This window comes from Nyctereutes procyonoides, unplaced genomic scaffold (assembly GCF_905146905.1).
Source record: "Nyctereutes procyonoides isolate TBG_1078 unplaced genomic scaffold, NYPRO_anot_genome, whole genome shotgun sequence".
Taxonomy (NCBI): domain Eukaryota; kingdom Metazoa; phylum Chordata; class Mammalia; order Carnivora; family Canidae; genus Nyctereutes; species Nyctereutes procyonoides.
Genome location: NW_026575133.1, coordinates 5,856,951 through 5,999,658, shown reverse-complemented (window position 1 = coordinate 5,999,658; position 142,708 = coordinate 5,856,951). Strand labels below are relative to the sequence as shown.

The following is a 142,708-nucleotide window of genomic DNA, read 5'->3' as shown; positions in this document are numbered from 1 at the left end:
ATGACAGAATTGAGATATGAAATGATCTTGACAGGCTGGAACGATGATCTTACATGAACAAGTGACATTTGGAGGAGGGTGGATATAGAATCCTACAAGTGGGGACACCTGGGTGGCTCAGCAGTTGAGCGTCTGCCTTTGCTTCAGGGCATGATCCTGGGTCCAGGGATCGAGTCCCACATCAGGCTCCCCACAGGGAACCTTCTTCTCCTGCTGCCTGTGTCTCTCTGCCTCTCTCTGTCTCTCATGAATAAAAAAATAAAATAAAAATTTTAAAAAGGAATCCTACAAGTAGATTTGGAAGAGCATATGACTCTTGATCTTGGTGTGAATTTTCAAGCCACACTGATATAGAAATTATTTTAAATATTTTTAAAAACTTTTTAGCTTCTTTCTTTCTCTTTCTTTCTTTCTTTTTTTTCTTTCTTCTTCTTTCTTCTTCTTCTTCTTCTTCTTCTTCTTCCTTCCTTCCTTCCTTCCTTCCTTCCTTCCTTCCTTCCTTCTTTCAAATTAAAACTGTGATAAGATTTTGTTATCAAGCAGCATTTGATAAAGAGATCCAATATTTTTAAAAAATCTTAAAATAATGAGTCACTCAAAAACTTTTGACAGTTAATTCATCGTGAATTAATGTGTGGCACTGCCAGGAGTATGATAACTCCGAAGCTCCCAAGCTGCCTTAGTAAATGTAGAAAGCTTAGAATAAGAAAGGCCAATGGTTCTACTAGTTTCCATATTTTGTTAGGTTGAGGGCTGAGGAGCCTTCTAAAGAGTGCTGATCAGGGGAGGCAACCCTCATTGTAAAGAATCTAAACACCAAGTACTATGACCATATAATTTATTACCTAAACTAGGACACATTTGAGAGTAAAAGAAAGTGTTACTAATAACTGTAATACATGATAATTCTACCTTTGAGACATCATTGGAAGAACTAGGACTTTTTATACTAGGGAAGGAAAGAATTCAAATAACCAAATGGTTGTCCTAGAAGAAGGAGAATAGATTTCTGTGGCTCATTATTTTTAAAACTTATAATTTAAAAAGGAACACTTGCTCATTGAAAAAACTTCAAATAATAGCCAACTACCATGTCAAATGAGGATGATCCACCTTGAACTCTTTTAAGGATTAAATGAATGTAAAGTGTTTAACGCATGGCATAAGAATTTGTAAAATAAAAATAAAAACTGTTCAACAGAAAAAAAAAGTTCTCCCTTTTCCCACTAACTCCCATCCCTGACATATCAGTCATGTGCCTCAGAGGTAGCCACGTTATTTATTTGTTGTGTTTTCCCTGGAGCTAAAAACTGCCTCAGTTATTTTATTTTATTTTTTGTTGTTGTTATTTGTTGTTTTCTAGTTATTTGTTATAACTCACATCCAAATTCCCAACAGAGATACGAAACTTTTTATTTTTGTCAAGCATATTTTGCAATCCATTGTTACCATATTTTTACTGGTGGCATCCTTTTTGGACCTACTGTTTTTCCAGGCAAGGCCACCACTAGCACAAATGGCCTTTTTGAGTCAATTTCTTTAAAAAAGCATCCCTTCTGGACAAATGGATTGTAAAAAGGACTTTCCTGGGATGACAAGTTACAGAATGCTTCTCTCTTTGGGAAGATCAATTAGTAAGAGTATCTTCCTCTAGGTTTGATGAAATCCTTTATCAGGAATGTGGCTTGGAAAGCAGAGTGCAAGATGAATTTTGGCTCCTGTTTATGGCCACCAAGCTAGATATCTTTGGTCACAAACAACCTATATAATTGTATGTGGGGTACTTGTTCCTGTTCCAGTCTGTACTGATTATTTCATGAATAAGTCCCACAACTGTCATTATGAAATTTTCCTTTCAGGAATTTCCTTTTAGGAATTCCCTTCACCTCTTTCCTGTGTTAGGTCTTTTGCTTACTGGGGTTCAAATATTCCTCTTTCTTATTAATCCTTTGATGGAGAACACCCTCCAGTAATTTGTTAAGAAAGGATACAAAGGAATGTGGGGGGACTTTGGAACTGTGAGAAAGACTTTATTTTGGTTTCATACTTCACTAATTCTGAAGCTGGGAATTCTAGCTTCAATATTCAAAACATTTTTCCTAAGAATTTTGATGATATTGTTCCATCATCTAGTAGTTTCCATTGTTGCTCTTGAGAAGTTTGCTGCCATTCTTCTTTCCTAACTGTTGTATTAAATTCTTTCCCCCCTTATTTCTCTCAATCTGGAAGCACCTCTTTATCTCTTGGTGTTTTAAGATTTTATGCTTATGTTCTTCTGTGTGGGAATTTGTAAATCCATTGTTCTGGGTATTTGGCAAATCCTTTCAATCTAGACATTTATGTTCTTCATTAATGGAAAATTTATGGAATTACTTTAAATAATTTTCTCATCTCCATTTTCTTTGTCCTCTTTTTTGGACTCCTTTTATTTATTTTTATTTATTTATTAATGAGAGACATACAGAGAGACGGAGAGGCAGAGACACAGGCAGAGGAAGAAGCAGGCTCTATGCATGGAGCCCGACATGGAGCTCGATCCTGGGTCTCCAGGATCAGGCCCTGGGCTGAAGGTGGCGCTAAACCGCTGAGCCACCCGGGGCCGCCCTTTTGGACTCCTTTTAATCAGATGTTTATTCTTTCTGTATCTATTCTCTTGTTTTCTTATTTTTTTCCTTAGTTTCATCTCTGTGGCTATTCATTCTACTTTCTGGATATTTTCTGAACTTTACCTTGAGAATCTTCTATTAAATATTTTTACTTCTGATATTATGATATACATATATGCAACATACATATATGCTAATGTCCAAAGGGTTAAAAATTATTATTATTCTCCAAATGTATCTTAAAAATATACAGTTTTGTTTCATGGATGCATTTCTTTTACCTCTCTGAGGCTATTAATTATAGATAGATTTTTGTTTCTGTGGTTTGTTTTTAGTTTTCTTCTTTTCCCTGAATTGTTTTTGATTCTTTCAAGTTCATTTTCTTGTGGCAATCAATTCTGATCTTTATCTCTTATGTTAGAAGCTCATTTAAAATAATTAGTATCCTTTCTTGTCCATCAATACGCAGAAGTAAGGCAATAAAGGACTGCTTGGAAACTCTGTGTGGGTGTTTCAGCTATGTTGATTAGTAGATGTCACTGAAAGGTAGTAAGGTGGGGACACAAACTTTTTGTGGGGGACCTCAATTGCAAGAATCTAGAAGTATTTTCTTTTGGGCTGGTCAGGTTTTTGTTTTCAGAATCTCCAACTTGAATAGCAAAGTAATTGAAGACAGAGGTCAGCTTTCTGAAAAACAAGGTGGGGGAGATAGCTACTTCCAAATTTAACTAGTTTGTTTCAATATAACGATGCTTTAAAAATTTTTATTACTTAAAAATTTAAACATATATAAAAATAGAGAGATAGTATAACAAACCCAGCTCCAACAATGATCAGTTTATATCTAGTATTATTCCACATAATCCCAACCACTCCACCCTCCAAATTATTTTATAGCAAATCCTAGACATTATAATTTTTTTATTTATTTATGATAGTCACACACAGAGAGAGAGAGAGAGGCAGAGACACAGGCAGAGGGAGAAGCAGGCTCCATGCACCAGGAGCCCGACGTGGGACTCGATCCCGGGTCTCCAGGATCGTGCCCCGGGCCAAAGGCAGGAGCCAAACCACTGCGCCACCCAGGGATCCCAATCCTAGAAATTATAGCATTAATCTGTAAATATTTCAGTTTATATTTCTAAAATAAAAAGACTTCTAAAATGACCATAATAGCATTAACATATCTAAAAACATCATAATGTTCTCAACAAGATACTAGCAAGTCAAATCCAACAGTACATTAAAAAATTATTCATCATGATCAACTGGGATTTAATCATGGACTGCAAGGGTGGTTCAATATTCACAAATCAATCAATGTGATATACCACATTAATAAAAGAAAGGATAAGAATTATATGATCCTCTCAAAAGATCCAGAAAAAAACATTTGACAAAATACAGCACACATTCTTGATAGAAATCATCAACAAAGTAGGGCTAGATGGAACGTACCTCAACATCATAAAGGCCATATATTAAAGACCCACAGCTAATATAATCCTCCATGGGAAACAACTGAGAGTTTTTCCTCTACAGTAAGGAGCAAGACAGGGATGTCCACTCTCATTATTGTTATTTTAAAAAATATTTTCTTTATTCATGAGAGACACACACACAGACAGGCAGAGACATAGGCAGAAGGAGAAGCAGGCCCCTCGCAGGGAGCCAGATGTGGGACTTGATCCCAGGACCACAGGATCACGCCCTGAGCTGAAGGCAGATGCTCAACCACTGAGCCATGCAGGCGTTCCCTCATCATTGTTATTTAACATAGTACTGGAAGTCCCAGTCTCAGCAATCAGGTAACAAAAAGAAATAAAAGGCATCCAAATCAGCAAGAAGTCGAACTCTCACTATTCACAGATGACATGATACTCTGCAGAGAAAATCTGAAAGACTCCACCAAAAGATTGCTAGAATTGATACGTGAATTTAGTAAAGTCACAGGATACAAAATCAACGTGCAGAAATCTATTGCATTTCTAGACACTAATAATGAAGAAGCAGAAAGAGAAATCAAGAAATTGATCACACTTATAATTGCACCAAAAACCATAAGGTACCTAGGAATAAACCTAACCAAAGAAGTAAAAGCTCTCTACTCTGAAAACCATTAAAAAATGATGAAAGAAATCAAAGATGACACAAAAATGAAAAAAAAAACATTCCATGCTCATAGATTGGAAGAATAGATATTGCTAAAATGTCTATATTACCCAAAACTATCTACACACTTAATGCAGTCCCTATCAAAATATCACCAGCATTTTTCAAAGAGCTAGAACAAATAATCCTAAAATTTGTGTGAAACCACAAGACTTCAAGAATCCAAAGCAGTTTTGAAAAAGAAAAGCAAAGCTGGAGGCATCACAATTCCAGACTTCAAGCTAAATTACAAAGCTGTAGTCATCAAGACAGTATGGTACTGGCACAAAAACAGAAACACAGGTCAATGGAACAGAATAGAAAACCCAGAAATAGACCTGTAACTATGTGGTCTAGTCTTCAACAAAGCAGGAAAGAATATCCAATGGAAAAAAATTTCTTCCGTAAATGGTGTTGGGAAAACTGGACAGCAACGTGCAGAAGAATGAAACTGGACCACTTCCTTACACCATACACAAAAAATAAATTCAAAATGGATGAAAGACCTAAATGTGAGACAGGAAACCTTCAAAATCTTAGAGGAGAACAGAGGCAGTGACCTCTTTGACCTTGGCTATAGCAACTTCTTATTAGACACCTCTGAGACAAAGAAAACAAAAGCAAAAATGAGCTATTGGGACTTCATCAAGATAAAAAAAAACCTTTTGCGTAGCAAAGGAATCAACAAAATTAAAAGGCAATCTATGGAATGGGAGACGATATTTTCAAATGACATATATTATGAAGGGTTAGTATCCAAAATCTGTAAAGAACTTATCAAACTCAACACCCAAAACTAAATAATCCAGTTAAGAAGTGGACAGAAGACATGAATAGACATTTTTCCAAGGAAGACATAGAGATGACTAACAGACACATGAAAAGATGATCAACATCACTCATCATCAAGGAAATACAAGTCAAAACTACAATGAGCTACTACCTCACACCTGTCTGAATGGCCAAAATTAAGGAAAACAACAGATATTGGTGAGAATGCAGAGAAAGGGGAACGCTCTTATACTGCTCGTTGGAATGCAATTGTGCAGCCACTCTGGAAAGCAGTATGGAGGTTCTTCAAAAAGCTAAAAATAGAACTACCCTACAACCCAGCAAATGCACTACTAGGCATTTATTCAAACGATACAAAAATACTGATTCAAAGGGGCACGTGCACCCCAATGTTTATAGCAGCATTATCAATGATAGCCAAATTATGGAAGGAGCCCATATGTCCATTGACTGAGGAAGACATAAAGAAGAGGTGATTTATGTATATATATGCATATAATGGAATATTATTCGGCCATAAAAAGAATGAAAATCTTGCCATTTGCAAGGACATTGATGGAGCTAGAGTATATGATACTCAGTGTAATAAGTCAGCTAGAGAAAGACAAATGCCATATGATTTCAGTCCTATGTGGAACTTAAGAAACAAAACAATGAAGGGGGGGAGAAGAAACTTAAGAAACAAAACAATGAATAGGGGGAAGAAAAAAAGGGAGAGAGAGGCAAACCATAGAGAACTATAGAGAACAAACTAAGAATTGATGGAAGGGAGGTGGATGAGGAGATGGGCTAAATGGGTGATGGGCGTTAAGAAGGGCACTTGTGATGAGCTCTGGGTGTTATATGTAATGACAAATCACTAGATTCTACTCCTGGAGCTAAAAATAAATAAAAAATAAAAAAACACTTCATAATGTGCCATTAGTATACTGTTTACATTTCCCTGATTACCTAGTAGCTTCTCTTCTTATTCTTCCTACTTCTCCTCTTCCTGTTCCTCCTCTCCTTTTTAACTACTTGCAAGATTCAAATGTATCATAATCAGCTGATACGTCTCTCAAGTCTCTTTTAGTCTGTTTTGCCTCTTGCAGTTTCCTTACTGAAGAAACTAGATTATTTGCACTAAAGTTTCTCAGAGTCTGGGGAAACTATACAAGTAAGCACCTAAATCAGATTACATCCTTGCGGTTCCTCTGTTCGTAATATTTTCAGTAAAATGATAGCTACATCTAGTAACTGCTTAGATTCAGGTGTGATTTTTTTGGAAATACTACTTAATAGGTTTTGTTTTGTTTGTATTTTCATCGAGAGGCACATAATGTTCTCTTGTTTGTTTTTTGTGAAATTAACAACCATCAATGAGTGTTATCTAGATCTATTATTCCATTAGGGGTTACAAAATGATGATATTCTAATTCTATCCATTCCTTCTTCATTTATTAGCTGGAAGACTTCTATAGAGAGAAACTTCCCCTCACCCATTATTTGATTTTCCTGAGGTACAGTTCTATAAGAAAAACAGTAGAAGTACTTGATTTTTTTTATCAGTTTCCCAAATAATTAGTTGATTACCTAGCATCCTCCAAAGAAGATCAGTAAGGCTTTTCTTTCAGGTATAATTATGGACTCATGAATTTAAACATATTTGATGAGTTTCAGTTAATTGCAGTTATTATTCTCATTGATGCTCAATTATCTAGTCATTGGCCAATGGGACTAATTGGTGACTAAGTCCTTTTAACATGACCCTAGTAGTCTTTTTTTTTTTTTTGACCCTAGTAGTCTTTCATAGCTTTTCTACTTTCTGAGATCAGAAAATTCCCAGAATCATCTTTTATATTTCTTATTTCAGACTTGGAATCTTCCATTTCCCCAAAGAGTCCTGGCTCCTTTTGGTGCAAAGTGGTATTTAAAGACCACAATCTGGGGACTAGAGGTGCTTACCGGTATTGAGGTAGTCATTTTCTTGTCCTTTTTCCATGGACAGATCCAGGAAATAAGTTTTTTTAAAAAAAGGTAAAATGCATCAAGAGTTATTAGTAATATGTCCAATTAAATCCAAAGCTATGAGGATTTTACTTGTCTTTGATCTTCCATCTGGTTTTATTTGTTTCTCTTACACTGAAAAACTCTATGAATATTGATATCACTATTTATTTGCTCTATCAGTGTACATCCCACTGGGGAATATATGTACAGTCAATTAGTAGGTTTTAAATTACTTGAAATAGTTTCTATGTGGTTATGACACCAACTCCATAAGTAGTTAGGTTCATTTGTTTCATTTTGCTTTTGCTTTTTTTGAGGAGGATTGCTTATTTATTTACTTAATCTTATTATATTATTATGTAAAATATTTACATGGTTCTAAAGTCAAAGCTACAAAATAAGCTATGATCAGTTACGTCTACCTTCTACCCTGTTGCTGTTCTTTTATTTCCTTCTTTCTTCAATAGATGAACATCTTAAAAAGTCTTTTTGGTTTTATCTTTCCATTTTGTAAAATGTAACTAAATAAGTATATTATTTCATATTCCTCCTTTATTAAATAATTGCTTATTATACATATGTTCATCCACATTAACATTGGTCTTTTAATAAAATTAGTGTTAAGGAATATGCTACATATTTTTTTGTCATGGCTCAACCTGCTCCCTGGTATGCTTCTTGCTTAGGGACACACACTTATTAAAGCAGATACCAAATGGCCAGAGCATGGTGTGCTTTAAGGGAAATGGACCAGGGTTTGAATTCTAGCTCTTCCCCTTACTTGCCATGTAACTTCAGGCAAATATGTTAACCAGTCTTATCATCCTTATCTATAAAATAGAAATAATAAAACTTCTTAACAGGGCTATTTTGGATAATGCAGGGAAAGTACTGGGCACAGTGCTTAGCTCTTGCTAAAGACTGGGTAAATGTAAGCTGTTTTCAATTGTGTTATTATCAGACCTGGGTCTTCTTTCACATTTTTGTCAATTTGATGATTCCAAGGGTCTTGTGTGTATTGGTTGTGATTTACCATCCTCCTTAGCTCGTGAGGGAGTAGACACCTCTTGGGCCAAATGAGCATTTAGAGCACCAAATGCTTTTAGGGATGCTCAGATACTACTCTGCAATCAGGGGCTGCCTCCTTCTGACCCCAGCTTAGGCCCCTCCATTCTGGCCAGCTCCATGGAGCTGTGTCCTGCCCTGCAAAGCCACCATCGTTTTTTGGCTTGCCAACTTTCCTTCTTGGTTCAGCTCTTTCCTGTCCCAGGTTGCATCATCCCTCCAGCAGCTGCTTCCATACCTCTGCTGCATCCTGAGGAAGCTACTATTCAAACAGTGTTCTCTCACTCTATTTTCAGGGCCTCAGGGCTCAGATTAAAAGTTCTATCCTCTTTCCTTCCACTGTCCTCGATGCTTTATTATTGTGTGACATCACCACTGCCCCACCATTAAGTCATGGCATCATTGTATCTGTACCTCATTACCTAGTTAACATGATTACACTGTCAGGTTGTCATTTTATTGCTGGGTTGTATGCCTTGTTAGAGTCATTTCAGCACTACAGTATCACAGATTACATGGTTACTTCACTACCACAATACAACCCATATTGTTAGTCAATATACTGATCCATCATTTCCTGGTTGATATTAGTAAATTGGCATATAGTTATTTTATTTCTAGATTACATTATTACAGTCCTACACTATCACTTATACCTGATGACAAATCTTTACTGCATTATACTTATTATTGTAGGATCACTTAGAAAATTATACTACTACTTTGTCACAAAATTGTACTGGCTTATCCAAACTGAAATGCAAATTTGGAGGATAGGAGAGCAAAGATAGGAAGACATACTCCCAATTCTACATCCCAAGGTCAACTCGCACCCCTGAGCTACTGCTCTGTAATTCTGTCTATTGGACATTATACCCAGGCATGCTAAACTCAGGCACATATACAAAGTCAAGCTCATTGCTTCTAGAACCAAGTCAGCCTCTCTTCTTACCACTGATGGCTTCATCAGCCACCCAGGGTCTTGGAACATGAACTTTGGAGACAGTGATCTTTGCTCTCTCTCTCTGTGTTTCTCACCTTCAGATTCAATTGGCAGCCGAGTCCAGATATGCTATCTCAGTGAGACTGCCACCAGGTCTTCCTGGAGATGGTGATCACGTAGCTCACCTTGTTCCCCTCTGTCATGGGAGACTTCTCTATCACAAACTTTCTTTCCACAGATCAACGTCTCTCTCTCTTTCTCTCATAACTGCATCGGCCTCCTAATGATTTCCTTGCCTCAGACTTCTCCTTTAACAACACTATCTGGCAGCCTGAGTTAATTTTGAAAATAAAACTTCGCATCTGGCCATTTTTAGAAGCCATTAATAACGCCCCCTCTCCCCCCACCATCAAAGACAGGAGAAAGGCATTCATTGCTCTTCACAAACTGGTCTCTTCTCCCCTCATCCCTCTCATCCAATCAGCATCCAAGTTCTGTCAGTTCAACCTTTGGTAAATATATCAAAATATCCCCTTCTTCTCTGGTCAGCCTCATGCTTTAGCCAACTGATATCCCTGCACAGAGTATTCTTCTCCCAGACCTTGGGCTTTGCTCTTCTAGGAAGTACTTATGGCCATTCTCTTGACCATTCTAACCTCCATCTCTTGGCAGCCTCATCTGAACCCACCTAACATAGCTGGTTTGGGTAGTTCTATGGGCTTACAAGTTTCCTGAGTGTTCCCTGAGGGTTTCTTATCTCCCCAGCCACCCCAGCATGTCTTGGGCTTCCAGGAAAGATCTGACTCTTGGGAGCTTAACCCTAGAGTCAGGCCAGGGATAGAGCCAAAACAAGGTTAGGCCTTCACTCATTAATTCCACAAATATTTTCTGGTATCCGTTAAGTGCCAGGCTAGAAGGATAAAGACATGGACTCTATTTTCATGAAATTAACATTTTGGTGAAAAGACAGACAATGCAGAAGTAAGGTGACATGTTGATGAATGAGGAAGTCTGGGAGCTATAAAAGCACATCAAGGGGTTATGGAAGGCTTCCTGGAGGGAGTGACATTTAATATGAGATCTCAAAGATGAATAGGAGTTAGTAAAGTTAATTGGTGATGGGGGTGGAGGTGCTGTTGCAGACAGCAGAGAAAAACAGAGTATGCAAAGCCAGAAAGGAAGGTCAGTGGGACTGGAGCAGAGAAAGCAGGGGAAGCATGCTGGAGGTAAGGCTGGGGCTTTGTGAGTCAAGTTAAGAGTTTGAACCTGACACCCTGAAGGTCCATGGTGGTCAACCAAAGAGTATTAAACTGGAAGGTAGTGTGTGTATTATTTGTATTTTTAAAGGTAATGTTAACTACTGGCAAGAGCCTAAATCAGGAGAGCAGGGGGAGCTACTGATGGCTCAGCCTTGGGTGGTAGTGAGGAGCTAGAAGCAACTGGTCCAGATTTCACATGTTTACAGGAGGAGGCTGAACTGACAGGACTTGGATTCTGATTGGGTGAGAGGGATGAGGGAGAAAAAGTCAAGGATAACTAGTAGGATTCTGGTTTGAGCAGTTATGTGGAAGATGGTGCCATTCCCTCACACCAGGATCAATGAGTGGGACAATCATATCTTAGGCTCCACACACAAAGTCACCCAAGATGGTTGAGGATAATGATGGGGGAGTACAGGAATTATGGACCCTAACCCAGTCAAGGGGGCACAGAAGGCTTCCTGGTTGGGCTAGCTGATGGCAAGGCCTGAATATATGCAGCTGAATATAAGATATGAGGTTGGACCTAGGATTGGGATGGGGTGGGGGGGCACGTGTAAGCTGAGGAAGCAGGAGGCCCAAAGACTGGGAAGTGGACTCAGGGTGGCCCAAGTCCTGGGTGACTCTAGCCTTGGTCGGTGACAGATGGCTGGGCTGGGCCGGGCTGCCCTCTCCTCCTCTGATAATTAATCCCGCGCGGGGGCCGCGGGCGATGACAGGGCTGTCTAGCGTGCACTTAAGCATTAAATGACCAATTTCTGTCAGACTAACTTCCCCAGCCTCCCCATCCCCTCCTCTGCCGCCCACCCCCCGCCTGCACCCCCTCCCTCCACTCCCTGCACTCTGAGTTTTTCAGCAACTGATGGCTCCTGGTTCATTTCTGTGGAATTAATTGGTCCCTGAATGAATTCTGTTGACAGGGCAATTTATCATGTGTTTGGGCTGACAGTGCGGGTGTCGGGGGGTAAGGGGGTGGGGAGACGAGTGGGAGATGAAAGAGAGGAGGGGGTCTGGGTGGGGGTGAATATTGACTATAGATAGGGGCCTGAGAGATGCCAGTCCAAGGGCTTGGGGTGCCACAGAGCACCCCCACTCATGGTTTCATCCTTTGCTACACATTCTTGGTCCTACAAGTTTGAGAGAAAACCCCAATTGGAAAGGACTCCCTGAAACTTTGCCTGGATTCTCCTCAACTCTTCAATCATCTCAAAAGGGGTGTCTTCATTGGATAATTCAGTACCACCCTAAATTAACCCTCTGAAGGCTAAAATGGGGCCCGGGGCTCTGGGAGAGAATAAGGGTGTGTGTGTATACGTGTGTGCACACATGCATGCACACACTCATGCACTCAAGGAGCAAAGGACTGATTAGTCTAGGGGGTAAGGGGGCTGGTCCCCAGGGAGTTGGGCGCTCAGCCGGCCTGGCTAACAGGGGCCTAAGGGACTGGTTAATTAGGGTATTGGGATGCTTTGGGCAGGTGGGGGTGTGCGGGGAGGCAGAGAATATAGTTGGCCCCAAATGGCTGTTCCTTTGTCTTCCTCCCTTAGTCCCCTACCTTGCACCCCCAATGCGCCCCACCACTCTCCTGTCTCAATGCTGGCAGCTCCTGTCCCTAGAGACCTCTGAGCAGACACTGGAAAGAGAGCTAGGAAAAGGCGGCACTCCCTCCCAGTGGGAGAGATGGCAACAAATAAATAAATCCATGCCTCCTCCTTCTACAGTTTAAAAAAACACTCCATCCCCTCACCATCCAAATGTACCCACCCCACTCCCATGGAGTGTTCTCAAGCCACAAGGACTGCCTGAGCATCCATAGTATACAACTCTAGAGGTCTAGGATGTCAAAGTGGGAAGGAGTCCCAGAGGCCATCTGGTTTTTACACATGAGGAAAAGAGAGAGGCACAGAGAGAGGAAGGGGCCTCTTTTCTGGTCACACAGCCAACCTTTGGGTTCCTTCTGTTGTTGGCTTAGAGATGCCTCTGTGCACATGTGCTTGTTGTTCTGCCTCTGGGTTGCGCATGGCGGCTGAGAATTCCTTGAGGTGGGACGGCTACGGGGATGGCTCCCCTCCGGGCCTCTCCTACAGGGCAGCGGAGGCCATGCCAGAGGACCTGCGGATGGACAGACACAAAGATCAGACCCCGACCATGGGCCAGAGTTGCACATGTCTGCTCTCAGACTTCCTTCTGAATTCCCAAGAGAGTCTTCCAGAACTCTACCTTCCTCAAGGCTGGGCCTAGCCCTGCTCCCCACACTCTGAGCAGACAGCAGTTGTGCCTCCTGCAAGCCTCTGAGTGACCCCAGCAGCAACCTTCGCCTTAGGATCTTCCTTTCTCCAGTGGAATTTTCTGGATCCTCCCCACTCTCACCCCTACATCTCGGCCCCATTCTTTCAGACCTCCTTCCATAAGCCTCTCACATCCATCTCCAAACATCTTCACCCTCTACCCCTGCCTTCCACCCTCTAGCTTAGCCAGCAAGCTTGTCTACAGCCCTTGGCCTGCAACAACCTTCCCTTGAGCTCACCAATCATGTCATCACAAGCCCCTCCCCTTCAAAACCTTTCCAAAGTATTGTATACCCTCTGCCTCTTGCTTCCTCAGGTCTTAGCCACCTCTCCCTGCTCCCCAGCCCTCCCTCCCTCTTTAGAAAACATTAGCTTTCTGGTTACCACGTACCCCTATCTACCAAATCCAGTGGTCTTGTGGGGCCTGGGTGGTTCAGCGGTTGAGCATCTGCCTTTGGCTTAGGGCGTGATCCCGTCCGGGAATCAAGTCCCACATCAGGCTCCTTGCGGTGAGCCTGCTTCTCTCTCTGCCTATGTCTCTGCCTCTCTCTCTCTCTCATGAATAAATAAATAAATCTTTTTAAAAAATCCAATGGTCTCTTCCTCAGTTGTACAGCAGAAAAGCAAAATTTGGTTTATTCACTAAACACTTATGCTTATATGTTTCAAGGACCTGATTGCCTCTTTACATTTTTAATTTAAATTTCATTTTTCAATAAAGTTAAAATTACATTAAAAGGGTATATTCTCACAGACACCTTGTTCTTACTGGATCTGCATCCACACTGTTCCCCACCCAGAGATCACCATTTTTATTAGATTGTTGTTTATCTTTCCAGTGTTTATGTATAAACTTGCAAATTGTTTCTATTTTTCCCCTTTCTTTTTTTTTAAAGTTTTTTTATTTTTTTTATTTTTAATTTTTATTTATGATAGTCACACACAGAGAGAGAGAGAGAGAGGCAGAGACACAGGCAGAGGGAGAAGCAGGCTCCATGCACCGGGAGCCCGACGTGGGATTCGATCCCGGGTCTCCAGGATCGTGCCCTGGGCCAAAGGCAGGCGCTAAACAGCTGCGCCACCCAGGGATCCCTATTTTTCCCCTTTCTTATATGATGTATCTACTGTTCTGCACTTTCCTTTCTTTTTTTTTAAATTAATTAATTAATTAATTATGATAGTCAGAGAGAGAGAGAGAGGCAGAGACACAAGCAGAAGGAGAAGCAGGCTCCATGCACCGGGAGCCCGATGTGGGATTCGATCCCGGGTCTCCAGGATATCGCCCTGGGCCAAAGGCAGGCGCCAAACTGCTGCGCCACCCAGGGATCCCCTGCACTTTCCTTTCTTACTTAAAAATATAACCTTATCATTTTCCATGTCAGGGTCCTTCCTGAGTGAATTCTGAGTGTAGGTGGAGCGCCACCAGCTTTTGGCTGGGCTACCATAGTAAGGTCATACAGGTCTCTCTGTACCCACTGTCTCTTTTCGTATCCCACTCCTCACATTATGGGCAGAGGGCTCTTCCAAAAATGTAGACCTATTAAACCATTCTCTCTTGTTCTAAAACTTTCAGTGGTTCTCACTGTCTATAGAAAAAAAAATCCAAAGTCCTTAACAGAGCATCCGTGCATTCCAGAACTGTTTAAGTTGGAACCTTTTAGATTGCAATTGACAGACAGTCAACACTTTCGCTTAGATGAAAAGGAGACTGTACTGTACTGTCTGATGACCCTGAAAGTCCAAAATCGGTCTTGTTTCAGGCCTAACTGGCTCCAGAGGCTTGGATAATACCAGCAAAGCTTTTTTCCTCTCTACCTCTGTCAGCTCTGTGTGTTCTTGCCTGACTCTGAGCGGGTCTGCACTCTCCCCGTGGTAGGGATAGTCCTGAGGGGCCCAAAGTCCTCGATCACTTCAGTTCACAGTCCAAGAGAAGAGAACTTCTCTCTTCCGGTCCCCAAAAATGAGCCTTCTGAGAAGACTCTGCTCTTAACTTGAGGACTATGTGCTTTGGATCATGACATGAGATCCCCACTGGCCAGATGTGGGTCTCAGGCCCATATCTCTGGTCAGGAACTGATGGGACACCCTGATTGACAGTCCCACGAGTATTACACAGAGTGATAGAGGGACAGTTTCCCAATGATGAAGGTGTGCCCCTTCATGATGCCCCCATGGGGACAATGGTGGGTGCTTCCAGGTTGTAAGGAAAAGTCACCCTAGGTAATGGAGGGAGTTGTTCAAGGAGTTGGGTGATCACATCAAACCACTGGGTTTCTAGAGAAGTAGGAGCAGCATCTGCTCTTTCTCACCTCTTCTGTTAGCCACTCAGCTGCTCTCTGCAGGTCACCCTCCTTCTCCACATGATTGAGGGTTTCTATCGTCTCTCACTCTCTCCTGCCTCAGCCTCCCACTTACTCATGATTTCTTGTTCACATCACTCCATTCGTTTCTCTGTCCATCACCATTTGTTGAACATCTGTGTGCCAAACACGGTCCAGCCATTGGTGATAGAGCAGCAAACAGATCAGAAAAAATTTCTGCCCTCATGGAGCTCACATTCTAACTGGAGAGGACAAGACAGGACCAGCAAAACATAATTGGGGAAGGGAACAGAGTGATGGTGTGTGTGCACTATTTTATTAAGTTGATCGGGGACGGCCTGGTTGATAAGGTAACGTTAGAGCAGAGTCCTTAAGGAAGTAGGGGGCTGTCCGGGGAGAAAAGCCATGTGAAGCATGAATGGCTTGAGAAGGCTCATACTCGGAAGCATGGTACAGAGGCCAGCAGGCCCAGAGCACAGTGAGCTGGAGCGGGTGATGGGAGCTAAGTCACCAGCAGTGATAGGGCTGGGGGGAAGGGGAGGCCACCAGGACATGCAGGGCTTTGTGGGTCAGCTTTAGGGTCCCGACTTTGACTCTGTAGGAGAAGGGCAGCCACTGGAGGGCTCTGAGCAGAGGAGGGACACAATCCGCTCTATATTGGAGCATCCCTCTGGCTGCTAGGGGGTGGGTGGTGCAAAGATGGAAGCAGAAAGACCAATTAGAACATTCTTTTGTGAGTCCAGGTAAAGGGTCATTGTGACTTGGCCTAGGACAGTAGAGGGCACGTAGTCAGACGTGGTCCAATTCTGTGCCTGTTTTAAAGGTAGAGCTGTCTGTGCTGGTGCATTCGATGTGGGATGGGAAAGACAAGGGCATTGGGGCACATCTGAGCTTTTGGCCTGAGTGAGTGGCAGACTGGAGCTGTCTTCTACTGTGATGACCAAGATGGGGAATCCCCTCAGGGCCTCCCCTGGGCTTTGCTCCCCCCATGTCCTCATCCTCTCCTGCATCCTGTTTCCTGTCCTGACTGGCTCAGCTTGGATTTGTGCTCAAGTCTACCTCTAGCAGCGGAGTCACTGGTACAGATATGGTGTCCATAGGGGCAGGAGGGGCTGGGAGTGGGGCAGCTTCCCTAAAGGAGCTGCATGAGTGATGGATACCATTTTGACATTTCCAGTACAGTGTCCTGGCTCTCAACTACTTTTCCGCTTCATCTCCTGCCATCTCTGTCTACCCCTCTGCCTCTCCCCAGGCACCTGATACTCCAGCCACATTTTATCTGGTAGATTTCCATGCCTCCGTGTCTTTGCTCCTGCTGTTCCTTCAACCCAGGACACCTTTCTTCATCTGTTTCTAATTGTCATACTTGGTGTACCTCAGCTGGGAACTCTGTGGGAGTGGGGGAGGATAGGACCTGCAGAGTCAGAATTAGGTGAGTTCTGGGGAATGCTGAAGCTGTGGAACAGGCCCTATTTGTGTTTGGGGAGGGTAAATGGAGCTGCAATTAGAACAGGAAACTGGTCAAAGAGTAGAGACATGCTTGGGAGGCCCTCAGAATCCCAGGCAGATATCAGTACCTCAGGAGGGGCACAGCATGAGAGCTTCTGGGCAAAGGTGGTCACCGTAGACTGTGGGATCCTCGCTGTCCAATTTGGTCTGAAGGTGACCAGAAGTAGAACAGAAGGTAAGGAGTTCCGGGGGTACCCAGAGGAGGCCCTGACTTCCAATTTAGTGGGTCGAGCAGGGCAGGGTTCTCAGTCTAGGGCACCTGGAGGCAAAGCCAGGCACTGGGGGTCAGGTAGCCTGCTACATATGATGAGAGCAGCACTGGCTGGGCCAATCCAGTGTACTGACCACTTCCAAGAACGTATCCACTGGGTATCAGGCGACAGCCAGGAGCTCTGCCATGTTGGATTTTGATGGATTCCTAGCAGAGTGTCTGAAGTGGGGTGTACATTTTCCAGGGAGCGCAAAATAATCCATTTAGGCATGAGATGAGAACATGAGAACTTCTTCCTATGCATTCCAATCGCATCCTTTTTCTATTTTATGTCCTATAAAAATCATAACGTTAGTCTGATAGTATATTTACGGAATTGCTAAATAAGTCAACATACTTATATTAGGAGTACATATTCAGAATTCTCTTTACTGATAGTGTATATGATCAAAGAAGTTCGAAGACTACTCTTCCAGGAGATTCGTGATCAACAGGAGCAGCACCAGGCAGGGTGGAAAATGGGACTGTCATTTGTTGAGATGGGGAATAGGGAGGAGACTGAGGTGGAGAGAGAGGAGGAAGGGGATAGACCTGATTCAGGGCTTGCTGATTTGTTGCAGACCCTTCATACCCTCCCGAAGACCCTTGATGTGGGTGAACCTGAGCAAATGGGCTGAGGAAAGAAAGACTTTTGGGATCCTGGTGGGAAGGAGGCGTCTGGGAGGCACCAGCCAAGGGAGAAGGTCATTCCTTAGTCAGCCTCCAGGCCTTGTTTTCCATCCTTGACAGCTCAGTTTCAGCAGCCTCTCAAGTGGGAAAAGCCAGAGATGGGAGCTAAGGGGAAGGTTTCCCAAGGGCAGAGAAAGAAAGTCTCTAAGAGCAGAGACCACGTGGATGCTATGGCCTTTGTGGTGGGGCTGGAGTTGGGAGGTTGCTGAAGAGACAGAAGTGGGACCCTTTTGAAGTATCTCAGATGCATTCCTCCCCAACGCAGGAACAGACACAGGGACAGACACACAGATGTTCCCTGGACCTCAGGGACAAGAACAGTAGAGTGTCAAAACAAAACAAAACAAAACAAAACAAAAAAACACAAACACAAAAACCCGTTTTCCTACTTCCCCACGACCAGACCCTCCCCAGGACAGACAGACCCACGCAAACAGAAATCCAGGCCACCGACCAACCGACGGACACACAGACATAAGACATAAGCGCCTGCACGCCCTCTCCAGGACGAACCCAAAGGCGCGAGGATGGGCGAGCAGCAGGTTGTCCCGAGTCTCCGCAGGGCCGGGCTCTGTCCGGGCCTGGAAGTAAACGCTTAGCGAGGAAACCGGTGGACAGCGTCTGCGGTCTCGGGGTCTCTGTGTGGCCTCGGGCCATAAAATCGGGGCTGCGCGACAGGCGGAGGAAGGAGACTGCCTGGCAGATGACCTCCACCGTGGGGAGAGCGCCTCCGACGTAGCCTTCTGAGAGTCTGAACCCTAAATCTGAGTGAGGGTAGAGAGGCAGGGCGGCCGAGTCGGCATGGTGTAGACGCGTCACTCGAAGTTACTCTGAAGTTTTGGAAAGTGAAACTCCTTGCCCCAAGGGCGAGGTGGGCCATAAGGGTAGCGACCTGAAGGGCACACCCGTCTGGGCCTCTGCCTCCGACCAGCCATCACTCGAGAGGGTCTCGTCGAAAGAGTGGGAGGCAAAAGGGTGGGAGGCCAGTAGCAGTGGGGGTGCAGCTGGGAGGACCCCTGAAGGGGTTATTTGGATCGACCAGTGTGAGGGGAGGCCTGTCCCAGAGACAGGGAGAGACAAACCTGGAGCCATGGGGAGTGACATACAAAATTTTATTATTATTATTTATTATTATTATTTATTATTATTTTATTTCTCATGTGCACAGAAAAAAAAAAAGAAAAAAAGAAAAAGAAAAAAAAAAACGAACCGACGCGCTGAAAGTGGCTAAGGAGACCAGAGCTGTCAGGGGATCTCTCGAGGGTTCGACTGGGTCCTGGGTCTGGGGCCCCTGCCCAGCCAGCTCCACAAGGACTGGGATGGCCCGGGCCTCGGCGTCTGGACCTCAGCGCCCTCGCCGCCCCGCTCGGGCCACGGAGCCTGGCCGGGCGCCGGCAGTTCCCTTAAACTGTTCTTTTTTCTCCTTTTCCTTTTCAAATAAAAAGGCTCGAAGGGGAGAGAGATCCGGGCGAGGACTCCAAGCCTTTTCGGATTTGTTCAAGGATTTTTATTTATTTATTTATTTGTTTATTTATTTATTTATTTTCACTTTTATTGACTTTGTTTCTGTTATTTCGAGTCGTCACGATCCACGGGTGAGGAGACATGCAGGGCGCGTCGCCGCTACCGAGAGAGCTACTACGGGGCGGGGCGGCCCGGCCGCCGGCGGCCCGGGGCGCGAGGGGCACGGCCGGAGCGGCGAGCCCGGGGCTGGAGTGGCCGCCGGGGCGCTGGCCTGCTGGGGCCAGGCGGCCGGGGCGGGGCTGGGGGAGAGGCCGGGGGCGGGGCAGAGACCGAGAGACAGAGACAGAGGGGGCGAGAAGCGGGGCGGAGAGAGAGATGGAGAGAGGGGAGAGATGCGGAGGAGAGACGAGGAGAGCGGAAACACGGGATTACAGAGATAGCCAACGAAACGGAGGCGAGAGGAGTCCACAGGACCATGTTCGTCGTTTTGCATAGAGATTTCTTTTCTTTCGTAATTTTTTTTTGTAACATAAAAAATGCCCCCCTCCCCCAGGACGTGCTGTGCTTTAGTGGGCGTGTAGCTGTGTCCCCCCCTCCCCCCCAGCGAGCGGCGACTCTCACAGCACAGACAGAGGGGCGTATCTACAGGCAGGGCGGGCGGCAGCGGGGACTCTACCGGGCGGGGCGGAGCGGTGGGGCGGGCTTATATACACAGGGGTTCGCCTTCACACGACACACACCGTCTTTCTACAAAGCAGCAGCCTGTTGAGTTTGTTTTGCTTATCCTTTTTGCAAAGACCGTCATACTAAATAAACGCAGACTTTTCGCGGTCCTGTTCAGTTCCTGCCGCAGGAGTAGGCTGGGGTTGGGGGGAGTGGGGGGGGGGTGGACTGGGCAGCCCCCGCGTCCCTCGGCCGCAGCTCAGATGCCAGCTCAGAACCTGCTCCTGCCACCCGCAGATCGCGAGTCTGTGTCGGGGCAGGGGACGCTCAGTGGCTGCTCGGCCAGACCAGTGCCCGCGGCCTACGAAAACGGGTCCTGCGGCAGGCACTGAAGAGCCTCCGAAGGGGCGGGAGCTAGGGAGAGATGCAGAGCGTCGTGGGACGGGAGGAGGACAGGCAGGAGGGGAGGATGAGAGGTCGGCGGATGGAAGAGACGCTGAGGTAGGGGCAAAAGGGGGGACTGAGAGTCCGGTCACTAGCAGGAGTGCCTGGACCCTGGGGAACCAGGCAGTTCAGGTGGAGCAGGGAAGAGCCCAGAGCAGGGCTTGGTGGGTGCGCGCTGCTGGGGCCTGCGTGCCTTGGGTCCCAACTTCGGAAAGACCTGATGACCCCAAACCCTGTCCCAAGAGCCCAGACCGCACGCCCCCATTCCATTCCACCTCCTGGGGCAGGGCACACTCGGAAGGTGGGGGCAGTCCGGCTGGCGCGAGGGTAAGGACTCTTCCCCAAGGGTTCGGCAGGGGGCTCTTCCTCCTTCTGCAGAAAATCGTTTTGTTCTTGATTTCCTTCGCCCAGCCCGTCCAGCGAAGCCTCCCGGCGCCGGAGCGTCCGAGGCGGGCTGCTCCCGGGCTGGGCCGCGCTGCGGTCCGCGGTGATTGTATGTCACAGAAACGTGTCCCCCGCGCGCAGCGGCGGCCCGGCCAGGGTCCCGCGGTGTGGGTGGTGGGCTCCGGGGCCGGTTCGGGCCACGCCGCGGCGAGCTGGGGCGCGCCCTCCTCTCGACGCCGCGCAGTCCAGGCAGGCGGGGAGGGGCGGCGGGCGGGGCTGGGGGCGGCGGGCCCGGGCCTGAGGGTCCGGCCCGCGGCTCCACCCGTCCTGTCGGGCCGCGGACGGAGTGGTGTGAAGGGCTGCAGGGCTCCTCGGGTGGGGCTGGGGCTGGGGCTGGGCGGTGGCCGGGAGGCATCGCGTCGCGTCGGTCCTCCCTCCCTCCGGGGTGGGCGGTCAGACGGGCACGATGTGCAGGCCGAAGCTGTCGGCCTGAAGCTTGATGTGGTCCCCGCGGTAACTAGTGGCGGTCATAGGCAGCGGCAGCAGCGGCAGGGGCGGAGCCCCGGGGGGCGGCACTATAATAATAAGGGGAACCTGGAAGTTAACACAGGAGAAGAATGGGCTGGGTGAGAGGACAAACAGGAGAACAAAAAAGGAAAGAAAAGCAAAGACCTCCCCGGGGCTGGGGTCTGGCAGGATCGGGGCAGGGACACCTTGGCTGGGCTACGGGGCCGGTCGCTCCCAGGAGAGCTTCATTCACCGCCGGGAGAGGGACCAGTCGATCGGTGACCGCCGCCGCCCGGCTGGGGGGACCTTCCAGAGGGACACGGGGGGACACGGGGGGGGGCGGCGGCGCAGAGCCTCCTAGCCCCGGGGGAGGAAGAGAAAACGAGGGAAGGGGAGGGAGGCGCGGGCGTCCTCGAGGGATCCCGGGGCCTCGGTGCTGCACTAACAAGCCCGCCCGGCCGGCACCCGAAGGTCGGGTCGCAGGGAGCCGGCCCGCGGGCTGACGCGCTGAGCCGCCGGCCAGCCAGGTGGCGTACTCACTTAGTAAGGCGGGGTTGCTGAATCTCCAAGCCTCGTTGTAGGCCGTGTACTGGGGGTGGCTGTACGGGTTGCCGGAGAACTCGCTCCCTGCGGGAGGGCGGGGGAGTGGGGATCAGACCCGCGCAACGCCTGGCTGGACCCGACGTGCCCCAGCCAGCGGCCTCGCCCGGGGTCGCAGGGACAGGTGCAGCGGGCAGGGCAATGCCGGCTGGGGGCCCGGGCAGACAGAAGCAGAGCGATCCCCCGGGTCTGCGTGGGGAGAGCCCGTGGCGAGGCGGGTGCAGAAGCACTGATGGGCCTCCCACGCCGGCCTGGGGGCTTGGGGTTCCCCGGAGGAGGCGCGCTGGGCCACCCGGGAAGGGCTTGTTCCGGGGTCAGGCGCACCCACCCCGCTGCCCTACCCCAGGGCCTTTTTAGTGGATACTCTGGTTCTAGGAGCGCTAGCCCCATAGGGTGGAAGCCCTGGAAGGTGGCAAAGGAAGGCCCTCGGGAGACTTTGTCCCAGAAAGTCCTAAGAATGGCATCTCAGCACCGTGCCAATGCAAGGGATTGGGACTCTGCTGGGAAACACCCCCTCCGCCTTTCCCTCCGGAGATTCGATGGGGGGGGGGAGCAGCAGGAGAAGGAGGCGGAGGCGGGGGTGGGGGTGGGTGAAGCAGGTGGACTGCCCACCTGTCCGTGAGCGTTGGCGGAGGGCCCCGTGGGCCGGGAGCCCTCGGAAGCTGCTTCCCTCCCTCCTCGGTAGAAAGGCCAGGCCTCCGGGTTTCCCCCTCGCCCTTTCTCCTGTGTGATGACCCCAGACTGTTTACAGTGATCCCTAACCGCGGGTTAAGTAGAGGAGAAGGGGCCCCTCTCCGAGAGGGAGCTGGGTGGGGGTGGGGGATGCAGCCACTGGAAAGCCTGTTTATTGACGAGGAGGGAAAGCATGCGTGCAGCAGGATAATGAGCTTCTGAGCTCAACTGTGACCAAGAGGAACTGAGCTATCTCCTTCCCCATCGCTAATGAAACAAGTGTAATTTCCTCATCAGCACTAGATTCTGTTTAACGACTCCCCCCTTGCCACCATGAGCTCTCTGCAGCTCCCCTCATCCCCACCTCCTTGCAGACACCCCCTCCTTCACCCCTACCTTTCCAAGACCTTCTCCAGCCTCCACCTGCTCACTGCTGGGACCTTCCCAGAAGAATCTCCTTGTCCCCAACACTTCTACCCCACTCCAGGTTTGGGTGGGAATCCCCTCACCCACACATCCCAGCTCTCCTTAGCCAGTCCCAGGAGCTCCCTTCAGCCCCGCTGGTATAGCACCCTGCTGCAGCCTCCCTCTTTGCCACAGCCCATCCCCCCGAAGGTCTGCTTTGCCAGGGCTGCCCCTGGATGGACATCTGGGAATGGGGCCAGGCACCCTCTTCCATCCTCCCCCACCACGAGGGTTGTGTGTCAGGCGAAGGCCGCCAGCAGGAGTGGGCTGCAGGCCCAGAGAGTCTCACCCTCTTTAAGACAAGAGTTTTTTGGTGTTTCTGTGAATAGAAGCTTCAACTCTCTGGCTTCAAGCCCAGCTCCCAGTCTGGGGTGAGAGGTTGGGGAGAGTACAACCTCCAGCTGCAGTCCTCAGACCCTAAGTCTGGCCTCCACCTCCCTGATCCGCACGGTCCAGACCCAACTCTTCTCAGGAGCAACGAGGGGCCTAGGTACCTCTGAGGAGACGTAGAGCTCTAGCTTGTCTCTCTGGGTCTGCCATGCCTCTGTTCTTCTTTCCTTAGGGACTAGCCCCTTCCTCTCCCTGGGGTGGGGTCAGTTCTCCACACTGGTTGTCCCTGTGGGTTGGTGTGGACCAGGATGGCTTTGTCTGAGTGATGGACAATGCCCCTGGAAATGATTCTTGGCTCCAAGTTTCCATGGAAACCAGGGCAGGCTCTTCCAAGCAGTGTCAGCTGGCTAGGAGTGGGCTGGGGCACTGAGCAGGGAGCTGAGGCTGAATGCTCCCCAGGCACAAGCTCCGGTGGGTGGGCACTGGGGAGGGGCCATGACATACAGTGGGATGCATATGAGAGCCACTTCTGCAAACTCCCTCCCTGGGTTGCTCATGAGGGAGGCTGAGGGACCCACTATAGCCTCTAGGGAGAGAGAGGGGTGGGGGGGAAGGGATATTGGGTCTCTTCCCACCCCCAGCCTCAGACTACAGACCACTCAGCAGCTCACCCACAATTTAGTCACCCCCACCCAAATTAGGTAGCTGCAGCATTGTCACCTACCAGGCACCATTCCTGCCAGGGTGGAGGTGGGGTAGCTTCCCTGGCCAGTGGGGGGCACGTGAGGGGGGTAACCAGGCAGAGTGGTGCTCGCCATGTCACGACCTGGAAAAACACAAAGGGGAAGGGGTGAGGCCTGGAAAAGAGAGGCCTGCCTCTGCTCACACTAGGGTACTTCATGGGAAGGAAAGAGCTGTGTGCCGACACGCAGGAGAACATCTGCATGAGCAAGTCCAAGTGTGCCTTTACATGTGTTTAAGCTTATTACCTAAACGTCTGTCCTATGATTGGTCACGCACCTCTGCTCTGTGTAGCGCTTTGTGTCTCTCTGTGGGCATCTACGTGTGTATGTGTTTACCTTTGCTCATGTCTCTTTGAAGCCCAAACCCAGATGGAGAAGGGAGGGAGATGACCTGCTTTTATTCCTCCTTTCCAGCAAGATATTCAGCTGTGGTTTCTCCAGTAGCCAAATGGACCTCTGTCATCTTGCTCACCTCTCACCATCTTTCCTTCAGGCTTGGAGGATACTCCCACCCCCACCATACTGGGCTATTGGGTCTGTCTTGTCCTCTCCAAGTAGAGCTGCAGGTGCTGGGCCTGGCAGGGGCAGGGGTGGGCAGCCAGTGGGCTATTTTGCTATTAGTGTTTATGGCATTTAAATGATAGAAAACCATCCCTGAAGTGAATCAGGAGCTTTGAGAGCCAACAGTTCTGGTGGATCAGATAAAGTTCCACTGAGCAAAACCGGCTCCCCCTACCAGCTGCTGGACTTCCAGCTGCTGGAAACTTCTACTAGCTGGAGTCTGGATAGTGGAAGGCAGGAGTTTCCTTAGCCGTGTCCTGGAGTGAAGGTAAAGCAACCCAATATTAGGGAGCCACCCATAGTCCACAGACATGTCTGGGACGCAGCTACACCTGAGTGCCCTCCCTTCCTTGCCTGTCCCCTCCATCACCATGAAGGAACCACCACCTGCCTTGCAATTTATGCCCCAATCTTTAATGACAATAATTTGCCCTCTCCCCTCTCCCACACTTTCTTGCCCTAGAGACAACGTGGTGCTCTCCTGGGTCCCATTTATCGTCTCCAGATTCCCCTGGTCCTCCTCTTCAGCCTGTGCTACTCTCCATTCTAGTGCCTTTGTCTGACCCTGAGAAGGCAAAGTGTGACCGGAGGAAGTCACAGAACTATGCACATCTGGCCCGGTTCATTATCTTTTCATCAGTTGTCCTAGTCTTCATTCTCCCCATGACTTTTCCAAAACGTCCCTCGCTCTCCTTGCTACGCTTTCCTTGAACTTCACCTCCTCTCCTACTTTTCTGAGATGTGAATTTCCTCACTTCTCCCTTAACACATCTGAGTGATTCATCTTTCTCTAAGTATACAGAGCTACAACTCAGCTTTTTGTATTTGAAGCTGCCTGCTGAACAGTTTTATTAGCTGTCCCACTGTCACCTCAAACCTAACGGGAATAAAAGCCAACTAATCTTCCCCCTGATCAGGTCTACCAACATTTTTGAAGACCACCAAACCAAAAAAATACCTTTGGAATCCTTTTTTTCTTTTCTTTTCTTTTCTTTTTTTTTTTTTTTTTTTTTTTTTTTTTTGAGAGAGGGAGCTAGAGAGCATGAGTGCACTCACAAGCAGGGGAAAGTTGCAGAACAGAGGGAAGGGGGAAGAAGGAGTAGGAGAGAGAGAGAATCTTAAGCAGGCTCCACATCCAGCCCAACACAGGACCTGGGGCTCAATCTCATGACCCTGAGATCATGACCTGAGCCAAAATCAAGAGCCAGATGCTGAACCAACTGAGCCACCCAAGCACCTCTGAAATCCATCTTGATATAGCCTTTATCCTTCCCCTATGGATGAAGTCAGTCACCAAGTGTTACTAATTCCTCTTAGCAATGTCTGTCATATTGACCCCATCCCCGTTTCCTCTACCCCATCTATAGCTCAGCTCCTGAGCGCCTGTCCTTAGTCTGCCATAACAGTGCTTGCCCCCTCCAGTCTATCCCAGCTGTGGATGCCTGGATTTCAACATATCCCTTCCCTTGGGAAAACCATCACTGATTCTCTGCAGTCCACAGTTGGAATCTACACTATGCCGGGCTTTCAAAGCCTCCTGGACACTCCCCCCACCTGATTTTCTTAGCTCTGATTCTCACTCCACCTGATTTGGTTGGACTGTTTTCATAGGCATGTATGCTGTGGAATCTCTGTGCTTTTGCCATATCATTTTCTTCTCCTTCTTCATAGTTTTCCTCTCCTTCCAGTTCAAGCCTTAAAATGCCTACCATTCTACCCATCAGGGAAGTTTCTTTCTTCTAAACTTCTATAGTGTGTGCACTGCATGGGTGACCATGCATTATATTTTGTAAGGCATCAGACCTGTTTCCTGAAATAGACCATAATCAAACTGAGGGCAGGGCTTCTGCTATCTTACATAGTTGAGAAATCAATAAATGATGCTCAGTAAATACTTTACTGGTTGATTCCCTATCACTCTTTTACACTTGTAGCCAATTCTAGTGGGTTGTATTGTTTTCTAATTGTTCCATTGTGTCGGTCTCCTTTTTTTTTCAAGATTTTTATTTATTTATTCATGAGAGACACACAGAGAGAGGCAGAGACATAGGCAGAGGGAGAAGCAGGCAGGGAGCCCAATGTGGGACTCAATCCTGGAACTCCAGGATCACGCCCTGAGCCAAAGGCATATGCTTAACTGCTGAGCCATCCAGGTGTCCCTGTTGGTCTCTTTTGAAGAGGTGAAGGCTGGGACAAAATGTAAATGCTGAAAGCTGCTTTTTCTCTAAAAACAGTTTGAACAAGGGATCATGAATTGTTATAGGATGAGAAAAAATAACAGTGACTTATACTGTGACTCAGCTTTATCATGCAATAGAATGGTTCTCCTCTGTACCTGTCTAATATAGCTAAGATCTTATGTTTCTTAAAACTCAAGAACAGACACCAAAGTGGAACTGTCAGACAAGAGATCACTTCAGACTCTCAGACAGAAGAAAGAATCTGTGTCTGCTTCATTGTGGGTTTTCTTTCACTGACTTCTACTGTTAATAAGTTTCACTCCTCCTGAGCGTCTCTCAGTGGAGTGGGTCTGAAGTGGACAAGGACAGCAATATCTACCAATTCCTTGAGAGATTAATAATATGGTATTTATTGGTCAAATGACCCCAAGACAGAGGAGAGTTAGGGAAGAGGTAGAAGTTTTGCAATGAAAAAGATCTAGAAACCCAATTTCTCCTGGTCCTGTACTCTTAATGCCTACAAAGTAGCCAGGAAAAGAAGTATGCTTCTTTCTTAAAACAAACAAACAAACAACAACAACAACAAAACCCAGGAATTTAAATTTCAGCTGCTTGGTTCCTACAACCTGTCACACATGAATTCCTAGTAATCTAAGGTTTTGTCATACAATTCCCTACCTGGTTTTAGGAGAGAGGAAGAAAGGTCAGATGCCTGGAAAGGTGTCTCCAGCTAACCTGGAGTTACCCTAGTGCAACATTTATTTCCACTGGCTTTTCCCCTCACAAAACAGTCAAGGTAACTTCCAGCATACAGAAACTTTTGCGTGCTGGAAGTCACCCAGAGAACTGTTAATTAAAAGACACATTTCCAAACTCTAGTTAAAAAACTTAATACAGGAAGTGCTTATTCAGACATTTTTCAAATGTGAGGAAAGGCCCATGATGAGGAAGAAGCATACGAGCTTCCTGGTGTTCTTCATACAGCCATGCTGCTGTATCCTGTAATATCAGTATCACGACAAAGAGGTGCCCATCAGGACCCCTGAACCAATAGATGTGCAAGCCACCGCATACAAAGCACCCTCAATGGCTTCATTAGTACACAGGTGACACTTGAAGAGGAGGAAAAAATTGACCAAACTCTTGCCAGAGCCATATATTCTTCTGGAACACCATTGTCAATAATGGAAAACACATACTGCAGGAAGTTTTCAAATTACTAAGACCATCATACCATTTGCCCAGCAGCATTCTTTGAGCAAGCCTCTTTTAGTGAGAGATATGAATGGGTAATGGAATGTGTGCAAGGAAGAATCAACAGAGCACTGCAGATGGATGGACAAAAGGGAGGAGAGATGGGCTCTAAGACTGTAAGCATAACCACCCCCTAAAAACAAACAAGGAAAAGCACAGGAAGAGGAGAAAAGAGCTATATGGCTAAATACATCAGTTATAAAGTATGTTGCACCCAACAGGAGAGAGGAGGTAGGAAGGTACTTTGCTGCTCCCCCCTCCCCGCCAAAGGCCAGTAACAAGACAACAGCACCAAGAATCAACAAATGTATAAAAAACCCACATATTACCAGGGGGTGGGCATTTCGTGTGGGATAGTTGCTTCCTAAGATCACAAAGTTTTAAAGATGGATGAGCCTTCAAGATGATCTAACTTCCTTGTTCTAAAGTTGAGGAAACGGAGGTACAAAGGCATAATGACTTTTTGTGGCCACAGAGCTGGGGAACAAGAGAGCCAAATTTCGAAGCTATGTCGCACCACTCTGCCTTTGATGACAACATGAAGCCAGATAACCCCCAAAAGGACCAAAGAAAAGGAAAAGTCACTCAACAAGCAAAATCTCCTATCATCACTGTCATCATTAAGACGAGGCAAGAAAAACAGGATATAAAGAATAAAATACTGACAGTGAAAGTCTCCAGTAAAACTCCATGGGGTGGAGTATTAATCTCCTTGGAGAGTTTTCTAAAAAACAAAGAGGCTCTTCAAGAAACAGTAGTAGTTGAGAATCTTAAAGTACCCAGAAGTGTTAGAAGCACAGCTCTTGATGAGGGTGTCTTCTCAGTTCAACTGTGGAAGTCCCCAAAGAGTCTACAGCCAATTTCTACAGCAATCACTGCATCTGAATCAGACAGTGCACTTTTGTCAGACATTCCTTACCAAATGGGCCAGATCAAATCAACTGTTTTGGAGAATCTAAGTGCAGTTCCTCTTACAAGTACAGAGAACAGCAAAGTGAATGACTTTATTAAGAAATTGGAAAATTTCAGTCACCAGATAATTTATGCTATCTTAAAAAAAATTTATGCTATCTTGCCAGCTCTTAGATTCAAGGGCAGAGTTGTGTTTCTACTTAATCTAGACTAGCTGGCATTCACTGAACACCATCCTAAATATTTTCTATGTATTATCTCTTTTAATCTTCATATCAACCAATGATGTTGATCTCTGTGTGCGTTTTTTTTAAGATTTTATTTATTTATTCATGAGAGACACGGAGAGGCAGATACACAGGCAGAGGGAGAAGCGGGCTCCATGCAGGGAGCCTGACGTGGGGCTCAATCCCAGGACCCTGAGATCACGACCCGAGCCAAAGGCAGATGCTCAACCACTGAGCCACCCAGGTGTCCTGATGTTAATGTTTTTTTTTTATTATAAAATTTTTTTAATTTATTTATGATAGTCACACACACAGAGAGAGAGAGAGAGAGAGAGGCAGAGACATAGGCAGAGGGAGAAGCAGGCTCCATGCAGGGAGCCCGACATGGGATTCGATCCCGGGTCTCCAGGATCATGCCCTGGGCCAAAGGCAGGCGCCAAACCGCTGCGCCACCCAGGGATCCCGATGTTGATGTTTTTAATCCCCACTGTATAGATGAAAAACTGAAGCTCAGAGGGGCTCAGTATTATGTTTAAGGTTCCACAGATAGTAGGTGGCACAACCTGGATGATAAACCCGGCAGCATATACTTGGGAAGTGATTCTAGAAGGACATCCTTGAACATTAGAGACCCAGAAAGTAGGTATCTGGTCCAGGAAGGTAACCTGGGATTATGGTAGGTGAATTCTTCCTAAAACAACCTATTGTTGCTTCTTGTTTCTTGCATGTTTCAGGTTCTTCCATTTTCTACTGCAAGGATTTTAAACTGGGGTTCACTGATTCTGTAGGACTCCACAGATGCGCTTCACAGAGTCCATATAAAGCCATACATTAAATGTTATAGGCATACATATGTAATATCTAGATGGCTTTTATCATACAGAAGTATTCATGACTCGAAGACTGATAAACACTATTTACCACAAACCAAAAGAACCTCTCTTTGGCATAAGAAAGACACTGATTTGTTTCAAAATACTTGAATTGAAAAAAAAACAAAAAACAAAAAACAAAAAAACAAAATACTTGAATTGTACCAATAGACAAGCTCATATAAAGAACAGCAAAATAACAGGGGAAGGAGCAGAGAGGCTGATCACAAGTGAGGAAAACGTCAGCATCCAGAAGACCCAGGAAACAATAAAAAGGCAGCTGCCAAAGCAGCAGAGATGTTGGGGCTCAGTGATGACTCAGACCACAAGACTTATTAGACATTGATTTATACAGCAAAAGTTCTATTCAGTGAGTGTAGAGATGCTTTTCCTCAGCATCGTTCTCTGAAAATGAGCACTCCTGCTATCCACTTGACACTATGGAGGACCCTAAGGCCAGAAAACATAACTCTTGTTTTACTATCCTATTCTCAAGTTTTGTCTGCTTCTCATAAGGTAGCAAAGATGAAGACATTAAATCGCTCCAAGGTTGGCAGTCTGTGCCTGTATTTGACACAAGCATTTATAATACTTCCAAGCAAACAGTTATTAAATTTGTAATTACTGCCTACATATACTGTACATTTACATTTACTGTACCAATTATGATCGCTTTATTACCAATCCAAAGAAAAAAACTTCAAATCTGGAGAAGCTGCTTTTAAAGGAGAGGAAAAGAATTTTCTACATGTTGCATTTTGTTTCATATCTCCCATGTTTCTGAATCCTCCCCAAGGTTTCTCCTGGGGGTGGTGCAGGGGGGTGCAGGGGGTGCAGTGCAGAGGCATCTGCATGAGAGCCCCCAACTCCAGGCCAGTACCGTGTTGGCCTCAGAGCTCTTCCTGAGCCTTGTCTGCTCTGAGTTCCAGCAGAGGGGGCTGTGCCGGCAGCTCAGGTGGCTGCTCTCCTAGCTGATCTTGCTTCCTACACAGCTAGACCTTTCGTCCCTGCTGTGTCCTAGGCAGATATGCTGCCCACATCTGGGTGGGCTCAGCTGGTCTGACAGCCAACCAGCTCATGCCACCGGTCATGCTATTTGCACCCCTTCTCCTTCCAGCACTCTGCCCTCAACCTGGCTGGGCCGTGGGAGCCTGCTGGCCAAGGCCCCCCAAGAGGTTCCTTTCTTTGAACTCAGCTGGACCATGGATGGAGCTGCAACCTCAGGATACTGAAATGAGGCTAGGGAGTGTTGGGGAGAATCACATTTTCAAAGGCCTGAACGGGAGTCTGGCTATCTTCTAGTCCAATCCCTCATCTTACAGAGAAGGAAACTGAGGCTTAGATAGAGGGGAAGACATAGCAGCCCTCTCCTCCTTCACCTCTCCAAGCTGCCTTCAATACCTCCTTTAGCAAACCTCCAGTGGAGACTGGAGTCCAGCGGGTGCCGGCGTTCCGGAGGCCACCCCCGGCTCACTGATGGGCTCAGAGCACAAGAGCCCCTCATGCTGGGTGGGCAGAGGTTAAGCCTGTTTGCACAGTCTCCCGATACTCCAGGTCTCCCAGTTCCTCTCTGGCTTTATTTTGTTCTCTGAGAGCACTGAATTGTCAGCTCTAATCCTTCCGAAAGTGCAGCGTTTTTCAGGCGCTCTGTGTAAGTGAAACCCTAATCCCAAGGAAGACGGCCACTTAAGCTGCTGGAGCATTAGGCTGCTCTGGGAGCGAGCCCTCAGACTCCCTCCCTCCCTGCCCGGCAGCCTCCCAGCCACTGGGGAGGAGAGGGGGATTCCAAGCTGAAGGGAGCAAAGCCCTCTCAGAAGTAACAATAGTGGCAGGGCTTGCCTCCCAAAGCTCAGGGTTGAAAAAGTACTAGCTTGTCCTGAGGCTGATAGCTGGGAAGGAAGGATTCTGATAACCCTAGGAAAGAAGTGTGTGTGTGTGTGGGGGGGGGTCTTCCTGTCCCTTAGGGGGGGCGGCTGGCTTTCTGGGGGGAAGTAGGCTTTCAGATATTACCTAGGTGGCTTTGAGGCCACCAAAACATTTCTGAGCCCTTGGTCCCAATGCGCATCTGTAATATTCATTGGATACACCACCATTTAGGATTTCTGGTCATTCAGAAATTATTGAGTTGACTCATTTTACTTTTACTTAGCCAACCTTTTCTTCTTAGAAAGTGCCAAGAATGGAGTAAATAAGCTCAGTGCCAGGGGATCCCCCTTTTGGAGAATTTTCCTTTGGGACACCCCTAGGATCTCTAAACATCTATATAGCAGCCAAAGGTTCTCCATAACCTAGGTTATCATGAAAACAGTACCCAGTGTTTTCTATTAGGCAACGTTTTGTTAGCCTGAGATGGCTACTATATGCACTTGAAATAAAGATCATTGATTCCTTAAAAAATATTTTAAATCATATTAAAACTGTCCCCTCTCCCTGATCCCTACATGGACTAGTGAGCCCTGGCTGTGGAGGACTGAGTGTAGTCCATTTGGGGAGCTCAGCCTCTGGGTCTCATGAGTGGCGGGAAGAAACAAGAGAGAAGTCAAGAGGAAGGCCTGAGGTAATGGGCCAAGTTTGAGCTCAGCTTAGAAGACCACAGTATAGCATCTTTGCTAAAATACCGGAAGCCTTTCACACCTTCTTCGTCTTCCCCATGACTCTCCTCTTCTCTGCAGCTCCATTAGCAGCCCCATGTGCTTCTGTCTAAGGCATCCTGCTGGGATGGGCAGCCCATCACCACTGGGGATTGCTGGTAGGCATAGATATGGACATGGATTTAGGATGGAGATTGGGGTGGTATAGCTTTTATTCTGCTCCAATTCCATCTGACTCTCTCAGTCCTAGAGTGGATTAATGCTTTCTTCTTTTCAATATCCTTTCCCTCTAGAGTGAACTGGATAAAGGAGGAAGGGAAAGAGCCCAGATCCAATGACTCCCTAGGCTGCAGGCCCAGGGCACCCGCATTATCTGTCAATGTCTCATTGCTATGGAAATGCCCCTGTAATTAAATCAGAGCTGAGGTCTGGGGGCTGGAGGTCCTTGGGGATGTGGCTGAAGGCCTCAGGGATGTTTGAAGGAAGTGAGCTTCCTACAGTTGGTGCTTCTGGGCCTAATTGAAGGGTCCAGAGTGCATGGGTGCTGTGAAGAAGCCCTCTGGTTTGGTTTGGCCTCCACAGCAAAGGGCTCAGACTTGCTGTAAGTCAGAAGTTGCCCTAGCCTCCTCCTTTCAAGGTTGGAGAGGAACTCTGATGTCTGTGCCCTAAATTCCTCTAGCTAATCAGGGGCTTTGAGCCGACAGACAAGGCTAGGAGACTCCTAGCCTCCTTTAGAAACATTTCTCAGCCTTTATTACCCTCTCCTCCCCCGAGGGGCTGGCCAAGGGCTAAGCTGTTTGTTTTATGGAGGGAAGTGCAGTTGCATTGGAAGGGGGTTGTTAACTACAGGAAAGAGGCAGTTTCTGGAGGTCCTTAGGACTCCCTGAGTAGGAGGAAGAGGGTTTCCCAGGGTTCACACTTCTGTCTGCTAAAAGGCCACTTTGCTGACCATCCCAGATGTGGGCAAAGAGGCCTGAGCTTCTGAGGGCTCAATCCTTTCTCAGAAGCTGAGCCTGCACAGTTCTCACAGGCCTCCAGGACCTGGAGCGGGTCAGCCCCACTTTTCAGCTTTGAACTTTGCTTTACTGATCTCCCCTGAATTTACCAGCTTCCAGAAGTTTCTGCTCCCTCTCCCTACCTTGGGCACTCCCCTCTTGGATGACATCCACATCTCCTCCTGGATCTTAGCTATAGATTCCTTCAGAGCTGTAGCCTTAAGGCATCAAGAGAAGTTTCTCCCAGACTCTTGAATAAAACCACCTTCTCCTCCCATTGTCATCCACCCAGGGTAGGAAGCTAACAAGGCTCTTTCTTCACTGAGGAGAACTGTATTTTCCTTGTCCCTAGATTTCCAAAATTCATTTTTCCAAAGAAAAGGGAAGATTCTCTGCTGACCCTTCAGTCTGGGATCTTGGATAAGCAGGGGCCAGGCTCTCCATTCAGGGCTGCCTGACGCTCAGCTCTATCCATGGCTCCTGGACCTCAAAAACAATAGCTATAGGTGTGGTCTTCATTCCTTGTCCTTTCTGATTTTTAGTACCTCACAACTGGCTAAGGCGTGGTGGGGAAGGGGATATGGGATCTAGATCACTGATAAACACAAAACTGATACTTTTCTTCTTTCTTTCTTTCTTTCTTTCTTTCTTTCTTTCTTTCTTTCTCTCTCTTCTCTCTCTCTCTCTCTCTCTCTATCTTTTTTTAAGATTTTATTTACTTATTTGAGGAGATCCCTGCATGGCTCAGCGGTTTAGTGCCTGCCTTCGACCCAGGGCGTGGTCCTGGAGTCCTGGGATTGAGTCCCACATCAGGTTCCCTGCATGGAGCCTGCTTCTCCCTCTGCCTGTCTCTGCCTCTGTGTGTGTGTGTGTGTGTGTGTGTGTGTGTGTGTCTGCCTCTCTCTGTGTGTCTCTCATGAATAAATAAATAAAATCTTAAAAAAAAAGATTTTATTTACTTATTAGAGAGACAGATCTCGAGAGCGAGAGAGCACAAGTAGGGGGAGTGGCAGAGGGAGAGGGAGAAGCAGACTCCCCACCAAGCAGAAAGCCTGACACGGGACTCGATCCCAGGACCCTGAGATCATGACCTGAGCCCAAGGCAGACACTTCACTGACTGAGCTACCCAGGAGCCCCTGATACTTTTCTTTTATCTTTTTTTAGAATATGAAATGTGCTTATTTTATACTTGCTTTTGGACTGTTCTATTATCTCCAGTTCTTGGGGGTATTAATCGTCCTCTTCATTGCTTCTGCTAACTCTCCCTCGTGAAAAGTCTGTATTCATAGGAGGTGTATAATTTTTTGTAGTAAGCTCATCTTTAGTGATGGAGTCCCACATGCCCCGGGTTGGGGAATGCCTCTGCAGAGAAGGTTTGCCCTTGTTCACGCTGGGGTTTCTGAGTGGGTTATTATCTTAGACAAATTTTTATGTCAGTTCTTGGCTGGGGGTTCCTGCCACATACTCAGGTATAAATTTGGACTCTGAACCAGGGTCAGGCTTGGGGGCTCCATTTTTCATGGAGACAATTTTTCACTCGCTTGCTTCCTGGGATTACTGGCATAATTTGTGTGTTTCCCCTTCACGGATAGTGTTGTCCTGCTCTGTGCCTGGCTTTAGGCAGGGTAGCACTGAGTTCTAGCTTCCTGCTTCTCCTGCACCCCAAGTCACAGCTCCTGTCTGCTGGGTCACAACCGCAGTCTCCCCCACTTAGGGTCCACCTCCATCAATCTCTCACATTTTGCTCTGACTTTGAGTTTCCCTCTACTTGTGGCCCAGAGAGTGAGGTTTCTTGTGTGTTAACAACTCCTTTGTCACATTTTTAGCCAGCTGCATTTTGGTGAGTGTAGCCTGCCTTGTTCCTGAACATCGATCTTGTTCCTCCAGGACCTCTCTAGGACTAAAAGGAGGACGGCAAGAACTACACTCCGAGCTCTCCTGGCACTCGGTGGTGATGCCCACCGGAGGCCAGGAAAGGGCTGACAGATTCGGGGGCTACTGGGGTTTGCATGGACAGCCGCCACACAATCCCCGTCTCACTGCATCTGGCCTCCAGGGTAGGGAGCCTGCTCTCACCTTCACGGTAGACTTTCACCAGGCCAAGGGACTCTCTAAGTGCTCAGGCGCCTCTCCAAGGGACTTAGGGAATCCTGAAACTAGAATCCATCTTCTCCCAGATCAATGGGGCTGCCAACGTCCCCTCATGCTCCTCTGTGGCTGTAGACTGTAGACGGGGACAGGCAGAGGAAGGGAGAGGTCGAGGTGAAGGTCATGGGGATGAGGGGCCCTTTTCTACCAGTGTTGGGAGACTTGAAGGCACTAGCACACAGCTAGAGCCAGAGTCCTCACTCAAGTCCTGACCCAGAGGTCTCTGGGGCTACCAAGGGGTCGATGACAGCCCCCTCTGGGGTCCTTTGGAAGGGTAAGAACATGACAGAAGGTTCCAGCCACCGCCGGCCGAACTGAGGAGGTCTGGGGCCAGAGTACCCCCAACCCACTCTCTCATCTAGCTGGTCCCTTTTTCCTTATCACTTCGGAGAGCCTCGGCTCCGTTCCAGACCAGCAGCCTAGAGCAGTGGGCTGGAGAGAAGAGATGCCGCTGAGCTAGAGCAGCCCAGCGGCGGAAGGGAAAGTGGGTGATAAATTTAAATAACCAGCTTGACTTGGCAGCTTGCTGAGTTGTGATGCAGTGAAATTAAAATCTCGGCAGAACTTGCAAACACTACCCAGAAAAAGCCGTCTCTCTCTCTGGTTCCAAGATGGAAGGTAGGGAGGGGAGACTATCAGGCCAAGCCCCGGCCACTGGCAGCCACCCTTGCTTGCAATGTGATTAGCTGTGTCCTGGCCCACTGGGCCCCACTCTCCCCTCCACACAATAGCCCAGGCTCCTCTCTCCTCTCAGTCCTGACCTTGTGGAACAGCTGTATCAAGTGGCTGGTGAAGTTTGAAATCAGCCTCCAGTGCCAGGAGGTGGCAGGAATATCAATAAGGTTGGCTCTTCAGGTTGGGCTAGGGCCTTGCTGGGCCGGTTTCCCCAGGGCTGATCCCTGAATTATAGCCTCCGCTGCCGGTCTCCGGGGAGGAAGATGAGCCGGGTGCCCGAGACACAGGGGCTGAACGCCTTAGCACACCTGAGCCAGGGTGCGGACACAGATGACCTCCCTGCTCCTTGCTTTTAGCACACACCTGGCCGGGAAGAGCCTCCCCTTCCCTTTCCCTACCAAAGTCCTTCATCTTCTCCAACAAAATAAGCTTTTTAAGAATCTTCAAGGGGAATTTCTCCAAATACACCAAAAGCCTCACCCCTATGCCAGCTGTGCTCGAAGTTTTCACAGATGCCAAGATCTTTCTAGAAGAACACAGCCCAAGTCCACCTCTCTTGTGTCTGCTCACCTTGCATTACTGCTCACTGCTACCCACAGAGTCCTGGCCTGAAGGCCACCATGCTGGACCCTCTACCGAGGTGGCCCATGAAGTCTCTGGACACTGCCCCGTTTCTCACCTCGACAATACCTCCAGCAAATTCTGTTTGTCCCCATAATAAACACATCATGAATCATTCATCTTTAATAGATTATGCAAATTAGGAGGACATAAAATCAACAAAGATCAATAACTGCAGCCGTTTAATTGCCAGCAAAAACATTTTAAGAATGAGCATAATCTGCAGCCCTTTCTCTGGTAATGGCACCATTAATCCAAACATTGGATCTTGGCCTAAGTGTAGAAAAATCATTCCCTGCCCCCACCTCTTCCCACCTCCCCTCCCCCACCTCTCCACACACTTCTCTCTTTTTGGTAATTTCCAGTTTCTGAGTGAGTTTCCCGTCATTACCACTGGTGAACAGCTCCGAATGTTAATGGTTCTGCTTTTGTTACTCCTCGCTTGATTGAAATGTCGCATACAGATTGAGATGTTAGTGCTAACTTGCCACCTGGGAATGTCAAGCTGGGTCTGAAATGAACTTTTCTCACACTTGGATCCAGATGGATCAGCCGGAGATGTTCCCAGGCTGAGCTGGGACCGTTCCAGGGCCATGGGGGGGAGGCGGGCGGGGGATGCTCAAGGTGGAGGCACTTTTCTGTACCAGCCCTGAGTTCTCCTGCAGCAGGAACCCTACCCGAAGATCCATCTCTCCACCCCCAGGGGAGCCCCCTGCCTTCTGGACTGTGGCCCCGGGCCCAGAGAAGCGCAGCTGGGATTAGAAAAGTCTCCTAGGCTCTCTTTTGTCAGCTGTCTGGGGTGGGATACCTTCAGGAAGCAGCCACTGAAACACTCAGCAGCTCAGAAAGGTGGCCTGGCCTGTACCACCTGCCTGCCTTGGGTCAGAACACCCAGCAGCTCAGAGGGCTTCCATGTTGGCTAAGGCAGGCTCCCACATTGGCTAAGGCAGGCTGGTGTCGAGGGCCAGTTGATAACAGGCCGTGTCCTGAGACAGCTAAGGTTGTCACTCCCAGAAGCCCCATCCAGTTCTCTGACACTTCCAGAACTCAACCCCTAGGCAAACTTTGGTTGCCTAGCCAAAGAGCTCAACCCTGTCTGGGCCAGAAACAGCAGTACCTGGACACCCCTTGAGGAGAGCCAGGGAAAGCTAAGGACAGGGCTCCCCCAAGACCCTGCGTGGAGGCTGGAGGGCCACTCACACCCCATCTCAGGCCTGAGCCCTACTCAGATCAGCACCAAGTCAGAACCAGGACCTTGCTCCCCGCCACTGCACCTGGCTGTGAGGCTGGCTGCTGGCAGTCCTGCTGCCGATCCTTGGGCCGCCTCTACCTGCCTCGCTCGGCAGGTAACGCCTCAGTGTCTCCCAATCCCCATCGAGACCCTTCTCAATCATTCTGTCTCCCAAGGAACAAACGGCACATTGGCTTTAGTGTCTCCAGAATAATTAGGTGAATTTTAATAACACCTCAATGTGTGTTTCTCCCACTTGGGCACTTTCCTGGCCCGGAAACCCTTCTGCGGTGCCAGGCGCCTTCCACAGCCTTCAGCTCTGCGGCCTAGAGCTTCTTCAGCTAGGCCCTTGGCTGTGCCTGCTACCCTGCTAGATACCTCCACTGCTCCTCATCCATGGGAGCAGCTGAACTAGATGTCCTCTCCCCCTGCATTTGGCTGTGGAACAGGCCTGACCCTACCTAGCCTTGAAATCAAGCCTCATCTCAGTGATTTCTCTGGTAAGCAGGAGAAGGACTGGGATAATTGTGCTTATCTATAACCACAGAGCTGAATGCCATGCTCTGAAGCCCAAAGCCCCAGCTACCCAGGGTGCCTAGAGAGAGAGAGAAAGGCAGACACCCACCCCTGCCCTAGGAGCCTTGAAGGCATGGGAGTGTGGAGGCTGGACACTGTCCCATTCTCCCCAGCCTGGCCTATTGACCCTCTGCATTCTTCTGTGCACGTCCTAGCAAGAAGCTTATAATTCTGGGCACCCTGGTGGAGGCAAGAGAAACGGCAAAGAGAGAGGCAAGAGGATAGGCAGAAAGAAGGAACCAGCAACAGCTCCTCCTAGCTTCGACCTTCCCCGGCTGAAGCACACAGAGAGACCCTGACCACAATTTCTGCTCCTCACATCTGCACACATCTGTTCAGGAAGCACCCTGGTTTTTGGAGGTGCTCACTCTCTCTGCAGATATCATGGCAGGGGGCCCACCTGTCACACTGGGCCCCAGATGGCAAGGGCTAAGGTGCCCCTACTGAAAGCAGTGCCCCCACCCTCCTGAAAGCCTCCTTACCGGTCACAACGGGGTATGTCTGTGTGCCTGACACGTTGCTACCCAGCTCAGGGTTGGTGGATGCAGATAGACTCGACTTGACTTCATCAAGCCCAGGGGTCAGGGCTGGGAGGGAGTACTCGTTCCCCTGGGAGAAGAGAGAAAAGAGACAGCTCTCTATTGATGCGCACATGCGGAGAAAGGGCTCGGTGTGCAGATGGGGAGGAGGAACAGGGAGCCTTCCCAGATGGGGTGGAAGGAGATGGCCAGGCAGAGGGAGGGGAGAGAGGGAGGGGCGGGCTCAGCGGATGATGGAGATTTTTGTGTGGGTGGGGGCACACCTGACTCTGGGTAGCTAGAGGTGCAGCCTGCACATAATTGGTGGTGATCTCAGGACCCTTTAAACTGCTGTAGCATCTCCCACCTAAGAAGCCCCAAGGGTGGAGTGTAGCAGTTGGGTCCCCCCTGCTGAGAGGCAAGGGATGTTTCCAGGTCCCCCTGGAGTCTTGGGGAGGAGGGGAGAACCAGCACTTGATGGCTCAGGCAAAAGCTGGGGGAAGGGCCGATGGGGGCCTCTGGCCTGGCACTGCTGGGCTGGCTGATCGGGTGCTGGCGCCCCCTTTTTAAAAAACAAACAAAGACAGCCCCACGGGCCCCTCGCTCTCTGCCTGTGCACTGGGGTATGAAATTGGGGAGGGGGAGAGTCCACATGGCTAACAGAAGGGTGGGAGGGGGCCAGTCATTGCCTCTGAAAGAGTGTCCTGCCCGAAACACTCGGGTAATTGCCTTTTTATTGCCGTCACCGCTCAGCCAGACCCCGGAGCTGGGCCGACCAGGAGCCTGCACAAAGCAGGAAAAGTTGCTCTGATTAATATTACGTTAAATTAAAACTGATTTTCTGCTCTTTCGGGTCCGTTTTTTTCCCTTCCGCTTCCTGGCCCCCCCAGAGGGCCCCCTCCCCTCCCTGGCTGGCCGGGATTGCCTCGTCATTTCCAATTCCTTCTCGTATTGATCTTCCTGTAGAAATCAGTTTTGTAATTAGCTGCAAATTAGGCCTTCTACTGGGGGTGAAGCTGCCCCCTGATTTATCACCAGAGTAATTCGCTGTGATCGGAGAGAAATTAAAATGAACTCAATTAGGCTTCGGATTTGCTTTATGGGCCCTGCTCCGAGTTTCAGGGGGAAAAATGACTGTGCTGGTGTTTAATAGTCTAATGAAAGTAAATAAAGGTTATTCATTGTAATACAGCCAGGGACTCGTGGAGGGTGCTCCGAGCCGCCCGCCTCGGCCGGCTCCTCCTTTGTTGGTTTATGGCTCAGGGCACCTTAAAAAGACTTTTGATTTTTGTTTTATGAAGACAAACAGCTTATGGGATAAAAGGACGGGCGGAGAGGAAGGCGAGTGGCTGGGAGCTGCTGGAGTCCTAGAGCGGAACTGTGCCGTGCAGAGCCTGCGGGGCCACGCAGGTGTGCGAGTGCGCAGTGTGTGCATGAGTGTGTGTGCGTGCAAGCCCAGCTGACTGTGTTGTGCGGCAGTGTGGGTCAGGCCTGGGCTATAGGCGTGGGAGGAATGGGTGTGTGCTCCTATCTTCAAGTGTGTGCATGGGGGGCCTCTATGGATGTGTGGGTAGAGGCAGGCGCTGGAGGTGGCGCTGGATGTATGCGGAGCTATGGTATGGGAGAAGGCACCTCTTCCCGCTGACCTGGGGGCTGTGCTTTGAGTCCTGTGAGCTGTGAGTGGGGGGAGGGAGCAGGTGTCTGTGTGGTGTATAAACACGTGCACATGGGTAAATGTGAGGAGTTAGGAGGTATGTTCCTACATTGTGTATTGTGCTAATGTGTTGTGGGCTGTGACCCACGAGGGGCTGTTCTGCATCTGGAGGAAGTATGGGGCCTGCGGGGTAGGCTGTCAAGTCATGCTGGACAGCTGGATTTGGGGGCAGGAGGCAAGCATTGGGGCCTCTCCTTCTGATATCAGGTGAGAAGAGCACCCCGGGGTTGCACAAACTTTCTGTAAGGCCTCTGGGATATGGCAAGGGGATAAGGATGTTTCCTGAGTATTCCATGCCAGACGCATGGAATGGCAGGGCTGGAAGGGACCTGTTAGACCTTACCCAAGTCCTCCGTTCTACAGATGGGGACACGGAGGCTCTGAAAGGTGACAAGGCTTATCCAAGACCATCCTAGCACCCAGAACTTAACATTTCCGACAGCCATGTACCATAATGGCTTTTCCTAACTCTACCATAATGTCCTTATGTGAGTGTGCCCACACAGCACATGCACGGTGCACCCATATGCAGCATGTGCAATGCTGGGTACGCACGTTCTCCAGAGGCCTGTTCTGCCCAGTTTCTGTCCACTCCTGACAGCAGAAAGTTCTTTCTCACCTGTTCTGATTTGATGTGCTCCGATGCCTGGAAGACATCAGGGTAGGAAGGACGTTCAAAGACTCGGTCCAAAGCTTCCAGCTGCTGCTGGGTGAAGGTGTCAGCTCGCAAGTGCTTCCGCAAACTGTCCACGCCACTCTGGGAGTCTCCATTGGGGACTGAGCCCTCGGACACATCTAGAAGACACAGGCACAGTGGGGACATCAGCATGGGCCAGCAGAGGCACAGCAAGTCCAGGGGGCTGCTTCCTACCGACTTCCCAGCTTCTAGGCTGGAGCAGCTGGCCCAGGGGCTGACCATGCCTCAGAGATCTGGCTGGGGGAGCCAGAGCCTCTGAAGGACCTCGGGGGAGAATGGGAAGTTGTCCCAGTGTGTGGGGAGGGGGGGTGCACTGCGGGAACACTGGGCAGAGGTACAGCTGGGGGTCTCCTTGGAGATGTTTCCCCTGAACCCCTGCTGTCCCCAGGCCTGCGTCAGCCTGGGGGAGGAGCTGGGTGGCTCAGACCAGCATCATTGAGCCTGTGGAGAATTGAACTCGGCTCTGAGATGAATTTCAGTTCCACTGACTCCAAGGGTGGAAAATCATCAAATCTCCGAGGCTGAGTGTAACCTGGAGGCTGGGTGAGGTAATTAACTTCACCGCCGAGGGAGGAGGGATTCTGAAAGTCAAGCTGAAGCATTCTGCTTGCATGGGGCCAGGACTGCGAGCAGAGCAGGAGGACAGCAGGTGGCACGTGAGCAGTGAAACACGGCCTTGGGCAGAGACATCGTGGGTACTCTTGTGCCCAGACTGTCCTCCTCAGCCTCTGTCTCTGACCCGGACTCTGACTAGGTCTCTGTCGGAGGCCAGCCCCTCAAGCCCCGCCAGTTCCTCCTGTGGGTCTCACAGAGAGCTGAGACTCACGCTGCGAAGGAAAGGCCATGGCAGTGCCACACTAATGCCCGCTCCCTGGGGCTGCAGGACAATTCTGTCCACGTCCAGCTCGACCTAGGCTTTCTGTTACCTTCCCCCCCATCCTGGCACCCGTGCATCAGTTCTGTTAGGGTTTCAGAGCACACAGTGAGCTAAGTGCCTGCTCTCTCTCTCTGTCTGAACCCCTACCCAGCAACTCTCCAGGTCGAAGCTGAGTCCTCCCCAGCCACAGTGTGGCCGCTCCTTGGCTTCCTTCAGCTCAAGAGCCACCAGGGAGCCTTGGGCCTGGGGCCAGCCCACGCTGTAGGCCTCAGGGTATTCCTCCGGGACTGTTATATATATCAGTTTATAGGTGATTATACGATATGATATAATCAATATTGCATTATATACAGTAACACCGTACAGTATCATTCAGGAGACCATAGAAAATATTACATATTGATTAACCTCATCCTGCAGCCATCCTCTCTTCTGCCCTCCCAGATGGAGCATGGGGGTCTGCTTTCCAAATGGGACCTGCTGTCTTCTCTCCACTCTGTTCCTCAGGAGGTGGAAAAGCAAAAAAAGTGTGTGTGTGTGTGTGTGTGTGTGTGTATAAGAGAGAAAGAAATGAAGCCCAAGATTGAGTCTGAGGTAGATAGACAGACACAGAAGTAGGCTCCATGGTATTTCCATGTTCCTGGCATTCCTAGAGACACAAAACTTGGTTGTTGTGTTTTTCTAGTGTCTAAGCCCCAGGAATGTTTTTCTGTCTTAGAGAGTGTGTGTGTCTCTCTTACATGAGTTAGGGTGTGGCATATTTAGTTTTTCCTTTTATGTGGGTGTTCTCTGTGTAAATACACTTGTAATATATAAACATCCAGATAAATATGCATCTGTGTATGTGTAAATGACAGAGTGAGAACTATTCTCAAAGAATGTGTGTATGTACATGTGTGATTGTATGGGGAGCATGAGCTCATGTGCCCCATGTTTTTTCTGTGCCTGCTTTTCTTTCAAGGATGTGCCATCATCCTAATTCTACCCCTCAAAGCTATTTGCATGTTCCATTGTGTCTAATCCTCTCTTGTTGGAGTCTTCCTACCTTTTGGGAAGCCCTGCTGTTAGGGCTTAGGGAGGCAGCAGTGTCTTTGTGTGTGGTTGTTGCAGTATCACCAAATGGGCCCTGGGAAAGAAAGTGTGCATTTGTCTGTGAGCATGTGCTCATACATTATGTGCATGGGTGTGTGCACATGTGTGGGAAGGCTCATATCGTGCCTCTGTGTGGATTTGTATATAAGCCTGTGTGTGGCTTGGCTCAACCTTGTGTGTATGTGTGTGCGTGTGCATGTGTGTGTGTGTATAGGGGCTGAACTGAAGCTTTGTCCTCAGGTCACTGGCTGGAGGAGTCTCTTTTCCTTCATTTATTCAGGGGCCCTTCAGATCTTGACAAATCTGTCACTCTAAATTTGCGAGAGATTATGGTGCTCTCTCCCCAGCCCGCAGAGAGGTGATATATGATATCTGCTGCCCCTATTGATTGCCTGATCTGGTGGCAGAGGCCGGCGAAATGAACTTGAAATGAACATCATGCCTCAACTCATTGTGCGTATAATACACTACTTAATCCCACATTTTTCAGCCGCTATGGAATTCAATTGATCAATCATGTTCCACTGATAGTACTGTTTTAGGGGTTATTGCCGCTCCCTCCACTCACTGACCTTTTTATTTATTTATTTTTTTTGTATACTCAGGCCCTGGTGATAAGACAGGTTACAGAGGCAGCGGTGGTGATGGAAGGGGGAGGGAGAAAGGGAAGGCTGCTTCTGGAAGAGGTGGCAGCAGGAGGCGGGGCAAAGAGAATAGGAGGAGGAAGGGCATGGGGGGGTGATGGAGAGAATGAAGGTGCTGGAGGATTTGGGGAAGCAAGGTGGTGTGATGAAAGCCTGCAGAGAACCCCATCAGAGGCCACGGGAGGCTTGAGGAAACCCCCCAGGGGAGAAGGAAGGCAATGAGAAGGCAGGAAAGGCAGTGGTAATGATGAACGGTGAAGGAGCACAAAGAAAGTTCTGGGGGTTTGGGGGGGTCCAGGGTGTCGGGACAGAGAGCGGGCAGCGACATCATGATGGGGACAGGGAGCTCTGGCAGGTTCTCTCTAGAGGCATGGTGGCACCCACCTTCCTTCAGCCAGAGAAGGAAGGAAGGGATGAAGGCAAGGAAAGAGGGGGAAGGAGTGAGGAGAGGTGGTTGGGAGAAGCCTGGGGTCAGAGGTCCAAGAAGGAGAAGCCCGGGGAAGGAGGAAAGGCAGAAGCAGAGAAGAGGCAGACAGGGAGAGGAAGAAGGGAAGACACTCCCCACACCAGAAGCCCCCGAAGTGCTGGTTGGAGACAAGGCACTCGGACAGGAAACCTGGCTATCCAACTAAAGAAGAGCGGGGATGGGGGTAGGTTTGGAGTGTAGGACAAGGAGGGGGCAGAAAGAGAAGACAGGAGAGGAAGACAGGCAGACACAAAAAGAGAATGTGGAAGATGAGAACAGAAAAGGAAGAGAGCATGAACCGGTCCTCGGCACTGACCACTGGCAGGGAGGTCCTCAGGATGATGGAGAGAGAGTGCCCAGGGTGGGACTTCTCAAGGGGAGACCCTCAGAGGTGACAGCAAAAAGAGGGATGAAACTGCAGTAGGAGACCACTGCGAGGCCTGGATGGTCACTGGCTCTGGCAGAGCTGGGCCAAAACAGACCAGGTCTTGATCTAGGTTTCAGAGTAAGTGGGGAATGAAAAGTGTGAGTAATTATTTTTTAAAAGATTTTATTTATTTATTTGTGAGAGATACAGAGAGAGAGAGAGAGAGAGGGAGAGAAGCAGAGACACAGGCAGAGGGAGAAGCAGGCTCCACACAGGGAGCCTGATGTGGGACTCGATCCGGTCTTCAGGATCACACCCTGGGCTGAAGGCAGGCGCTAAACTGCTGAGCCACCCAGGGTTCCCATGTGTGAGTAATTAGCATCCTTCTCCAAGAAGATTCCTGACCCAATAGAGACAGCTCCCTTGTACCAAAGAGCCAGGCTGTGAGTTCCCTGTGGGCAGAGACCACAACTGATGCATCTCTGTGGCTCCAGCGCCAGGCATGGACGTGGGTATAGAGGGTGTGTTTGATGACTGACTGACTGAATGATTGATCCAGACCCCTGGCCAAAGGTTTCTGTACTGGACACCTGGCTGGCCTGACACCCCAGAACACCCAGGCACATATCAGGCAAATCTCACACATCCCTAGCAATCAGAGGATGTGGGAAGATCCATAGTAGGTCCCTGGGTAGACTTATGCTCCTTCTTCTCTTACCCCCACTGCTGGTGAGCTTCTAACAGCATCACTCTCGGCAACACCACCCTGCCCACCTACGTGCCTTTACCCAAAGGACAGAGAACACTGTGTTCCCACTTAAGAGTAGCACTTGACCTGGGAACTGCAGAATTGCCATCCAAAGAAGGCAGCAGAGGTCGCTTGAGAACAGGGTCCAGAGACAGTCTCTAAATTGAACTCCCCATACCGAGGCCCTGTCACAGACGGTAGGGTTGGGATAAAATGGGTCTAATGGCCCGTGGTGGTGGGAGCTGGTTCCAGAGAAGGCCTTCCAAAATGATAGGAGGAGGCCCTGGGCCTTTATCGTGATGAGATAAGCCAACCCCTTGTCAGCGAACTCCTTGTCAGGGCTCCAAGAAGAGGGCTGGAGTATGGTGGCCACATGTCCTGGGCTCTACAGGACAGTTCTGATTTTTAATATTCTTTCCCATTGCCAGGCCATGTGTTTAGATTAAAGCTGGAAAATTCAGTTGCTTAGGTTTAGTAAGACCTCACCCTGCACCCTGCCTGAGTGAGGAAAGGACCCTGTGCTAGTCAGTCTCCACATGTGGAAGATTTAGCCCTGTTCTCCTGCTGTCCCCTACCCAGCCACCATCCATTAGCAGCTCACAGTACTCAGTTTATCACATGCCACTGAATCCTCCCCAAAACCCCATGAGGCCAGGACTGTGATACCTATGTGAAAGAGAGGGAAACTGAGGCAAAGAGACATTAAGTAGTTTAACCAAGACTAGGCAGCTAGTAAATGACAGTCAGGATTTGAATTCAGGTCTGCTTCACCCAGAGCCTGCCCACTACATCATTTCACTCTGATGCCCAAGTTCCAAACCCAGGGGCTAAGCTGGGGACCACTTGACTCCATCTGGGGCATGGTTTCCCTCCTAGCATCCTCTCTACACTGAAGGCACAGCCTATGGCCCTGAGCTGGCTGAGCACAGACTGTTTCAAAATAACTAGGGGACATATGGTCCAAATTTCTCATTTTGCAGGAAGGAAAACTAGAAAGGGTGAGCAGTAAGGGGAGAGGGTGGCCAGTCTGGTCACACAACTAGGTAGTAGGATTTTCAGAACTAGAGCCCATTCCGAGTGTCATGTGCACTACAGCAAGCGCACTCTCAAGGAGAGTGAGCTACTACAAGTCCTTTTTGGAATAAGGCAGGATATAAAGAAGTTAATTAAACAAACTGCTCAGCTAAAACTTTGATGAATAGTATTCTTTCAGGGGAACAAAGACTCATATTGGCTTCTCCTCTGACTGCTTCCTATTTGTTGAGCAGTTAACAAAAACTTTCATAGACCTTAGGTTATCTGGGCTTCCTAACCACTCTCCAAGGCAGGTAGGGATTATAATCCCCTTTTTACTGGTGAGGAAACAGACTCACAGTAAACAAAGTATTGATTAAATAAGGTAGGAGGCTAGCTCAAGGGCATATCCACCAGGAAGCCTGGCACCAAGAAGATGATCCAGTTCCTTGCACCAGAAGATCCTCAGACAGTTGAGGACAGAGCAGCAATGGGCAGCAGGGGCTGCCTGCCCGGCCAACATCCAGAGCATGGGATCCAGCAGCAGTGCCCCAGTCTCCATGAAGACAACTGCAAAACCAAAGATTGTCTTGACTAAAAGGAGAGCCACCAGCATAGTTAACAATGGTTACCTTCTGATCATGAGCAAATTGTTTTCTTTTCATCTAAGTTTTTCCATATTGTCCAGGCTTTGTACAATAAGCATGTACCACTTCTAAAATCATTAATAAAAATGTCTTTCACTCCTCAGCAAAAGATCTGCTCTCCTCACTCACTCACTTAGCCTTGTCATTCCCCAACTATTCTGGGCTTCCTTGGAGCAGAGCCCTACCTTCTACCTCTCTGACCCCAGGCCAGTCATGAACTTTGTCCAGCAAGGTATCAGCAGCTTGGGCAGGAGGGAAGGCACTGAACACCATGTCTTAGGGATGAGGGCTAGGCACAGAAGAGTTCTGTCCTCTTTTTGTGATGACTTTCTACCTGAATTCTCAAAGTAGTCACTGGGAGGGATGAGAGAGATTCTTGTGCACTGACCAAAAGATATGTTGGGTGATGATCAGAGACAGGAGAAATAATGCCATTTCCTTGGTTAGAAAGCACCAAGACTCATCAAAGTCTACAAAATCAAGATGGGATGAACAAGGGCCACCCCCAAGTCCCAAAAAGTAGGAATTAGGCAAGTGAAAAGAATTCTTTTAAAGCATGGTAAAGAACTATGCTAACTTTAGTTTTCTAAGACCCAATACACATATCTACCTGTCTATGGGGAAACCAACATTAGAGTTTTTACACACACTCATTAAATCCACTCAACGGGGGATCCCTGGGTGGCGCAGCGGTTTGGCGCCTGCCTTTGGCCCAGGGCGCGATCCTGAAGACCCGGAATCGAATCCCACGTCGGGCTTCCGGTGCATGGAGCCTGCTTCTCCCTCTGCCTGTGTCTCTGCCTCTCTCTCTCTGTGTGTGTGACTATCATAGATAAATAAAAAAAAATTAAATCCACTCAACGTGGGAGTCCCTGGGTGGCTCAGCGGTTTAGTGCCTGCCTTTGGCCCAGGGCATGATCCTGGAGTCCCAGGATCAAGTCCTGCATCGGGCTCCTTGCATGGAGCCTGCTTCTCCCTCTGCCTGTGTCTCAGCCTCTTTCTGTCTTTCCTGAATAAATAAATAAAATCTTTTTAAAAAATTCACTCAACGTTGCGAGGTACTTCTCATTTTTCAGATGAGAGGCAAAATTATTTGTTCAACATTATCCCATTAGTGAGTAGCAAAGACTGGATTTGAACTCAGGATGTCTGACCCCAGAGCCCTCTCTCCACTGTACCAAATTGGCCTTTCGTGTCAAAGATCATCATCATCATTTATGGACGCTAACTCCAGGCTAGGCAGGCTTTAGGTGTTTCACACACATTATCTCTAGTTCTCACAGAACACTTGCCGAAGAGATACCGTTAGTTCAATTTTTTTACAAATGAGGTAACAAGCTAAGGGATGGTGAGGAGAGTGTGCAAGATCACAGCAGAGCAGAAGCAATCTGGAGGAAAGTCAGTCTTACTCCATCCCAAGGCAGAAAATGACCCGAAAAGGCGATCGAGGAAGAAAAGAGAAAAGCATGGAGGAAGTAGGAACAGCCCGCCAGGGCCCGGGGCGCTGGAGGGGCCGGGGGCTGGCTGCGGTTGGGGTGGGGGCTCCGCACTGACGTTTGCTCCCCACGGTGCGGTGCGGACCGCTGGCCTCCGCGCGCCCTCCCCCTCTGGCTCCTCCAACACTACCTTCCCCCTCTGAGGGGTTCACCCCCAGCTGCCAGTTGTTGCAGTTTCAAACTCAATTGTTCTCCTCGGTACTGAGGCAAATGGAGTCATTAATTACCTTCTATCGGCTGGGCTGAGTTCAGAATGCGATCAATATCCCGCTTGTCATTCAGCGCAGCCCGCCGGTGCAGCCCCGGCCCCACCCCCACCCCCACGCGGCGCCCACCCTCCCCGCGGATGGGGCGCGGGCGGCCAGCAGGAGCCCAGGAGCCCCGCGGAGCCGGGCAGCTCTCGCACCCGAGGAGCTAGGAGCGCCGGGACTCGTGCGATCGGAGGGGACAGGGCAGGGGGGAAAGAAAGGAAAGAAGTGTGAGCAAGGGAGGAGTGCACGCGAGGAAAGGCAGGGAGAGACGACGGAAGAGGAGATGCTGGGTGTTAGAGGAGAAACAGGAGGAGGAGGGCGGGGGAGAGCAGGGGGCAAGCCGTGCTGCCCTGTGCTGGGAGGGGCTGCAAGGGCCAGGCTGGAGAGTGCGCTCCTGGGATCACCGTTTGTCCCAGGAGATGGGATGACAGTCCCCGTTGCCTCCCATTCTTAAACTGGACAACCTGCGTGGGAGTGTGCCCGGGCCAAGCGACACTCAAGAGGAGAGCATGAAGAAGCCCTTGGAAATAGGGCCCACAGCCTGGCCTGGCCCTGGCAGACCACCTGTTCTCCTTGACCAAGCTCAGCTTCTGGGCTTCTGAAATTTGAGCCCACTCAGTGAGGGACGCCTGGGTGGTTCGGTGGTTGAGCGCCTGCCTCTGGCTCAGGTCCTGATCTCTGGGTCTTGGGATTGAGTCCCGCATCAGGATCCCTACTGGACACCTGCTTCTCCCTCTGCCTATATCTCTGCCTGTGTGTGTGTGTGTGTGTGTGTGTGTGTGTGTCATGAATAATAAAATCTTAAACAAACAAACAGTGAAGTTCATGAGAGGGGGGAAAAGTGGGGGTAGCTGCCTGGGCTGCTGTGCCCATTTACACCCACACGCCTCTAGGGACACTAACCTGCATTAGTGATCCTAACACAACGCTGGACTAGGAGTGACATCGGAGTTGAAATCCTGGTCTTGTCACTCACGTGCTAGATGGCCTTGGCCAAGTCCCATGAGCTTTTCTGGATTGAGTTTCCTCAAAGTTATACCAGTGGATGGCTAGCTCCTCCCTCAGCACTATTAATTTCTTCTTTCTCTGTGTTCCAGTAGCCATCTATCCAAACCTCTATTGTAGAAATAATAATAATAACTGAAATCGATCCAGTTCCTATTACAGTAGCAGACACTATGTGTAACATATAGACACTGACTTAATTCTTACAATAACAGCAACTAACATGAAGTGCTTACTATGTATTAGGCAATCATCTAAGAATTGTACATATATTAACTCATTTAATTTTCACCAGAACTTAAGCAGGAAGCTTCTATTATTATCCTCATTTTGGAGTTGAGAAAACAAATGTTTTCTCAACAAATGTACAAAGGTTCCAGAACTTTCCTAAGGTCACAGCTAACAAGTACTGGAAGAGACAGAAGCAAACACAGGCAATATGCGTATGGCAGCTTGAGTTCGTAACCTGGAGAAACCGAGGGATGGAAAGGTTAGGTAACTTGCCCCAAATTACCTACAACAGCCGGTAAGAAGCAGAGCCAAATTTAGAATCTATATGTAGCATGGTTGTTGTTGTTGTTGTTGTTGTTGTTGTTTGCATGGTTGTTTTTTAATGTTTCTTTTCTCCACTAAACTGTGACTATTTTGAAGGCAGGGACCCATCTTTTTCATCTTTGTAAACCTAGCGTAGGGCCCGAGGTGATAAAAAAAAAATGTTGGCTGATTCATCTAACAGAATTCCAGAAGCAAAGGTGGGTAAATTTGTAACTTGCCTCCCTCAACAGTTTACCTTTGAGAGGAAAAAAAAGAAGCAACAAAAGAAATTGCTACTCTGGATTCAGTGTCATTGCATTTTACAGCTGCAAATTATCATGCAGATCATTTAAGCTGATTCCCTCTTAGAGACCAAAAAAAGGGCTCAGAAAGGTTGAGTAATTGTCCCTTGTCACACAGCTAGTCATCGTTAGGAGGGGAACTGAGGTTCTCAGTTGCCCACTGCCCTTTTCACTATTCCAAGCTGCTTAATTCTGAGAGAAACAAAAGCCGATAAAAGAGAAGTGATGGGGATCTGGGGAGAAAGCAACCATGTCTAGAGTTGACAGTAGCCAAGGGAGGAGGCATTGGACAGAATCCAACTCAAGGAAAGCAAACAGCTACACATGGAGGGAAGGAACAGTCGTGTGATCCCATGGCACGGGAGTCTAATTCCCTAAGGACAGGGTGCTCTAAAAATGAAATTTCACCTCTACAAGCTCAAATAATCAACCTGACAAAGTAAAGGCACTGGAGTGGGGGGAGGGGCTGAACTAGAAGGACATTTAAGGAAAATCGTTGTTGTTGCACATGGATAAGCTTTAAAAATGATGAGCCTAGATTTTAAAAGGACATGTACACCGAACAGTGGAAGATTATGCAGCCATTAAAAAATCATGTTTTCAAAGAATATTTAATGATATGTGAAAATGGTCCTATATAATGTTAAGCAAAAATAGCAAGACACAAGCTGTATATATACAGTATCATTCCAGTTTTGATCAAAAAATTATATATGAACAGAAGGGGAAAAAAGGACTGTGAAGAATAGACCAAATTCTAACAGTGGTTATCTCTCAGTGATGAGATCAGGGGTGATTTTTTTTTTAATTTACTGTATCTTCCAAATATTTTACAATGAGCATATATGATACTTATTATCAGACAAAAGTTTTTTTCCCCCTCTTAAAAAGGACACACAACAGATGGAAGGAAGGAAGGGCCCATAACCAAGGATGGATATGAGAATAGCATGAACCTATCAGGAATAAAAAAGGGCCTTCATAGCTATGTTTGAAGAAAGACCAAGAAGGAAGGTAGGTTTACGCTCAGTACTTGGGAAGCAGAGTAAGATTGAGACAAAAAAGGAGAGAAGGTGTAGAGCCTATCGGTGCTTCCTCAGCTTGCCTTTGCCTTCTCCACCAAAAAAAAATAATCTTCAAAATGGGATCAACAGGAGGGGGCCAGGCAGGTAACTCCTAACTATTTCAATTTACTTAACTTTCCCAGGCCCAGATAACTCATCTACCAGGACCCTAGGGGGGAAGCAGATAGGATCCTAAATTTGATAATCCTTAAGAAGACACAATGAAAGGGGTGAGGCAGTGACAAAGCCCAAAGCCATCTGCCCTGTCAAGGGGGAGTGGGGGCGGGGGTGGGGGTGGAGATGGTATGCTTATACAAATAATGGTCTAATAAATGGTAATGCTAGGGTTGGGGAATTTATTTATTTATTTGTTTGTTTATTTATTTGTAAGATTTTATTTATTTATTCATAAGAGACATGCACACAGAAAGAGGCAGAGATACAGGCAGAGGGAGAAGTAGGCTTCCCGCAGGGAGCCTGATGCAGCACTTGATCCCTGGATACAGGACTGTGTCCTGAGCCAAAGGCAGACAGACACTCAACTGCTAAGCTACCCAGGCATCCTGGGAAATCTTTCAGAAGAAATTATTATACAGTTAATTTGTGGGCCACAGGAAAGAACATGGTGACACCCTGGAACCTGCATGCATTTACCAAGAAGAAGGTGCGGCACATTAATTAGGTAGCAATGCTTCAATCAAATGCCAATCCCACTAAAACTGTCTTAATTGCCCTGGTTAGAAGCAACTGCTCTCTTTCTCTCTTTCTCTCTCTCTTTCTTTTTTAAAAAACATTCATCATAGCGCTTTATACCTTGATCACAGCATCTATCACATTCTGCTTACATAATGATGTACACATTTATCTCCCTACTAGATTAGAAGCTTCTTGTAGTCAAGAGCTGCATCCTATTTACTTTTGTAAATCACTCCTCCTGCCATGTTTTCTTTCTATCAGGTGCTCAATCTGCTCATCAACTTAAGTTGCATTTTTTATTGATGAAGGAAATGCTGTGGATGTTGTGAATGTTAACATTTCACAAAGAATCTCCTTCCTAATGTTATGGACAAGATGAAGACAAGTGATAAGGTAGATGGCTACTGGGCCCAATAGTATCCAAAGCATTCATTTATTGCAACCAGGAGGGAGGTTTCCACTGGTGGGTGATTGTCTCTCCTTTATTTATTTATTTTATTTTATTTTATTTATTTTATTTATTTATGATAGTCACACACACAGAGAGAGAGGCAGAGACACAGGCAGAGGGAGAAGCAGGCTCCATGCACCGGGAGCCCGATGTGGGATTCGATCCCGGGTCTCTGGGATCGCGCCCTGGGCCAAAGGCAGGCGCTAAACCGCTGCGCCACCCAGGGTTCCCTGTCTCTCCTTTATTTTAAAGACAAGTAATTCTTGTGAAAAACTCTACTAGGATGCTACAGAAGACATCCTTATGTCTTAATCAGGTGGAATTAAGAGCCCAAACCAACAAGATGAAATTCAACAGGGATAAATGGAATGCCCTATGTTTAGGTTTAAAAAAATCAATTATGCAAGTGCAGAATGGGGTAGACCTGGCTTGATAGCAATTGATGTGAAAAAGATCTCAAGGTTTTCGTTGACCACCAACTCAATATGATCTTGAGTCTGACAGAGCTGCTAAAAAAAAATCGAATATAATCTTAGGCCATATTATGGATGTAGTATCACCAGGAGAGTGGCATGGTTCTACTGTTCTTGGCATTGGCTAGACTCTCTAGAGTTCAGTGTTCACAAAGGAGGGACTTTTAACTGTCAAGAATGAATTCAGAGACAGGTAACCGGGATGGTGGGGAAGCTTCCTCCAGTGTAGGGACCACATCATGTGATAAACTAAAATCCATTCCGGGGCTCAGCAAACTGGGAAGGATAGATGGAAAGAAGAGAGGGTGTCAAAGGGAGATCTTTACCATCACTCTAAGTGGTGAATACTGTTGTCTATTTTAAAGATGAGGAACGTGAGATTCAAAGAGATTATGTAAGTAGCCAAAGATCCCACAGCCAGTAAGGAGTGCAGATGGATCCCACATCCAGACATCTGGATTCCAAGGTCTTTCCCTCAACACTACCCTGACTCAGTATAAAGGCAGTTCTGCTAACAATGACAACTGTCCATGTATGTTCTGTGTCCAGGCAGGGGCTGCAGCCTGGCAGGCAGAACTGCTGGAAGGGAGAGTTCTACATGAGTGGCAGATAAGACCAGATGACCTTTAAGAATCTGAGACCTTGGGCAGCCCGGGTGGCTCAGCGGTTTAGCGCCGCCTTCAGCCCAGGGCGTGATCCTGGAAACCTGGGATAGGGTCCCATGTCAGGCTCCCTGCACGGAGCCTGCTTCTCTCTCTGCCTGTGTCTCTGCCTCTCTCTGTGTCTGTCATGAATAAATAAATAAAATCTTAAAAAATAAATAAAAAATTTAAAAAATTAAAACAAAAAAAAATAATCTGAGACCTTGCCTTGTCACCAACCTCATCCTAGCCACTGGCCTCATTCCACATGGGAGGGGTTTCTGGAGACAGTCTCTCTGCATCTTAGCCATTCCTGGGCTCAAGTCCCGTCTCCTGCTTGCTCTTCTAGTCACTTCCCTGGATTCCTATTGAATGCTCAGCCACATGGTTCAGCATTTAATTAGCAGCCTATTGTCTGATGTGTGATGGCCTTGCCTCTCCCAGTAGATTCTAAGTTCCTAGAGACCCCAGCCCTGGTTGGTTATTTGTTCCTCTCGTACATCCCAACACAGTGGGCACTTGGCCCCACATCGATACAAAGCTCCCCAGAGATGTTAAGTGTAAGTTTTCTCAATATTCCACTATTTACACACCAAAGCAAAACCACAGACTCTCAACTCTCTGAAATGGTTTATAGGAAATCTGCCCAAAGACAGAAGGATGACCTGAATGATCATCTAGGGTCCTCATATTTCCTAACCAAACAGTAGAGGGGAGACCTAGAACTCTAGAGAATTATACCAGTAGTTACTTTCCCCCTTTTGAATAGGTAATCTCTCCCACACCTCCCAGTTACCTGTAGCAGGAAAGGGCATGGGCATGTGCAGCCAGCACACAGCTAGTGTGTGTGTGTGTGTGTGTGTGTGTGTGTGTGTGACCCATATATGAAGTAGGAGGCTGAGCAGGTAGAGATGAAGCTGGAAGGAAGTGGGGACCAGAGGCAATGATGGGAGGGGAGCAAACAGGTCGTGGAGGGAGAATTGAAATGCACAGAGAAAGGGGAGCAGTGAGCACTGGGTGCGTCTGAGTGAATTCCCCAGAGTGATCAACTTTCCTGCTTGGGAGCAAGCACCGTGCCTTCCTGCTGGCCGGCTGGCAGAGGCTAGGGCTCCAGGCTCATGGGCCGCTGGTGGGAAAGGGGTGGCTGAGTGTCTGTGTGAGACCCTGAGTCCTCCTTCAGCCCTATGTGGGTTCTCAGGGAGAGGCTGGGGCCTCCTGCCTGGTGCTGGGCGCCAGCTGGGGCCAGAACCAGTTAGAAACCTCTCTGGAGCCAGGAAGGAAGGGGGCTTTGTTAGCTCAAAGGACACAAGCAAGGCGAAAAATTACATACCAGGCCGCCCTAAGTATGCTTGTTTAGAGAAACTGCTTGCATTTATGAAGTCTTTGGTGCGGAAAGCAGGGTTGCAAATGACTGCATCAGAGCGACAGTAAAGGCCATTAATTTCCTGTTATGTTTTCCTGTGTTGGGGGCTTTATTAATTTAATTTTACACTGTCGAACAACAGCGAGAGCTGACACTGCCACACCGCCACGGCTGGGGTTTTCTTTTTGTGTGTGTAGCAAGGCTTTGCCTGACATGCAAATCAACGCTATTACCGGAACCAATAAAGATGTGTGGTGGGAAGAGGGGAGGGATGAGGAGAGGAAGGGAGGGGAGGAGGGAGGGGAAAGGAGACAGAAGGGGAGAGAAAGGGCGAAAGCCATCCTTGGCCACTCTCTGCCTTCCTCCATGCCTATCATCTCCTGGCTTCAGAGCATCCCCCACAATCAGTACTTTTTGTCCATCCTTCACTTTCCCTTTGACACTTCTTCCCTCGACTGTCCGCCTTCAGACACCTCTACCTCTGCTGTCCTCCTCTGTTCCAGCTCCTCTGTTCCAGCTCCTGGCCGAACCCGGGAACAAGGACACAAAGTTTCCGAGAGGAGGTGGGAGGCAGACTTCCCTCCCCACTCACCATCCCCAGCTGAGGCACCTTGCGGAAGCACAGGGGTTGCCAAGCAACGGAATGCCAACCCCACAGGTAGGGGTGAAGGCCTTTCCTACACACTCCCCTTTCTTTTAAAGTCAAAGTTTCTGGCCCATGTACATATTATTATTAGGTATGCACACATGAACTCACGTGTCTGTGCACACGAAGAAATGTCTAGAAGGACAGATATCCCACCTTGCTTACAAGTCCTTCTGAGTGCTCATATCCTAACCTTGTCAACCATTTGTTTCCTTTGAATTCCCAGAAAAAAAAAATACGTCTCTAATTGTTTCTCCTTCAGAGCCTCCAGCAGCTGTCTTCACTAGCTGCAAGGTACCCGGCTGGCCTGGACCAAGGGACCAGAAAAAAGGAATCCTGGCATCAGAAAAAAAGGCAGCTTCCTGAGACACCACATTTTGGTCCCTCCAGACATACCTCCCCCAGACTGCCCCTCACGCAGAGCAACTTCCACAGAGACTGGCTGTGCCAGTGGTCCATGCTGCCCTCCGTCCCACCTGCCATGCTACCAGTCCGCCAGGGTCCACACTGCCTGAGTGTCTAGATTGGCCACACCACCAGAGGAACTGAAGATCGGGGAAGTCAATCGGCTGGAGTCACTCCTACCAAACGCACTATCTGCACCCATCTATCTCAACTCTGCAGTCTGCTAGGGCCTAGGGAGTTCTGTGTGAGTCTGTGGAAGAGAGGGGAGGGGGCACTGAGTGAGTGTGTGTGTGTGTGTGTGTGTGTGTGTGTGTCCACTCATCCCTCCCTCCGTCACTGGCTTGCTGGAGCTCCTGCTTGCACTTTCTGCTTCAGGAGCTGTTTGCCAGGCTCTGAGAGGCTGTTGGATGGAATCCAGCTCTCCCTAGGAGGAGAGCATACACTTCATAAACTGCATTGACTTTAATGCAGGTTCCTGGGGCTGCTTTCCTCAGGCTTTTCTTCCCTCCTCCATCCGCTCTGTCTCGATCACATTTTATCCTTGCCCCTGTGTGCACCCAGACCCCATGCGTGCATGCCTGTGTGCACACGTGTGCGCGCGCGCACACACACACACACATACAAACACTATAGCTAGTGCTTCTGAAAAAGATGAAGCCTCAGGCGGGAAGAGAATGGGCAAGGTGTAAAAGCCCTGTATAAAGGGGGATTCCTTGGCCTGGCCCTGGAGGGGCCCCGTGAGATGCCCATGTCCTGTCTCCAGTGGAGCTGAGCACAGAGGGTGCTTTGAGGCAGGCAGGCAGGCGGGTACTTCAGGGAGGGAGGGATACTGACATTTGGTGGGGACAGCCAAATTAGGAGCCACCTGGAGGCTGGGCCACAGGGCTCCAAGGAAGGGAGGGAGAGAAGGCAAGGCCTTCGGTGCAGGTTGAGGTTTCTGAGGCCTCCCTTGTCTGGTGTTGTCAAGGTCAGCAGGTTCGGGTTCACCGAAGGGTCAGGATGGTTTGAATTACTGGCTCTGCTGCATCTCGGCTCTGAGGCTCGTGATCTGTCTTCCAGCCCCAGAGCCAGGGCCCAGCCCTCCCCCAACCCTCCTTGCCTTTTCACCCCCACACAGGACAGAATAGGGAGGGTCCTGGAGAGCCCTGTGGCCACCATGGCTCAGAAGAAGGCAGGCAGGGAAGCTCAGAGCTCAGGGCTCCTTCATGAGCAGCCAGCAAGGTCAGGGAGGGTGCTCAGACCCACTCCTCTGCCAGGCAGCAATCTGGTCTACCTTCCTTCCAAACCCTTTCTGAAGTGTTCCCCATGCCCCTGCCCTTCCCAGCTGCCCCTTGGCCTGCAGAGGAGGAGGCATCTGGGGAGGTGAGCCCAGGAGCAGCAAGACCTGGCTCCTCCCTCCTGCATCCATAGCCTGCACTTGGGGAAGAAGGGCAGAGCTGAGGCAGCGGATTTCTCGCCTGGTGCCCTTGCCCGTGGAGGAAGGAGAATGATGCCTACCTGCAGGGCTGGAAGGTGGATACCAAGTGGAAGACTAGGAGTTGAAGACAAATTCTGACAAGATGGGTGTGCATGCATGTGTGCAAGAATGTCCAGACATGGGGGGTGGGGACTGGGAAGCGGGGAGGACTTGAGGCCTTTGCTGGAAAAGTTGTGATACTGTGCTACACCCACCCCAGTTTCCAGTGGTGGAGGGACACGGGCACCTCCCTCCACTGCAGATTTATACATTCTCTCCTGGTTGGGGGGTGGGGTCAACCTATCTATTCTGGCACCTTATGAAAAAAAAAGTCTCTTTTGTGCTAAATCTCAACAAACTTCTTCAAACAACCAAATATAACTCTATCCACAACAGCATGAACTGGCTGGGAAACTACACTGGTTAATGATCTGGCTGCCAGTCTCTAGTATAAACACAGGGATTTATGTACAAATTCAGGCACCTGTGTCAACCTCACACAGCCAGAAAAAAGTAAACCCATGTGTGCACAGATGCCAAGGTTAAGTTCTTAATAAAATATCTACATAACCTACCCCTACAGAAGTGTAACGATAAGGTCAGTGTTATACTCATGGCCATAACTTGACAGAAAATTTGGCTAAAAAATATGATCCAACTAAGAAAAGATCCTCCCCTCAGGTGCAAACTGTCTAATTTCCCAGGTTACTGAGAAGATATAATCATAACAATGTATGTTCATAAGTGGATTTTTTGATGTCTTAGTGTTGACCTTTGAACCTTAACTCTTTCTTGGACTGGAGTGGACATTAGCCAGGTTTTGACTATTTGTTGGAAAATGAACATAGGTTGAGCTTTGTTGATACAGTTAAAGTCAGGCACTTGTCCAGACAGATTACTACTTTCATGTAGATTTGGTTTCTGGACTTTCATAGGAGCTGCTTCGTGAGGGCAGAGTCTGTGACCTGGGGCTGGGTGGTATCGGGCAGGTGAAATCATATAATTCCAGCAATCATCCACAGACCTTTCCTTAAAGAAGCTCAAACTCTTCTCAGCTTCCCCCTGCTAATATAATGTTTTCTGACTGCCTGGCCAGGGCCTGGAGGAGAATGAAAGCCAAAAGAGGTTCTGTGATTTCCTGCTGACAATGTAAGCTCACGCCAGGGTTCTGAGAGCATGACCACCGCCGGCTCCACACTCCCGGGTGGGAGTGGGGGTATTCTTTGAGAAGGGAAGCAGACAGCTGGGGATGTATGTGTGGAAGGAGTAGGTGATAAACAGACATAATGGTGCCAACATACCAGGTTTAGGTTAAGGAATCTGCAATATGGTGCAGCCTCAAGGTGTCTTCCGGACACTCCTCGGCTCCCCTCCCAGTTCCTTCAGGCTGAATCCTGTCCTGCTCACATGGTGTATGCTCAGCAAAACTTCCCTAAGCTCTTCCCATGCAAGCCAGGCTTGGATGGCTCTCTGCTTCTGCCAGTCCTCTGCATCAGGACCAAAAGGCCATGGAAACCAGCTCTGTGGGCCTGAGGGGGTCAGGCTCTGCCTCTCAACCTCCATCCGTGCCAGCCTTCCAGGGAATGCTCACCTGTGGATTTCCCCCATGAGCCTCCTCCAGGACTGAGTCATACCCAAGGTCCCAGGGCCTCTTCCCCAGGGGTCCTCTTCCCAGAGTGCTCCTTGTCTATCTTTTCTGACCCCAGCTCTCTTCCCGCTGCCCCTCCAGAAAGAGAGTGGGGAAGAGAGACCAGCGAGCAGGGCATGCCTGGTTTACATTAATGAGATACACCGAGTGTAATCCGGCCATGGAGGCAGCCTACAAAAGGAGGCGAGCTGGCGGCCAGGAGCAGGGCTGCTCAGGTAATTGGTTTATCTATCTGGAAGCAGGGGGAGCAGTCTCAGCACAGACAGACTAGCAGTAAAGTCTCTTCCTTAAGGCTATTTCCTTTGTCTTTTCAATTGCTTGCACATCCATGTGAGAGAGGGAGAGAGTGTTAAAGAGAGAGGGAGAGGGAGAAATGTTAATTTGTGAATTAATGGCTTTTCTCAGCGGAATTGTAAATTCAAATGTCACCTCACACGGTGACACCACGGCTGGTCTGCTGAAGAAGCAATGATAAGATCCCCCACCTCCCTTGGTGCCCCTCCCTCCCCAAAGATAGCTGTGGAGTGGAACATGCTACTTTTAATTTGCAATAACAACACAACAGAGGTATGCAGTAATGACTGCCTTCTTCCACCCTCCTCCTGGCTTCCTTCCCCCCAGTCCACTTGGCTCCCCATTTCCTCCCTCCCCACCTCCATGGCTCTTCTGAAACAACACCTCACCTCAACTGGGCTGCCCCCACCCCCAGTCCAGCCAGGGCCCGATCACAAGGGGGGGTGGTATGCCTTCGGAATTGACGATGCTGCAACCCTCTCTTCTCCTTCAATAATCAGGGGATTAATGATCCTGAAGTTAAAGTGAGGCTGATACCGAGGCCCTGCCCAGCGTTGGGAAAAAGCCTTCATTGTTTTCAAGCAGGAGGCGGGCAGCAGTGAGGGAGATTCATGGATGGAGATTGAATATGCAATTTTCTTTCACCTTGCCAAGAGCTGCCCCTGGGCTGTGCCTGGCCTAAATTTTTCCTTTTACCATCTCTGCCTTATCCGGCCCTCCCACCTCCCTTCCATTCTTTCCAGAAAATTACCTTCAAAATTGATTTCCACTTTTACAAACAAATATAATGGGAACACAGGAAAAAACTTGGGCCGTGATGAATTAGGGCTGTCAGGTGCTTCCAGGTCTCCTTTGCTTTTGTTTTACTACCCGATCTGTTCTTTGTTTTTCCAAGGGCTGGAAAAAGTACCCCCCATCCACTGAGTGCGTGACCCTTCAGGTCACCCGGGGCCTCAGCCCCCAGAGCCAGCAGTGGCCCATGGCGGAAGTGATCTAGGCCCTGAGACTCTGTTAGCCTCTTGGTTTCCCAGCGGAAGCCTCACCCACTTCGTTTTCTGCTCCCTGGCTCTTAGGAGCCCACTTTCTGGATTATCTCTAATCGCCACCCCTCCCACCCCCCAACTATTTCCCCTGACCCCCACACCATGTTCCCTCTGGCCCCCATACCTCTTAAAGTCCAGACCAGATGCAAACCTCCACCTCCTCTAATGTGGGCAGGATCAGTGTATACCTCAACTAGAGCAAATGAGAGACAGACAGACACTGAGAGATCCTGAAAGGCAGGCAGGTAGAAGACTGGGGGCAAGACCCTGAGATTGGGAGACCAGGCTCCTCTTCAAAGGGCTGTGAGGTTTCTGAGTGACAACTCCCACACAGCCTGAGGGTGTAAGGGTTCCCAGCCTCAGTTTCCCCAGCCTTGGGTCCCAGGCAAACCTGGAGGCAAGCTCAGGACAGCCCATCCATTTGCCTACAGAATGCAAGGTGATGCCTACAGGGCCTTTTGGGCAAAACTGTATGTCTCACCTCATCACCTGTGTCTCAGGACCCTGGAGCGGTCACATAATCAGGCCTGGCTTCGAGCTCTCCTGCTCACTAGTACTGGTGGATCTGCACCTGCTCTCATTTGGTTGTCTCTTCAAGTATATGCATTACCCAGAAGATTGCATTCTTGCCCAGTGCATGGCGTTCCACACCCCTCTTCACCCAAAGATCACAGAATGGTAGAAAACACACACGTACCCACATTTGCATCAATCATGTCAAAAATTACATGGTGTCCATAAAACAACAAACACACGTTTCCTTAGATATATAAATAAACTTACATGTGAGAACAGAAATACACAACAATGGATACGGGGAGGGATGCCTCCATGTTAGAAAAGAAGGAGGTCCTAGATTTATTTACACACATCTAAAATGCCTATGGAGGGATGCCTGAGTGGCTCAATGGCTGAGCATCTCAGTGGCTGAGCATCTGCCTTCAGCTCAGGCCGAAGGGACCTGGGATCGAGTCCCACATCGGGCTCCCCACAGGGAGCCTGTTTCTCCCTCTGCCTCTGTCTCTGCCTCTCTCTGTGTGTCTTTCATGAATAAATAAATAAATCTTTAAAATAAATAAGTAAATAAAATAAAATGCCTGTGGATGCTAAGAGAAGACATGTGGCCCATTTGGATAACCACACAGAGCAAATGACTAAGTAGAGATGGACAAAGGTCCTCCCAATCACACATGGGTGGCTGACATCTTTTCCCCACTCCCTGGTCCCAGTGAGCTTATCCCAGCATCAGCTTCCTGCACCAAGATTAGGGAGCCTGGGCCCAAGTAAGTTTCCTTCTGACATGACTTCATTTGCCCTCAAAACATAAACCTGTTGTCTATTAGGTCCTTCCCCACAGACACACAATGACCCGTCTTCCAAAGTGGATGCAGCTCGACACTCGACCCGTGATTCTGGGTAGCCCTCTCCGCAGTCCCCCTGGAGTGAGTGCTGTTGCCATCTCCATGTTCCAGAGGAGAAGATGGAGCTGATGAAGGACTAGTGATTTGCCCACACCACCAGGATTCACACTCAGCTGTGCCCCACCCCAGAGCCAGCACCTATCCCCACTGTGCCACAGTGCCCACCCACGCCACCCCAGGGACTGCCCACTGGCCTCTGCCGGGCATCCGCCTTCTCACTGGGACTCCTGCAGTCTCCTCTTGCCTGAAGCCGCCCCCCCCCACCCGACCATGCAGGCACTGTTCATTGCTGCAGCCGAATCCCCTCATTTGCTCCAAGTCTAACCTGAGCAACATAGTCTGGATTTCAAGGAAGGAAAGGAACTAAGGAAATAAGCCTCCTTCTGCAATTATGGCTTCAGCCAGAGCAGAAAGGAGCTATCAAAGGCAGTGACTGAGCTGAGCCGTTTGCAGCTGTGCAACCTGCCCTGTCTACAAATGCACAACTGCCCTGGCTTGGCACCACTCAGCTGCACAATTCATTGTGAGTCTAATTAATGGAATGCCAGATCACAGCCCCTGGCAATCCCACACATCATGAGAGGATACCAACACATCGCCCCTCACACAGATCAACAGGCTCCTACCACATGACTTCATTTGGATTTTTAGACAAGTGACGTCATTACTCCGTGCTCCAATAATACACATGGACAGCAGTGCTTTGGGCTACAGCTGAAAGCAACTGGGTGAAAGGCAAAGGACTTTGGGTTTCCAGTCCCCCAAAATACAAGGGTCTCTATCTTCCAGCCACGTAAACCAGAGTACACGGCATTCAGGGAAGTGGTGTCCCTTCAAGGGACACTAATATACTCACCCAAAACTGTAGCCCAAAAGAGGTAAAGATCTTAGCAGGGTACTACACGGCGATCTGCCTTCTCAGACCGATGGATAGCCTGTCTTCTGGGCGCCTCAAGACATAGCTCCTCATCTAACCCTGGTCCATCCACCCGTCTCATTCTGGGAGCTCCTGGACTCAGGTAGGTGGAGAGTGCCAACGCTTCCTGACTAGCACATTTCTCAAGGGAAAATCCGGGGATTTTTCCATACTTCCGGTGGCCAAGGCGCATGAGAAGGCGTCTCAAGCAGGCTCACAGTCACTGGTCGGTTCCCTTTCTCCCCAGAGTCACAGCTGATCGGCCCTTTACTAATATCCCCACAGATATGATTGCTGCAGATACTAATAACGCTGTCCATATTCCGAGTGCCAATGCCAATAATGCTTTGGGTATTATCACTGTGAACACCAATAACTACTGCTGAGATTGTCTCCAATAATGCCAGCACACGCTGCAGTGATTGTCCTCGCTAATGCCCACCACCGTGACATTGTTAGTGCTGAAGAATAGGCCGAACCGTACCCAGAGGCAGGAGCTGAAGCGCTTTCCTCGAGGACAGAGAGGCTCACAGCTTGCCCTCGGGGTGAGGCACTTGTAGAGAGCTGCCCTGGTGCCACGTGGGGGCCAGCCTAGCAGGGCAGCTGGGTCCTCCTGGAGGGGGATGGGCCCCTCCACTCCCTGGAGGTCTGGTCCCTTGACATGCATCCCCATTTCCATGCCAGCGTCCCTCAGTGCCCCAAGTCAGTTTTCTCTTTGCCTGTGGTGCTGGCCCAGTCACTGAAGGACACACCTGGGTGTCTGCAGCCCCTGCCTGAGGCTGCCTCCTGCGACCGGCCTGCCAGCTGCTGTGCTACCTTGGCCTGACTGCAGACTTGGGCTACATCATCTTGACACATAATTATCTCTCCTATTCTTAATCATCTGAGCTGCTCCCTAATGCAAACTGGGCCCCCCGCTGCTTGTAGGCACCCGGAGGCAGCCAGAATGGGGGAGGGGGCAAGACTGTGAAAGGTCTGCCTTTGCCCTCTCCTTTCCTTCCCCTTCCACCTGGATCCCACAGGTCAAGTGTGTGTGGCGGCCCAGGGGGAATGGGTGGGGGCCAGCTGGGGACAACTGGCTTCCTTCACAGGTGCTGGCCTCCACCCGGGAAAGGGCAGCCCCAACTAGTCTGTGGTTGCTCGAAGAGAGGCGGAGACAAGGCAAGAGAACCACCGCCCCCATCCACCCAACCAAAAGAAATACGGCCTCAGATCCTCCTCATCCCCTGGCTAGGCCCGGGAGGTGAAGTATTTCAGCAGTAAGAGGAAACTGAGAGTCCACATTATCCCTCATCTAGAAGATGCCAACTGCTTCCTAAATTGTTTCCCTGTTGCCATCACAGTCTCCCTGCCAGAAGATTGTCTTCCCAAACCCAGCCCTGCTCTTCTCCCTTCCTGCTCAGACACTTTCAGTGGCTACTCAAGCCTGCAGAGAAAAGTCCAGACTCCTTATATGGTCTGGTCTTGGCCTGATCTCCTGTGACCCTAACCCATGTGCTTGCTCAGCCTTCACTCCCAGCCTTTCCCTCGTGCCTCTTCATTCCTGCCAGGGCAGGCCTGCATCTTTTCACCACGGTACCTTTTGATCAAGAGGCTCTGTCTACCAGATAGGATTTCACACTGCCATTGTTCTGGACATGCCCCTGATACATCAGTCAAGCCCCTCCTCAAAATGCAGCCCTCCTGCCAGGTTACTCCTTCCTGACTCTGAGTTCCCATGGCCTGCCGCCCAGACCTCTATCACAACAGATATCTGATGGGCCTTTCTGCTCTCTGGGCTCACGTGTTTTACATGCCCCACTAGACTATAAGCTCCTTAAGGACAAGAATCATATCTTGTTCTCCTTTGGGATCCCCTAGCACCAAGCTTTTCTTGCAGCTGATGCACAGGAAAGGTTCACTGAATTGAATTGACTGGAAACAATGAGCATGATCAATTGCAGGTAGGAGAGCACTCTGTTCTGGGCTGGCTGGGCCTGACCCTGGGTGGCCACAGTCTCATACAGTGTCTTCTTACTCCTGGCCTCCTCTCATGGCCTACAGGAGCCCAGGAAACAGAGGGCATACTTGGCCCCAACCACAGACCAATAAGGGAGAGTATATGGGTAGGTCCTGTGGCCTTCCCCACCCCACCTGCTGGACATCTCACAGTCTAAAAATGCAGGGGCTGGTGGTGAAAGGGGAAACCCTTGGGGCCTGAGGAAGAATCTTCCAAACCACTCAGGGTGCCAGGGCACCTGGCTAAGGCCAGAATGTGGGAAGACCCCAGGGAGATTTGGGACCTCATGCCTTTTCTGAAGTCTCCCCCTGCCCATCAGGGGCTGCCGCCAAAATAACCACAATGAAATTTAGTGAGTGGCAAAGGCCGTGGCAGCCAAATGGGTTTGAATATTTTGGAAGAAGGAGAAATAGAGCCAGACAAGCTGTTTCCCTGTGAAACGAGGCCATTAGGACTTCTGGAAGGAGGCCAGCACCAGGTCATCACTGTCTTGCCAGACCTAGGCCTCTCCCATACTCTGTCCCTTCCACTGGAGGCCAGGGCTTTCACACCCTCTTTCTCCTCAGCCTATGCCCAGGGAATCTCACTTTTGTTCCCTTTCTCTGTTTCTTACCCTCTAATGCTGCCCCAATCAAAGGGCTTGTCTATGCTTGGGATAGCCATGTTATTTATTGTCCAAACAGGACATTTTTGAGAGAAAAAAAGAGATGCTGACTGGCCAATATGCAGAGACAAAAGGCATAAATTGGGACTGTCCAGGCTAATGGGATATGCGGTCCCCCTCATGCTCATCTCTAGAAGACTCTGTCTATTTCATGGGAGATACCCTTAAAATCATAACCCTCCCCAGACAAGGGACCATGAGATTGGGACAGGAAGCAGGCTCCAGACACTGGTGTCTCTGTTGGTCTGGGCCCACTGGCCCTGCGCCCTGGGCCCTTCTCTCATCAGAAGAGAACCAGAAGGTCACGAAGGGACCTCCTCATGTCCCAACATTTGTAAAACACCTTCTCCTGAGCTCATAGCCACCACTGCCTCTTCATGTCCTTTCCCCCCTTTCTCCTTCATTCCTCCCTCCTCTGAACTCCCTGACAGCCTGGCGGCACCTTGAGGCATTACAAAGAATGTGAAAGGGGGGCACAGAGAGGAGCCTGCATGGCGTCTCCTCCCATAGGGAAGAAGAGTACAGACGGCCCATGTCCAGCTCCCTGAGTGGCTTCAATGGGAGGCAGAATCCGTGTGTCACAAAGAAAGGACACCTGGGTCAGGTGCATATGACATCACGCCCCCAACTTCTGATGGGTTGGGATCAGGTAAAAACCAGGGCAGATCGGCCTTTCATCCTTGGGTCAGAGATCAGCTGTCCCCCAACCTCCTGAACGCTCCCAGGGTACATGGTTCACGCTGGCATGAACCTGGCACCCCACTGAGATATTAGGGGCAGTCGCAGAGGAAGATGAGGCCATCGAGGCTGCTGAGCAGATGGTGAAGCTGAGGGCCCCACCAGCAGCCGGCCTCCCTCTCCAGGAGCCAGCAGGGCAGTGGGGGGACCTGGGCTCCGCTACTAAAACTGATCTCACAGCAGAGCAGCTGTGAGGCCAGGCCGAAACCGGAGCTCTGAGTCCAAGGACAAAGCATGCACAGGGAAGCCAAGCCTCTTCCCTCCTCCCTACCTTCATCACGTTTCCTCTTCTCACCATTGGAGCGAGGGATCCCCAGGATCCCGTTGATGGAGTAGGATCCCACTGGATCATTGGAGGCGCTGGAAACAGGAGGGGAGGCCGTACTGGGAACTGGATGAGAGTAAGGAGGAAATGCCATCAGGATAACAGCTGTGATTGAAGGCCAAAGCCCCAAGGCTGGGGGCAGAGAGAAGCAGAGGAAATAAGAGGGATGGGGAGCCCATATGGCCTTCTGTCCTCTGAGGTTTAGAGGGGACACATGGCCATACAGTGCACCCTCTTCACTTCTGTCCAGCCCCCGGACAGAAGCAGAAGGCCTAACCCGAGGCCTTCTCCACAGCTCTCGTGACTTGGCTGGGCCATTAAACTCACTTCCTGAGGATGGACAGAAACACCAACATGGGCTCAATCTAGAGAGTGAGTGGTCCAGCTTCTAGGAGCTCCTAGGAGGCCTCCTTGCACAGCTCACCAATCCCCAGGGCTGGGCCAACCCTTCTAAACAAACCCCAGCTCACTGTCTCTAGTCTCCTGGGCTGGCCTTTGCCAGTCCTATTTCAGAGGGTGCGGCTTTCTAGGATCTGTCTCTGACCCTCTAGGAGACACAAGAACAGTCATGATATTCCCCAGGAGGGTGCAGCTCCTTTCTCCCTGGTGCTCCTGGTCTTGAAATCACCTGAATTCTAAATTTCCCCCTCAGGGCACAGACTCATGAAAACATTCACTCCGTGGTGATCAGATCGGGTACAGCCTGGCCCAACCCTCCCTCCCAGCACACACTGTAACCCGGCTACAGAAACAGCGGCTCCTGCCAACTTCGGGAAGGCCGGGACCAGCTGTGTCCACTTCCTGCTGGTCAAGAGAGAAGAGGACAGCTGCCAAGAGGGCCAGCAGGAGGAGCATAACCTCATCCCAGCCCTTAACGGCTCGGGCCTCACCTAGGGCTGCAGTGGCCGAAGGGGAAGACCATAGAGGAAGGGGTGTTAGCTGGTGTTCTGATGGGCCTGGGTCATCTCCGAGATGCCCTGAGCAAGGACCAGCAGATAAGGAGGCTGGAGCAGCAGGGAATTACAGAGCAGAGGGGAGAGACACAGGTTGAGGAGAGCCCATTAAGAGGAAAGGAGGAAAGAAGCTGTGAGGAGTGGAGCAGAGAGATGAGAACAGACCCAGAGCCACACATACAGAGAAGAGAAAAGAGAAAGGGAAAGGCAGAGAGAGTAAGAAAGAGAAAGAAAGAATTTTAAAAATTACAAAATGCAGTAAGAAGGTCCAGGCAAGGGGATCCCTGGGTGGCGCAGCGGTTTAGCGCCTGCCTTTGGCCCAGGGCGCGATCCTAGAGACCCGGGATCGAATCCCACGTCGGGCTCCTGGTGCATGGAGCCTGCTTCTCCCTCTGCCTGTGTCTCTGCCTCTCTCTCTCTCTGTGACTATCATAAATAAATAAATTTAAAAAAAAAAAGAAGGTCCAGGCAAGTGGAGACAGAATCGGATAAAAACCGAAAATGAGGGAGGAGGAGGAAGGTGGAGAAGAAAAGCTAAAGGAAAATCTTCATGTAGAGAGAGACAGAGATAGAGACAGACAAGGCAGCTGCAAGGAGATGTGGGCGGGAGGCAGAGAACAGTCCTGGTTAGGGAGTCTCTTGGGGAGACCCCTACCTGTAGGAGCTCAGGGAAGGCAAGTGCTGAGAAAGGGGTTCCTGGGACTGCAGGTAGGTGGGTAGGTGGGCCCTTCTGGGGGGGTGGTGGTTCAAGCTCTCCTGGGTGGGACCCTGCTTCCTCCCTTCCCTGAGCCCTCTTACCAATGGTGTGGCCAGGGGCTGTCACTCCCGTCCCAGCCCCATCCGGCGTTGGGTGGAAAGGCTGCTGAACTTTGGTCCTGATGATCCTGCAACAGCATCACGACAGCGTCACACATCACATACCTGCTCCCGCCTGCACCAGCTCCAGCCCAGCCCGGCAGAGGGGCTCTCCCAAGCTCCCCAGCTTCTTCTCATCCATCTGCTCCCTGTACTCTTGCCCTCATTGACTGCTGCAAGGCATGAGCTTTCCCTCCCACTGGCTCTGCAGATCCAACCTAGTGCAACTGGACAGAGGTGGTCTGTATTCTCTCCTGCAATGTGCATCTTCTGAACTGCAGCTTGGTTTTCAGTAGCAAGAACTGGGGCAGAGGAGTGAGCAGAACATAGCATCCTTCCCCTCTCAGGGGGTGGGGACTGCCTGGTGGCTTGTCCCTTCCCTCCTCAACTACATGCAAATATCCTCCTGGGAACAGGACTCCCTGGGGCTGGAGATCACTTTGGAGCTGGCTTTCCTATTGGGACTGTATCACAGTCCTCTAGAGTTGGGACAAGGGGGAGATTTCCCTATTTCTTAAGCTAAAAAGAAATAGCCAGGAAAGGGCTGGGTCACAGGTGGCCCCTTTGTCCCTGGGATCCCAGTGCAATGCCAGGCACCTTTGCCAGATGCCAGGTCCCAAGCATCTTCTTCCTGAGCCCACTTACTGCCCTGTCCCTGCCCAGCTTACTGGCCCAATGATCCACTTCTCTGGGCTCTTACTTGGATCACAGCTTCTTTACCAGCCCAGTTGAAAAGCCTGGCACTCAACCTGTGCACTGTGGGGTTGGAGGGCAGGATTAAACATCCCAGAGTGGAGGATGGGTCTGCTTATCAGTGATCTGAGGAGCCCAGGGCTCAGTGATGCAAAAAACCAATGCCAAAGCCCAAACAGAGGAATATTCCCCTCCGCCCACTAGTTAAACTAGGTACCCTTGGTATCAACTTCACCTATGACATGGCTCCTCCCTACAGAGAGGCATGTGGGCCAAGTTCACCTAAACTTGGCGTGATCCTAGAGACCTGGGATCAAATCCCACGTCGGGCTCCCGGTGCATGGAGCCTGCTTCTCCCTCTGCCTGTGTCTCTGCCTCTCTCTCTCTCTCCCTGTGTGACTATCATAAATAAATATTAAAAAAAAAAAACCAGCCAGGTGAGTCAGAGGCCATGAGTGGATACCACTCTGGTTTAACTGAGCACTCACAGGCAATAGAGATAAGGCACCTGCCTCACTGTGCTGGAGATGAAGCTGGAGAGGAAAGACACACACCCAGAGAAAGCTAAGGAGCACCAAGGGGCTAGGCAGTAAATGCTAGAAGGAGGCAGAGGAGAAATCCAGCCCCTTGCAAGAGGGGGACTGGGAAAGAAGTCCTTGAGGAGGTGGATGTTCATGTTGACCTTCAAAGGAGGACAGGGCTGTTATCAATGAAGGGCCCCAAGGATGGAGGAAAGTGAAAAGGGCACCAGGCCCTTTGGCAGGAGCCCTGAGTCCTGCTTCTGATGCTGCCACTTATCAGCCACGATAGCTTTGGGCTCATCATTCTACCACTCAGGGCCTCTGCTTCTTCAACTGTAAAGTAAAAAGGTGGGACTCCAGGATCTCAAAAGTCTCTTTCCCAGTGAAAAATATTACAGTACTAAGATGAACAAAGAAGTTGTGGTGGGGTAGGGGTGGGGGCATTATAAGCAAGTGCTAGAGGAAGGCTGAAGCAAAGCATGGAAGCTGAGTGAGTTTAAGAGGTTAAAGCCCAGGCTGGTCAGCCAGGAACAGTGGAGATACGTATAGGGGAAAGAGGAAATAAGGCTGAAAACTTGGAAGTGACGATGATAATAGTGATTTTCCATTTGTTAATCATTTATTATGGGCTAACAGCATATGCAATTTATATTACTTATGCATACTACTGTTCATTCACCCAACAACCTCCAAAGTAGATACCATTATCCTCATTTTGCAGATTGAAAACCAAAGCTGACAGAGGTTAAGTGGCTTAGTCAAGACCATACTGTTGGTTAGGGGAGAGGCAGAACTCAGTCTCTAAAACATGTGCTTTTCCTTACTTTGTCCTACTTCTCCCAACATGCAGCAACCGGGATTAGAGAGTCTCAAGCCATCAGTATTTTCGAGACTAGAGAGAACACATACGAGAAGATCCTGGTAGAGCAACATACAGGCACGAGGTCTCAGGAAAGAAAGGAAAGATTCTACAACACATTGTGAAGGCAGAATGGCCAGGATTTAGCCACTAACTGGAGTCAACCATGGCCCTAAGACCCCAATTCTGTGTACGTGGAAGGCTGGTTGTTTGTACCACTGGCAGGAGGGAAGATGCAAGGAGGTGGCTAGTCTTGTCCCCAACATGCAATGTTTGAGGTGGTGGTGGGGTATCCAGCTGGCACAGGAGATGCAGATTTAAGACTGTCAAGGAAAAGAGTGTTGACGGAGACAAGAGGCCTAAGGAGAGGATGTTAGAAGGCACTTAATTTTATAGGCTGGGGAAAAGAACCTGACCTTGCAGAGGGGTCAGAATTGGTCACACTGGAAATGGCAGGACCAGGATTGAGCAGTTTCACCTAAGTCAATGGAGAAGAACACTTCCAGAAGGAGAATATAATTAATTGACGGCACCAATGACAAAGCAAATATTAGAAGGAACTGGGAATAAGAAGAGGCATAGGTATGGGAATTTGGGGGACAGTGGTCTCAACAAAGCAACTAGGGCAGGAGCCAAACAGAAAGGGGTTAGGGAGTGAACAGGGAGAGAGGGAGGCAGTGAAAGTAGATTACTGCCTTCAGAAGTTTGTAGGAAAGGAGAGGAAAGAAAAGTGTGGAAGCCAGAGGGTGGAATTGGCAGCTGAGTGGAGGGAAGGCTGTATAGAGTAGGAAAGATCTGGATATGTTGGTAGGCTAGGGAGGCAGAACCTGAAGTTGTCTGAGAGTGGATGACGGAGAGAACAAGGCAGAAGAAGAAGACACACAGGGAGGGGTTGGTGAGCGATGGTGCATTTTGAGGCAGCCAAAGGTTTTGAAGAGGAGCTTTCACAGCTTTTCTCTTTCGGCAAAGCAGAAGGGAAAGTCATGTCTCAAGTGTAGGGGAAAGGTTTGGAGCATGATCACAATGGGAAAGATAAGATGGGAGCTGAGGGCAATGTAGACTGGTCTATAGGAAAAGTCTAGAAGGGGGCTGTGCAGCTCAGAGCAGCTGCCCTTAACTGGTTGCAGCAAAAGCTTCTGGGATCTCACAGGTCTGCTGTGGGTGGCTCCAGCCTGTGGGCTGATGAGCACTGGACTAAGGGAAGCCCAGGGCTGGGGCTGGTTGACTCAGATAACCAAATGGCCTCATGGAGTTTCCATCTTTGTTACTCTGAGCCTCTGACCCTTGGGGCACTGGTGCAAATTTAGCTGAGGCAGCAAGTGATGAAAATCACTACCCCCTGACAGCGGCTTGGTGGTCCACTAATGCTCTCGGTGCCCATCCGTGCTCCGGACAGTGGGCACTTGGAAGTCCCCAGAGCTGATCTTGGGAATTTTAAGAACTGGGATCGTGGATAATGGTGGTCATCAATTGCCCACCTGCATCCTGTACACAGCCCAGCAACTCATGGGATTATCACCAGAGGTTAAAAGGATGAAGTAAAGCATTGCTTTGGGTGATTATCTAATACTATTTCCCCGTTTCTCCTCCTTCTCTTCCAATCTTTTTCATTCTTGGCACTGTAAGACAGCCAGACATATCTATGGCCTCCATGGCCTCAGGCCAGTTTGGCCCTCAAGTCAAGTCTGCAAGTATGGATCACTGGGGAGTCCCAAAGGCCGCCTCTCTACTAGGGGGCTGGCAAGTGCCATTTCCTGTTGCCATGAAAGATAGCCCCATCAAGACACCTGCTCCCCACTTTTCTTTCCAGCATGTTCTCCTTCACAGGGATGCCCTTCCTTTCCCATGTTTCCTAGCTTTGCCTGAGCCCAGCATGGGGACTTTAGGAACTTAGCAAGGGTGTGACTAAGGCAAAGGGAAGAAGGGAATAGGCTCTGGGTTGAGTCTGCCTGAGTCTGAGACTCAGTGAAACCCCTAGGTTATTACCTGTGAAATACCTGACAGTTTCTGATTCCCTCATCTGTAAAATAAGATAATAATACTGTCCACTTCCTAGGATTGTTGAGAGGATTAAACAGGATAATGCATGTCAAGTGGTTAGTATGACCTTTGGCTCAATAAACACTAATGCCAATGCTAATAATAATAACAACAACTAATAGTAGTAGTAGTAGTAGTAGTAGTAGTAGTAGTAGTATTCCTCTGAGTGACCACCAGAACTGACTGCCTTCTGTTTAGGGATGAGCCGGGTGCAGGCAGGAGGCCTCTCAGCCCCACACGGTCCATCCTGGTCCATGTAGCTGCCGGGAGGCCCCGGATGGAGCACTGAGAAGATAGGAAGTGGGAGCAGCAGGTGTCATGACCTGACCCAAAAAGAGGTGCATCAGAGAGACTCTCAGGAAGACAGACTGGGGCCCCCTGCCTGGGGGCACTGGGAAGGATCCACAGACATTATGACCAGGAGCTTTTCTGGGGCCCAGTAGGTACCAGGGGGCTATGGCAGCGCCTCAGAGTATAGATGACAAGGCAGGTGAAGTCACTCTTTCTTTGGTTAAATTCCCAGAAGGCCTCCACCTCCCACCAAGCTGGAGATCAAAACAGTTTCATCAGCTCTGTGAGCTAGAATGAAAGCAGGTAATGAGTCTCCTATTAACAGTTTGTTAAACTCATGAAGAAACCAAGGAGCTTCCAACATGCTAAGAAAGCTCTTCTGGTTCTCCTCCGTCGCTTACTTCCTCCTCCTTTCCTTCCTTCTTCTGGGTTTCATCCTCTGTCTCTCTCCCCTGTGTCTCTCTCTGCCCATCTGTTGGTCTCCCTTCTCTTTGTCTGTCCGTCTGTCTCTCGGCACCCTGAGGTCCCACTGTGGCTGTGTGAGTTTATTGATTCCTGGGAGCTGGGGGAAAGCAGGAGGCAGGGCTGGGGTGCAGGCTCAGGGATGGAAATAGAAGGCTATAAATTATTTGTGACAGGAAAGCAATAGTGGCAGAGTGCTGAGCACAAGTCCTGTGTCACTATTAGATTCCTTTTAGCCTGATGACACTGTAAAAAAGGTTAAGTGTCTGCTGGAATCGTACACCTGGGGGGCCGGGGCAGCCTGAGAGCAGAACAAGCCACTGAGAGCAGGTATATCAATTCTCCAGGCCAATAATATTCCACTCATTGATCGCCACGCAAAGTTCAAAAATCTCATTACAGCCAGGCAGACCGGGAACTTTTTACAAATCAATAGAATGATATAATGTATGTATACTTAGTACAAATGTATCTATTCATCTATCCATCCATCCACGGTCCGCCTCAGGGTTTCCAAGTTAACCTACCCATCATATTATGTTATGTTATGTATGATATTATATTGCATTGTATTATATGATAATAAATGGTGTGCAAAAACTCCCCCTGAGGTGGAGACAAGAGGAGGTCCTATTAGCATTGAGGTGACCTCAGACAGCTCACCTTGGAGAGAGTTAGGTGGCAGCATATCCAGGACTAGACTGGTCAAGATTTCTAGTAGCAATGCTTCCCTAGCAAGAGTTCCAGTAAAAAAAACCCATTGTCTACTGAGTTATTTACTATGTGTTAGGCAATGTTCTACGTGCCCCAAACAGTTTACTTAATCCTCACAACAACCCATTTTGTATATATGCCATGTTGTAATTTGCCCAACGTCACCCATTTAATAAATGGCAAGTCTGGGGTTTGAATTCAAGGAGTATAAAAGCTTGGTAGCCACCAAGCTATCCTATCTGCAAAAAAGAAATACCCTAAAGCCCTGAATCCAAACTCCTGGATTCTATTTCCAGTCTCTTCTGTCGTATTCTGAGAGACAAAGGGTAAGGGGCTCCCTGAGCTTTAGTCTTCCTTCTCTAAAATGGGAGTAATAATACCTGCTGGAGCCAGCTCTTGACAATGTGATATATACATGGGATCTCCAAGCATGTCCCCATAAAATCCTGTCCAGCTGCCTAGAACAGACTGCTTTCCTCATGATGGAATTACTTCTTAGTAGAACGGCAGATTGGCCCTGGGCAAATTGATCATATTACTGGTTTGCTGAAAGGGTCTTTAGGGCAAGAAGTCAGGTGTCTATATACATGTACCATACACATATAAAAATCAGTTTAAATTGTCGGAGGGTAGACTGCCCACTTAGCAGAGTTTTTGCAGAAAATATTTAATTCCTCATAGGGGAAAGTCTTTCCTGATTTGGTAAATCAAGGGAACTCCAGGTTAGAGAATGTCTCAGACTAGCTGGCCCCACCGTCCACTGAGACAGGGGAGCTGTGGGAGGAGCCTCTGACAGTGCCTTCAGGCTTACTGGGTATTAGAGGCTGGATCATTCCAGAGGACAAAACGATATTTGCTTCAGCAAAGGATATTTTGCCCAGTGATTGCACATAATTGTTTCAACACAGGCCTTCAAGAACTCCCTCTACCAGGTACGTGTTCCTGGCTCAGCCTTGAGTCAAGTTGGAACAATGGAAACAGCTGGAGACTTTTCATGGCAAAACCTCAAGTGAAATGTCATAGGTTTTCCAGAAAATTTTCACCTCTCCTAAAAACGGTTCCTCTCCCTATTCCAAGAATTCCAAATAACTAGAATTTTCCCTCTGTACACCCAGGAACTAAAACCCTAAAATTTATGACCTCCTCCTCACAGAGGAAACAGCATCCATCCAACCTCCCCTCCCCACTGGCAGCCCAGATGTGATTTGTGTAAATTTTGTCTTCCTAGGCTCCAGCTTTGCAATTTGTGCAGGTCACAGTGGCTTGCCCATGCCCACTCACATGCCCTGCAGGTTTCATTTTGGACAACCACCCATAGGTTAGGCAGGGTCTATTCATGAGCACGGCTGCTGATGAGGAGAAGGGATGGGCAGGAACTCCCATTCTGGCTATAGCATGGTAGAGCTGGAATATACAGCTTTGGAGGCTAACAGGGCTCCTCCCAAATGAGTCTGTCTCTTTTGTTGCTTCTCAGAAGTCATGACTGAGCCCCAAGAGATGAAAACCTTGCAGAAGAGTTTCCTCAAACCACTGTCCTTGAACCATCTGCATTAGAATCTCCTGAGGTGCAGGCTAAAACTCAAATCCCTGGGGCCCACCTCAGCCCTTCTCATAAAATTTCTGATAGTGGTAGGGTCCAGGAATCTGTATTTAAGCAAATTCTCCAGATCATTTCATTCTTTTTTTCAAAGATTTTTATTTATTTATTCATGAGAGACACACAGAGAGAGAGGCAGAGATGTAGGCAGAGGGAGAAGCAGGCTCCATGCAGGCAGCCTGATGTGGGACCCAATCCCAGGACCCTGGGATCATGCCCTGAGCCAAAGGCAGATAGATGCTCAACCACTGAGCCACCCAGGCCCAGGCTCTCCAGATCATTCTTAAACTCTATTAATATTTGAGAAGACTAGCTTAAGCCAGGGAATGAAGAAATCATCCTTATGGTTATATAAGGGAGCCTTGAGAAGGTTGAAAGAAAGTCTTAGTAGGCTCAGAAGGTTCTTTACTCATATCTATCAATTGAATTTCTCTCCATCTGCTGATCCTGACTCCCACTGACCCAGTAACCAAAATTCAAGAAGCTATCAGTTCCTCCATGGAAATTAACTATAGGCTAAAAATAAAAATAATTTCAAAATAGTTTTTGTATATTCTAAGATGATAGATTCCCACTGGGTTCCTTAGATATTACCTTAGATATTATTTCTTTAGATATTCTGCATCACTTAGCCTTCTAAGACTGGCACTAAGGGCGATAATCCTTCCACCATGTGTCCCTGGGAGCCCAGGCCAGATACAATTTACCAGGCTAGATGGGCCATGGGGTTGGCCCAAGGGGGCAATAGTGATGGTTTATATGATGAATGGTAAGCATATGGATTGATTTAACTTCAAGATATGCATAGGTTTAAAAATTAAGGGGCAATGTGTTTAACTAACCATTTGGAAACCAGTCTGCAGTGCATGCCAAGCCCAGAGCGTGACCAGACTAGCTTCTTTCACCACCAGCCCTGCCCTCGTCTGTCAGGGCTTCTGGGCTAGAATTAGGGTCCACCAGCTGTCCACCCCATGGTCCTGCTTGGGAAGGTCCAGAAGACTGCCTGATGTGATGGTCCTCTCTGTCCATGCTCTGTGTCCTTCCCTGGCATGCCTACCTCCCTGGGCAAGCTGAAGGAAGCCTGGAGGAAGTGCCCTGAGCAGCAGCAAAGGTGGGACCTGACCTCCTCGCCTCTTGCCCCTCCCATCTCTTACCCAGTGACTCCAGTATTCGAAACCAATCCATCAGTCTGTCTCCTGAAAGAATGTGATGTGGCTAAACCCTACAATTGCTTCCTATTACCAACAGAATCAATTCAAAATTCCTCAGCCAGGCCTTCAAAATCTTTCCCAATCTGGCTCCACCCAGGCTTTCCAATCTATTTATTTCTGTACCCCTCTTCCCCTCAGGGTCTAGCACAGAGCTGAAAGCCTGTTTTCTTGCTTACTCAATTCACACTGAGTCTGTCCCTAGACTCTGAACTCTACAAGGGCAGATGTCACACCCATTTCTCTCACTATTGTATTTCCAGCACCCAGTAACAGTGCCTGGTGTAATGCTAGCACTTAAAAACTATTTGCTGAATAACAAAAGAATGTTATTATTAATAATAATAAGGATAACATCTTAGGGAATGTAATGAGCTAATATATGTTCACTATGTAACAGGCACTGTGCTAAGTAGTTTACCTGGATTAATTTATTTCTCACAACTTCCTGTGAAGATTATTAACCCTTTTCTGCAGATGTGGAAACTGAGGCTCGGAGCACTAACATAACTTGCCCAAGGGCATATAGCTGTTAGGTAGCAGAATCAGGATTTAAACCCAGGAATCTGGCTCCAGAACCCATGCTGCTAACCACCGGGTAGAATAACTCATATCAAGAACAGAAGGTGGAGGGCGCCTGGGTGGCTCAGTTCATTGTGAGGAGTCTGCCTTCAGCTCAGGTCATGATCCCAGGGTCCTGGAATCAAGTCCTGCATCAGGCTCCCTGCTCCACAGGGGGCCTGCTTCTCCCTTCTACCTCTCCCTCTGCCTGCTGCTCCCCCTGCTTGTGCTCTCTTTCTCTGTGTCAAATAAATAAAATATTAAAAAAAAAAAAGAACAGTAGGTAAAATCTATGAGGGGCTGGGCCTGAATAGAAGAGCTGCATATAATAGTAGTAAAAGAAATAACTAGAACTTATTTCATATTCACTAATGATAGCCATTGTGAGAAATGCATTTGCTCATTTAAATCCTAGCTACAACCCTATCAGATACGCATGTTCTCTATTACACAAAGGAGACCACAAAGTGGCTGAGCAATTTGCCTAAGGTCACATGCTTAATGGCACTGGAGTCAGACTTTGGGTCTGGGACTACAATGTTTATAGGCTGAACCTATTACCTCTTAGTTATCTGTGTTTATTAACTATTTGGGCATAGTTTTTTCCCATCTATGATCTGGACAACAGAGCAAATGCATGCGTAGACAATGAACAGAAATTGCATATAGCGGTGATACTAAACATGCTTAGCCCCTCTCCTGTATTTGATGAGCAGCACATCCACATTACAAAGGAACCACAATTTTAGGTTAAGTGGCTATGGGTTCAGTATTTTATATGCACTTGTAGGTTTTGGGTGTAGGGTTTCCAAATACTCTGTATCTATCTATTTATCTAACTATATTTAGTTTCCAAACCATGTACATGATTATGTGATGGTCCTGTACACAAAAGTGTTGCTATGTTTCTAGAAACCACTACTATGATTAGTGTATCTTTATATTCATGTCTGTTCTGATGCATTGATCTAATATTTTTTTGATCTAAGATTTATAATACTGGATATATTTATCAAAACCTACTTCGTGAATTTCTGCCCCAGTTATGCCTCTTTCTGACAAATATGTAAGCCATGGTCACACTCATCACTGGTCCCTTCCTAGAGTGTCTGGGATTCTCACATCACAACTGTGTTTTTATATTGGTCCATGCACCGGTATTGATGTGCATAAATGTGCACTTGTACACCTGTGTATCTTTCTGTCTATGGCTAGGACAGGGTGGGGGTGATGTGGAAATGAGAGAATTATTAAATGCCAAGTAGATGTGCAATAAATCCCATTGATTTTATAAACTCCAACTTGTCTTCAGTCTCCTTCCATTCTTTATCCTGGGGGCATTGCAACAAAAACCTATTTTAAATACTTTTACTCTCCCCCTCCCCCTCCCCAAAAAAGTGTCAATATTTTATTTGGATTTTTAACTTCGCTCCATAACAGTTGTTTGACCTCCTGACTCGTGCAAGTCACATAAATTCTGGGACTTTATTCAGGAGCCATGTTCCTGCTATTGAATAAGCAATTTGGGAGGGTGAATTAATGACTTGTGCTGTTGCTGGAAAGTCCCTGAAGAAATATTAAAATTGCTTGCAGACTGAATCGATACTCAGTGAACACCCAGCAAGAGGGCTTCGGCTCTGGAATGGCCACAGAAGGCAGGGGTTGGTGGAGGAAGGGGGAATTCCTGCACCCAGCTTGGTGAGCCCCCTCCCAGCCCACCCCCACTTTTCCCTCCATCCCTAGAGCTCTGTCATTTTCAGTAACAGCAAAGTCTTATTAAACCTCACCCGGGATAGAGCTGATTTGTCCTGTCTCAGGAAGCAGGCTCAGGGGACATTTTATTCTCTTACTAGCAACCAGAGCCCGGAGGCCTTATTGAAGGTGATGGTCTGGACACATCCACCTGCTGGAGAAATGGGATGGTGCCACTGCATTCTGCAGGCTGCGCTGTGCCTCGGGATCAGGAGTGCGCTGAGCTTAGGGAGGCTGTGGCTGTGATCATTTTCTGCTGGGTGTGCAGAAGAGCTGGGTGCTGGACTGCCAGCTCCGTCTCTGTGTATGTCGAACCAGCATTCACTATTGCCCTGGTAGTCACATGCTTTCAGCCTTTGTGTATGGGTGTGCCTGCAGGATGGAGAGTTTGAATTGTGTTGGGTGTACGTTGCATTGCATTGTGCCCCAGTGCATTCCCGCAGCTGGCTTAAGGTTGGTTACTTGGTGTTTCATGATATTGTATTGAGGTGCCTGCACTTTGTGTAACACTGAGCTGGAGGAATTTGAGTATTGTTTAGCAGCAATGTCTGTGTTTTTGCTTTGAATTATTGTGTTCGTTGATCATATCAGCATCTTTTTTTTTTGTAATGTATGTCTCAGAGATTAGGTTAATGGGTGTCTCCTTGGTGATGTGGGTTGAGTAATGATGTTGGATCTGGGTGGTGCTGTAGGATTCGGTAATTGCTTTCTCGGTGTGATTGTGGGAGGTGGGTTAGAGGGCCCATCCTTTAGCTATTTTAGCTTATTCCAGCTTAGTCATTTGCACTGCTGCTTTCCAGAAGGAAGATTCTAGAGATGTGAGACAAATTTCTTCTCAATGACCAAATGCATAGTTGGAAGCCTGCTGTCCCTGATCCATGGAACACTTCGGACACAGGTCCTGGTTCCACCCTCCCTACCTCTGTCTAATGTGGGCAGTCAAACTCCAAAGCCAGACTCAATGCCTATTGAGAGTCTTGATCCCTGATGTGGCAAGAGAAGGATGGATGGGAGTAAACTCACCAATTCTAATGAACATGAACCCAAGTCCAACACAAATTTTAGTTCCCCAGTCCACTAGTCTCTGTGATTCTGGCCATCGGTACCTTCTGCCCTCCCAGCATCCCCAGATGACATGGCTCAGCAGTGACCTGCACTCACAGCCCCCCCCCCAACACACACACACCATGGAAGAGTATGGGAACACCCACTAGGTGTGACTTTCTACTAGGGTGCAGGCTCTTTGTTCTGAGCTTGTAAGGAAATGTGTAACTACATCATTGGGCATGAGACTGCAAGTTACCAGAGCCCCACAAGAGACTGTACATGCCTGAGCTTCCTCTGATGGAAAGGTGATGTGAAGTAGAATGTGGTGGGTGAACACATGGGTTTTAGAACCAGTATTGCCTGGGTTCAAATCCTAGTTCTGCTGCTTAACCTGTGACCTGAGTAAGTTATTTAATGTCACTGTACTCCAGTTACCTCATTTATAAACAATCCTATAAAGCCCTATGGGGTTGTTTATGAGGCTTAAATCAATTAATACATGCAACATGCTTATAATGATTTTTACTACAGTAAGTACTTGTTAGCTACTATTATTATGAATATGAGGGCTTACCAAGTAAAGCAGCCATAAGATTGGCCTATGCGTGTGTACAAGCATATACATGTGTGTGCTAATATACATAAAGCCCTAAGATGAGTAGAGGTATGTGTGTGGTTTAAGCAGAGAAGTGCAGAAACTGCAGTCAGGTAGCATGGAGGCAGGGGCCGTTCTCTCCTTGGGCTTCTGGTCCATTTGGACAGGGGCAGGGGCTGGGAGAGGATAGATTTCACCATGCCCATCTCCATACCGAGGCTGCATCCAGCCCTGTGAGGATGAATAGGCAGAAAGGAAAATGGTGGCCCTTAAACATTTTATACTTATGGAAAAAATTCAAGGATACTTGAGTTTTCAGGATTCAAATTTAGCTTATTTAAAAGATTCACTTTCTAATTTAAAAAATCAGTACTGGAATGCTTGGCTGGCTCAGTTCATTGAGTGTCTGCCTTTGGTTCAGGTCGTGATCCCAGGGTTCTGGAATCGAGCCCCACATGAAGCTCCCTGTTCAGCAGGGAGTCTGCTACCCCCTCTCCCTCTGTGTGCTCCCTCTCAAGTAAATAAATAAAGTAAATAAATAAATCTTTAAAAAAATTTAAAATTAGAACCTTTGTCAGGCAATAAGCATAAATAAGGGATAGTGAAATCTAGGGGTCAAGTTGGGAAATAAGGAAGGCGTAAGAAAGAAATCAGATCAGTGAATATTAAGGCATTTGGGTGTGGATCTTATGAAAGTTCATTGAGCTGAACCTGGTTACCTACCCAGGCCAAATGGGCAGAGAGAGCCACAGGCAAGAATGGGATCAGGCCTTGGCCTCATTCCATGGGCCTTCCCATAAAGATGGGGAGCCAGAACACATCATTGTGAGTTTGGTAAACTTTGGTTTTCGTCTTTGCTCTTATTGAGCACAGAGTAAATAGAATTTGTAGCTGTCCAGTTACTTTGAGTCATTGCACTTAATACGTTAAGCCCAAAGTAAAATTTTTCTCCTAAATTTGCTCCTTATAATCTTTTAGCTCTTAACAGTGAAAATACTTGCAATTAATCTCCCATGCCTCCCTGGAACATCCAGAGATGTGGGACAATAGTAGACAGATTGGTCGGAACTTGTCAAATATTTGCTTACTTTCCCCTCTCCCCTCTCTTTATCCTTTATCTTATCTTTACTTTCTCTTCTCTCTTCCCTTCCTCTTCCTGTTTACCTCCCTACTCTTCCCTCTATGACATTTAAGAATCAGAGAAACCCTTCAAAACCATCAAATAAGGATTTTTTCATTACTGTTTCATTTTACCTTTTAAAAAAACTGACAAAATGCAAAGCACCACCACCCATGAAAATGCCATAAAGCCCAGAAAATGCCAACCTTCAACTCCTCAAGCACTAGTAGGCTCATTCCAGAGAAGGAGTGTGCAAGCATTTGAAGTTTACACATACATACACACACACACATACATATACACATGTGTGCACACACTGGCACACATCCACAGAGGCTGGGCTCTCAACATGAACAAAAGGGGCAATTATCTGACTAATTCTGTTCAGTGGTCATATAACTGACACATTGTGGGCTTTTTTCCTGCACACACATAGAACAGGCCCTTTCCTAAACCCAGCTGGGCTCATAGTGGACCATATTTTTCACTGGCATTCATGGTGCACATTTCTGTTCACAGAATATCCTTTCTGCTCAAGCTTTTTTATTTAAAAGAAATCATTGTTTATGCACACACAAGCCAGAAGTCACACACATTGATGCAGACACATAGGAAGAAATATACACTTCATGACTATGACTGCCATAATAACAACTAACATTTATTGAGCATTGCCAGGTGCAACGTGAAGCAGGTTTATGTGGATAAACTCACGTAACCCTCATGAGAGCCTGTGAGAGAGCTGTATGGTTATCCCCATGTTAGATGGGTGAAGAAACTGAGGGCAGGAGAGGATGTGAGATTTACCTATAACCACGTAGCCAGTGAGTAGGGAAGCTTGACTCAAACTCCAGCAATCTCTCCCAGAGCCCACTTTCTTATGTTTTCTGGGTTACGTAGGTTTGTGTGAATTGCCTGGCATGTAGCAGGTACTCAACAAAGGTTTTCTGAATGGACAAATTAAAGTATAAATGAACAAAAAGGCCATGCCTCCTAAGAACCCTATACTCTCCTTTAAGATGGCAAAATGGATTCCCTTATGGAAGCCAGGCCTCCAGACAGTTTACCCTTGTTTGGAGAAAGTGATTTTCCCTCTCAACCAACTTTCCAGGGAAAGCATCCACCGGCTTGTTCAGATACTAAACCTTCTGAGCACCAGCTCTCCATCTGACTTTCAAGTCCAAACCAACCTCCTTTTAAGCCGGAAACCAGACCCAAATGCATCAAAGATTATTTTGAACCACAGCACTTTGTCACCCAGAATATTTTGCTCTGAAAACAGGTGTTTTCCAATGAAATGCAACATCAGTGAAATGAAAATGAGTGTTGATGCCTGGATAAAAACTTAGAAATCTGATCAATTATGTAGATGTCTCTAAATCACCAGATATTTGGCATCCTATTGACAACCCTCAAGGATGATTGCCTAAGGGTCTGGTTTCCATCCAGATGTTTGGGAGCTGTCACATTTACCTGTTTGTCAGCAGTGCTCATGCATTTCTAAGGGACATAAGTGAACACTGAAAAGGACAAGGATAACCTAGAATAAAGCAGAATAAAGAGGACAGGGGTAGCAAGCTATTTAACAAAACTAGTCAAGCAGGCTCCATCTGGGAATGGGTTGCAGCCTTGGAGATCCATTAGAATGTGGATCCAGCTCACAAGAGACTCCTGTGCTCAAAGACCTTTACAAACCTCCTAAGGCTGTATTCTTGGCTGTCTGCAGAACCAGACCCAAACAGATCCCTGGATCAGTCCCACTGGCCAGCAGAGAGAGCCCAGGTTACGGCCAAGTCCACCTCTTCATGCTGACACAGCCTCATCTACTCTCTGCACGCCTGCATGCCTGTGCACAGAGTATCTCTATGTGTTGTCAGACCAAGCTGTAGATTTTGCAATGCTTGGCATAAATCTGGTTTGTGACTTTGTATGTGTACCCTTATTTGTGATTTAGTGCTCTGCTTTTTATCATGTCTCCACTTCCATTTTCTTTCCCTCTCTACTTTTTAATGCCCTTTACAACTTCCTTATCCATAGAGCAGCATGGCGACCTTTCAGTGTCTCTACTGATCTACCCACATGATTTTTCTGACCCATGTTTTCTCTCCATTCAACTTAATTTATGTTTTGGTAAATAGGAACTTTAGATTATCCCATTCAACAGTATTTAGGGTTACTGCTTTTTATCAAGGCATCATGGCACTAAAGGACTCCCTGTAAGGGACATTTGTTTATTCTCATTATGAGTGACTGGCTCTCCCTACACATGAGAAGCCTGCGTGTAGGCGGGCGTGCCTGCACAGCGTCCTCAGTTTGTGCCTCTCTGCTCCATTGCCCTATGTCAATGCTGCTTGGCACTGGAAGAAGAGATCAGTGAAACCACGATGTGGACAGCAGCAGCCCCTCAAACTGCTAGAGATAAATCCAGGCCCCAGGCCCTCCCTGCAGATGACCCCTTGGTTCTTTTAGGAGGAGGTCCACGCATGCCTGGCAGGGCTGGTTCCTCCAGATTCTCCCTCCCACGCACACACTTCATCTCCAAGCTGCAGCCGAGGCTTGTGATGACATTACTCACAAGTGAGATTTTGGGACTCTCTTCTCTTAGAGGTGTGAGTTGGAAGTGGAGGGGGCAGCAGGGGGCAGGGTGAGACCAAAGCAATGCCTTCCTAGATTTCTGGGTCATCTACTATCTTGTTCTCCCTCTCTTCAATTTTTTCCACACCCTCTCCTCATTTCTGACTCTGTTTGACCTTGAACTCTGTCCTCTCCCTTCACATTAGAATGTGTCCCAAGAGACAGCACTTCCAAAGAAGCAGTTACCTGGCCAGAGAGGCCTGGAGACCAGTAGCCAGAGGGGCCAGCCCATCACTCCACTCCTGGAAATAAATCCCATTGTATTTGCATTTTAATTTTCCACATAAACAAAGGCCCAGAGTACTCGCTTGGGCAGCATCACTGGACGAATTTAATTAGAAATGAAAAGTTTATAGGGCCCTCTTTAATGCGATTAATGCTCAGTTAACATTTATCACATTCGTATGCTGGAATCGCCTTTTCTAAGCAGCCACTGGCCATGAAATGAATTTCTTTCAACTTTTTTGTACCCACCCTGGGAGGTCATCTCCTAAGCAGTCTCCAGGCTGTCTCTCTGGAGCCAGGAACTACCAGGGCCAAACTAAGGGGAAGTGAGGGAGGAGGAAGAGGCAGGAGGGTAGGGGGTGTAAGAGTGATGGTGGCCACTGTTTTTAGGGGGGAGCTGGACCAAACCAGGGCTGTATCCTCTGAAAAGACTGAGTGCCCAGTCCAGAAGACTGGCCAAAAGGCTTCAGAGCCACTTCCCTGGAAAAAAAAAAAAAGACCTCCCTTCCCAACATACATACTCAGTCCACTTCTATGGCCAAAAAACAGGCTTTAGCTGGAGCTGGCCTGTGTCAGTTACCTCCAGCTCTCACTTCTTTCCTCCTGTCTAGGCTGTCTCTCTTCTATCTCTCTTTACCCTCTCATCAGGGGTTCCATTAGACTGTTCCCATACCCAGACCCATGGTGATGGGGAAAGGAACCTGAGTCCTGACCCCAAGGAGTACCTCATTTCCTCTGACTCTCCCAGAAGCCAGACAGTCACAGTCTGTGGGAAGGCTGCCTGCCCTGGTGTCATCTCCCTAGAGAAGCCAAGTGGAGTGGGGGAACATGAAACCTATATTGGTCCCCAGAGGAAGGATGGCCTTCCTTATCTTATCACATTCTCTTCCCTCTTCAATTAGAGTCTACTGAGATTGGCCTCCTAACCCAAACCAGCTAACCTGAGGCGGAGGAGGAGAGAGGAAGGAAAAATGTAAGGGATAGGGGGCAGGAGAGGATGTAACCTCTCTGCTGATGATAAAAAGAGATAAACAGCTTGACCTGTGTCCCTCCTTAAATACACACTCCCTTTGATGATCTCGACAGGCATAAACCAAGCATTGCCATCAGTACTCCTCGTAGGCATGTTACACACCCATGACCCAGCCAATCACTACACCCTCATCTCTAGCAGAGAAAATACATGTTCACACACACAGACTATGTTGAGACCCTTTGTACCTGACCAGACTCCCACTCATCAACCCATCAGGAGATCTATCGTCCATTCAACCCGCGCTTGCCAGATAACATTTGCTAATATCCCAAATAGGCAGGTGGCCCAAGTGTTGGCAGAGACTTTCATTCTGAGACCAAACAATCCCTTCAGCTGGAAACTCTCTGAAGAGCAAACCACCAGCCCCCTGTTTGACAAGACTGACTCCTTTCAAGAGCTCCCTGGAATACCAGAACCATTTAGACAGCTTCCCAGGACACACATGCTAGGCTCAGCTAGATACCACACACTCTTTCCAGAGTTCACAGGCTGTTTCAAAACAGAGCCATGCAGAGGCGCCCTCAACGCATAGTCACCAACTTCTTGTGGTATGACATAGAGGCAGGCACCATCCTGGCCTCTAGAATTAGGATAGAGAGTCACAAGATAAGAAGCAAAATAAAGGTCTCTTCCCTGACCATCTCTGTGGCCTGTCAAGCCAGATACTGCATACAAAGCACCTGGTTTTCCTGCAGCTTTCTCCACCAGCCCAGTAAAGACCCTGAGGCCAAGCAGGAGCGTTAAGGCAGGAGATAGCGGCCTTGGTGCTTGCTCCCATTTGCTCAAGCTCTGTGGCTACTGTTGTCATCCCTTCCTGCCCTCCTCCTTTCTCCCCCAGACCTATAAAGCCTTCCTCTCTGATTTCTTGACCTTGCCATGCCTACAAGGTAGGTACCGTGCCCCTTGCAGCCTGCTGCCCTGTCATACAGCCTTTGTGCTACTCCTGCCAGGAGCTGCCCAGGGCGTCCTCTGGCTTCCTCTGTTCCTGCATGGCTGCAGAGTGAGCTCACTGCAGAGAAGTCCAGGCAGGGCTGAAGGCAGGCAAAAGAGGAAGTCCAGAGCAAAGTGGCCAGAAGCTCCCAGTTGGGGGCCCTCTAAATCTGTAACACCTAGGAAGTGAAGACCTCCCCCCTTCCTCTTGGCCTGTCTCCCACCCTCCCTGCTGCTGGGGACCAGGCTGCAGCAACTACACCACAGTGGCTACACAGCCGTGGCCAGCCTGCCGTGTGGTGTGCTGCCCGGTACAGGTGGCCATGGGCCCCAGCTCCTGCGACTTGACCTCCCATGCCACTTCCTCTGCTCTGCCACCTTTCTCCTTCCTGGCTGACCTTCCTGAGGTCCCCTCAGCCTGGTCTACCAGCCTCCCAGAGCTCAGGCTCCTTCCAACCACCTCTAAGCACTACCAGAGGCCCTTGGCTGAGATGCTGGGGATCCAACCCTCTTTTCAAGCTCCTGGAGCCCCCTGCTTTGTCCTCTGGCCATGGGCTGCTCCCTTCTCACCCAGCCAAGCCAGCTCCGAGGCTTCTCCCTTCCACCCCTTGGCCTCCCCACCTCCTTTCTCATTCTTCAGTCCTCCTTCAGACTTCCATTCTTCCCTCCCACTCGTGCCTCACCCTCCCTCGCCCTCACTGTAGAGACCCGACTCTCCCCTCCATTTGTCTTCCTCAGGGGCCTGTGGGCTAAGGAGCTCAGGAAGCATCACCTGCACCCCTGCACCTGCATCGATAGGGCTCTGGTCTAAAACAGAGAAGAAAAGCTCTGTCTGGTTACACGGCCCAGGGATCAAATCAGGCTTGAAGCTGTGTTTTCTTTGACCAAGCACAGGGTTTTTAAAACTTGAATCTTCCTGCCTGTAGGCTGGGCCTGCATATTCCAGCCCTTTCATCCAGCTCTCACCAGCACCATCCCATCTTCTGCAGCCCTACTTTCCTCCCTCCACATCCCTATGATAAACCTGACCTTTCTAGAATGCCAACAACTCCTGGTTTCTCTCACTCTCACATGAAAAACACAAAATATCTTCTTATTATGTTACCTCTCAAAAACCAAAAGAATGAGTCTGGTTATTCTTGTCATTGCTGAGGATAAGCTACAAGAGGAACCTGGCCCTATGGCTTCTCCCATCTCCCTCCCTCCCTCCTACACACCTTCTTCTCCTACCCACTGTGGGGCTGGGGATGGGAGGAACAACACAAGGCCTTCCTCCTTCTCCTACAATGCCAGGTCACTCACTCTCCTCTTATTTCCTACCCCCAACAGTTCCTTGGGGCTCCAGGCATCTGCTGGTGCCATCATGCACTGCCTGGTCTCCAAGGCCTCGCCAACCCCCAGTTGCCCAAATTATGAAACAAAGAATCTTCAGCGGAGCCCTATTATCACCCAATGGCCCAATGACTGCCTTGCTGATTGACCTGATGGGCCAAGGACAAGGTGTCCAGGCTTTGTCTGTGACTGCAGGACACATTCTTTGGAATTTCCTACCATTCCTCTTGGCCTCGGAGGCCTTGTACCAAAGAGCAGGCACAGGATACACATATAAAACCATACTCACTGAGGATGTCAACCTCTATGCCTAAAACCATTGTGAAGCATGTTCAAGCCGCACCTTGACAGCACCAAAAACAACAGGTTCAACAGGAGGAAAACATTCAACCCCCTGGCTTACTGGTAGACAGATAAACCCAATGTGATTTAATTTCCCACCTGTTTACTTCACTTGTCATTTGGGCATTAGTTGTGAGATACTGATTCCCATGCCTCAGATCTGTCAGGGGCCCTTCTCTCTTTTCTAGACTCACCTGCATGGCTAGGTGAGCTACACTGGCCATAGCAGTACCTGTGACTGCTTCCCTTGTAAGAATCTGAACTCAGGGTAGCCCCGGTAGTGCAGCGGTTTAGCACCGCCTGCAGCCCAGGGTGTGATCCTGGAGACCCGGGATCGAGTCCCATGTCAGGCTCCCTGCATGGAGCCTGCTTCTCCCTCTGCCTGTGACTCTGCCTCTCTCTCTCTCTCTCTCATGAATAAATAAATAAAATCTTAAAAAAAAAAAGAATCAGGACACCAGGCTGGGGGCATAGGGGGGGTAGCAGCAGGGATTCAGAGAAGTAGCAGCTCAGCTTAGACCCCTTTACTGCACTCTTTTATATTTTTTAAGATTTTATTTATTCATGAGAGACACAGAGAGAAAGAGGCAGAGACATAGGCAGAGAGAAAAGCAGGCTCCCATCAGGGAGCCTGATGTGGGACTTGATCCTGGGACTCCAGGATCGTCCCTACTGCTCTCTTTTAAAGAACAGAAAGTGAAGGGGTGTCTGCGTGGCTCAATCAGTTAAGTGTCGAACTCTTGAATTCTGCTCAGGTCATAATCTTAGGGTTGTGAGATAGAGAGATCGAGTGCCCCCCTCCCCTTTGTTTCAGTCTCTGTGCTTAGCAGGGAGTCTGCTTGGGATTCTTTCCTTCTCCCTCTGCGCCTCCCCCCACATGCTGGCTCTGGCATGTGCGAGTTCTCTCTCTCTCTCAAATAAATAAATAAATAAATAAATAAATAAATAAATAAATAAATCATAAAAAAAACAGGAAATGAAAAAATACATATACATCTCTTCTCTTACTATGAGACCTCTAACTCCAGGTAGTAACAAGGAGAGACTCAAGACAAATCTGAGAACTAAGAGAGGAAGTTACTGAATAGCTAGAGCTGGAGATCCAGGGAACTGGGAGCAGACAGGGGAGCCCTTGGCTTACCGTGTTCCTTTCTCAGTCGCCCTGACAAGATGGGGAAGCAGGACCCCTATCCCATGTGGGTTCATAACAAGCCCCTCCTCAGAGTGCAGGCTCTTGGTAGCGTGTGTGTGTGTGTGGGGGGGGGTGTTGATCATCTGTACCAGTTACTACCACTGTCACTCTTTCTCTGGAAGCGGTAATGTTCTAGTCTGTAAGTACATGCCATCACATATGCAACCACACTATCTCACATGCACCAGAATGAGCCAGTTTCCCAACTGTTTCCTCCCATACCAACTTCCAACAGTGCTTCTCATCCCCTGGATCTACTCTGCACAATAATTTGTTCCTCCTGCCAATACGCACGCAGCACTGCTGCTCTGCCTTGCCACAGCCCAATCGTTCCCCAACCTTCTTTCTCCAGGCACCCTGTTTCCCTTCTCCAGGGGCTGCTCCTGTCTGGCCCCATCTCCACTGGATAATTCCCCCTGTGGCCCCTGTATTGAACTGTTGTGTTGTCCATTTCCCTGTGACAAGGGCTCTGGTTACAGAGTTATTGATTGGTTTTCATGCAGACAGATGGGCCCTTCCCAAGCTCCCATCGAAATCCCTGGCTCTATGGGCTGATTGTTGCCTCTCAGGGTGTAGGATTGCACTGGAGACCACCCTCCACGCAACCTCCTTTGCCCAGGTCGTGGACGGTAATAAATGGAGGCAGCCTGAACGATAATAAAAGCAATTGAGTAGGTTACCTGTGCCGACACAAGATTTATGCCTCTTCATATTTGATGTGATGGTTTTATTGACTTCTCAAAATAGTTGGGACACTATTTATTTAGTTAGTTAGGAGGAGTTTCCCTCTCTTTTCTTCTTTGCACCGCCCTCCAAAACCTACCTGGAGTTCTCCTTAGGGACAACCGAGCCTGTCTCTCTCTTCTCTGGAGTTGCCAGCTGAGGTAAGAACCCAGGGCAACCAGCCATTGCTCTCACCTGAAGGCCATTCTGTGGCCTGAAAGCCCACTCGAAACCAACCGACAAGGGAAACAGACCAATACAACTGCTGGCCAGGAAGCCTAAAGTAACTAAAGGAACAAAAACAGCTTTTCAGGAGGACCACGCCAGCACACTTAAGAAATTAGATCAACAGGGATGCATGGGTAGCTTAGTGGTTGAGCATCTGCCTTTGGCTCAGGGCATAATCCTGAGGTCCTGGGATCAAGTCCCACATAAGGCTCCCTGCATGGAGCCTGCTTCTCCCTCTGCCTATGTCTCTGCCTCTCTCGGTGTCTCTCATGAATAAATAAATAAATAAATAAAATCTAAAAAGAAAAGAAAGAAAGATCAAAGTTGGACCTATTTCACATGTTAGTCAAATTATGGGTGATCTCAGCAGCAGGAGAGCCCTCTCTGGAGAAGGACAGGCTTCCCAGACAGAAACTGGCATATTTGTGGCCCTAGTCTGGTAAGGCCCCGGGCCACGAAAGGCAAGTTCTCTGTCCTTATTTCTCCTACTTCTCTGAGGACAGAAGTCTTCTTCTTAGCCTACTAACTTGCCTTGACCCTTTGCCATGAGACCAACAGCCCTGACTACCAAACAGCTACAAGGGTATGGAGATGTGGCAAGTAAAGCTGCCCTTCTGGCTCAGACTCAGGCCAAGCCAGGTTCTAAGAGTCTATGAGTCAAATGTGCAATGTTCTAGAACCTGAATTTCAGAAAAAGAGACACAAACTCCAGCCCTGAACATGTCTTCAGCATTTCCAGTTTTTCTTTCTTTCTTTCTTTCTTTCTTTCTTTCTTTCTTTCTTTCTTTCTTTCTTTCTTCTTTTTTTCTTTCTGATAGGTCTTCAAATGAACAGCTGGCCCACTACTGTTGCCTCAAAGCCACCAGACCTCTGATGAGGTCTGCAAATGAAACAGGATGGAATCCCTGAACAGTGCTGCGGCTGTCCCCTTGAAGCCACTGTTGCCACCGCTAGGAAAATGAACATGCTTACTTAGAGCCAAAGGGGCTGAAAGAGAGTGTGGGTAGCAGGTGATCAGTGAGAAACTGACTCTGGAAGAGTCTGAAGATCTAAGGGCAGGGAATGCCCTGATCCCAAGAGTGTAGGGCAGGCTGGAAAAGTTAAGAGAGCAATGGCCTTTTTGTCAGCTCATTCCAAGAGAGCACCCTCAGGGGATCCTCCGTAACCCTAGACTCTACCTGGAGTTCGAGCCTGTTCTTTCAAAGGAGCTGTATACTCTGCACAGAGCAACAGCCAAGCCAGAAGACTTTGGCATATAATCAGGAAAATCCTCCCTGCCTAGTCAATTGCTCAGCGATATAATGAGGTGATTTTCTCCCCCTTTGGTAACATGGATCTCGCTCCATCTCTTCACCCCCTAGGCCATTTCCCACACCAGGTTTCAATCTCAAGTCACCTGTTTATAAACATCCGCCCTCTACAGCGGCAGTGTACAAGCTGAAGAGCTGGCAACACCATGCTCAGTGATCAGTAACCCAATATTGAGAATGAGTCACATAAATTCCACATGCTAAGCAATCTAGTCAACCCTCTGGATTTTTGACAGTGGTCTCTGGGGGCTGGAGTGGGTTTGGGAGGCCTCTCTGACCTACTCTACTGACTCAGAGAGGTATTTCTCTGAGGATTTGCCAGTGGAGTATGTGGATTGAATGTCCGAGCCTTTATCGCGACAGGATCAGAGAAACCAAAACCAATTTTAAAGCATGAAAAGCAATTTAGTTTATAACCATAACAGCATATTTCAAGTGCGGCGACAGCATCTGTTTTGAGAAGGAGAAGATTAAAAAAACTCACAATTTGGCTCAGGTGGGTGAGCATGTGTGGACTTCCTGTCTTGCCAACCACCAGACATGCACATACTTACAATGATTATAAAGTACCTAAGACAAGTGGGCACCTCACCAACAGTAAGACTAAACTCAAGAACCACCAGTGCCCCTATGCACCACACTTTCTGCACAAAGGAAAATCTCCAGGCTCTTCCAATGGTGAGTGAAAATTCACAAAGTTCCTGATACCTCCAACACTGGCAGAAACATCCTGCCTTTATCATGTTTCAGGGTAAAACAACAAATCTCAGATAAACCATTCCTCCTTTAGAGAAAAGCACCTACAAGGATGAAGCTGAGAACATGGGGCCCTACATGCACCCCCCAGCCCCAACTCAGCAGCACACTGGGAAGCCCTCAGAATTATTTCCCAAATTTGAACCGTGATAGGCTTCGGTCCCAAAGTGTCATCGAAAACACCCTGTTTACTCCTTGACGACAAGACAAGCCAGGAAGCCTAACTGCAGACGCAGGGCTGGCTGCCCAGGCTGCCAGTGGCTTCCCCGTTCTTCTCCTCCCACCCCCTCCATCTCCAGCAACACCTGCCCACAGATAGCTATTTCTACATGCCCAAAGGAAGCTGCGGTGCCCCTCAGGTGGTAGGGTTCCACGCTGAGCTGATTCTGCAAGCTCTCAGTGCTATCAAGCTGAGGCCATTCTTCTACTCTCAACCCACTCCTTTCCTCCTCGTTCCTCTACTTTCTCCTAGTTCTGGGGAGTGCACCCCAAAGCTTCTGAGCTTGATCCTGGGATCACTTCTACCCTGCTTTCTGTGATTTTCAGAATTCCCAAACTCTGGCATGAGCCAGCTGCCCAAAACACCTCAGCCACTGAAGGTATATGTTGGGAAAGAGGGACAGGGTGCTAGATGGGGTCGTAGGCAAGGGATGCTGCCACCAGAAGTGCCTTGATTGCTCCAACCCGCTACCCAAAAGAAAAGCAAATTGCCTTAACTGTGCATGTCTTGGGTTCCTCTAAAGGCCTGCAAATCCTATCACTGACAACAAACATTTCTCTTGAATGTCCCCCAGTACACCAGCACCCAGTCCCAGCAACATCGCTCCTCAGCAGGCTGCTCTCCGCCCAAGATCTCTGTTCCAACTCACTCCCAGGACCAGCAGACAGCCAAAGGGCTGAGTCTCCAGATAACTCAGAAAACAAATGCTTTGTCCCCTGCCCTTCCCAAAAGACCAGTCCTGCCCTAGCCCCAAAACTTCCCCAGTCTGCTTTGGCTTTTAAATGCAAAAGACACATTCCTCTCCCAAACCACCCGGAGTCTTTCTCCAGCTCCTTCTGAAAGTGTCTGAATGCCAAACCGCTATGCTTTCAGTGCCTAGTGAGCCAGGCCCAGGGAGCTGGAGGGTTTTCGGAGGGTGTATAATTAGCTGATCAGTATTATGTTACCCTGTTCATAACTGAATAACCATTTTAATACAGATGGCACACACTGGGATAATTTCTGGGGTCGCCTCGCAGTACGTTACAGCACGAGTGTGGCAGAGGGAATCTTCTTTAGCCAAGGTACATTCTACCAGCTAATTTTACCTGCTGTTTTCAGGATGATTTGGGATAATTCCATATCATTTGCAAAATATTAAAAAAAAACCCTTGATACATGATGCCAGTTTCAGCAAAAGGCACTATCCAAATTATTAGTTGTCCTGATAATGAGTCTATGAAGAGTACAAAGAATAACAAGGGTATGAAACCCTCAGCCTTCTTCTCATTTGGGAATCTGCCTTAAAATGGGGGGCAGGGGTAGAAAGGCTGGCCAAGCTGTCTGGAACTTGTACAGGGTCTCTGTTGATGTCAGACTGTACAGTTCTGTGATGTTGAAGCCATCCTGGGTTCTTGCATCCAATTGCTGTTTGTATGTGTTGTACCCAACACAGCCCCATTTGCACACTGGTGTGGTATACATACATGGAGTGTGCATGTATACGTTCCCAGAGAGCATGCTGGAGTAACTTGGGGACTGGGAGACTATCTTGCACAATTATATGTCGAGCTGACTCCAGCCTATGCCATCCCCATGTCACTGAGCCTTTCATCCATGCAGACTTTTCCCCTGGCCCTAAGCATCCTAAAGTTGAACCTCGAGGTCCAGGGCTCTCCCTGCCTGCCTGGTGTCCCACTCCTTGTCCAGTTTATCTACTCCCTGCCAATTGCTGGCTGGTGGTTGGCGACTGCTCTGCAGGCTTGGATACCCGTGCATGTAGACCGGAAATTTGTGCCGAGCTGCCTAGCAAGGACAGGGCTCCTGGGATGCAAGCTTTGTGGGAGTTGGCGGGGAGGGTGGGGAAGCCAGGATAGGCGGCTCCCCCTGGGGAAGGGAGCATGCCTTTAGAAAGGCAAGTCTGTTTGGAAGCGATGAATAGACAGTGGTCATTTTAAAGGCTGCGGGCTGTGATTGTCTCTAGATACTGAGGCACGTAATCTTGGAGTCTTAATTACCACAAACACTTGGATTCATTTCCAGGACGCCAGCGGGAGAAGCCTGGCAGGAATACCCAGCCGTAAGCTGGAGATCGCTCTGTCTGTCTGTCTATCTCTCTGCCTCCCAGGTCCCCTCTCCCTGCCCAAAGGACTCTGGGGGCTGAGAGCCTGGAGGCAGGGCAGAGGCTGGAGAAAGAACAGACCCGCAAGCTGGGAGATACCCTGATAGGCAGGAGCTGGGAGTTGGAGTCCTGCCCTATAGTCCTGGGTGGCTTACTCACCTGTTGATGGAAGAGACGCTGGGCACTGTGTCATTGTCGCAGATGCCCTCAGCCAGGAGCCGGTCTCGGATCTCCCAGGCGAACATAGTTGGGTTCTGTCGCTTGTATTCAGCAATCTTGTCCACCACTTTAGGCGTCGCCACTTTGGGCTTGGAGCCTCCGATCACTCCAGGCTTGATGCTGCCGGTCTCATAGTACCTGCGCCGGGAAGGCCGGCGGGGTCAGCGAGAACAGGCCACGGCAGGGGCGGGGAGGCTGCAGGCTCCAGGGCAGTAAAGCACTCTCCCACCCGAGGCAGGGCAGCATCATAGAGGGAAAAGACTCAGCATGGCTGAGCCAGCTTCTGGAGGGTGCTTGGCTAGGGTGAGGGATGGGCTTCAGGATGAGGAGGAGAATGGAGGATGAGAGAGACACTCCCTCCAGGAAGACAGTCATGCCAGGGATTGCAAGCACACCAGTGGGAATACATGTCCCTGGGAGTTTGAAAGCCCAGTCTTTCATTTGGAAAGAACAGGAGGAAGAACACACTTTCAGGCCTCCAGGCCCACCAGGGCTGAGGCACCACCTCCAGCCCTTTCCTACTGAGCACAGAGCCCTGGTGAGAACCAGGAGCAGGACCCTCCTCAACCCTCCCCAGTGCTGACTTTTTTCTCCTCTTGGGGACCCATTTATGCTCCCCACCCTGTTCCTTCAACACCCACCCCACTGTCTGCATTAACTCTGCTTGAAGAGGAGTCCCTCCCTTTCTGAAGTCTTGTATCTGGCAGCCTGCTCACAAGAACCCCAAGGCTCAAGGCTGGGCAGGAGCTGAATGATCCTGCTCTGCCCTTGTTCCTGGGGTCCTGGCCACCACCTGAGCACCCTGTCCAAAAGGAGCCACTCTCTAGATACCCTCCCACCCCGTATCTAGATACCCCCTCTTCCACTGGCGTCCTGGACTTTTAGCCAAGTCCTCGGTCTGGAGACCCAGGGCCGTGGGATAAGGAGGCAAGGCGACTCCCAGGGGCAGCTCTGAGGCCCTCACCTGCCCAGGATTTTGCTGACACAGCCGTGGCTGACGCGCAGCTGCCGGGATATGTCGCAGGGCCGCACGCCCTGGTGGGCCAGCTCCACGATGCGCTGCCTCACCACGTCGGGCAGGGGCCGGCCGTTCACAAACACCCCCCCGAGCTGGTTCACACCCCCGTGCCCTGCTGGGGAGAGACAAGAAAAAAACACAACACCCCACACACAGCAGGGACGGGCCATTAGCCATTAGTCAGGGTCCGCGGCCCAGGATGTGCAAAGGGAGCAGGCAGGGCAGAGGGGCCTGATGGGGAACTCTCGGCAGAGCAGCGGTCTGCGGAGCACCACTCGGCGGGGATTGGGGATTGAAACTCAGGCCGTGTAGAGACGCGGAAACGCAGACACAGGGCTGAGAGCCGAGAAGAGCTAGGCTCTAAGACCAGTACCTCTCAAGGGAGAAAGTGAGAGAAGGAATGGAGAAGCAGGGTGCGAAGAGGACATAAGGGGGATTAATGCGGGCAGGAAAGAATGTAGGAGAGGAAAAGAAGGGTGGAGCAGAGAACAGAAGCAGCGTGAAGCGGGATCCCGCCTGAGCCGCAAGCAAGGGGGAGTCGGTGTGTGCTAGCGCTTGGAGGCAGATGATTTTGGGGGCCCTGGGACCGGTTGACTCGGTACAAAAGGGCTCCGAGCACAGAAAGGGGCTAAGTCTCTGACACCCTCCTTTTTGCTCCTTACTTCTTATATCTATTTTTAATCAGAGTTGGAGTGTGCCTACCTCCTTCACTGTGTTTTTGTTTTTGTTTTATTCTGGGTTTTGATGGGGATTTTCCCTTTCCTTTATGTTTTCTATCTTTAGATATTTGGGGGTCATATTTCCCACTCATCTCCCTAGTGTCTAAACTTCAAAGAAAGCCAGATAGAGGAGGGAAGGCTGAAGACTGCAGGGGCCTGGAGTCTGCTGCGCTCAAAGCCAGGGAGGCAGTGGAAAGCCGCACGGCGCTCTGTTCTGTTCTGCAGCAGCCAGAGAACGCAGGCTGCTGGGGCTCGTCTGCCTGCCGCCTTGAGCCAGGCTTGGGACCCACTGCCTTGCCCTAGGTAGCATGGTACAGGTCACCCAGATGGGCTGACGACTCACGGGGCATCCTGTGCTGCCAGCCAGAGCCAGCTCCCGTCCCTCTGACCTCCTAGACCTCGGCAGCCTCCCAGGACACTGGGAAGCAAAGGTGTTTGCTCTCCTGACCAGGAGGAGGGCGCTGGGTCTCCAACCCAATTCTAGCGGGGGAGCCCCCCAACCTCGGAGCCCAAGTGGTCACCGGATGCCAGGCCTGAGGACACTGCACGGCACCCTATTCCCCATGGCCTACAGCAGTCTAGAAATCCTGTACCCAGAGCGATCAACCCGCAGCCGCAGTTACTGAGCAATCCAAGCGCAGAGAGTTCTAGCGGCCAGCCTGACCTGGCCGGCAACCTACAGCCCCTGCCCTGCTAGCCTCAGGCGACTTTCGGAGAAAGCGGGAACATCTGCGTTCTGCTCATTTCTTTCCCGTCCCCTTCTGGGGGTACTGAGAGCAAGGGCCGGTATAATCCCTGGGGACAGGCTTCTGATCTGGAGGCTGGGGAAGGCTAGAACCTTTTATTTTTGGCTCTCATTCCCGCTACTCTCCCTACCTCTAGCCCCACTCCTCACCCTCCCCTCCCTCCAAACCCGGACCATCAATAATTTAGGCCCCGGGAGAACTCGCGTTACCCGTATGAAAAGGCGGCAGCTGCGGGCAGATTAAAGATGAATAATTCAGCCTCCCCGGGCTCTGGGCCCGGCCCCCCGGCCCCAATCTAAAGGAAGGGGATGGAAAGGGGGCACGGTAGAAGTCCAGGGCTGGGACCGGGAGCCGCCGCGGAGTCGGGCCTGGAATGCGCCACGGCCGCCGCCACCGCGGACTCGGACTGCGGCTGCTTGCTGGCCAGCCCGCCCGCGCCACGGTCTCTCCCTTCCTCCCACCGCCTTCAGCTCTCCTTGCTTCCCTTTGGGTTTCAAAGTGACACCCAGTGGGCGGCAGGGACTCGGCAGATGCCCCGCGGAATTGGTCAGAGAAAGGAGCGAGAGCAGAGGCGGCGGGGCAGGGAAGCCAGCCGCGGGCTGGGCGAAGGCGGCGAGAGTCGACCGACCGGGTTCCACTCGCTCGGAGAAAGGAGACAGGATTTCTGGCTCAGCTCGCGGAGACCCGCCGCGGCCCAAGGCACCTGACTCCGATTACCTGTGCCCGGAAATTATTTAGGAAAATATATTTTATCCCAGGAGTATTTTTTAAAGCCCCTTCCCACTCCCCATAACACTAATTAAATGCTTAGAGAAAAACAGAGCTCTTCCTCCTTGGCTTTCTTGTCCGAAGTACTGATCCAACCCAGGTCTAAAAAAGTTTCCCTGTGAAAAGTTACAAATCATCCTTAATTATTAATCTACAGAAGAGGAGAAGTTTTTTTATTAGAATCTATTTATCTGGGGGTGGGGAAGCCTGCAAAAAAATCTCTGAATTGTTCTCCAAGCTAAAGACATATGATATGAATTAGATAAATTCAAATCTCATTAGAATAATTCCGTCTTTTGGTATCTTCTTCATTTTTTCTCCCCTTTCTCTGTAACATCCTTTCTGTTTTCTTTTCTTTTCTTCCCCTTTTTTGGATTCCTCTTCCCTTTCTCCCTAGCTTTGGCGTTTGCCTTCCTTTTGTTCTTTCTTCCTTATTTTTACCCCTTTGACTACCCACTGGCCAGTGGACCATTTTCACCAGGGAATGGGAGGCCGGCAAGGAGCCTCCAGAACTGCAAACGAAGCTTGGTCTCTTCTTGGAACCCCTCTTTGTTTTTAGAGCATCTCCCACGGAGAGGCAGAGAAAGATGACCACCATGTCCTGCCAATCTCAGAGTCCCAACTCAAGGAGAAGGGGAAGGAGAAGGGAAGGAGGTAGGAAAGAAAAGAAGAGGAAGTAATACAAACCAGCTCACAAGAAGCCCTGGCTGCGCTGCCAGGGCCTGAAGATGCTGGGAGCTGAGAGTCAGATGGGGGCACCCCACCCCCACACTCTTCTGCCTGATTGTCCTGACACCGAAGCTGCCCATGCTAGGAGTCTCCTCCTGGACGACCACTCTCTAAGTTTGAGAAAGGTAGAGATGAATGGAGGGTGGGGGAGACAGAGAGAGAGAAAGAGAGAGAACAGAGAACACAACACAAACCCCTCAAAACTGCCTGCCAATTAGTCTCCCAGCCCAGGGCAAGACGGTGACAAGGGAGTAGGATGGCTGGAGCGAGGGCCAGGGGCTGTGGAATGATGACCTAAGAAGGAGCAGGTGGAAAGAAGGAAGACAGGTGATGGGCACCAGGGAAGGTAGGAAGGCAGGTAGAGGGAGAAGTATTGGTGACATTAGGCAAAAGAGAGAAACCCGAGGCTTTAGAAACACTGAAGAAGAGAGGGGAACAAGGGGAAGAGGAAGAGCGAAGGGGGGGGGGCTGGAGAAGCCAGTGCGGTCTCCAAGATGGGACCCGATTTCAGGGAGCCCGGGCCGCGCTGGGACGGGACAGGGCAGGAGAGGGTTAGGATGGGGAGCCCCGAGCTGGGACAGGAGCCGGGCGCCGGTACTCACGGTGCATCGCGGAGAAAGGGTCTGCTTTGCAGTGCATATCCATGGGGAGGCAGAGGAGCGGGAGCAGCGCGGCCGCCGCCGCCGTGTCGCCTCTCAAACTCAACTTCAGGACTTGAGGAGAAAAGGGAGGGACGTTGGGGAGGGGGGGAGGTGAGCCGGAGCCCGGCTGCGGCGGGGCGGGCGGGGGGCGCCGCGCTGTGCTCCCCGCGGGGACGCTTCGCGGGCGGATCGGAGCTTGCAACCTCAGCGACCGCAACTTCCCACCGTCGGGGCGCGGGGCTGGGCGGTCAGCAGAGCGGCCCCAGGGCGGCGGGCCGAGCCGGGGGGATCTGGGGGCGCATGGCGTGCGCCGCGGCTCAGGCCAGGGCTGAGGCTGGGCGGGGGAGGCGGCTCGCTCCGCTCCCCGGGAGCCCGGGCATCCGAGAGGCGGCGGTCTGGGAGGGTGAGGAGCGGGGGCGGCCCGAGGGCGCCGGGCGGGGAGCGGGGCCGCTCCAAGTGCCCGTGAGTTGGCGAAGTTGGCAGAGAAGTAGCAATCCTCGGGATGTCCGAGCGGGCGCCTCCGGGAGGGGAGAGCGTGAGCCGGGCCCCCGCCCCCGGAAAAGGCAGGCGCACGCCGCCGCGGCCGAAGGGCCGGGAGGGAGGGAGGGAGCCGAGCAGCGCCGGCAGCACTGGGCTGGCCCCAGGTGGGTTGCGGCTGCGAGAAGACTCGGCCGGAGACTGGAGCCTCGGCTCCCGGTGTGTGTCTCTCTAAAAGCTGCAAAGCCCCCTCCAGACCCCCTCCCCCTCCCCGCGCTGGGAGATGGATGACTTGTCAGACAAAGGCAATAGATTCCACCACTCTGTGATTCGCCAGCGCCGGAGCCCCGAGCTTCGGCGAGGAGGGCCCCGCGCCTGTCACTCCGGTGCCGGAGAGGGGAGGAGAGGGGAGGGGGAAACAGGAGGGAGGGAGGGAGGGAGCGGCGGGCGAAGGGAGAGGGAGGGAGGGGAGCGGGCCAGGGGGAGGGGAAAGGGGAGCCCGGGATTAAAACTACACTGAGAAACGAAACTCGCCGATAAGATAAACGTTAGATAAGGATAAAGAGCGGCCAGTCTAATGAATATTCAGGCAACGACGGAGTGCCGCGGAGCGCGCCGCTCTCCGAAGCCAGGCTCCCAGTCCCAACTCACCCAGCCCTGCCATCCGCCGGCCAGTGCCCGCGTGGGCCACGCGGCCCCAAACCCGGTCCGCATCCCTAGTCTTAACCCCCCTCCTCTCAGCCCTGAGTTCCCTTCCGTTCCTTCCTGATTCTTCCTTCCTCTCTCTGGTCCTTCCCTTTCGCCTTTCCCTCCTGAGGTACCTCCCCACCCACGCACCCCCCAATTCTCATTCCGGGGCAAAGTGCCCGGCAGTTTGTCCTCTCTCATCCCACGCGCGGCTGCGCGGAGGGCTTCCCTCTTCTCCTTGGCCATCCGGGTCTGGGCAGCCCAGAACGCTCGGTTTAGGATGGAGCTGGAGACTTCCAGGGAGGACCCACCTGCCTCGGTGGGACCCAGCAGACGGTGGGAGAGCCCGGGGACTTGGCTTCTGGGCCTTCGGATGGCCTGGGAGAAGGGCTTGGGGAAGGAGACAGTGCAGAGTGACTGGTCGCTGGCGGCAGAGGACGCGGGAGACGAGGTTTGCACTCCCGGCTGGGGAGAAGAGGCTGCGAACGAGGCTGAGCGCCGCCCGCTGCCAGCTCGGCGGCTCCGGAGCTAGCGCAGGAGGCGCAGCGCGCTCGGCCCGGCCCCGCTCCTGCCAGAGCCTCTGGCCCAGCCTCCGCAGCCCTCGTCCGCACTCGCTCGGGTCCGCTCATACGCACCAGGCAGGAGAAGCCCTTTGTCTCCTAACTGGTTAAGTACAGAATATCCGGGAGATCTTTATGAAATATTTTCCCTCGTCTCATAAATCATCTTGGCACTTCAGCTGATGTTTTAACTCTCTCTCCCTCCTTCGCTCCCTCCCCCCGCTTCCCTGGGTCTGCGAAAGGGCGGCTCCGGGAAGCCCCGCGCTCCGCTCTGGCTGCCCAGTCTCCAGGCGCCTCTGGCCTCTGCCTGCAGACCCTGGTGCCCGCGAAAGAGCCGCAGACTCGCGCGGCTGTCCCGCTGGTGGATGCCCAGGCAGCAGCCAGGATGGGGGCCGCCCCTGCCCCACTCAGCCAGGAGGAGACTCCTACTGGGCCTCTTGCACCCGGGTGTTCTGAGTGCCCTTAATCTTCAGGCAGGGATCCAGCCAGGCTCAGTCCCACAGGATTCTGGTCCTCCCACTCCTTGCGGGTTTGAGTCGGCTGGAATCCTGACATTTGCCCCCCTTCCTGGAGCCTCCCGAGCCTGAGCCGCTTAATCCACCTGCAGAGTAACTTCTGGGAGGGGGAAAAAAGAACCTCCCCGCCAGTCTCCTCCCTCTCAACCCTCGCTCCCGCTTTCCTTGGGCGGCTGGGCTGGTTCCCTTGGGCTGGAAGGTGAAGGCGCAGGGTCCAGCCCGAAGGTCAGTCTCTTCCTCTAGAGACCTGCAGATGGCGCTCCCGGGTTTGCTTTGGCCTCACAACCCCACGTACACGCACTAACTTCGTGTGGGGAGCTAAAGAAAGGAAAATACAGATCCTCGCAGCCTAAAGCGAAAGGCTCCCAGGCCTAGGAGAAAGCGGCTCTCAGGTGGTATTACCTGGTACAGCCTTGGGCTTCCTTCAGGAAGGTAATTAACCAAGACTGAGGTGGAAACAGGGTGATAGAGGAAGGATCCTTACTGAGAGGAGCTCAGAAATGAAGGAGCCCTTTGCCCCAGGTCTCCCCATGTTGGTCCAGGAAGTTAATAAGTCTTGGGGAGTCCGAACTATTGGAGGAATAAGACTGCCCAGAACACCCTCCACACACACATAGACTCACAGATTTTTCTAGAACCAGCTAGACATATCTCTGTGTTACACGTACTATGAAGAGATGTGGATGCAGACAACAGGCATTATCAAGTATTGGGCAAGAGGGATTTCACATTTTGTGAAAGGGAACTTCTGGGGACTTGATACACAAAGTGTACTGGAAGTTATACTTACACATCTATCTTTCCCATGTACCCCCTAAGGAGAGAAGACTCTCCCATGATAGTCCAACTCCCAGGTAGCCTCTGAGATTCCAGAATCACTCCCACCCCACCCACCTCCAGTTTCTGGGACCCCTTCCCCAGCACTGCACTAGCTGGACATTCACCCTCCCACTAAGCCAGCCCCTGGCAGCTTCCTCCTCAACTCCAGCCCATTCCCCAGTCTAGAAAGTTAAAGAGCAATGATCCCTGATGATTAGAAACATTTTGGCCAAGGCTGTGACTTCTCCTATGGCTCCAGGGCTGGCCTACAGATTTTTCTCCAGACGCTGGCCTCTCCCTCTTGATGCTCCCTTTCCTGTTATTCCTTTTCTTCTATAGAATCTAGTAGAGGAGAAAAAAGCAAGAAAGGGGAAAAGGGACGAAGAAAGTAGAGGAAACAGGAAAAGAAAGAGAAAGAAAGAAAACAACCCAACCCCAAACACAACCCGGGCTCCGACCTGTCAGGGTTGGTTGCTTTTCCCGTCTGCCTCTAAATGAACCTTTTCTCTCTGGTGTTTTCAAAGCGGCCCTTCCACCCCCCAACCTAGGGGCATTTACACTTCAAACAAGGCGCCCGCCTCCCTGCGGAAATTTAAAGGCAAATAAACTTTTGGGGAGTTGCTCTGATACCCATCTCGGGATTTGCTTCATTAGCCGCCTCTGTGCATCTGATCTGCCCAATAAATCTTCCTTGTGGATCTCCGTTCCTTCGCCGTCTCTGCTCCCTTCCCCGCCAGGCTCTCCCGGTGCTCTAGCCCTTGCCTCCCTCCTGGCTGCTGAGCTGCAGCTGGCCTAACTCTTGCGCTGTCCTGGGCTTGCTCTGCCAGGTGTAGGTGTGGGAGAAACAGGGTCCCCATTGACTTCCTCCCCCACACCCCAAATATACACATACACAGGCATCCCAAGCCAAGCCAAGCATGACTAGTGCTCAGAGCTACCAGATGCGTTTCTGGGTAGATTGTGCATGAAGTGAAGTGTTCATGTAGACCCTTTCTGCTGCCCCCACTTGCACCAGCTCTCCTCTCCACCCTTCTGCTCCTTTTCCAGTCTCCCCGTTCCCTGGCCCAGAGCTTTCTGTCGGGGTGAGGAAAGGCAGAGGCGTGGCTGCCACTGTGCTGCAGGCAGGGCCCAGGCCCAGAACCCAAACTCCAGATCCCCCCCAACCTCAAACAGTTTGGGGAGGCGCCTGGGCGGTGGGGGCCTGGGGAAGCGAGGGAGCCATGCCCCTCCCCCTTGGCATGGGGTCCTCTTCCTCCTCGCGCGCTCCTTCCACCTCCTGGGGAGTGGCAAAGGGAGCCAGGACTGGGCCTCTGAGGGAGGGGATTAGAAATTCCGAAATTAAATGTATCTCCCTAGGAAATGCTCCCCACAGCGCGGACCAAATTAAACGCATTAAAGTTCAGGGGGGAAAAAGCTGTTTAGAACCAAGGGGGGAAAAACTAGTTTGAAGGGAAGAGAAGCAGAAACGGAGAGAAGAGAGGAAGGTAGAGCAGAGTAGCAGCTTTGCAGCCAAGCTCTTTTTCTGAATTAGTGCCAGTTTGGGAAGTCACCACTAATACCACGAGAAAAGAGAAAAAAGCCAAGAGAAAGAAAGTTCACTGACAATCCAAGTGCGGGAAGGCCACAGCCCACTCGCCCTCTGGGTCCTGGAGCACCCTGGGGCCCACTCTCCGCGACCGGAGACGAGACAGCCCGCCCAAGCACCGGGCCCCTCTTCAGCTCGGCCAGACCGGCTCCCGCCCAGCCCTCTCCCCTCCTCCTCCCCATTCTCTCCCCGCCCCTCCCCCTTCCTAGCCCTCTGGTCACGTTGGAGGATGGCTTTTTTTTTTTTTTTTTTTGGAAGAGCTTCTGGTACAATATGGAGCACCATGGGCTGCAATTTCACACTCCACGGCACATTCCCCCTAAAGCTACTTTCTTTTTTTTTTTCATCTAAGACCCCCTAATTTCTGCTTCCTCGCTCCCTCTCTTGCTCCCTCCCTCCCTCCTGCTCTCACTCTTCTTTTCCCGCTTTTGTTCCCAATATTTGGGCTCCCTGCGTGAAGCCCGGGGGGAGGCCGCCTCCCGGCTGGCCCCGCCCGCTCGGTCTGTTGGTCCTGTGGAGGCCGAGCGCACGTGCTGCGCCTTTATCCCCGCCGGCCCCTCCCCCTTTAACCCGGCTGCTCCACGCCAGAGGTCCCAGCGACCTGCCCGGCCCTTCGCAGCCCCTTTGAGGGTAAACGACAATGCAAGCCACTTGGCCACCAAAGCGGCCTCTTAGCGGCACGGGCCTGCCAGGTGGCTGCCGCCGGTGGGCCACCCGATTGGGGAGCTGAAAAAATAGTCAAACTGGGAGAAACTGGGCTAGTTGGTCTACAGGGTAGGAGTGGAGGGCCCTGTGTAACAGGGCACAAGCCGGAGGGTGGGAGGCCAGAGGCCCACAGAGGCCGAGGTACTCCCAGCTCAGATCTGCAGGCAGCCTGTCCCCAGCCACCCGCCAGATACTCCCGGACCTCTGCGCAGCTAAAGGGGCTACTCTCCCCACAACCCAGGAGAAGGGGCCCCAGCCACCACATTCACAGTCCCTTTCCCTCTTTGAGCCTCAGTTTTCTCACCTGTAAAATAGGCATGATTACCTGTCTTGCCTACTCCATGGACCAATGCACTTTGAGAACCAAACATTTCTGTGGTAGATTAAGGAATAAGTGCCCAGTTTTCTGAACCCTTATCCTTCCACAAAGAGGGAAGGAAGGATCCTAGGCTGGTTAGGCAGGGCAAGGGGTGGTGCTTCCATCCGACTTCTATCCTGTAAAGGAAACAAGAGGATTCCTTGCTGCCTCCTTTCCTCTGTTCCTTCTTTTCAGGATTTTTCCCCCTTCTATTGACTATAGGACACCCTGTCCATGTTTACCACTCTGCTCTGTCTTTTCTGCCACTCCATTCTCACTTCTTCCCGCACCCTCACCCCGCTGTGTCAGCGCAGATGCTAGAGGATCCGTTCAAGTCCTACCCTCTACCCCCCCCCCCCCGACAACCAGGTTAATTGTAGCCTCAGGCGCGGTCCCCTTCGGGCCAGGCTGCCAAAACCGTTGGGCGGAGGCTGGCCCGTTCGCCGAGACTCGGGAAAGGAAATCCCGTCCAGTCTGGTTCCAAACAAAGAAAGTTGGTCCTCCCAGGACCTTCAGTCAACCTGCCAAAGCCAGAGTGGGGAGAGGGCCTGATGAAGGGGAGACGTGTAAGGAGGGGAGAGAAGAGGGGAAGAAAGGGGACAAGAAAGGAGTACTGGGGGAAAGAGAAGACACCTGTCTCTGGATGGCCCGAAGAGGCTGGTTCAGGCGAAGCCGAGGTCCCCATCCGGCCAACTACCTCTTCCCTTCCTCCCCAAGCCCGGGTGAGAGAGTGCGAGTGAAGCTGTGCGGGTGGCGAAGTAATGATTAACCCTGTTCTCCGCCAGGCCCTGAGCCCGAAGCCTGACCCGGCTGGGGTGGAGGGATACTGTGCCGGCGAGCGCCGCGCCGCACCGCCCCGGCGCTCCCCGCCACTCCCCGCCACCGCCACCGGGACGTAAGGGGCAGGTGGTAGCAGGGGGCAGCCGTAAGGGAGCAGAGTGCGGGGCGGGGGGTGGGAAGCGCAACTGCAGATGCCGGGCAGGCCAGCGGGGAGCGAAAGAGCCACAGCCGACGTCCGCGGAAAGGAAGGGGCCAAACGCGGGCGAGGGCGCGCAGCTCCGCAGCGCTGAGGAAGAGTTGGAGAGGGGCGGGAGCACCCCGGCGAGCTGAGTTTTCCCGGAGTTGCGAGCGAGCACCAAATCTGCTCCGTCGGATCCATCCGCGGCGCGCCCGCCCTCCCTTCCTCCTCTCCCAGCAGCTGTGTGGATGTGAGGAGCAGGCGGAGAACGCGCCAGAGCCGGGAGCGGGTAAGGCAGGGGGAGACCCGCCAACCGAACAGGGAAGCGAGGGGCAGGGCCGCCAAGGCGGGGGACAAGCTGCTTGGCGCCGCGAAGTTGCTGGAGACAAAGGACCGGAGCGGAGGGGAGAGGGGAAAACCGGGGAGAGTGGGGCTGGCTGAGACGGGGAGAGAACCAAGGCACAGGGGTCTCTCCGGGGACCCGCTGAGGTTTGTCTTACTGCTGCCACCTCCGTCCACCCCAGCCCAGAGCCGGGACGTCTGGGGGCTCACTCCTGCTCGGGTGCCTGGCCCGTGGGCCTGTGGCCTGGGGTCGGGGCGAGGGGTGTTGCTGGGGCTGTGGGGGCCTTGAGAGAGAGAGAAAGAGAGAGGAAAGAATGTGTGTGTGCGCGCGCGCGTGTGTTTGTGCGCGCGCGCAGGTTTAGGCAGGCGGGGGTGGGGGTGGGGAGGAGGGAGGGTCTCTGCTGTAGGGTTAGACCCCCCCACCCGCCCCAGGCGGCTGAAAACCTCCGCCCTCCACCCTCTGTGGTCCAGAGCCTTTCACTCCCCGAACCTGAAACAAAAGGGCTGCACCGAATCCCTCAGGAGCCAGGACAAGGGCTCTTTTTGGAAAAAAGTGCTTTGGTTTGAGACTCTAAGGTCACTCCATCCAGGATTATTTCTTAACTTTCTGTAACTGTTGGGGGGGGGGGATAAAAAAGATGCAAAGTAAATCTTGGACAGAAAAAAGCCTGGGTCCCAGTAGTTCTCTCGGCCATGTCTGGACCGGCGTTGAGGTCTAGACCCGCGGCTAACGAACATTTGAAGAAACTGACTAATGGAGGGAGAAAGCCTCTGTCCATCTCTAAATCAATTAAGGAGAATTTCTGATGGGTCTCCTAGGGGGCTGAACATCTCTTGGTGAGAGGATCGCGTGAGTGTGTTGTGAGGGTGCGTGAAAGGTGTGTGTGAGAGGGTGCGCGGAAGGTGTGTGTGAGAGGGGGTGGAGAAGGGTGTCTGGGCAAACAGCTGTGCCCCAGGCGGGGCTGAGAAAGGAGCTCAGGACCCATATCCAGCACCTCCCCCTCCTCTTTTTGCCCTCTGCCGAGGCTGTTCCGAGGCCAAGGCCTTCTCAGCCTCTTCCTGAGGGGCGGCTAATCAATCCTGCAGGTCAACACAGCAATTAATAAGGGGGTGAGGAGGCCTAGCAAAAGAAGGCGGAGAAGCGTCGGGCTGTGTCTCCCCCAGGCTCTGCGGGCCCGGCGGCAGGACCGGGACTGGGAGGGGTCTCGGAGGGCAGAAAGAAACCTGGGAACTCAGGGCCAGGCGGTGGGCCCAGAGCCCCAGGAGGGAGAAGCAGGGGACCTGCGACAGGGAGCCAGATAACCAGCCAGGATAGGCCAGCTGACATCAAATAAACATCTTATTTTTATGATTCTGGGGATACAGGGGACGATGGACAAAGACCACAATTGACCTAGTTGCAGATTCTCTCTCCTTCCCCCATACCTCGCCTTATCCTGGTGGTTTTCGCTGCTTCCGATCTGGCTCAGCGAGACTAAATGAAACCCGCATCCTTCGCAAACCCGGCTGCGGCGCTTGCGCCAGGGCGTCAGCCAGGCACGCTCGCTCGCGCGCGCGCGTGTCATTGTCATTTTTGAACTAGCTGAAGCCAAAGGGGCGTGGGGGCCGTTGGGGGGGGTGGGACGCGAAGCCCCCGGGGAGCGGTGCCCCGGGCGGACGTGCCTAAAGTAGGAATTAGGACCCAGGAGCGGGAGGGGCGGTGAAAAGAGAAAGAAAGAGAGAAAGCGGCTCGGAGGGCGGAAGATTCCGGGGCTCCGTGGGGCCGCCTCGAAGAGAACGGTGGATTCCCTGCCTCCTGCCCAGCTCCGCAGCTCCTCCCCACTCTTCTCCAAGCCGAGGCTGGCAGGAGTGCGATCCCCGCACCGGCCAAAACGCGAAAAGGAGTGCGGGACACAGCTGGTGGAGAGCGGCTATCAGGCCTGGCGCAGGTAGGCGCAGGCGACCCTGCGTGAGCGCCCTGGTCCTTTCTGGAGTAACCCGCGGGCCCAGAAACTTGGGACGAGGGTCCTGACAGGCGCTCAGGGATGCCCCCACCTCTCTGCCTTCTCTTCTCCAAGGCTCTGGGGAGGAAGACCGGCTGCATCTGCGGGGGACTTGCCAGGACTGGGAACCAGATCCATGCACCTCAGGCCTGCCAGGCAGAAAGAGCGTCCTCCAGAGAGGGGAAATGGAAAAGTAGGAGTGTCGGTCGGTCGAGAGCCTGAGCAGAGGGACTAGGAAAGAAAGAGGGGTGGGGGCAGGAGGTAGTAGGAAGCAAAATAGATGCAGTGAGTGAGGGAGAAGGCTTGTACAGAGGAGGAAGAAAGGGGGAGAGAGGTTTCCAGGAAGGCCCAGCCATTAGGTCTGTCCTTGGGCTGCATATTTATACGGTCGAGGGGGTGCACAGATGGGCTCTCAATTGAATTCCATCTTCAACACCATCAGAGATTGATTTTGTACTCGCTTTTAATTTTGCCATAATTAATTAGATCATTACAACTGTTTGCTATTGATCTCCCTACTTAAACCTCTGGTGCGGAGGGGTGGCCCAGAGCCCTAAAAGCCCAGGAGGCCACAGTTGACACTCCTGGGGGCCCAGGTTCCCAGTAGGTATAAAGACCCCAAGGGGGAATGGAGGCAGCCCAGGGACTGGGACAAGAAGTGTAGAGGAAGACCAATGCTGAGAGTGGAAACTGGGTTATCAGCTGAAAGAACTAGATCTTGAGCTGGTGGGGACTGATGAAAAAAGGGGGACTGGCTTTGGAAAAGGTGAGGGCTGAGGCAAAAAAGGGCCTGGAGTAGGTCTTTGACCTCTGTGGAATTATTTGGAAAACTCTTGGAAACTGATCCAACCCTCTCCCTTCCCAGCAATCCAAAACTAGACTTGGGTTCCTGACTTCCCACCCCTGCGCTACTCTAGGGCACCTAGTGGGCAAACAGAGCTGATTGCCTGGCCTGGAGAAGGGGGGGGGAGGAACAGATCTCCACTCCCTTAGCCCTTTGGGTCAGCAATTGGAGATTCTTCTCCCCACCTGGGTCCCCTGGGGGCCTGCCACCCCTCCCCTTTCCTCACTCTTCCCTTGAGTTGTTTATTTTGGGGGCAGAGCCTTTTCTCCAAACATCAGACAGGTCTACACCACTGCTTACACTTTGATTCATACTCAAAGACACAAGACCCTCACACACATGCACACAGACAGGTGCCACAGACATGTGTGTCCCCATCCATTAACACATATGCACACCCACCCACACTCAGTTCCCACTAGAAACTAAGGCCTTCCTTGTGCACCCAACTTGGAGGAAGTTGTGCAAAACATTTTTGCAGTGGAAAGTGGAAAGATAAAGTACTAAAGGCACAACAGAATGGAAAAGCCCGGTTCTGTAAAGAGACCAAGAGAAGTTGTAAAACTCACGTTTTCCGAGTGGAAAGTTTTTAGCAGATTTAGAGGATACTGGGAGGGAGGGCCCAGGAGGTCCCACTGGTGGGGAGAGGCCGGAGAGCCCCCGTCATTACAGTGCCCCCCCACACACACACACACACATAGGACAAGCACAGAAGGACAGAGGAGTAGGGTCTGCCTCTACTGGGTCGCCCCATCCTTCTCACACCTCGCCCCCCGCCCCCTGCCTGTGGCGCTGATGGCTCGCTCCTCGCTCTTACCTGCCCGGCTCGCGCGCTGTTCCATGCTCTGCGCCCCGCCGCCGCCGTCCGGGCCCGGGTCTCGCTTCTCGGCTCCGCCACGGCCCGACAGCGCGCGACTCGCCTGTGCCGCCGCCGCCGCCCCGAGATCTGGGCGCAGCCACCCAAGACCGAGCGGCTCAGATAACCCAGGCTGCGGGCCGCCTGGGCTGTGCGTCCGCTCGCGCCCGCGCTCACACCGCCGGCCGCACCGAGGCACAGCCACGCGCGGAGGAGCCCCTGGCTCTCCGCCCCGCGCACACGCGCGCACACGCACCCAGGCCTGGAGCCAGACTCCTGCACACCGACACCCGCGCTACCAGAGGCACCCAGAGACCGAATCCCCAGCCCAGATGCCGGCACACCCTCTCACCCCACCCCCTCTTCTTCACTGTCACACGCTCCCCGTCAGCGGCACAGCCTCACACGGGCCCCCACCCCTTTGTGCGGGCCCCCACCCCTCCACTCTCACCCTCTCCCCATTCTGCTTTACCGACTACTGGGTTCCACAGCCTGCCAGCGCCCCCCCCCCCCCCCGCCCCCGTCTCAACCTCAGTTTCCAAGCCCTGCAAACCAACTTTGTCAGAACACATAATCGTTCCCTGAAGGTCCTTGTCATCAATACATTATGGAACTGCTCACTAAAATTCGTCACCACCTCTCCTATTCCGGATTCTTCTTCGTTTTTTCGTCTTCGCCTTCATCTTCCTCCTCCTCCCCTCCCCCTCCTCCTAGTTCCTCTTTGCCTATGTCTGTCTTCTTCCTCTTCCTCTCTTTCCTCCTCTTCTTCCTCTCCCATTTCCTTTTTTTCTTCTTCTTCTTCTGATTCTCCTCTTCCCTTTAACTTCCACTAAAAAGAAAAAGTCTTGGCTTCCTTGTCCTTAAGGAGATGATGGGGACCTCAGGAAAGGGAGAATGACCAGACCCCTCCCTAGCTCCTGCCACACTCAAATCACCACCTACTTGAGCCACACCATTCCAAACTACTCTGGTCCTCTTACACCAGTCTCTTGGACCCTCAGATTCACATCATCTCCAAACACACTTATGCTTTCAGCCCTGGTCAAAGTCTCACTTTAGCTTTGTCCACATCATCCCCTCCCAATCTGGAGTTTATTCCTCATGCCCTTGTCACAAATTCTCCCTCAGACCTCTCATACACTACTTCATATGCATGCTCTTGTAGTCCTACTTACATAATCTCACACCTCTTAAGCACTATGTTCCCTGCCCCAGCTCCCATGTATCCCCTTCTCATTTACTTACTTTGTACCCCCACTAACTCATCCATCTTCCCACACTCAAACAGCCTTGCTCACATGTGTCAAGTGACAGTGAGAGGCTGCCAAGAAAAGTGTTGGGTAAGCCCCACTGTGCAGGCAAGGGCCTAAGGCTGGCCTCGTCTCCTGTACACACACCTCCAGACCCTGAGCAGAAGGGCATCAAGGCACAGGGCAGGGACCAGGTTCATGAGGCCCACTGAGCCCACTTAGGTAAGGAACTGGAAGTTCTTCTCTGGGAGTCCCATCCATTTCATCAAAAATTTCTCTAGTTAAGATTATGTGACCAGGGACAGGAAGGGGAGGTTGGCACAGAGGCAAAACCTGTATCATGATTCCTCAACTTTTAAAAATCTTTCTACAGGAACAAGAATTTCTGCCCTTTTTAGGAAAGTCCTGGCAAAATTATCATCTTGCCGACATTTGTGATTTTAAGCATCAGATTTTGCTGGTGTTTCTTTTCTGTCTTCTTCTTTTTTTAAAAAAAATTGAACAGTGATTTTCCATTATAAGCACACAAAAACTTAAGGAAAAAAACCTTTTTTTTCTTTATGCTTTTTGTTATACACAAAGCAACATTCCCAAGGACAAGGATGGGAGAGTAATCTGCATAAATGAAACCCCAGTCACACACACACAAATCACACTCATGCAGTCACTATTTTACACACCAGTGAGTTGTTCACACACACATCCTCTTACCCCTGTCACCTATTCAGAACCGCCCTCAGTCATATACCCAGGGCCTGCTGAGTCACACCTTCTGTGGCTTGGTTCTTTGTACCTTTTTAAAAAAAAGGTTTTATTTATTTATTCATGAGAGACAGAGAGAGGCAGAGACACAGGCAGAGGGAGAAGCAGGCTCCATGCAGAGAGCCCGACATGGGATGCGATCCTGGGTCTCTAGGATCACACCCTGGGCTGAAGGCGGTGCTAAACTGCTAAGCCACCCGGGCTGCCCCTTTTGTGCCTTTGTTACCTCTTTAAAATAATGCTAGTAATCCTCATCTTCTCACAGGTTTCTCAAGAGATAACTTGTGTGCAAGTGATTTATAAAATGTGGAATATGACCACACACACATTCACTTCTCTTCTGTATTATCAGAGACAAGAACTGAGACCCCAATGTTCCAGATACACACATAGCAGGGAGGCACCTACTGGAGAACCAGGTGTTTTGAACTGGGGAAACACACACTTGGATCAGTGTCCCTGACTGCTCCTGAGCCAGCTCAGTCACAGTTACCTGAACACAGGGCCCAGGGTTGGGGCAGTGCCAGGGCTGGGGCCTAAGCCCAGGGGAAGGCAGCTGAGGCTATTGTGCTAAGTAGCCTGTCGCATACCAGAGGGACCAAGTGGAGGAAGGAGCTCTCTTAGCTCTTGGCTCTGATACCCTCGGAGCCTTGGGGACTCCAGAAGCCTGCAAAGTGATGCCAGCCAAAGGGTCCAGCTTTGTACCTCAGCCTCTCTCCAACCTCCTTCCTTAGCCTCTGCTTCTCTTTGTCTTCCAGCCCCCACCCCTGTCCCACACTGTCTCTGGGGCCCTTTTGCTCATTGCCCGCCCCATTGATTGAAAGTCTCTCTCAGGTTCTCCAAGGAGTCCCAGGAAAAATGAACCACCAGTCTATTGATTCTTCATTAGAATTACATTTTCACGTGTGCTAAATTGGTTTTAAAAGCCTTTTCTGTTGTTATTGTCTTGTCAGACCCTGCGGTCCAGGGCAAACCAAGTTTAAACGTTGTGGCTTCTTAGGGAAAAAAAAAATCACTGAGGCCAGGTCTGTGATTACTTGCTCTCCTGACTTATTGTTGTCATGATGACAATTGTGATTTGGTTTAAGTATCTTTAGGGAAAGGGCCCTGGAGGAGGCTGCTCAGATTGGGCTGGGACTGGCTGGTGAGATGGGTATGTGGGGAGAGGGCTCTGAAGCCCCTGGAGGAAGAACACCAGAGCGGTTTTTCTTTCCTTGAAAAATAAATTTAGCCCTTGAACCTTATTAATTGCTTCTGGGACAAGAGAAAAGGTGAAAGTTTTAAAAATCACATTTTCTCCCTCCTGTTCCAGATTAAATAGAAGAGAAATAAAAAACTGATCCTCATCTATTCTAGCTCCCTCCTCTTTCTCCTAAATAGCTGAGGAGGGGGTAGCAGTCATTCACTAGGTGAGGTTGGAAAGGTGGCAGCCTCCTGCTTTGTAGCAGGGCGGAAGGGCGCTTTGAATCATTACACTCTATGCTGGGGGAGAAATGAATCTAAATGGGGGGGGGCCTGGGAAGGGAGAGGTAGACTCTCACAGAGAAAGGGGGCTGGGGGCCCAGACTAACTGAAAGAGAGACAGAGACAGACAGATGGACACAACCAGGGACAGACTGATGGACTGATCTTTGTAGAGAAGCAGAGGCCAGAGAAAAATGAAGGGGAGGAAGGCAGAAGAAAGAAAGAAGGAAAGAAAAGGAAGAGAGGAGAGGCCGAGAAAAGGAAATGTACAGAGGAATGTAGAGAGAAAGAGCGGGAAAGAGACCAAGACAGTCAGAGGAGCAAGCCCCCGGGAGCTCGCAGCCCCTCCAGCCCCCGCCCCTCCTTCTGGCCTGGCAGCCCGCAGGCTGCGCCGGGGAGTGGGCACCGGGCGGCGGCGGAGCCCAGGCAGGAGAGCCGAACGTCTTCGTGATGTGTTTATCCCCTAATCAGTTCATTAGTTATAAACAACATGACATTAGAAGTTAGGAGGCAGTTGATATTAATTTTTATTTAACTAGTTGATGTTTAATCCGTCACGCCAGGCTGGGTAGCAGCGAGAAAGATCTTCCTGACACAAAACCAGTTAGAACTTCATAAGGCGCAATCAGTGTCCGCGCGTCGAAACAAACAAGAGAGACAGAGACAGAGAGACAGGGAGAGACAGAGGCAACCCCGTCAGAGACTGAGCCGGCGAGTCGGGCGGGAGAGAGCTAACCCCAGGCGTGGGCTGGGGGGAAATCAGCTGGAAAGACTGGGAGCGCAGAGAGGACGGCTGGCGAGAGGTTGGCAGCCCCGAACCGGGACTCCACTCCCTAGCGCGCCCGACGCAGTAGAGAGGGGTAGGCCCGGGCGGCGAGGGCTGGCGGCCGGTGCCGGGTCAAGCCTCTGCGCCGCAAGCCCCGACGCCTTCCGCGGCGGAACGCGCTGGGTGTCCGGCGGCCGGGGGGGGGGGCGGGGGGGCGGGAGTCAGGGGCTGCCATCCCAACGAGGCCAGGCCGGCACTTTCATAAACCATCCGCTCCCACGTCTGGAAGCCGAGAACCCCTCCCGCCCTGCACCAGGAGGCGCGGCCGGGGCAAAGGAGAGGAGAAGGCGAGGAGTTTGTGCTCGACGGCTCAAGTTTGGCAAAGTTTGCAGCGGCCACAAGCCAGAGCGGGGTGTGTGTGCGTGTGTGTTGGGGCGCTCGGCGGTGGCGAATGGGGAGGAAGTGAGGAGCGGTCTTCGGGTCGGAGGCGGGAAAGTTGACCGCCGCCTCCGCGAGCGTCCCCGCGTGCGGGGCTCTGAGCAGGGACCGGGCTGTGCTGGCCGCAGGCTCCTCGGGTGGCGGCGCCCAGCCGCGAATCTCAGGTCCCTGGGGCTTGTCCAGGTTAAAGCTTCTCCCTCAACCCCGCCCCCAAGCACGAGCGTTCGGCTTTTTCCACCTGCACTCCGGGCACCGGCCGGGGCCCCGGCTTGGTCACGGCTTCCTGCGTCGGCACGGGGGGGGAGGGGGGAGGGCTGGGGGGGGGAGGGAGGCCGGGGCTGTACTTTTCCGCAGTCACGAAGGACACTGTTTGGAGGGACCGAGGCATCCTCGCCCGCGCGCAGACTCAGGCCGAGCATCTCCCATTTGCATGTTAATCTGCCTCCACCGCGGAAAGGAAATCGCTGAATTCCGAAGAAAATTGCCTCTCGCCAGCGGTTAATAGTTAACTCAGACAGGAAAGTTCCCAGGGAAAGGCGAAAGCCTGGGAGAGAGACGCAGGGGAGGAGGCCGGGGAGGCGGCCTGGGAGGGCCGTGCCCCGGCCCCGGCCTCTCTCCCCCGGCTCGGCGTGCTCGGCCTGGCGCGCCTCCCCTCCTCGGGCGGCGCGTCCCCCACCCCGTAATTAGCATCGTTTAGTTCACAAACCCTTCCTGGGAGAAATCTGTTCCCTCGTTCCGGGGCTCGGTTCAGCACCTGACTCCGCCGGGTGAGGCGAATAAATCACTGCGGCGGCGGTGGCTGTGGCGGCGGCGGGGGAGCCGGACCCGAGCCCGCCAGGCTGGGGCCGCCGCGAGAACGAAAAAGTGGAAAGGGGAGTGGAGTCGGGGGGGGGGGGCGGGGGGAGGAGAGGCAGAGACCGCGCAACCCGAGCCTAGGGACAGTGAATGGTCCGGGAAGGCCGACCCAGAGAAAGTCAGGGATCCAGCGTCGGGGAAGGGGCCAAAATAAACAAGGGAGATACAGAAAAAGACGGACACGAGAGAGGCAGAGAGAGCGAGGAATAAGAACGAACGAAAAGAAAGGAGAAATGAGGGGACGGAGAAGTTAAAGAAGAAAGGCGGGCGAGAGGGCAGATTAAGAAGGTGGGGACAAAAGATAAAAGAAAATAAAAGAAAACCAAAAGAGCAAATGCCTTTATCTACAAAAACAAAAACAAAAACACCCTGCCTGAGTCTGGCCAGTGAAAACGCGCCCCGCAGCGGCCAAGGATCTCCCGCCAGGGCTGCAGACCCCGGAGGCCCCCCGGCGGGCAGCGCAGCCTTCGCACTCAGGGCTCAAGGTCGGGTCGCACGCAGAACCCGACTCCCAAGTTGAAGTTCTGGGGCGCGGGGCGCACAGGAGTATCTGACCCTGGAAGGCATGGTGCTTCTGTGAGGGGTGTCACTTTGGATCCACGGCAGAGGAAGGGGATGGGGAGATAAAAGGCTCAAAGGGTCTCTCTGGCCGGGCGCGGCGCGCACAGGGAGCCTAGGACTTCCTGCCCTGGCGCCAAGGAAGGCGGGAACCCGGGGCGGGTGGGCTCCGGCCGCTTAAGCTCAGCATCCCCGCAGCTAGGATCTCCAGCCCCCGTTCGTCAGCAAGGCCTCGGAGAACTCGCCACCCCGGCCCCCTCTTGCAGATCCCCAGCGCCCAGGCCGGCGCACCGGGCTCAGCTTCGAGAAAAAAGTAACGCAGCGAGAACCGCGCCTCGGTGCCAGTGGAGGGCGCATTTCCCGAACCGCCGCCCCGCGGCGACCGAGCGGCGCGGCGCAGATTCCGCTCGCTCTAGGGGCCAGGCCCCGCAGTGAGCTGCCCAAGGCACCGAGTGCGGAGGAGGAAAGGAAAGAAGAGGGGAAAGAAGCGGGGGGGGGGGGGGAGTAGGCAGAGCAGAAGATAAGCAGAGAGGAATGAAAAGTGGAAATGTGGACCTAAGGGAAAGCAAGGAGCAAGGACGTTAGGGAGCAGCTCTCCTCCGGTCTGACGAGGTCACCCTATGGACATAGGTGGGAGTCCCTCCCCGGTCTCACTCATTGCAAACCCCTGTGCTGTGGCGCCCCCAAGACATCGGGCTAGAGACTGAGACCCCAATAAGACTGCTGGGGGCCTTTATGCACATGGGACCGAGAGTGAGGAGAGGAAGGCTTCCTGGCCTCCCAGGCAGCCCCTGGAGACCAGTGCGAAAAATTTTCCAACCTCTGGGATTCCTGGGTGGATATGGTCCACTCTACTCCTCCTCCCTCTCCTGTCCTGCCGCCCTGCCTTGTCTGACAGGGCAGGTCAGCCACAGAACTGGACCAGAGGATTTAGGGGAAAAGATCTTCAGAAAGAAGACTGACAGTTCAGTCCATTCCTACTTTCCTGGGGAGACAGGACAAAACATACCTAGACCAGAACCCCTTGCCTGGGGAAAGTAGGAAGGCAGTAACCAAGCTTAACCAGCTCACAGGGCATCATTCAGTTGGTCAGTCCACTTTGGTCTGCTCATTGATGGACACTGGGGTTACAGAGGTAAATCAGACACTTCCCCTGCTTTCAAGGAGGACATTGTTGGGTGGCAAAGAGAGCTTTGCCAAGAAACTCCAGAAAGTGTCAAGACATGGGCCAGAAGGATGACTGGGACACAGAGGATGTCAGAGAATGCCTCATAAAGGGGATGGGGCCTTGCAAGATCATTAGATGTCCACTAGATGCAGGGTTCATCTGGGTGGAATATTCCCAGGCAGAAGGAGATCAGAGAGGCAGAGACATGGGATGGGGGCCGGCAACAATCCACATAACTGGGGAACTGCTAAGAGTTCTGGGAGGCCAATATTGGAGTCAGAGGTGAGGCAAGGCAAATAAGACTAGAAGGTAGACAGGGCCTAGATCAAGGAACACTTTTGCTGAGGAGTTCTACTTTCTTCTTTAGGCCATGGGATGCCATGGGTTTTAAGCAGGGAAGGAAAAGATTTAATTTGGAGGGAAAGACCACTCTGCAGGTATAGACAGTGGGCTGCAGGTAGAGAGAGAGCAGCGGAGACTGGGAAAACAGTGTTCTCAACAAGAGAAGATGGATGGTCTCAAAACAAAAAGTCTGAGGGAGATATAGAAGAGATGTGAGAGATGGAGGCAGAATGGTGAGTACTTGGGCAAAGGCTGAATGTGTGCGTGTGTGTGTGTGTGTGTGTGTGTGTGTGTGTTGTGGGATAAGATGATAAGCTAAGGTCTACCTAGGTCTTTGAATAACTTGAGTCTCAACTCTGACCCCTCCCCACACTACCATCCCCCTCCTTTACTAAGCCCTATGCCCCATAATGGTTACAGAAATGGAAATCCATGCAGCATGTCTTGAGGCAACACTTTTCTCCTCACTGTGCACCCTTACCAGGCAGCCTGCCTCATAGAACAATGTGCACTACAGAAGGGGGTAACTTCTTACTAACTTGAAGACAGGGGAGGCAGCATCCAAGAGTGGAAAATGGAGCCAGGTAGTCCTGAGGTAGACCTCACCTCTCTCAGTTCTAAAACATACTGGTTATATGACCCTGGGCAGATCCCTTGAACTCATTGCACCTATGTGTTCACATTTGTACAATGGGGACAGGAATGTTAGCCTTCTGGAATTGTTGGATGGTATTCAATGAAGGGCATATTAACCACTAGCCATAGATGTCTGACCATATTCATTTGTTCCCCATGCCCACCCTAGGCCCAGACTTCTGCATGCACTCATTTGAGCATTTCTCTTGCACAGGCACAGAGTGTCAGGGGGTACAAAGAGCAGTAATATAGAGATACACTGAAGAAATCATCAATCCAGAGGGAAGGCCCAGTGCCCCACTGGAGCAAATCTAATAATAACAACAAAACAACTAACATGCCTGAAAGCTTACTTCAGGTCAGGCATTGTTTTAAGTGCTTTGCACATACTAATTCCATTAATCCACACCTATTATCATTAACCTCACTTTAAGATGAGGAAACTGAGGCACAGTGCATTTTAGTAACTTGTGCACACAGAGCGAGAGTAGCAAAGGTAGGATTTGTACCCCAGATATTGCTTCCATAATCTACGTTCTTAAGCACAGGCTATACTAGATATTCTTGGTACCCACAAGGAATCAGAGGGAGAAGGGACACTGGCTGTGGCTTAGAGATCCAACGGGTCTAAGAGGATTTCTTCAGGGCATCCATTTGGTGAAACACAGGAGTCCTCCCCTCTCTCTTGCAGATCCTCACACCAGGCCCCTTTCACCACCTCCATGCTCTTTTCTCTTCTTTGCCCAAGGCCTTTGCATCTGGAAACTCAGAGCTGGCTTCTGTGGCCAGGCTAGACAAGTCTGTGTGGCTTCAGGGTCACCAGCCCTCACTCAGCCCTTCAGGAAGCTGGGAGCTTTACTCTAAAAGCTGCTCTTTGTATTGGGAGACTCTGATTTTTCCCAGCCAGGCCTGTCCCTCTCTAGGGGCTCTCAGGCTTTTTCCAGCTTCCAGGCCTGCAGCTCAGCTCCAGCTAGACTCAGCCTTTGATCAGGCCTGGTTGTATCCTGATCCTCAACAGAAGCCACAGCCAAGAGTTGCCTAGATTGATCTTGAACTGCCCCCCCCCCCACCTCTCCTGCTCCAGGCTTGACTTGGGTTGTCCCATACAGATCCCCTGTGAGCTGGACCAAGGTGCCCCTGGAAATGGCAGGGAAGCGCAGAGGAATCTATTCATGAGCCCATCCTCTCTGCTGGCTCCCTTGGGTTCACATAACAGGCACTGTGGCTGTCCTCAGAATGGACTTCCCTGTGGCTAGAGAGCTGCCCTTCTGGCTATGTGCTGGAACTACCTATGGTCCCTCCCTTCTCTAGGCCCAAGAGGTCCTTCTGTTCCCCCTTTGAGCAGGAGTTACCTTTGCCAAAAGAAAGAAGTTGAATAAGTTCTGGAATTGTTCAGGCTTGTGGAAACTATCTATAGTCTTTTAACCCACCCGGGGAAGAGTGAAGCAGGAATGACTGTGTGAGTATGAGGGGGGAAGTCTGAGCCTATATTGGAGAGGTCTCTCTCTCTCTCTCTCTCTCTCTCTCTCTCTCTCATACTGGAATTCAACCAATTCCCTATCTGTGAGTTACTCACAGGTCACTGTAGGGGAGCCTGGGTGGCTCACTTGGGTGGGTCCAGGCCATGGCCCGCCCTGCCCGGCCCAGCCTGCTGCATGCCTTTGGCTCAGGTCAGGATCCTGGGATCCTGGGATGCAGCCCCACAGGGGGCTCCCTGCTCAGCGAAGAGTCTGCTTCTCCCTCTCCCTCTGCCTGCAGCTCCCCCTGATCATGCTCTCTCTCTCTCCCCACCCCCACTGTGAAATAAATAAATGAAATCTTAAAAAAAAAAAAAGTCACTGTAGCCAGGAAGATATTATTCCCAAAGTGCCAGCCCCACAGAGCAAAGCAACTTATGGATGTTTAGTTGTCTGCTTCCCAGTTTGCAGCCTGGGCTTTTGAAAGCCTTCCTCCAAGATGGACAGGGTGTTAGGCAATAGCCAAATCACTCTGGGCTGACCCTGGCACATAGCTCTGGTGGCTGACTGGACTGGATGGATGCAAATTAGAGAGGAGCTGTCTCTCCCAGGGCTCCCTTTCTGTCCTCCACCCCAGGTCTTCATCAGGTAAAGTTGTCGAGTACTTAGCGCGGTGGGGGGGGGGGAGGGGAGTGCGGGGATTGTGGGAGTGCTGTCTGCAGCACCCCTGAAGTCAGTATATCCTTTCCCGAGGACAAGTTACTCTCCAAGTTTTAGCTTCTCCGTCTCAGAAATGGGGAGATACAGCCCTTCTACATTGGGGAAGTTAAAAGCATTGGAGCACCCGCACAGTGGGACTCCCGTAAATGTCATTGCTATTATCGCAGGCCTTCGAAGGAGCCCGCACTGCCTCAGTCACAGGCTCGGGGTTCACGGGGACTCCTGAGCACCTGTGGGAGCGCCTCCTCGGAAGCAGAGCGGCGCCGCTCTCCGGCCTGGGGCTGCGCCTCCGCCCCCCCCCCCCCCCCCCCCGCCCGCCGCGTCTCCGAGGCGCAGAACCCGACGCTCGGCCGCGCACGCGAGCGAGCCAGGCTGAGAGGTTGGACCGCCGGGTCGGATTAGAGGTACGGCTGAGAAGCGCGGAATGCGTGCAGAAGGACTCGGCCGCCAGCAGCCGTCCAAACCCGCCAGGCCGCCGCCGCCGAGGAGCCCGCCGAGGAGCCCGCGGAGGAGCCCGCCGAGGTTGGGGCTGCCCCGGGGGCCCGGCGCGTCCTCCGCGCTCCGAGCGCGCTCGCCCACGGCCCGCCCCGCCCCGCCCGCCGCGCGCCAGCGCTCGATTAATAATCATAAACCCCCCGCTCACCCTCCTCTTAAAATTAATAACTCTGTAATTAGAGTCATTTCAGAAGCCTCCTGAGCCGCCGAGGCCGGCCGGGCCGCCGGCCGCCCCGCGCCGTGAGCAGGAGGAGGGAGGGGGCCGGGCGCGGCGGCCGCGGCATCTGCAGGTACAGAATGAGAATTAAAATCGCTCTCAACAATCCAATACACTTTTTATCAGCCATCTATCTGAGAGCCGGGCCCATTCATCATCCGAGGCATTCTCCCTGAAAACAAGACCCATTCAGATTTTATACAAATTATCATATTTATCATCGTCTCCAACTCCGGAGTAACATCTCCGCAAAGTGTCTGCGGTCTCCCCGGGGAGCCGCGCGGCTCGGAGCGCCCGAGCGCCCGCCCGGCAATTCCCCCGCGGAGCCCCTTCCCTTCGCCCCTCCCTCCCGTTCCCCCCTCCTGCCCCAGGGACGCGGGCCCCGACTCTAGCCTTTGATCCACTGCCTTGGCCGGCCCCCACCGCTCTCCCTTTTCTTCCCACTCCCCATCAATCTCTCTTTCTCCCCTCTCTGTCCCGATCTCTTCCCCCTCTCAGCTCCCCCTCTGGCCTCAGATCCACTGTGTCTCTGCTTTTCTCCTCCCTACTAGCTTGCTCCGGCTCTCTCTCACTCTCCCTCCCTACCCCCAGCCCCTCACCTGGTCTCCAGGGCCTGGTTAGGTCTTCCCTCTTCTCCTATCTTCTTCTCTGTCTCCCTATCTGTCTCTTTGGGTCTTTGCTTCCTCCCCAGGCCTATCTCCCTGCCAGGGCCAAGAAGCAAGAAGGGCAATTCATAACAGAACAGCTAGAACTTCTCCTCTAGGACTGAGGTTAATTCCGGGGAGCCAACTTTGGCCCATATGGGGTCTGAGCAAATGAAGCAGGGCCACATGAGAGACATGTTCCTGCCCATCACATACTATATAGTCTACTACACACTATAAACATCCCCCCCCCACACACAAGGCATACACACAGCTACACACACCACACAGCCTCCACCACACATACCACACACACACCCCAACACACTCACCACCCCACACCACATACACTACACACAGCCCCCAACACACACAACCCTCAATCCACTCCCCTACACTGGACCCTAACCATACTCATGTCGCCAATCTCTCTATACACATAGCTTCCCCTCATACCACACACAGGCCTCCAATACATACAGATGCACAGAGGTGCAGGAAGACACACATTCCAAACACACAAGTGTGCAGATACATAGCACGCTTGTATCATGTCCTCTCACCCAGTCCTTAGTCTCCCTCATCATTCTCCTCTCTTTCTCTCTCAGCATATACACACACTTTAGGCAGGAACAACTTCTAGAATAACTTCTGGCTGTTGGGGAAGTTCCCCTGTAACTGGCAAGATCTCAGTGCCCCTATCTAGCTGCTGGAAGAGCCCTGCTGCTCTGCACTGACCCCCAGGGGTTAGTGAGGTCTCCCTGGTTCCACTCACAGACACTGGGATATTTAGATTCTAAGAAGGGAGCCCTCACAAAAAGTGACAGCAGGAATGTTCAGAACCCAGGTTTCTGACTCAAATGATCAGCCATGGGTGATTGCTTCCTTTCCAGGCTTCTGTCCTGCGGGGTCCCTGCTGGCCTTCTTGGAGGCAGCTGGACTCCAGCATTCTATTGAGGTTCCCTCTGGCCTAATCCATCCTCACCTTTGCATCAAAAGCCTGCCTCAGTAGGTTGCTGCAGAGGAGCCTATGGCTGTATGTCCTGTGGGCAGTTGGCTTGTTGATTCATTCGTTCCTCAGTCATTAATTCAACAACCAGTGATGAGTGCCTGCTCCATCAGCTCTGGGCCTGGCATGGGATTTACAGCAGTGAAGTAGACATACTCAGTCCTCCCTCTGTGGAGATTACAGTCTAGAGCAATGCTGGCCAACAGAACTGTGATAGCACAAATGTTTCATATCTGTAATCTGTACTTTTCAATATGGTGACCACTAGCCACATATGGCAACTGAGCACTCAGAGTGCCAAATGAGACTGAGGAACTGATTTTTTACTATATATATATATATATATATATATATAATATTATATATATTATGTTAATTTCATGATTTAATTTAATTTAATTGTGGCTGATGGCTACTGTATTGACCAGGACAGGTCTCTTGGCAGGTTGGTCTTCATTTCATTAAATGGGGCAGGAAGGAATCATCTCTCTCCTTCCAGAGCTGTGGAAGGCCTGTAAGTGTGAGCCAGGGGTCTCTGAGCATGGCTCCCTTTCATGTTTGGACCACCAGCACCACTGCATACTATCAAAACCTGTGCCCCTAAAACAGGCCCATTCTAAAGACTGTAGATAAGTGATTCCCCATGAAAGAGTAACACTAGCATTTCTTGGCTACTAGACACTATATGCATACAATGCATCATAAGTCTTAAGTGGGATTCATAACCACAAATGACCCTGGTACAGAAATTGTTGGGAAGGCAACAAGGAGGAGGGGTTCTGGGGCAACAGGAGAGGGCAAGGCCTCTCTAAATGGATGTGCCTGTCATGTAGAAGTGGGGACCAGTGATACCAAGTTGTCTGATTTTTTAAGAGCACCCAGGAATCTTGGTTTTTATTTGAAATTCATTGGAAACTATCACAAATTAAACACACACACACACACAAAACCTAAGCAGATAGTATGCAAGGCAAATGACAAATGTGTAAAGATAGTCATTACAGGTTTGTTTGCAGACTAGAAGCAAGCAAAATGTCCATTATTAGGAGCCTAGTTATATGACCTATGACACCTCTATTCAATGGAATATTAGGCAACCTTCACCAAGAACGAAGTGAATCTTTATATATAAAGATATGGAAAGATCTCCAGGGCAAAATAATTGAAAAAGTTAGGCATGGAATAATGTGTAAAGTACCATTTATTGAGAGAAAAAGAAACACACATACATGCATGCACACATTTGTACCTGAATAGACAAGCTCTGAAAAGATATACAAGAAACTGGAAATAGTACTTACCCCAAAGAAAGGGGCAGGGGTGGAAGGAAGGCTTTTCCCCTGGGTACTGTTCAGTATATTTTGACTTTTGAGTAACTGTAGGATTTGCCTATTTACAGTAGAGGCAGAGCAAACCTAGCTAAAGGCCAGCTAGCTTGGGCCACAAGTTTATTAACTCTGATCCTCATGGTGTTTCCCTTGGAGGTAGTTATTACTGACTCCATTATACAGATAAGGAAGCTGAGGCTCAATTGGATTAAAGTTGCACAGCTGTTCAAATTTATACAACTGGTTAGTGGTGGAGCTTCAATTCTAACCAGTCTCCTCTAGTTCACAGGCCACAGCATCATACTGCCTCTTCCATTTCTGAAAAGGGGAGAAGAATGATGCTTAATGTCATCTTTCTTGACAACAATGTTTATTGGGAACTTGTTACATGGCAGGCACTGTGATAAATATTTCTTTTTTAAAAAAGATTTTATTTATTCATGCATGAGAGACACACACAGGGAGAGAGAGAGAGAGAGAGGCAGAGACATAGGCAGAGGGAGAAGCAGGCTCCATGCAGGGAGCCAGATGTGGGACTTGATCTGGACACTCCAAGATCATGACCTGAGCCACAGGCAGACACTCAACTGCTGAGCCACCCAGGCACCTCCCTCTTTTTTTAAATAAATATTTCATGTCACATTTAATCCTCTCAACAACTTTATGAATTAGGCACCATTATTATCCCATTTTATAGATGAGGAAGCTGAGGAGAGAGCTTAATTAAGCTACCCAGAGTTACATTGGCCAGGAAATCGTATAGCCAAGATCCTTACCTGGATATTCTAATTCCAGAGCTCAGTGCTTAACCACCTCAACGCACATAGAGAACTATGCATCCTATTTTTGTACCCGTTGGGGGCTCATCCCAAGAATGCTCTATCACACCTCCCTCAGCTCTACCACAAGTGTACAGTGGCTGCTATAGTCCAGACACATCTGCACAGACTTCCTATGTCTTCTTCCGTGGTAAGAAGAAATAGTTATCTGTTAGCAATGGTGCTTCAGATCCCTTGTGACTCACCCTTCCTATTTATATCCTTGCACTGCCCCCTGCCCAAAAGCAACTAGAGTTGCCTCTTTTCTCTAAGTAAATGTGAGTCTGGCTCCAGGGCCTCAGGCATTAACGTACCAAATGATTGTAGAGCATGCTCTGTCTGGAGTCTCTTAATGCACAGTGAGGAAGGCAAGAAAGGATTACTATTACTATTCCCCTTTTGTGGATGAGGAAACTGAAGGTCACACATCACATCTACTTGTATGAATTAAAAATATATCGTGGTGCAAATTAATCCAATGATTCCATTATCTCATGGCAGTGTCTCCAAAATCCCTGTTCTCATCTGGAAAACATGGGGGGAGCATTATCCAGGGAGCCCAAACTGGAAATGCAAGAAGACAGCAAAAGAAGCAGGCAGGTAAGGGGAGAGGCATGGCCTATGAGCAAGAACTTTCCTCATAGGCCTTTGGCTTGAGTGCTTTGGCTAACATTGTGGCTGAATGCAACTAATAGCCTGGTGTAGCTCTCTGTGCACAAGGACATGTGTATACTCCACCGGAACTCAAGCCCCAACTTCCCACACAAATTTCTCTTCCCCCACAACTTGGTCCTCCTGACAAGCCTGACCCAAAGAGCAAGTACATTGAGAAGTCTAGAGATTCTCAGCCTGTCCTCACTACCCTCTCAGCCACATGCCTGGATTCCTAGTACTAGGCTGAACTCCAGTGCATGATTAAAGGAGAATAAACAGGCAGATACTGAGGGAACATCCACCCACCCACTCATGAATGTGTCCATGCTTATGTTGGCAAAACATAGGTTCTGGCAGGATCCAGAACCTTGGAGAGCCCAGGACAGCCAAAGGCAGCCTTAGATGGGGATAGCAAATATGGCAACTGTCTAACAAACTCAGCTGCCCTTAGAGCCCCAAGCATCCTGTCCAAGAAATTTATTCAACAAATGCTTATTTATAAGGTACTCGCTGTGTACTTGGCACTGTTGTAAGCTCTTTACAAGTGTGCTAGTTTTCTATTGCTGCTGTAACAAAGTACCATAAATATAGTGGCTTAAAACAACACAATTATTGTCTTACAGTTCTTGAGTTAGAAATCTAAAGTAGGGGGGCAGCCCTGGTGGCTCAGGGGTTTAGCACCACCTCAGGCAAGGGTGTGATCCTGGAGACCCGGGATCGAGTCCCATGTCAGGCTGCTTGCATGGAACCTGCTTCTCCCTCTGCCTGTGTCTCTGCCTCTCTCTCTCTCTCCCTCTCTGCGTCTCTCATGAATAAATAAATAAAATATTTAAAAAAATCTAAAATAGGTTGGCAGGGCTGTGTTCCTTCTGGAGACCCTAGAGGAGAATGAATTTCCTTGCCTTTTTCAGTTTCTAGAAGCCACCACATTCCTTAGCTCACAGCCACATCACTGATCTCTGCTTCTGTCCTCATTTTTGACTCTGATACTCCTGCTTCCCTCTTCTAGAGACCCATGTGATGACATTGGGCCTGCTCAGATAATCCACGACAATCTTCTCATCTCAAAATCCTTAACAAAATCACATCTTCAAAATTCCTTTTGCCATGTAAGATAACATAATCCTAGATTCTGAGGATTAGAAATTGAACATTTTTGGGCAGCCGTCCATTATTCTGACTACCACAGCAAGTATTAACTCATCTCACTCCAATAACAAGTCTATGAAGTGGGTGCTATCACTAACCCCATTTTGGCAGTTGGGGAAGCTAAGGCAACCAAAGGTTACGTCTGCCCAAGGTCATACACTCAGTGCAAGACAAAGCTATGATTCAGCCCCAATCTGCCTGTCTCCAAGGTCTATGCTTTTTAATCACCACCCTACAAGTATCCTGGGGCCTGACAGAAACAGATGCTCTGTGACATCCATAGACATGCCACATACTCAGACATCTCACATGGTGTCTATATATTGTTCATAAACATATACATATATTCATGCCTTTCACATAAGTGTATTCTGCTCACATATATATGAGCTACAAATACTTGAATATCCACAAAATACCTGTACGCACACATTCACAAACACACCCTCTGTTCACATATACTCTCATACTGCACTCAAGTCCACATGCCCTGAACACACATATGCACATTTATGCATACTACCCCATACAGAGCTTATGCATAAGTACATATTCCGCATATACAGCAAAGGTATTTCTTTAAGATTTTTATTTATTTATTCATTCGAGACACAGAGAGGGAGAGAGAGAGAGGCAGAGACACAGGCAGAGGGAGAAGCAGGCTCCATGCAGGGAGCCTAATGTGGGACTCCGTCCTGGGTCTTCAGGATCAGGCCCTGGGTTGAAGGCGGCGCTAAACCGCTGAGCCCCCCGGGCTGCCCCAGCAAACGTATTATACTACCTATGCTACCTGTTCACAACCACATAATGCCCTGTCGTGTACATACCTTGCACATGCATGCACACAGAACCAAGCAAACATATATCCTTGTTATAAGTACATCTTGGAAACATGTATAATATGCTTTGCTTGCAATCACACTATGACCTATAAATGAATACACCATGCACGTACAAATACTTAGCAAATACCTATGCTGTCTAGACACACCCTACCCACACATATACCCTACCTACTCACTTGACATACATACATTTTACGAACACCCACCTGCACCCCAAAGCTCTGTAACCTGCATTCCCTACCTACATACACACTTACATGCCATGCATATGTTCTACCGAGACCCTGGGGACCCGCATTCTACACATGCACACACGTCTCACGTTGAATACATATATTCCTACACACAATCCTGTCTTAATACATTTTATATGCACATTCTGCAGTTACAGACATGTATGTCCTATTCAGCAGAACTAAATCCATGGTGAATTGTCTGATTTAATTAGTGCTTCACACACAAAAATAACCTCACAAGTGTACAGCCCTACCGGAGGTTGAGAAGTATTTCATTTCCAACACGGGACAGGGGTCGTCCCCATTTCCTTGGGGAGGAGGCAGAGACTGGGGAGGGGCGGGGCTAGCGCGGGGCCGCCCGGCCCCGCCCGCCGCCGCGGAGGTGTGATCAGCCCCCGGCTCGTATCCCTCAGCCCCAACAGAAAAGTAGTTCCAATACCATGTTTGTTAACTAGGTTATCTAGGCTGTGGAAGATTTTAATGTTGAATTTTATAGCTTTACCACGCTCTGCCGTCCTTGTGAATATTGTAATATTGCATTTTTTACAAGTTACTCTTCTGTTAATGTTCCAGCTAGTAACTTTTATAATCCTCCTCAATGAAATTTTTTTGTATTCTTCCGCACCGTTAACCCCAATGGCGGCGCCTCGGCCCCTGGCAGGAGGCAGATACGAGATGAATTCCTCTTTAATCAGAAATAATAATAATAAAAACACACACGCGGCTCTGCTGCCTCTGACTCCGGCTTCCCTTCCCGCCGCTGCCTCCTCTCAGGGCCGCCTGTGCGCCCTGCGGCCTAGGCTCCGAGGCGTGAGCAGACCCAGGCTCTGGGCCCATTCGACCCACCGCGGACCCTCATCCTCGGGCATCTTCCGACCCCACGCTCTGCTTCCAGAATCCGAGTCTTCCCTCCTGCCCCAACTCTGCAGCCTCCCCCTCCCCCAGCATCCTCCCTCCTTCCCATCCCTCTTCCCACCAGCATCTGCCTGGGCCTCTCCCAGGCTTCTGCTAGTCACCCTTCCTGCCTCCCGTCTTTCTTCCCTCTCTCGGGCGCTCAGGCGCGTTTCTTTCCTGTGGGTGGCTTCCTTCTGCCCCTGCCCATGCTGTGGATCTCTTCTTCCAACTGTCTAGGTTCCCTCTCAGGCTTTTCTTTTCCATCTCTTTATCCACTGCATTTCCAGTCTCTACCTCCTTCTCTTCCTTTTCCTCCTCAGAAGACCAGAACCTGTGTGAAGGGGTGAAGGGAGAGTGGGTTGCCCCTGAGGGGATGGACACTGCTTAGTGAAATAGGGCTCTGGACCAGGTTGGGACTGGGCTTGGATTGGGGGCGCATTAGGGGTCAATAGGGAAGGCAAGTGTCAGGGTTGTGGTGTCTGACCCTGCAAACAGAGGGAGTCACCTAGAGGAAAGGGAAAGGGTGTCCAAGAGTTGTGGGTGAAGGCTGAGTCAGAGGGACCCCTAGCTCCTGGAGCCTGGGGAGAGAAGGCAGCTTGCCAGAGAAGCCCTGGCTGACTGAGTGTGAACACACTCTTGCCCTGGCATCCCTTTCTATTTAATGGGAAAGACTCATCCCCAACATAGTGGGAAGTGGGCTATTAACTAGAGAAATGAGAGCTACAGTTTGGGAAGTCTTTGAAGGGAGATGTGTGAGTATGCTTTAGGTGCTTGGGGGTAAAGTGCCAGTGTCTTCACTGATAATGGCACAAGAAAATATGATCCAAGACTACAGCACACTATGTATTCTCCATTCTGTCAACACATTTATTGAGCATCTACTACGGGCCAGGCCCAATGTTAAGACCCAGGGAACACAATGATGAGTGAAAACACAGTTTTTGACCCCATGGACTTATGACCTAGTGGAAGTGACAGTGGATGATTTAATCAAATCACACACACACACACACACACACAAATCATCACACAAATAATATCTTAGAAAACTGGGATCACTGTTAAGGATTTCTGGGCTGGGGGAATAAGTACATCCCTGTGGCTTTCAGGGATCCTATGGGGGTTATGAGGAGGAAATTGGACTCAGAGCCTGCTAAGGGCTTCATCCTCTGCTTCGTGCTCAAGCTCCCAAGAGGGGGGAGAGACTTCTGCCCCCAATTTTACAGAAGGCACAACCTCCCAACTGAAGTGAGATTCTATCAGCTGGTTTTCAAGACTCCATCCTGTCAGATTTCCCTAGGGTCTTCCAGATCTGACCACGAGAGTAATCTCCTCCCTTATCATGCAGAGGGGATCCTGGTCCTGTGCATGAGAACAGAGGTGCCCAACATCTGGAAGTTGGAGCCCCAGCGCAGCTGAACATCTGGAGCGCTAATAGCAGGAGCCGCGAGCGGCCCGGTTAGTGGGGTCGGGGAAAGGGATGGGGGTGGCACAGCTCAGCTAGCGGGGCACTCTGACACCCCTGTTCTCGCGTTCCCCAATCTGGACGGGCAGGAATCCCCCCTCGACCCAACACAGTGCCCCGCCAGCGCCCCTGCGCGTACCCGCACTATCGGAGCTCCAGGTCCGTTAGGAAGGGTAAATGGCCCTGTGCCCCACTCCCACCTCGGCAGCAGGCCGGGAGCGTGCAGGTGAAGGGCATATTGTTCAACTACTACCAGGGAAGGGGAGAGGAAGAGGGACTCCAGGGGGAAGATGGGGGCGGGCGGGGCGAGGCGGGGCGGGGGCGCCCGGCGCGCCTGTGCGGAGCGCGGAAGCTGCGAGCGCCCGCGACAGTAAAACATCTGTAATGTGCCATTCGCCGCTGCTCGCTGATTGCTCATGGATTAAAGATTAAAATCTCGGCTTTGGCAGATGGGGAGAGAGAGGAAACTCTTACGAGCACGTTTTGCATCTGCATTTCATTCTGCTCGGTTCCCTGCACCACGCCTGGTGGCGCCCGCGCTACCCCGCCCACCCCGCTCCCGGCTCCCCCTGCGCGGCCGGGCTGGACCTCTCGGGCCACCAGTCCTCTTCCCACCCTTCCTGTAGCTCCGAGCCGTAGGCCCCTGGCACCCCTCGTCTCATTCTCGTCTGGGGTTCTCGCCTCGATCCAGGGTTGTTCATCCCCGGTCCCACCCAGACTGCAGGCAGGACACGATGAACCTCTCCAGAAAAGGGGTCGACTCCATTCCGCCGGCTGGGGGCGCAGCCCACGTGTCCAGCGTGCTAGGCTGCCAGTCCCTGGAGAGTACTGAGGACCCGGAGGACTGGGGCGGGCTGGGGCGCGGAAGGTGAATCCAATGGTGATGCTCCCGGCCCTTGGAGATAGTGAAAAGTAACTGAGATGTGGCCAGAGGCGGATGTGCCCCTTCTGGTTTTTTCACACTGACCTGCTGTGGAGGTAGGGAATGGGATAGGAGAAGGGAGGGAGGCTAAGAGGACTCTTAGGAGCTCTTAGGGCCCAGGAGGAGGGTGGTGGTGGAATCCTGGAACAGGGTCTGTTCTGGCTTTTAGATATCCCTGTAAATTAGCCCGGTCCTGGAACACGGAGGAGTCCAGTCCTGTGCTCAGGCACCAGAGGCAGATCCACTGGCTTCTTCACTTTCCTTTCCCTCCCAGAATGTGTCCCTGGCGTCAAACTTTGTTGGGGCGGGAAATCCAGACAGAACTAGAGACAAAGGACGGTCAGAAAGACAGACAGAAATTAGAGAAACAGAAAAAGGAACAAAGCTGTGGAGTAGTGTGGCAGATGTGAGCACCTGCATCTGGTGGTTGGGGGAGAGAGCTGGGGAGATGGTGGGAGGGGGACCCTGCCTGGGTTCTCAGGCCCTGACTGGGAGGAGGAGGTTGGTTCAGGGTGAGCAGAAGAAAAGCTCAAGAAGGATGAACGAGAGGAGGGTCGATGTGGCAGATGTAATTAATTACTGCATATTAAAATGTTTGTTTACAGAGATGAACAGCGGCCGGAGGTCTGATGGTAATTAATTCACAGCATTTCCCAGCCCTCTTTGAGCCCAAACCTCTCTGGGAGGTCTGGGGGTGGACTATGCTGGGTGAGGAGCTGGCTTGCTTTTGCCCTGCTCTCACCAGAGACTGGAACACCAATTGTTGACACTGAAGGGAACATCAGACAGTGCCCACTCAGGCCCCATCCCACTGCACCCACTTGGAGACACCCAGGCCAGAGAAGATTTGTGATTAGTGATTTGCTCAAGGCCACCAGCCAAACAGTGATGGAGCAAAGGCTGTAGTCCCTATTTTCTTACCCCTGGATATGTGTTCAAGGCCAGAGGACACTGAGGAGATGGTCTTGGACAGAGATGATGTAATAGAGAGGGTGGAAAGGGGGGAAGAAAAGGTTTGGGAAAGAAGAGACTCAAGGCACAAGATGGAGAGGAGAGCAGAGGCCCTTTCGCTGGAGAGATTGGGTTGGGCAGGATGGTTATCAGAAAGCAGTGCCTCCTCACCACCCTACCATCCTGGGCCTTGAGGAGGGAGGCAGAAGCAGTTAGTATCCTCGGCCTCTGAGTCTGACAATCTGCCTAGCTCTGCCATGCCGGGCCCTGTGGACTTGGGGAAATAATGTAACCCCTCTGAGCCTGTTTCCTTATCAAATAGACACCTCCCACTTAGAGTAGTTGGGAGGAGCACCCTGTTGTGAGTACTTTCACTGAAGAAACAGGTGCTGGCACTTTCCCTGTGCAGCTGCCTCTGTTCCCACTTCCTCTTCATTCACACACAGTCACACTCAACAGCACAGACAAGCCGTATTCACAAACAGTCTTCAGGTCATTCATTCATCCAGGAGTCCGCTGGGGGATTGTGAAGCAGGTATGTGGGGTTGGGAGGGGGATGCGTGATGAAGCCCCTGTTTTTTAGGAGTTCACAGGACTCAAGCAGGAAGAGAGAGTATCTTGAAAGGACATGAAAGGGGGATCCCTGGGTGGCACCGCGGTTTGGCGCCTGTCTTTGGCCCAGGGCGCGATCCTGGAGACCCGGGATCGAGTCCCACGTCGGGCTCCCGGTGCATGGAGCCTACTTCTCCCTCTGCCTGTGTCTCTGCTTCTCTCTCTCTGTGTGACTATCATATAAGTAAATAAAAAGAAAGTATTTTTTTTTTAAAAAAAGAAAGGACATGAAAGGAATGTCACCTGAGTGAGGGGAAAGTCAGGATAGGATTCCCAGGTGGCAGGCAGGCCTTGGGATGGCAGCTCCAGGAGGGGTGGCTTTCTAGAGTGTCTGGGCTCCTGGGCTAGGCGGTAAAGAATGGGTAGGAGGAAGGGAGAAAGAGGAAGGCTCCATGGTGGAGCTGGGCAGGTTAGTGTTTCACAGGTGGAGGGTAGGAGGGCCTCATATGGGGTGGAAGGGAGTTATTGGGGGAGGGTCTCTTTCATTTTCTCCCTTAGGCACTGCTCCTTCCATACCAAATCTGGGCCTGAGGCCAGGTAGTAGAGCAGGCAAATTTTCCCTCATATTTCAAGACCAAATGGAGTCAGGGCTTAAGAGAGAGGCGAAGGCAGCTGACAGTGTGGAGATGGCTAGGTTGAGGCAAGCAGGAAAACAGCTGCAGAAGGATGTGTAGTATTGGGGGCTGTGAAGGACAGGCTGAGTGTGTGAGTACAGGAGCATGTGGCTATGAACACAAGAGTATGTTATAGGTTTGTGGGTATGTGAGGATGTGTGCCAGCATGTCAGTGTGCTCCTGAGTGTCCTTGTGGGAGGGAAAAGCTGAGAGGCTACTTTTGTACATCTGGGCCTTTCTCCTATAACTGGTGCCCTTCTTCACATACCGTCAGCCTCTGCAGGTACAGTGGGAGGAGGGGCGGGCCCCCCAGTGAGAAATTTGATACCCAGGACCCTTCCAGAGTGCACTAGCCTCCCTCTCTGTGGCTGAATCAGTGCCAGGGCCCCAAGTCTGGGCAGGAGCTTCCCTCCAACAGCACCTCTGCCCTGGCATGGCTTTTGTATATCTTTATTGCACACACACACATACATGCACACACACAGAACACCCAGGAGATAGAGATAAGCAAAACGAAGAAAGGAACCCCCATCTGTCAATTCACACCCAGGAAAAGCCCCCTCTAAAGTTGAGGTATTTCTTTCCAGTCTTTTCTGCGGGACGTCGAGAGAACCGGAGCGGGCTTGTACCACACAAGGCGTCTGCTGTATGCTCCCCGCCCCTGCCGTCGGGGAGGGCTGCCCCTGCCTCTCCGGGTGCCCCTCTGGTCTTCACTCCCCCCTCACCCCAGCCCTGAGGGCTCAGGGCTGAGGGCTCAGGGCCGAGGGAGGCTCCTTCTCCTCCGGGTCCCCACCCGAGGACCCCGGGGAGGGCTCTGAGGCGACTTGTTGGGCTGGGCCCGAGGGGCCGGGGTGGGGGATGGGGATAGGGGTGGGGATAGGGATGAGGGTGCTGGTGGGGTGGAGGGCGGGGGTGGGCACCTGCCGGGGCGCCCCAGCCGGGCGGGGCCCCGGTACGGGCGGCGAGCCAGGCTCGGGGGAGGAGCCGCAGGAGGGAAGGGAGCGGAGGGGGCCGGAGCGGAGCTGTCGCTTCCCATCAGGCGGAGGATTGTTCCCGACACGCGCAGGCCCCGCGGCGTTTCTGTGTCAGGGAGTTTTGCAGGCGCCGTGACCCATGCGAGGGGGGTCGGGCTGCGCTCGGGGAGCGGCCAAGAGTGACCAGCGCGGCCGGCCGCATCATCACCACCTGGCCGGGTCACTGCTTCCCTCCTGCCAGGAGCGCCTCCGGGCGGGGGTCTCCCGGGCTCGCCACCCCCTCCCCCTTGGGGAAGGTCAGGTGGTTGCGGCGTCTCCCACGGAGAGCGAGAGCGAAAGACAGCACCCCCCCGGGCCTCAGTTTCTCCCCCTTGGAATGGGGGGGTCCCCTGGTCCCGAACTGAGGATGTCCTGTTCCCTGAGGAGTGGCTGAGGCCCCTGGCTAGAGAATGCAATGCCGGAGGGTGGGCAAGTACCCCCTGAGAGGCGCCGGGATGGCCCCAGAGCCAGAGTCCCCAAAATAGGACTGGAACCCGGACTCTCAATGGAGTGAGGCCAGGGACTTGGGAGGCTGGGGGTGGGGTGTCTATGCAAAGAAGATGGTAATGGAGGTGTGGGTGGCCGAGTTTCGAAGCCCGGATGGAGGGTGAAGGAGGGGCCTCAGGGAGGGAGGGGCAGGCTCCTGACCTCTTCCCCCCAACCACTGGTCCCATCTGAAATCCGCGGCTCCCATCTTCAGCACTTAATGATTTTGACGGGCTCCATCCGCGCACCATCGGGGCCTTTGTGTCTGCCAGACCAATGGCCCCTCTCCTGGGCCCACCCATCAGTCACCCGGAGCTCCAGCTGTTCCCAGCCTTTGGAGCAACCTCGGCCGTCACCACTACAAATTGGCTCTCAACAGCCGCTTCGAGACCCCTTCTCTGCCATTGTCTCGGGACAAATGGCCCTTCCCCTGCACACAGCCCCACAGGCCCAGCCCAGGCTGCCTGCTGCTTCTGGGAAGGGGAGGGAGAGCCCGCGGAGCTCTTCCGGGAAGCCCAGCTCCCTCTCCAGCCCTAAGGATCTAGCCAGGTTGGGCCTGCAGATGGTCCCCACTGCCTAGTTCTGACCTAGACACCCTGTGTCCTTTCCTTAGCCAGATTTGGCCTTCCCAAGGCACGCCTGAAACTCCTCCTTCCATTTCTCGCACAGCCCTAGAGCAGAAGAAACCTCAGTGTGTACTTGTTGACTGAAGGCTGAAAAGGGGGAAGAGAGGAGGGAGGGAAGGATTGGTAGAGGAAGGCATAGAAACTGGAAGCTGGGGTTCCCAGGAGCCACCTTGGCCAACCACAGAGCCAAGACAATTACATGCTTAGTTTTGCTGATTGCATTAAAATCATTAGAATGAGGGATCTGAAAATTGTACGTGAAGGGGTAGATTAGAAAGGGCTTTAGAGACTGGCACCAGCATCCCCAAAGTGAATCTGGTACAATTAGCTCAAATTGTGTTACACAAACACACACTTCCACAGACCATCTCCGTGACCTTCTCACCACAGCACACCCACCCTCCATTTCTTTCTTCCTTTTTCTTCCTTTTGCCTGACCTCTTTCTCCTCTGCCCTCCTCTTGTTCTTGTTTCATAAGCCCTGCTTCACCTTCCTATTCCAGTTGCCCAGGTTGGATTAATGAGTGGACCTGAAAGGATATAGTGGGTGGGCTCTTTGGCTTTGGGAGAGGGAAACAGACCAAGACATCCCCCATGGAGTCTCCCCTTAGTCAAAATGCCCCTCCTAGCATCTGTCCTGGTATCTGTGCCAGGGCAGCAGGAGAGTTAAAATGATCTGGTTTGGGCTGGGGAGGGGCGTGGTCCTGTCTGTTAGTGTCTATGTGAGAGGTGGCCTGAGTGTCAGAGTCCAGATGAGATTGAGTCTATGGCTGCCTTTGTGAGGGTCTCAGTGTGTGTGTGTGTGTGCGTGTGCGTGTGCGTGTGTGTGTGTGTGTGTGTGCCTGCTCTTGCTGTACCTTAATCCTGTTGGTAGCTAGTCTTACTCCAATGGACACTGGTCAGCGATCTGGGGAAGGGAGCCAGAGTGCCTCTCTTCTGATCGAGGGGCAGCAAGCTTGGGCTGCCATGGACCGGCCTAGGTCTGGCTAGATGGGGCTGCCATGGGGGGAGTCTGTTTTTGCCCTGGTGAATGGGCTTCTCTGGCTAGGGGAATGGTGGAGAAAGGATGGGGCGTGAGTAGGGGTGGAAAATGGAATTGCCAGCCTGGAATGAATGGATGGTGGAGTTTCTCTTTTGTAACCGGGAATAATTAAGATAGATGTGCGGATGGATTAGCTGTCCTGCAAGGTCAGGAGCGCATTGCCGGATCACTCTATTATTTCGCTGCGCCACAGCTACCCAGCTAACGCCTTTTTCATGATATTTTGAACATCCGCACAGAAAAAAACCAAGTGAGTGCACGAGAGATACAAATGGATCGTTTGGTGGAGAAATCCGTCTTCGTCACCGCCGCCAGGCTGGGATTAATGCGATTGAAGGCTCCTCCAGGCTCCGCCAGGGAGACGGGCTCGGGAAAGCAAGAGAAATTGGTTTGTACCCCTGGGAGCACGATTGATGGGCCAGGCCCGCCAGGCTGGGCTGGGTCACTGTGTTCTCAGGCTGGGTTGGAGGTGGGGAATGGGTTTGAGGCCTGGCCTTGGCCTGGGTGGGCCTTTCCCTGAAGGAGAGACTTACACTGGGTTGAAACCTCCAGAAGCTTGCTTTGGAGACTGTGGATATGATGATAGGGAAGATCTCAGGCTCTGATGCCCCAACGGGCTGAGATACTTTGAAGAAAGAGCAGAAATGGAAGGGCCTCATCCCCAATGACACTGTCTTTCATGAGCAGCCAAGGGGAGGCTGCTGAAGTCTATCAGGGTGTAGAATCTGAGGAGAGGGTCTGGACAAAGACAATATAGCCATTTACTGTCAGAGCAAATATTTACTGAACTGGAACATGTGCCAGGCACAGGGCTAGGTGTGATAAACACAGTATGGCTCCTGTCCTCATGGAGCTTGTGGCCTAACTGGGAAGACAACACTGGATGAGTCGCGCTGACCAAGTGTGATGGGGTTTGTGATGGAAGTCCACACTAGGAAAACAGGACCTTGACTAAGAAAGAGATCAGGAATGTCTTCCTTCAGGGGAGACATGAAAGCTGAGTCTTGAAGGATGGATAGGAGCTACCAAGTTGGGGAAGGGAGAAGAGAACTATTTTATAGGCACAAGGGACAGACTGTTTGAAGGCCTGGAAGGGGGCTGGTGGAAAACTCTTCACCTGCCTGATGGAGAAGACAGAATGAATTTACCCATGGAGACATTAAATGACTTGTGCAGGGTTACATACCTAGGAAATGGCAGAGCCAGAGCTGGAACAAAAGTCTTTGGCTTCTGGGGCACCTGGGTGCCTCAGTCAGTTAATAGTCTGCCTTCAGGGGGATCCCTGGGTGGCTCAGCGGTTTGGCGCCTGCCTTTGGCCCGGGGTGCGATCCTGGAGTCCCGGGATCGAGTCCCGGGATCGAGTACCACACTGGGCTCCCAGCATGGAGCCTGCTTCTCCCTCTGCCTGTGTCTCTGCGCCCCGCCCCCCCCCGTGTGTGTGTGTGTGTGTGTGTCTGTCTATCATAAATAAATAAATAAATCTTTGAAAAAAAATAGTCTGCCTTCAGTTCGGGTTATGATCCCAGGGTCCTGGGATCCAGCACCATGTTGGGCTCCCTGCTCAGTGAGGAGTCTGCTTCTCCCTTTCCTTCTGCTCCTGCCCCCTGCTTGTGCTCCCTCTTGCTCTTTCTCAAATAAGTAAATAAAATCTTAAAAAAAAAAATCCTTGGCTTTGGAGTGGCTGCAGATTCCTATTAGTCTGGTAGAAGAGACTAGGTCTTCAGTCTCTGTAAATGGGCCATATGTGAGCTTTATTTGGGAGGTCCCCATCCAAAGTGGGGACAAGGGCATGCATGTTCACATATATGGAGTGAAGATGGGTTCAGTGGAGTGATCATATAAAGCTTGGACATTTTTGGTTTTGGTTTTGCTTTTTTCCTTGTTAAGGGCATGGGTATGATAAAAATTTGAACATTATATGTGGGTGCAAAGTGAAAATTAAGTGCATTTTCACCCTTCACTTTATTTTGTTTTATTTTTAAATATTTATTTATTCATGAGAGACACAGAGAGAAGCAGAGAATAAGCAGAGGGAGAAGCAGGCTCCATGCAGGGAGCCCGATGTGGGACTCAATCCTGGGACTCCAGGATCACACCCTGGGCTGAAGGCAGACACTCAACCGCTGAGCCACCCAGGCTTCCCTCACCCTTCACTTTAAACCTCAGTATTCTCCTTCCTAGAAACAACTACTCACATCATTTTTGTGTGTAGAAATATTGTACACATGTATTGTAGAAATACTCCCTACATTCACAAATGATTAGCAAATCATACACACTACTCCACATCTTGGGTGTTTTTAATTTACAAATTATTTTAGAGATTATTCTAGAGTAATACATGAACATTCCTTGTTCTTTAGAACAACAATATAGTATTCCATTGTGAGGAGGTACTGTTATTAATTAAACCAATGTGGATGTACATTTAGGTTGTTAACTGCTTTTCTACTACTGCAAAAAAAAAAAAAAAAACAACCTAAGTGACTAATCTCGAAGTAGAATTACTAGATTTTTTTAAAAAGATTTTATTTATTTATTTTTAAAGATTTCATTTATCTATTCATGAGAGACACAGAAAGAGAGGCAGAGACATAGGCAGAGGGAGAAGCAGGCTCCTCGTAAGGAGCCCAATGCGGGACTTGATCCCGGACCCTGGGATCATGCCCTGGAGACAAGGGCAGACACTCAACTGCTGAGCCACCCAGGCATCCCAAGATTTTATTTATTTATTAGAGAGAGAGAGAAAGAGCACACAATTGGGGGGAGGGGCAGAGGGAGAAGTAGACTCCCTACTGAGCAGGGAGCCCAGTAGGGGGCTCAGTCCCAGGACCCCTCAATCCCAGGACCCCAGGATCATGATCTGAGTGAAGACAAGACACTTAACCAACTGAACCACCCAGGTGCCTCTAGAATTACTAAGGGGATGTGTCAGAGAGAGTTTGGCTTTAGGTCTGAAAGGAGAAAGCAGGGTGCAAGACGAGGAGGAGGAGATGCATAGGGAGAAGGGCTAGAAGACATGATAAGAGCAAGGGGCTCAGAGTCTGTGAGGCTGGGTGCCTGTCTCCCAATCTTGGCCCTGCTCTTCACTATTCTGTGTAATCGTGAGCAAGTTAGTAAACTTATCTGAATCTTCTACCTTCTTCTTTCTCTTCTTCTTTTTGTAAAATGAGATCAATATGAACTCATTGATTTGTTGTGAGTTACAAATTTACAAATTTTTTCCATAACTATGGAAGGGAAAATGGGTGGACAGGCTCTACAACAAAAGCAGCAGTTATCACTGGGGCACTGTATTTGAAATGTTTTTATTATTTTGTACTTTTTGCAATATCTGTGTTATCTAACATTTCTACAATGTACGTGTATTGCTTTCACAATTAGAAAGAAATAATACAAACTGTAGATGCTTCTGGTGGGGTGGAGGGAAAGATGGAAGTAGAAGCCACTGTAGGCTCAAATATTGAGTGAGATTACTTGGCAGAGGCTGCCGGGGGGGTGGGTTGGATTTACAGAAGAACAGCATTGGCAAGAAAGCATATTGGGTGGAGGAACATGAGTGAGCAGGGCGTGGAGACAAGAAAGCATCCATGGAAAAGCAATCCAGCTGAGCTGAAGCAGAGTCCTTGTACTTGTTTCACTCATTCATTCCTTTCACCTGCATTTGCTAAGCATAGGTTCTGGGCCAGGCTGCTGTGCTCTGCCCTGGGGACAGGATGGTGATCAGAAACAGAAACAGCTCCAGGCTGTGTGGACCTTATGGCAATTGAATTAGTACACACAGAGGTATAAGTTACTCCAATGAGAAAGTCTATGAGGGAGCCTTCGAACAGAGAGCTTCTAATAGAGAGGTTTGGCCTAGTAGGGCAAGATTTCCCAGAGCAAGTCCCCACTAAATTAAAGATTAGCAGGACAAATCGGCGTTAACTAGACTAAGAGGGAAGAGAAGGATGTTTTGAAAAGAGGGAACAGCAAGGTGGGTGGCCCAGGGGCAGAGGGGGTCTGGTGAATATGAGGGACAAATGCAGAAGACAAGGGAAGGGGGCTGGAGATGTTGGTGGGCCAGGCTGTCTAGGGCCTCACCAGTTTTGAACTTTATATTGAGAGCAATGGAGAGCCATGGAAGGAATTAAACCCATAGGTGACATGATCAGGCTTGTGTTCTTAGCAGTCTGATGGGCACAGAGAATGGAGGTGTGTGAATCAGACCACTGGGAATAGAAGGGGATAATGTGAAGGAGGGGAGTGGTGATGAAGATGGAAGGAAAAGCTTGGGACTAACAAGAGTGGGAGAAAAGGCTGGAGAGTTTGTGTGTGTGTGTGTGTGTGTGTGTGTGTGTGTGTGTGTGTATGCCTGCATGCATGTGCAGCCTGTGGGCTATGAATATAAGTCCAGGCTGAATAGTTTGATCAGTTGGCAACCTGGAGTCATGATAATGATATACCAACAACCACCCGGAGTGTCCACCTATGCTGGGTCATGCATACCTATTTTTTGCAGGCATATCTCATCCAACTCCTGTAATTACCCTGTTTGAGAATAGTTCTCTTACTTCCAATTTATGGATGAGGTTAAGCAACTTGATCTGGGTTACCCACTACTTAAGAGGCAGAGCTAGGCTTTCTGGCTCTGGAGTATAACCACCAAGCTAGCTATGCTGTTGTGGAAGCCTTTTGAGCAGAAAAAAGATATGATCAGTGTGTGTGACTTTGGAAAATTAATCTAGTGGTAGTGAGTTGGATGGATGGGTTTGGGAGAAAGACCCAGAGACTAATATTTCAGTTGGGCAGAAGTAAGATCAGAGAGTCTGAGCCATGGTGGGATCAAAGTCATGTGTAGAAAGGGATGGAAAC

The 142,708-nt window shown here is 50.4% G+C and overlaps 1 protein-coding gene across 8 annotated transcripts; it reads right to left on the bottom strand.

Moving 5' to 3' along the window:
• Positions 1–21,252: 21,252 nt before the first annotated feature.
• On the bottom strand, positions 21,253–100,978 carry PAX2 (paired box 2). Of its 8 annotated transcripts, none has more exons than XM_055299981.1 (11): positions 100,693–100,978; positions 97,075–97,240; positions 96,051–96,248; positions 69,346–69,431; positions 67,541–67,660; positions 61,656–61,724; positions 41,831–42,006; positions 39,462–39,588; positions 24,117–24,218; positions 21,866–21,952; positions 21,253–21,393 (listed from the first exon to the last, which is right to left on the bottom strand). In XM_055299981.1, exons 1-11 carry the CDS (start codon positions 100,733–100,735, stop codon positions 21,272–21,274), a joined length of 1,296 nt encoding a protein of 431 aa, XP_055155956.1. In that variant the 5' UTR covers positions 100,736–100,978; the 3' UTR covers positions 21,253–21,271. The 8 variants fall into 8 exon arrangements, with proteins under 8 accessions (XP_055155956.1, XP_055155952.1, XP_055155955.1 ...); XM_055299977.1 differs by having other exon boundaries at positions 21,253–21,412; positions 100,693–100,816; XM_055299980.1 differs by lacking the exon at positions 61,656–61,724 and having other exon boundaries at positions 21,253–21,412; positions 100,693–100,816.
• Between the last annotated feature and the right edge of the window lie 41,730 nt (positions 100,979–142,708).

Coding starts and splice junctions, on each gene's coding strand:
- PAX2 (XM_055299975.1), bottom strand. CDS start 97,298: ATGGCCCGTCCCTGCTGTGTGTGGGGTGTTGTGTTTTTTTCTTGTCTC. Junction 61,725..67,540: donor GAAGAGGAAACGTGATGAAG/GTAGGGAGGAGG, acceptor CATTTGCTCTAG/TTGAGGTATACACTGATCCT. Junction 24,219..39,461: donor GACATACCCCGTTGTGACCG/GTAAGGAGGCTT, acceptor GTGTTTTTCCAG/GTCGTGACATGGCGAGCACC.